The 144179-nt window shown below is 44.0% G+C and overlaps 3 protein-coding genes across 3 annotated transcripts in view; 2 read left to right on the plus strand and 1 right to left on the minus strand.

Annotated features, from left to right (window-relative positions):
• The window catches only part of ntn1a (netrin 1a), a 97969-nt gene extending 96748 nt beyond the window's left edge, over positions 1-1221 (minus strand). The window contains exon 1 of the mRNA XM_056280861.1: positions 207-1221. Within this exon, the coding sequence (XP_056136836.1) occupies positions 207-1221 (1015 nt within the window). The remainder of the gene's footprint in view (positions 1-206) is intronic.
• A 27097-nt stretch (positions 1222-28318) lies between these two features.
• pik3r5 (phosphoinositide-3-kinase, regulatory subunit 5) lies at positions 28319-68770 on the plus strand. The gene is made up of 18 exons (XM_056280353.1): positions 28319-28448; positions 45349-45464; positions 52308-52423; positions 52659-52727; positions 56894-57032; positions 57474-57543; positions 58840-59014; positions 59321-59489; positions 59996-60064; positions 60311-61167; positions 61980-62105; positions 62375-62506; positions 62806-62899; positions 64003-64079; positions 64707-64800; positions 65748-65830; positions 66943-67058; positions 67482-68770. Exons 2-18 carry the CDS (start codon positions 45365-45367, stop codon positions 67627-67629), a joined length of 2634 nt encoding a protein of 877 aa, XP_056136328.1. The 5' UTR covers positions 28319-28448; positions 45349-45364; the 3' UTR covers positions 67630-68770.
• Positions 68771-95646: 26876 nt separating this feature from the next.
• Positions 95647-131243, plus strand: LOC130112844 (phosphoinositide 3-kinase regulatory subunit 6). Its single transcript, XM_056280354.1, has 22 exons — positions 95647-95708; positions 96597-96659; positions 101821-101912; positions 102630-102737; positions 103524-103615; positions 106024-106092; positions 108487-108619; positions 109277-109346; positions 109709-109901; positions 111640-111778; positions 112499-112585; positions 122623-122866; positions 123126-123413; positions 124023-124122; positions 126172-126294; positions 126991-127092; positions 127663-127765; positions 127999-128060; positions 128358-128448; positions 128872-128930; positions 129062-129168; positions 129859-131243. Exons 3-22 carry the CDS (start codon positions 101855-101857, stop codon positions 130013-130015), a joined length of 2385 nt encoding a protein of 794 aa, XP_056136329.1. The 5' UTR covers positions 95647-95708; positions 96597-96659; positions 101821-101854; the 3' UTR covers positions 130016-131243.
• Positions 131244-144179: the final 12936 nt, after the last annotated feature.

Below are 144179 nucleotides of genomic sequence, written 5' to 3' on the forward strand. Positions count from 1 at the left end.
AAATATTCTTCAAACACTCATTTGCATGCAAAATCTCACCAGTCCTCCTATGCACGACACAAACATACCCAAAACCTCAAAAGCGCTCTCTTACGTAGAAGGCAGTGCTACTGGAAGTGAAGACCAGACTAAAACGGATGGATGGAGTGCGTAAAACAGTGCTATATCAATATTTACACGTATTTATATTCACAATATGAACTCACCGACGCATTCGTTGGCCTCCCTGGCCGTCGCTCGCTGCCACGGCCGGTCATAGTGGAAAGGTTTGCACCTGTCGCACTCCGGCCCCGCCGTGTTGTGTTTGCACTCACAGACCAGACTCCCGTCCCGGTCCTTGACGCACCGCGACGCGTGCCCGTTGCATTTGCACCTGCCTCCGACTTGCAGGTCCGACACGGCGTAGAAGTACGAGTCCCTCGCCAGCTCCGAGTCGTCCTCGTTCTCGTCGCCGAAAGTGTGCAGCCGGCTGAACGTGACCTTGACGTCGGTGGCCGTGACCCAGTCCTGCAACACCGGCGAGTTGTCGAAGTCGTGCGCTGAGGGTCTGCCGTCCAGGGTGCTGAAGGCGATGAGACCCCCGGAGAGAGGGTGCATGTCCGTGTGGGAGTCCGTGCAAATGGCCTCTTGCTCGTTCTGCTTGGTGATGGTGGCCCTGTTGGGCTTGTTGTACATCTTCCGGCACTGCGTCGAGTAAAACTGGAACGGCACCCACGTCTTGCCGTAGTCCATCGACTTGAAAATGGCCATGGATTCGGGTCGGGGTGAGCAGAACTGCAGGCTCACGTAGGTCACCTCGAATTTCTTGCCCAGAGAGAGCGTCATGGTAACATTTTGCGGAAACTGAACGAAGTTCTCCGACTGCCAGCAGGTGAGGTTGTGCGGGTTGTTGAGGTCCGTCAAATAAGCCGGCGGGTGATACTTTCTCGGGTCCGAGGCGTCGCACGTGTGGCAGTTCCTGTTTCTCTCGTCGCCCTTCTCCGTCACCACGCAGTACCGGCTGGCCGCTTTGCCGCAGGTGCTGGAAACACGCACCTCCTTCCCGAAAGCGGAGTTGACAAAGTCGGGGATGCACCGTCTCGGGTTACCGTTCTCGTCGTAACACGGGTCCGGGGGAGACGTCTGCGCGGCGAACATGCTCATCCCGTATCCGGCCAGCACACTTTGGCATGTCAGGGACACCGTCGCCACAACGACCGCAAAGTCCGAAATCCTCGTCATGGTATATGGGTTAGGCTTCAGCCCCGCTCGCCCGCTCCTCGGTGCCGCTGTGCGCTAATGGGGCAGAGAGAATCGGGATGAAGTTTTGTGGATAACACGCTGCGCTAAACTGGAGATAATACAAGCCTAGCTAACATCACCGGAGCATCTGGTTTGATTTCGACATTGAGACATTTCGACAACATTTCAAGGATGGCCGGCCACCCAACCAAACCCCCCCCCCAAAAAAAATGGGGCAACGCGTGCTAATTGAAACCTATAATTCCAAAAAATGTACTCAATAAATAAATAGTAGGCTAACCAAAAGGTTGATTTATAATATTTCCCCTATTCACCTGGTGAATTACATCGGGTTTAAAAAGAGCCCAAAAAGGGCACTCACTAGCCCAGAAGAGAGGTACATTTTTTTTGATTACAAATGTAAAAAAAAAAGAAAAAAAGTTGTTAAAATACCAGTGGTATACTTTCTCTACCGGACGCCGTACTCACAGGTCGTCTTGTTTTTTGTTTGTTTCTTGAATCCTCTGCGCAGTACTACACAGACTGAATACAAGGGTCGTCAGTATCCTGAAGGCAGTTTCCCTCCTCTTGTCTGTATTTCTCATTCACCCAGTCTCTCTCTCTCTCTCTCTCTCTCTCTCTCTCTCTCTCTCTCTCTCTCTCTCTCTCTCTCTCTCTCTCTCTCTCTCTCTCTCTCTCTCTCTCTCTCTCTCTCTCTCTCTAGTGTATAAAAGCGCACTGTCTTGCCCAAGAAAGTGGAGATTTCAGAATAGGCTGTCTGGGTCCTGCTCATCTTGAAGGGCTGACACCAAAGGGAGTGAACAACGACATCCACTGGTAGCTTATCAATAGGGAGATGAGATCTAAAAAAAAAAACTAAAAAAAAAACAAAACGACAGAGAAAATGGTTTAAACCCACATCCTATCGAAGCTCGAATAAGCGTGACACACCTTACTTTCCAACACAATGACTCTGAAAGGGGCAGATAATAGGAAACGCTATTCTTGGAAGGACCATCAATCGCAACAAGAGCTTGCCCAAAAAGTTTGGTTTTATGTCAAAGTATTTATTTTCATCATTTCCCTGTACTGAACTGTAGTATTGTTGTGGTACAGTGGTGTACTCATCCCATGTGCACAATTTCCTTACTTGGAAGGACGAAAAGAGCCCGCTGGATGAATTTGACTTGGCTCAACGATGTCCTGAAATTAAGTGGAACTCATGATAACTGTGTCCCCCCCCAGTAATTGTTATTTTGACGCTGAAACAACTGAGTCTAGGCCTACTTGTGTGTTCACTTTGTATAGTAACTCAGTTGATTCCCCTTCCCCAGAAGTAAAATAACTCCGTCGTTTTGTGTTGATGTCACAACACTGGACGTTGTGACATCGACACAATTTCCATTTCCCCACGTTCACGCTTGTGGACCCTCTGTATTGGAGTTTTACCAGGCTTCCTAAAATAAAAATGAAAAAGGAATCGAGGAATTTTTCAGATTCAGTGCAACGGACATGTAGTACAAATTAGAAAATTAAAGTTTAACGGAGACCTTAATAGAAATTGGATTCATTGTTGTACTTTTCTTTTTTTTTTCGTGTCTCGAGAAATCGAAGTCGGTCCTTTTTCCAACCTCTCCGCGGTAAAGGCAGTAGGTATAGTTAAAAGAGATAATAATTAGAACAGCGTCATCTTGTGGCGGTCAAATTAAAAACAACAGAAAAATACAGCGCAGTCCTAGTCAACGAGCTGGGTGTCGTTTTAAATCATCCAGGCGGTGGCAGCATTTCACCTCTCATCCATATTTAAGACGCGTCTCATCAGAGATGCGCAACAACCATGGGGGGGGGGGGGGTATCATATTCAGATTTTAAGAGATCATCCAAAACCGTTTTTTATCACGCCACCCTGTTACTCTAGACGTAGCCACGTCACATATGCAGAGACAGGAGCATAAACAGACCACCAACAATTGTATCATAATCAAATGAAATTACTTTATTGAAGGTGGACTTTCTACCTCTCACGTTCACTTTTTTTTAACCTAAGCACAGTAAAATAAATAAGAAAATACATATTGCAACATCTTTTTAAGAGCTTGCCAGTCGTGTATTTACAGCTTGTGATTTCTTTCAGGCTCGGCTTTGCACTATCATTACCTGTCACCACAGAGCAGGGCAGGGTGGTGTTGGCCAGGTCACACTGGTCCCATGTTTCTGAGGTATTATGAAGGACATGTGCTTAACAACAAAACCTCGACTTCAGTACTTGCATACTTTTAAAGGGGGGCACAGTATTACCAAATGAACTAATCTTGTGTTTTGGTGTACTAAAGTAAACACAGGGCACAAGAATGTCTTCTGGTCAGTGTTCAGTAGTCTGCAGTTTTGTCACACTGGGAATACTGGAAGGAAACAGTCACTTGTATGGAGTTGAATGGGAGGGGAGCTGATTTCACCGTGACATTTGCTCTCAAAGAAAACTGAATACGATCCTTACCTTTTTGCAAGAACATCCCTGATTTATCCCAATGGAGCCTTTACGTCAGTGTTTAATGTTTAATAGACAGCAGATCTCTGCTGTTTTCTGACTTGTACTTCAAACCCTGTCTCCTCCCATAGTCACATTTGGTCCTGTTCGAGCCGCTGCCACAGTGCCATTCTTTATTTTCCTGTTTTCTCTGTAACTCCAGTAACTCTTATATTATCCGTTCCTTCAGCTTCTCTCTTTTCTGTCTCTGGTTGGTCAGCCTTGTCTGCTGTATATCTTAAAGCTCTTTTCTGCTGAAAACAGAGACAGCACCTGAGAAGAGAGAACCAGTGTAGCTTATGACACAAATTGCAAGGACAGCTACGTATTGCCCTTCTGTTCTGCCTCTCTCTCTCTCACTCTATCTATTGATCTATCGCTTGCTCTCTAATTCAAATTCAAATTCAAATAGCTTTCTCTTTCTCTCCTCTCTTTCTCGCTCTCTCTCTATCTCTCTCTCTCTCCTTACACAATTTATCAGTTTCTTCATTTTTTCCTCCTGTTCTTTTCTTCTGCTATGTCAGCCTGTCTTTGTTTTCCCATCTCTTATATTTGTCTTTTTATAGCCTTTCCAAAAAGACATTTGAGAGTCAGTGTCTTTTCTATTTCTCTCTCTCTCTCTGTTGGGCCTGCTGTCTGTAAATTTGTCTTTTCGTTCAGCCTGTTTCTTCAGCATTCCTCTGCTCGTCTGGTCTGCTCCACTTTTTCCGATTCCTCATCGTATAATCATTCCATTAATTTCTGACTTCTATCTCTGTCAGCACACCGTTATTTCTTGAATAGTTTTTAATCCAGCACCTGTTTTTGTATTGTGGCATTATTTCATTGTTCATTTCATAACCATCACATTTGTCATTGGCAATGAGTATATTTACCTTCTCTATTGAATATTGTTTTTGACAAAAAAAAAGAAAAAAAAAGAAGCCCAATTCCTCCAATTCTTGATTTAGCCTGGTTAGGTCAGCTGTGGAGAAATGAATTCACAATGTGGGATTTTGTTATTTCTGTCAACCATCATTGCGTCGGCACACGTCTGAATAGTTTCTGTGTGTGGCTTCACATGACATTTGTGGGCATGGTCTGAGTCTCTCTAGTACAAAATGAAATCAGATGAGATGAGTCTTCTCTATCAGGTTCAGAGAATCTGTAGCTTCTCCATCTGTAGGTTAATTCCCTATCTTTGTCATCACCTCTTGTGAGTCATAACTTGTGTTTTCTGTAGGGGCGTAAGAAAACATAGATACAGAATCAAGATTCATTTAAGATTCAAGATGAGTTTTATTTGTCACATACGCACAAGTACAAGTCCCGAGTGCAGTGAAATGAAAAAAAAGGTACGAGCCCCGAAATGAAATTTGCAAACAACAAAGTACAACAGGTACACATGCATTCCAATTTGCAATATGCAATTTACAATCAACAGCTTAAGAACTCTCTGTAAAAAGAAAACAGACAGCACAATATATACAGTAATATATCCACATACATTGCTCCGGGAACCGCCACATCCGGGACGTGACTCCCAGGTTCACGTCCCGCTACAGATAAGTATCACGATATTATGTTTTGTGATACTGCATCAATTCTCAAAAGCACTGTATCAATTTTTAATTGTTGTGGTCTACCGAGTGGACCCAGACACTGACACAGACTGATGGTAAATGAATGAGGAGGATTTATTGAATGGGTAGCGGGTAACAGAGGTGGAATGAGAGGGGAGATGGCTGGCAGAGGGCAGGTGGGTGGTGCAGAATGGCAGGAAACCTATGCAGGGTGGCTGAACGAGGGAGGATGGCGTGAGCTGGGCGAAGGATGTTGACCAGCTAGAGAGCTGGCAAGCATGTGAGTAATAATGCTGGAGCACAGGAGGGGGAGGATAGCTCTGTGGCCTGCAACCGCAGGCCACAGAGCTACCTCACCTCTATGATGAGTCTGGACAAGGCCTCCAGCCTCAAGTACAAGAGCAGGTTGCCGCTACAGCCTCTGCCTATAAGCCCATGGCTGTGTCTTACAGCTATCCTTCTGCACTGCACTATCGTCTACCACAAGTGATGCCTCAGGCCTTATCAAGCTATGGCCCACCTCACTATGCTCCTGTGCCTCCATCAATGTTGCCACCTCAGCATCCATCATCTGCTGCAATAGTGGCTGACTCACCTCCAACTGTTCAACTGCAGCTGCCATTAAGCGAGACTATGGCCCCATTTAGCTTTGGCCTGGCACCTCGCTCAGCATATGGTGTATCAAAACCCCAAATCCCAGACCTCTCCACACATACTCTCTTTTCACACTGGCCAAAAAAACCCCGCTAACATCCGCCTTTTTACACTGACCAAAGGTGGACATTAGCGGGTTTTTTGCGGGGGGGTTTTTTGGCCAGTGTGATAGTGAAAAGGAGTTTGCTAACTTGAAGCTGACCTTAGACAATCTTCTTGAGCCTCACCAAGAGCTGACTGAGAAGAACAAATATAATGTGCTACTCAAGCTGCCTGAGGCTCAAATGTCAAGTGTCCTGCTGCCACCACCCATACCCATACTCAGCAGCCATACAAGCTTTGCAGCTCCAGTATGGGCAGCCACACCACCTGGTACAAAGCGAAATAGCAGCCATTCTAACTGCACCTGATGTGAAACCCAGTGATGCCTGTACCTTCCACAGCTTTGCCCTACGGGTCCACCTATTAGTCAGTATGCTGCTCTCTTTAGAGGGACTCCGGGGTATTGAGCTCAACTGCTGTTCCCATGTTGACCGCCTACTCAGTAAGCTACCCAAGTATCACAGAGATGGGTTTATCAAATATCTGCAGGCACAGGGCAAGCTCAACAGCACAAGTCTCAACCCCTACTGCCTACAGGACTTTAATGGATGGCTTCAAGTTAAAGCCCAGCAGCAGCGCCTGTCCAGCAGATTGGTGCAGCTCTACCAACTGCAGAAACCTCCAAGTAATGGGAGGGAGAAGACTCTGCCTAAGGGCAAAGGTCAAAGTGTAGCTGTATATCATGGTGCAGAGCCCACACAATCAAGCATCTCCAGTAATACCATACCCACCAAGAATAAGAAACCATTGAAAGTACATTGCCTCTTCTGCGACAGCAAAGAGCATTACATCAGCTGCTGCCACAATATTAAAAAGCAATCAGCAGCAGACTTGGAGAAGTGGATAGCAGAAGGAAGGTGCTGCTGGAAGTGTGCACGTGCCCATGCGCCTGAGTCATGCAACCCCAAGAAACCCTGCAGTAACTACAGTGGCATTCATCTCCAGGTCATCCATGATGTAGCCCAACATCGATCCACAGTCAAGGGCCTCAGAAAGTCGAGTCTATCTGACACCAAGCATTGCATCAAACAAAGTGCTCTTGAAGGTGTTCTCTTACCTGCTGCACAATGATTCTAAGTCAATGGAGACTTTTGCTGTCTTGGATGATGGAGCACAACACACTATGATTTTACCAATCGCTGCCCAGCAGGTCCAGTTGAATGGTGAGACTCTTGCCCTATGCACCGTGCGAACAGACATTACACACCTGCGGGGTTCGAAGGTCAGCTTCGAAATCTCTTCCAACAATAACCCACAGAAGCTTTACAAAATGCAGGGAGCATTCACCGCTTCCGGTCTACACCTGGTAGAGCAGACCTACCCAGTGCAGATGCTCCAAAGGCAGCAAACAATAAAAGAGTAAAGCATCACGTATAAACTGCTACTACTACTACTACTTTCGGCTGCTCCCATTAGGGGTCGCCACAGCGGCTCATCTGTTTACATTTCTTCCTGTCTTCTGCAACTTCCTCTGTCACACCAGCCACCTGCATGTCTTCCCATACCACATCCATGAACCTCCTCTTTGGCCTTCCTCTTTCCATCTTCCCTGGCAGCTCTATATTCAGCATCCTTCTCCCAATATACCCAGCATCTCTCCTCCATGCATGTCCAAGCCATCTCAATCTTGCCTCTCTTGCTTTGTCTCCGAACCATCCAACTTGAGCGTGCCCTCTAGTACAATCGTTCCTAATCCTGTCCTTCTTCATCACTCCCAGTGAAAATCTTAGCATCTTCAACTCTGCCACCTCCAGCTCTGCCTCTTGTCTTTTCGTCAGTGCCACTGTATCCAAACAAATCAAAATCAATTTTATTTGTATAGCCCAATATCACAAATTACAAATTTGCCTCAGTGGGCTTAACAGCAACGCAACATCCTGTCCTTAGACCCTCTCATCGGATAAGAAAAAACTCCCTAAAAAACCCCTTTAACAGGGAGAAAAAATAGGAAGAAACCTCAGGGAGAGCAACAGAGGAGGGATCTCTCTCCCAAGATGGACAGCGTGCAATGGATGTTGTGTTCATGCAATTTACATAATGCAACATTGAAAGAGGATAACAGAATTATAATGGACATAAAATTTATGAAGAACATGATGCACAGGATGCCAAGCAGTGTCCACGTGTCACCAGAGCAGTCCAGGACCCAAGCCACGCGACCAGCATCATCATGTACTAAGAAAAACTTAGGTGAGTAATGGAAGGGCAGGCAGCATCCAAATGGCGGCCACCATCACCATGGAGACCTAGGAGGAGAACCGACTGCACATGCATGCAAGAGAGACTCACATGACACCATTCAAACACAGAGAAAGAGAAAGGAGAAGACATCATTCAGAGAGAGAGAAAAGACATGTTAGAGAAGAGAACAGTTTGCAATAGTCATTAGCCATAATCAATTAAGTCATCAATTCGTCATAATCTATACTCGATAATCTCGTCGGCAGAAGATTGGTTGGTAAATTCATTGAGACAGCAAACCAACCCGCCATCCAGTACAGGTTGTGAAGCACTCAACTTAAAGGCAACTAGTTGTAAACTAAGGTAAAAAGATGAGCTTTAAGTTTGGATTTAAAGGACTCAACAGACTCCGATTGTCTGATGGCAGCAGGCAGTTTATTCCACAAAAATGGAGCCCGATAGGAAAAGGCCCTGCCACCAGCTGACTTCTTTTTAACATTGGGTAAACACAGGAGCCCTGTATTTTGAGAACAAAGTGCTCGAGATGGCATGTAAGGTTTAAGGAGATCAGACAGGTAGGATGGAGCAAGCCCATTTAGGATTTTATAAGTCAGCAGAAGCACCTTGTATTCTGATCTAACATGGATAGGAAGCCAATTATGGGAGGCAAGAATTGGTGTAATATGGTCAAATTTCCAAGTTTTAGTTAGGATTCTAGCAGCAGCATTCTGAACCATCTGAAGACTTTTAGTACTAGAATGTGACAGACCCGAGAACAGAACATTACAGTAATCAAGTCTGGATGAAACAAATGCATGTATTAGAATCTCTGCGTCAGCCATGGAGAGAAAAGATTGAATTTTAGATATGTTACGTAAATGAAAAAAGGCAGTCTTGGTGATTTCTTTAATGTGCTTATCAAAGGAAAGGCTGGGATCAAACATAACACCAAGACTTTTGGCTGCCACACTTTGTGAAACCACAGAGTTGTCGATTGTTATCGTTACTTGATCAAATTGGTGTCTGTGTCTAGCAGGGCCAATGACTAGCATCTCAGTTTTATCTGAATTTAAAAGCAGAAAGTTAAGTGACATCCAGTTTTTCACAGTAGCCAAGCAGGCCTCTAAGTTAGTGATTTGAGTATGATCATCAGCTCTTATAGGTACATACAGCTGAGTATCATCAGCATAGCAATGGAAATTTATTCCGTAACTGCGTATAATTTGGCCAAGAGGTGTAACGTAAAGAGAGAAAAGTAGAGGGCCAAGTACTGAGCCCTGTGGCAAACCATGTTTAATGTCAGAAAATTCTGGTATAATATTATTATAGCAGACACAATGTGTTCTTCCAGATAAGTAGGACTTAAGCCAAGAGAGAGCTAAGCCAGAGACACAAAAATTACAATTTAATCTATCCAAAAGTATACAGTTATCAATGGTGTCAAAGGCTGCACTGAGGTCCAGTAGTAGAAGCACAGAAGTGGAATCAGAGTCGATCGCCAGTAGAAGATCATTTACCACTCTGGTCAGAGCAGTTTCAGCGGAGTGACAGGGCGTGAAAGCCGACTGAAAAGGTTCATATAGATCGTTTTCTTTTATATGGGTCAAACGTTGTTGATACACAACTCTCTCTAGTACTTTAGAGAAGAATGGAAGATTAGAGACTGGCCGATAGTTATTAAGAGACCCTGGATCAAGGTGCGGTTTTTTAAGTAGAGGTTTAACCACAGCTGTCTTAAAACTGCTGGGAACAATGCCAGTAGTAAGAGATAAATTAACGATGTCTAGCATTGTAGGTCCAAGAAAAGGCCAGAGGTCTTTAAAACGTTTTGCTCGTAAGGGATCAAGTAGGCAAGCAGTTGGTTTAGAAGCTGACACAAACTTAGTCAAAGTATCAAGTGAGATAGTCTCAAAAGCTGTAATAACTGGAACTGACAGTGACTCATTGTGTAGATATGAATTTAGTATGACAGCATCTGCAGGAGTAGATGGAGTTGAAGAACTAATTTTGTTTAAGATCTCCTCAACCTTATTGCAGAAAAAATCTAGAAATTCATGGGCTGTGAATGGTGAGCAGCTAATAGACGACTGCTTTTTAGTAAGTTTAGATACAGTGTCAAAGAGAAATCTGGGGTTATGTTTATTAATATTTATTAAGTGAGAGAGATACGATGTTTTTGCAGTAGATAAAGCACGCTTGTATTTCAATAAACACTCGTGCCACGATAGGTAAAAAGTTTCCAATTTTGATTTTCGCCATTTACGTTCCAGTCTCCTGCAGGTCCGCTTAAGAGCACGTGTCTCATCATTAAACCAGGGTGTAGGCCTCTTTAGTCACCTAGCTCTGGTAGTGAGAGGTGCAACTGAATCGAGGAGACTAGAGAGGGCCACATTTAAGTCACTGGTGAAATTTTCAACAGAGTCATTTACCACAGTGAAAGGAGCCAAGACTTCAGGCAGCTGCTGGCCAAATGCAGCTACAGTGGAGGGACCGATATGGCGAGTGGCAATTTCATCTGTGCTGACATTAACTGGACAGGCCAATAATGATTCAAATTTGATGAGAAAATGATCAGACACAGCAGATGTGGTTGGTAAGACATTCAGATCAGAAACAGCTATTCCTTTAGATAAAACCAAATCAAGGGTGTTACCACTGCAATGAGTCGACTCTTGAACAAACTGAGTGAACCCAAAAGTATCAACTAGTGCCAGAAAGGCTTTACTTAGAGGATCAGCAGCCTTATTCAGATGAATATTGAAATCACCTAGAATTAGAATCTCATCAGAGTAACAAGGCCTGAGACAAATTCTCCAAATTCTTCAAGAAATAACGAGTAACAGCCAGGAGGCCGGTAGAATATCACAATTTGGACTGAGCCGAATCTATTCATGGCTGAGGGAGATGGACCAAGAATAAGAGACTCAAAAGACTGGAATTTAGATTCAAGTCTAGAAGTCAGATTGAAAATAGATTTATATATTAAGGCAACACCCCCGCCTTGTTTATTTGCCCGAGCTAAATGGGCATAAGAATAGTCAGATGGGGAAGCTTCATTTAAGGGAAGGAAAACATTTGGTTTCAGCCATGTTTCACATAACCCAATCATATCAAAACTATGTTCAAGAATCAGATCATTTATTAGTAAGGCTTTGGTAGACAGTGATCTGATATTTATGAAACAAAGTTTAAGCGTCTTGTGGAAGTGATCAGTAGTAGGCAGAGCTTTAGAGCCAGTAATAGGTGAAAGATTAATTGGAATTAGACACCTTGTTGAGAGTTTTGGCCACCAACGCTTTGGACGATATGTGGTCACATTCTTGATAACATTAGCTGTTTGGTTTTGTAGATTATTAGGTACTTTGTCGCACATCTCACCACTACCAGTGGTAGGAATAATTACTAGATTATTGTGATTCACATATTTAGGAGAGGAGAGCTTGGGAGCAATACAGCAGGGAAGGGAGACAGTCTCAATGTTATAGACCAAGCTATCAGGGGGATAATCTACACTATGAGAAATTCCCTGACTAACATTAATTAAACTACTTGACTCCACATCCGCACTAGATTTAAACCTAGCAGGCTCTCTAATCACCTGCAACCTGCTGAATGACAAGTCCCTAGTGTCAAAGTAAATGTAAACAGCTATCTATATTGCTAGACAAAAGAGCGGCGCCGTCCCCAGTAGGGTGAATGCCGTCCGCTTTCAGCAGGTAAGGGCGGCCCTAGAAGGAAGGCCAGTCATCAACGAAGCCGAATCCCTGCTCATTACAATAACGCGCCAGCCAGCGGTTCATTGAGGTGAGCCTACTGTACATCTCATCATTACCCCTCACAGGTAAGGGACCAGAGACAATTAATCATGCCGACACATCTTTCTGGCAAACTCAAGCATTCTGACTAGGCTGGCTTTTGTGATCTCTGATTGCTTCATCCTGGCATTATTGGTGCCGACATGAATAACAATGTTGCTTAAAGTAGTGGTGCTGTGTGCATGGGTTCCCTGACTCTCCCTCCGTGACGCCAGCACCCTAAGATTATCCTCTATATCGGAGACTCTGGCCCCGGGTAAACAGTGAACCAAGGCTGGCGAAGCTAATCTAACATTGCCGGTAATGGAGTCTCCTATCACTAGCGCGCGTTGCTTTACTCTGTCGACAGGAGGGGGGAGAAGCACGATGGCCGGTAGGACTACCAACAGAGCTGGTGAGTGGTGAAAACCGGTTTGCAGTCGGGAGAGGCGACTGCAAACCAGGCCACACGACCGATGGCATGCTCTTTCGAGCCTTCCCGCGCCGGTAAACAGAGACAAACCCCGCCGCATCTGCCGACGAAGCTGAGCTAGTGCTAACAATAGCAGGTCTGCTGTCAGGCCCAGGGCTAAGGCAATCTGGAGTGCCCGTCACATCTAACGTAATCCAAGCCGAAAGCAGCTGCTCTAATTCATGGACACGTCTCTCTAGTAGAGACAACCTGTCTGTAACTACGGAGCAGTCAACACAAACCATCGTTTTAACGAGGCTGTTTTGACTGCGACTGTAATAGAGCTAACTGCTGAGCTAGGCTAAGCTCAAAGCTAGTAACAAACTGGGAACAGGAAGCTACCTACTAAACACGAAATTCGTTTCAGAAAGAAACTAGATAATCTAACGATTAGTGAACTAAGCACAGAAAATAGCTAAATCAGAACAAAATGAGGAGGTTAGTGTAATGATCTGTGCCCTCTGGCTATGTTAACTTATAACATTAATAAAGCAAGGACGACTTCTCTCGTGCTGGGTGTTTATTCACCGACCGGATTCCGACTGACGTTGTTACGTACATCACGTGATTTTGTTGTGGCGCTACGGAAAGCCGTAAGGGACATTAGCAAATCAAATGTTACTAGCAAATATTACATCTCCCTTTTTCTGAAAAGTGCTGCTTTCTCTGCAGAGATACAGACCACGTTGAGCACGTTTATAAGCGAATACAATCTTAATAAGAAAGAATATGAAAGTGGAACTCTTATATAACTGGACTGCAACAAAGTAGTGTAAAACATTTCCTTCACTGTCTAAATGTGACACCGTAATAACATTTCATCTTTTTTTCCATTTCATTACTGGTAACTGCAAACAGCAGGTAGGTACACAAGGTAAGTGAACGCTGTAAATATTTCTTTTCAAAACATAGCAGGTATAGTACAGGTTGGTGTAAAATTCTCTCTTTTTTTTACATTCATAAGTCAAGGATTTGTCTTGGTTTGATCGTGCGACCTGACCTCGTGGTGTAACCAGGCTGTGTGTCTGGTTGTCGCTGATTGTTCGTGTGTGGAGGTTCAGCATGCTCTTGCTGATGGGCTTGTGTGTTGTTGTTAGCGCTGGTAACAGTCTGCTGTGAAGTGTGTGTGTGTGTAGTGTGAGTGTTCACTCTGCTTTGTCGCAGGTGTTGACAGTTGCGTTGGTAGATCTGACCTTCTTTGGTTTGGATGTGGTAGCTCCTGTCTGTGTTCGCTGGTCTTTCCACAGTTGCAGGTCTCCAGGATCCATCCTCCTGCCGGAAGCGGATTGGTGTGCCTGCGGGCAGGTGGGGCAGAGGTTTGGCTGTTCGGTTGTAGTATGCCTGCTGGCGCTGTTGACATACCTCTCTCCTTTTGTGAACATCCTCCTGACTGGCGATCTGTGGCTGCAGGTGTTTTGCTGTTGATGGGAGAATGGACCGCAGCCTCCGACTCATCAGTAGCTGTGCCGGTGATTTCAGGTTGTCCACCGGTGTGTTGCGATACTCCAGTAAGCTCATGTAGGGGTCTTTGTTCTCAGCTTTGGCTTTGTCCAGGATGCGTCTGGATAGTCTTCTCGGAGAGGCCGTTGCTCTGTGGGTAGTGGGGGCTTGTGGTGGTGTGTGAGAAACCCCATGTCTGTGAGAAGTTGCGGAACTCACCAGAGCTGTAGCACGGACCGTTGTCGCTGATGATAGTCTCGGGGATTCCGTGTCGAGCCATTGCTGCTTTCAGCTTCATGATGACGGCAGATGAGGTGCAGCTGTAAAGTCTTTCTAGCTCGAAGAATCTGGAGTAGTAGTCCACAGTGACTATGAAGTCCTGTGAGTTCCATGTGAATAGGTCTATGCCTATCACTTGCCACGGCCGCTCGGGTATGGCGTGTGACATCATTGGTTCCTTTGCATTTGCGCTGCGCCGTTCTTGGCATATGCTGCAGTCTGCTACCGCATCCTCAATCTGTTTCCCCATGCCAGGCCAGAACAGTAAGTCTCTTGCTCGGCATTTGCTTTTTTCCACGCCGAGCATGACAGCCCCAAGGCCACTTTTGGATGCATCCACTTGGAGTCGCAGCTCTTTCTGCGGGTCGAAATATGAGAGTACTGGACCTGGGTGCTGTGTAATGAGATTCTTCATCTCTTGGAACGCCTTGTCATGGACTGCATCCCACACAAACTCACTGTCCTGTTTCAGAAGCTGTCTGAGGGGTGAGTTTATCTGTGAGAGGTGTGGAGCGAATCTGGCGAGGTAGTTGATCATGCCGAGGACTGTCTCCAGCTCTGCTTTGTTCTGTGGGGGTTGCATGTCCTTGACCGCCTTCACCTTGTGTGGGTCTGGTTTGATGCCTTCGTGTGAGAGCGTGTGGCCGAAGTAGCTTACCTCGGACACGCATATGTGACACTTGTCGGGGTTGAGCCTCACCCCTCGCTCCCTTGTGCGCTTCAGCATCGCTCTGAGACGCTGGTCATGTTCCTCTTTAGTCTTGCTGAACACTAGTATGTCGTCCACTATGGCCGTCACAGCGTCCAATCCTTCATATGTTTCATCCACGCGTCTTTGGAACTCGTCTTGAGCGGACACGATTCCGAATGGCAGTCTGAGGAAACGATACCTGCCAAACACTGTGTTAAATGTCGTCAACATTGAGGATTCAGTGCTCAGTTTGATGGCCCAATAGCCTGACCGCGCGTCTAACACGCTAAAGTACTCAGCTCCAGCGAGCTTTGTGGTGGCGTCCTCCAGCGTGGGGAGGGGGTAGTGAGGTCGTTGTATCACTTTGTTAAGAGCTCTGGGGTCTAAACACACTCTAAGTTTGCCTGTCTTTGGCTTCTCAACAATGACGAGTGCGTTCACCCATTCTGTGGGTTCTGTTACCTTACAGATTATGCCGCCTTTCTCCATGCTGTCAAGCTCGTCCCTCAGTTTGCTGCGTAGGGCGATGGGGATTCTGCGTGGCGGGCAGACGACCGGCGTTGCATCTGGTGTGACGCGGAAGGTGCACTCGCCTGGGAACTCTCCTATTCCCTGGAAAACATCTGCATACTCATCCATTATGCTCTGTGATGTGACATTGTTTTCCTCGCTCACAGCCATCACTATTTTTACCAAGTTTAGGTCACGGCATGTTTTCATTGCCATGACTGGTGGGGCATTTGTGTCAATGACGTAAAAGTCCAGCATCATTGCATTGTCTCTGTACTTACATTTGAGTTTGCATGTGCCTTTCACGCTCAGCGCGCCTCCTCCATATTCAGTGAGTCTGTGTATTGCTGGTTTCAGTGTCACATTTTTGAACAGCGCCTGGAACAGGTTGGTGGGAATAGTATTGGCCTGTGCCCCAGTGTCTAGTTTAAACTTTACCTTCTGTGGAGGTGTGCCAATTCCAACCTCTACGTAAGCCTGCTCGTTGCTTTTTCCGTTGTTCTCTATTGAGATGCAGTCTATGTACAGCTCTGTCTGTTCTCCCACAGCGGTGCTCTCCACTGTAATGTTGTCGAAGTACAGTTCTTCCTGCTCTCTGTCATTGGTGTACTCTTCTGGGTTCTCTCCGACGGCATGTACTGTGCCGCGGTAGTACTTTGTCTGTCCCTGGGAGCTAGACTTGCATACTTTAGCAAAATGATTAAGCTTCTTGCATTTAATGCATTGTTTACCCTTAGCTGGGCAAGTGGCTTTAGCGCCGTGTAGCCCTCCACAATAGCTACACGCCCTGGCGGCGGTGCTAACGTTACCCTCCCTTTGTCTGAAGTTAGCGTTAGCTGCTTTGGGTGCGTTCGGTTTGTAAGTCTTTCTGCCTATTGCGTGCACCGTTTCATGTGTGCTGCCCTGGCCCATAAACTTTAGCTGTTGCTTTGCTAGCTCGTGTGAGCGGGCTACATCTATGGCTTTTTCTAGCGTTAGCTCAGCTCCCTGGCTAAGTAGCTTTTCTCTCACTCTGGGTGAGTTGGTGGCAAACACGATGCGGTCCCTGACCATCTCGTCGGCATTTGGGTAGCCACAGTCTTTGACTAGGAGCTTTAGCTCAGTTACAAATTGTTCGAAGGATTCACTCTCTCCCTGCATCTTGTCAAGAAATTTATATCTGGCATAAATCGGATTTGCTCTGGGGGTGATGTACTCAGTGTACTTATCGTAGTACGTTTCTAGCTTCTTGGCTTGTTCTCCGCTGAGTGTCCAAGTGTTGTGCACATCTCGCCCTTTTTCCCCTATCCAGAGCAGGAGGTAGCTGCATTTCTCCTCTTCGTTCTTCCCGCGCAGGGGGCCCTTGAACATTAGCTCCGTTGTTTGTCGAAATCGTCTCCATGCTTCAGGTAAGTTCGCCGATTCCCAGTCCATCCGTGGAGCTGGAACGCCGTACGAATCCATATTGGGTATTTAAACTCCGCTACTCTGACACCATGTAATGATCTGTGCCCTCTGGCTATGTTAACTTATAACATTAATAAAGCAAGGACGACTTCTCTCGTGCTGGGTGTTTATTCACCGACCGGATTCCGACTGACGTTGTTACGTACATCACGTGACTTTGTTGTGGCGCTACGGAAAGCCGTAAGGGACATTAGCAAATCAATTGTTACTAGCAAATATTACAGTTAGGACAGAATGTAAAGAAGAAAAAGAAAAGTTGTCGATCTCACGAAGCCGCCGCTCACGAAGCGGAAGCTGAAACAGCTGGCCATATAACACAGCTGGTCTCACAACCATATTGTAAACCTTCCCTTTAACTCTTGCTGGTACCCTTCTGTCACAAATCACTCCTGACACTCTTCTCCATCCACTCCACCCTGCCTGCACTCTCTTCTTCACCTCTCTCCTGCACTCCCCGTTACTTTGGACAGTTGACCGCCTTCTCTATAATTCTCAATCAACATTCTCAAAGCAAACCGCATCTGTGGTTCTCTTTCGTGGCATGAAACCATAATGCTGCTCGCTAATTGTCACCTCTCCTCTTAACCTAGCTCCTATTACTCTTTTCCATACCTTCATGATGTGGCTAATCAACTTTATACCTCTGTAGTTGCTACAGTTCTGCACATCACCCTTGTTCTTGAAAATCAGTACCAGTATGCTTCTTCTCCGCTCCTCGGGTATCCTTTCACTTTCCAAGATTGTGTTAAACAATCTAGTTAAAAACTCCACTGGCATCTCTCCTAAACATCTCCATGCCTCCACAGTTATGTCATCAGGACCAACTGCCTTTCCATTCTTCATCCTCTTCATAGCTGCCCTCACTTCCTCCTTGCTAACCCACTGCACTTACTGATTCACTATCCCTACATCATCCAACCTTCTCTCTCTCTCATTTTCTTCATTCATCAGTCCCTCAAAGTACTCCTTCCACCTTCTCAGCACACTCTCCTCGCTTGTCAGCACATTTCCATCTCTATCCTTGTTTGCTCTAACTTGCTGCACATCCTTCACAGCTCGGTCCCTCTGTCTAGCCAATCGGTACAAGTCCTTTTCCCCTTCCTTAGTGTCTAACCTGTCATTCAACTCACCATACGCCTTTTCCTTTGCCACCTCTCTCTTTGCTTTAGGCTGCATCTCCTTGTACTCCTGTCTACTTCTTCATCTCTCTTCTCTCTGACTATCCCACTTCTTCTTTGCCAACCTCTTCCTCTGTATAATTTGCTGTACTTCCTCATTCCACCACCAACTCTCCTTGTCTTCCTTCCTCTGTCCTGATGACACTCCAGGTACCTTCCTAGCTGTCTCCCTCACTATTTCTGCAGTGGTTGCCCAGCCATCTGGCAACTCTTCACTACCACCCAGTGCCTGTCTTAACTCCTGCCTGAACTCCACACAACAGTTTTCCTTCTTCAACTTCCACCATTTGATTTTCATCTCTGCCTTCACTCGCTTCCTCTTCTTGGTCTCCAAAGTAATCCTACAGACCACCATCCGATGCTGCCTAGCTACATTCTCCCCTGTCACCACCTTGCAGTCTCCAATCCCTTTTAGATCGTGCCTTCTACATAAGATATAGTCCACTGTGTGCATTTTCCTCCACTCTTGTATGTCACCCTGTGTTCCTCCTTCTTCTTGAAATATGTATTCACCACAGCCATTTCCATCCTTTTCGCAAAATCGACCACCATCTGTCCTTCCACATTTCTCTCCTTGACACCATACCTACCCATCACCTCCTCATCACCTCTGTTCCCTTCACCAACATGTCCATTGAAGTCCGCTCCAATCACCACTCTCCTCCTTGGGTACCCTCTCCACCACGTCATCCAACTCACTCCAGAATTCTTCTTTCTCTTACATCTCACACCCAACTTGCGGGGAATATGCGCTGATAACATTCAGCGATGGACCTTCGATTTCCAGCTTTATACTCATCACTCTGTCTGACACTCTCTTCACTTGCAGCACACTCTTGACATACTCTTCCGTTTACTACTATTAATGGTAGTATTTAAGTTATTTCATTAACCCTAACGCTAACCCTGGTTGTGGATGCCCATGCTTCTGGTGAACTGGGTGAATAGCCTCGCTGGTGACGTCAAGACCGTTAAAGGTGATGCGTGGTATTTGGATGCGTCAGCTCTCCACATAAGTTAATGGAAAGGATGGCGCGTCATCTGCACGCAAAATTGGATTTTAGCATATACATTGCACGCAAAGTGTAATATTGTATTATTTGTATGCAGATTGGTGAGACTGGGTTTGCCCTCCGAAATGCTTGGGAAGCCTGGGGGAATGAGCTGCAACACCTCAGCAGATTATCCATTCCCTGCTGCTATCTACCAGCAAACCCAGAGTATGGTCTCCATATCTTCCAGTGGCGCTGGCAGCCATGCCTCCAAACGGGCATATGGGGCAGTGGAATACTTCACAATACATGTACAATACACCATTTACACCTCCTTTGTGATTGCTCGGTCAGCAGTTGCCCCCAACAGTCTATGCCCCACCTGGAGCTCTGTGCCGCATTGTCTGGAGCTCAACTAGCCAAGCTTATAAGGACTGAGAAGCGCTGGGGTGCCATCTTCAAGTGCCTTACGATCCACATCATTCACATCTGTAATATTTTGCAGTTTTGCTAAGAAATTGACAGGAGATGATATCACGTCTGACTACTCTTTATTGCAGCGTCCATCTTGTATGTTTTAGTCATGCAGCAAGCATCCTCATATAACCCTGACGTATGTAAATAAGGCTTCATGTCAGCCAATTATATTCAAGGCTATGTCTAGCTACAGGATATTACACCCCCTTCTTTTGTAATGAAAGAACATAACATTAGAAAATAACTGTTTAGTAATTCTGTGACAACATTTTATCACTTAAGGTACATGACAATGACTAATACAAATCTAATCATAATAATACTGATAATATCATAATAATACTTTCACCTTTCAAAGTTTCACTTGAACAATATGCTAAACAGTGCATTGCCCCTTTCCTCCTTGCAGAACAGGTAAGTAACAGGTATGTTCAACAAACACATTTCAACTGCATTTCACTTTTTCACATATGCGATTCAATTAAGATTGTAACAGGATTTTTTTCTTTTTTCTTTTTTTTTTTTATAGGGCAGCAATCCGCCTACACCCTTTACAATTACAAGTCCAGCACTTTTCTCGGCTTGACTCTGCGCCCAGACCTGGTAGTGACACAAGGGGGTTTGCCTGTCAATGGCAGAGTCCTCAGTGCCAGTGGTGTCTGCAGGTAAGTTCTGGGTCGTTTGAATGTCCAGCCCATCACACACTTCAGCTGTGTGTTGTGGTTCGCATTCTTTGGTCTGCAGGAGGCAATGGTGGTTGTGGCGGTAAGTTTGGCCCTCAGCAGTGCGGATGTGGTAAGATCTGTCCGTATCTGTAGGTTGAAGGATGGTTGCAGGTTTCCACTGTCCATTTTCCAGTTGGTGTCTCCAGCCTGCAATGCTGACAGTGGCCTGGCATTTCGGTTGTAGTACCGGCGCTGCTGGAGTTGCCGCTGTTCTTGCCTCTCTTACACTGACTTTTGGCAGACAACCTGGGGTTACAGGTGTATCACTGTGGTGGGGAGAATGGATCTCAGCCTTCGGCTCATAAGCAGCTGTGCTGGTGACTTGAAGCCATCTACTGGAGTATTCCGGTACTCCAGCAGACTGAGGTAGGGATCCGTCTTTTCAGCCTGTGCCTTGTCCAGCATTGCTTTGGCAGTCTGGACTGTTTTTTCTGCAAGCCCATTGCTTTGTGGGTAGTGGGGGCTTGTTGTTGTGTGTTTAAAGTCCCATGCACTCGCAAAGTTCTTGAATTCCTGTGAGCTATATTGCGGGCCATTATCCGAGATTACCTTTTCAGGAACGCCATTCTGGGAGAACATGGCTTTCAGCTTTCAGATCACCGCTGATGAGGTGGTAGAATACAGCCTATCAAACTCGAAGTACCTGCTGTAGTAATCAACAGCTACTACATAGTCATCTCCCTTCCAGGAAAACAGATCAGTGGTAATGACTTGCCACAGCCTCTCTGGAATTTCGTGTGACATCATTGACTTTTTTGGGTTTGATTTTCGATGTTCAAGGCAGATGGCGCACTTCTCCACCATGGCCTCGATTTCTTTTCCCATTCCTGGCCAGAACGGATGTCTCTGGCTCTCTGCTTACTTTTCTCCATGCCCAGGTGTGGAGTGTGTATGCATGTAAGCATGTTTGCATGTTTGCTCTGAGAGAGTGTGGGACGATGATTTTCTCACCTTTGAATAGGATTCCATCCATTTCAGATACTTTGTCCCTGTGGTTCCAGTATTCAGCTATGGTGGGCGGGCATCTTTTTCTCACCTCAGGCCATCCTGACGGTATCGTCTGCTTCAACATGGTGAGATGAGCATCCTGTTCAGTTGCTGCTCTGATGTCAGCAAGCTTTCTGTCACTCACTGGCAGGTTGCTGATGACCGTGTGAACATGAGTATCCATGCCCTTGCTCAGAGTGTGGTCACTGTAGGCTATTGACTTCCTGGAGAGTGTGTCTGCGACAGGAATATCTTTACCTGGACGATGGATGATGGCGATGTCATATTTCTGCAGCTGTAGGATAATTTGTTGCAAGCGTGGAGGAGCTACTGCAAGGAGCTTTCTCAGTATCGACTCCAATGGCTTGTGATCTGATTCCATGATGACCTTGCACCCGTGGACGTATTGGTGAAAACGTTTACATCCAAAGAGAACAGCAAATAGTTCTTTCTCTATTTGAGCATAGTTTTCTTCTGTGGCTGTGAGTGATTTGGAAGCGTACACAATGGGCTTACTTTCCTGTAGGAGCACTGCCCCTAAGCCTGTCTTGGACGCGTCGACTTGGAGCCTCAGCTCCCTGTTGGGGTCATAGTAGGTGAGCACGGGTCCTGGCTCCTGTGTGATGAGGTCCTTCATCTGCTGGAAAGTAAAGTGGTGCATTTCATCCCATACAAACTCACTAAACCAGCAAATTGGCTCTAACAGGGTCTTAAACTCGAAACCACTTGGGTACGTGTATTTTGAAATCGCGGGTTTGGCTCCATTTCCTTCTCATTCTGCTAGTTCTCTGTTATGTTTCTGCTGTTGCTTTCGGTGCAGAAGTCTCTGACAATGTACGTTGTAATATTACCGTTATAGTGTTCATATAGCACAATTCTCTCTGTATTTTATGACATTGCGTTGTTTAGTCAATGTTAAGTGTATTCACTGTACCGCTGTAATGTCAGAAAAGACTCCTCACAGTAATTAGCCTGGTCTGAAAACTAGCCGTGCTAATTGGCTAGCCTAGATAGCTCGCCCTGTATTACCGTGAACACAGTTAACGTGATTTCAGTGTGTTATTATGACAACAGTGGTTGGATGTTTAATATTAATCCAGAGAGGATGCAGATTTTATTGTACGATCCTTAAATACTTTGTTAATGCTGGCTGCCAGTAACAACTCACAGACATTCGTGCATTTGTTTTCTTTGTGTTTATTTCAGAAACTATAGAGATATGCACCGTTATGCTGTACCGTTTGTACTGCTTGAACTATAACCACTCTGCAAGTAAAGGACTTAAATCAAACTGATGACTCTGTGCTCTCTGACCAGAGCCCAGTGGTCAATCATCCAACCAACCAGTTTCAGGAGTCCAATACCCAACAATCACAATATATTGAATCGTAACCCCCTGTATCGTGATACGTATCATATTGCCAGATTTGTGCCAATACACAGCCCCAGTTTTGTGAAAGACCTTAAGCGTCTGCCGCGGTATGTCTGTTTGTAGACTTGCAGGAAGAAATGCGCCTCTTCAGTGTCTTCAGTGATAGACTTTTGAGGCAGAGGCAGAAGTCTGTCATTTATTTCAAGTTTCATAAAAACAAATAATGTGAAATATTACACTAATTACAAAATTGAGTAATTTCCCTCTTTCAAACTGTTTCCTTTAATGTTCCCCAGATGTTTGCTCAGCCACGTTATGTCATCTCGTTTTGTCTTTGTTTCATTCTTGTTTGATTTTTTTCTTTTTCTTTCTTTTTTTTTTTTTTGTCAGATTTTGGCCAAATGTTTTACCAGACGGCCTTGGCGTACGGCATGGCGTGCCTGCTTTTGGACTCAGGGATATTAACTCTCTGGATGTCTTGATAAATGTGGCGTCAGCTTGTCAGATCAGACCTGTCTGGTTTCAGTACTTTAAAGTTAAGCCTTCCTGTTGGACAAGACTCGCTGTTCTGGGGGTTCGTCATATATTTGTTTGGGAACTTGGCTGCTGTGCATTGCCTTTCTTTTTGTCATCCGCTTCGATTTCAAGTCTATGGTGTTTAATATCAACTGCTTTTTCTTTTACCAGTAGTGAGCAGATTTTTTTTTTTTTTTTGCTTTGATTGACGGTTTAGGACAGGGTTTCTCCAGACATTGCTGAGATGAGAGCTCTCTGTTCCACACTTGAGGTTAACATTTACTTTTCTGTCCAGTTTTTTTATGCCCACACTAGCGTCATATGTACTCTACACCCCCAGTTTCCTCTGTCCTTTCAGTAAACCTAAGAGAACCTTTCTTTGATTTTCCCCCTTTGCCTGATGCAGTTTTTATTGCTGTTATTATGATTATCATCATCATCATCATCATCATCAATAGTTTTTAAGTCTTAGCCTGCTGTCTGACTTTGCACATTCATGCATTGTGTTTGAGTTGGTCAGTCGCTCTGAATGACTCTTCTTAATAGTGTTTGTACCCTCATCGTTTCTTATCTTTTAGATCTCTTCATCTTCTCTCTGTTTCTGTGCAGCCTGCGCGTTTCTTTTTTTCATGTGTGTCTCTATCTCACATTTCATATGAGGTCTTCACCTCAGCCCGCCTGCCTGACAGCATCTGTTGGACCATCTAAAATCTTCACCTTTACTCGATCTTCATGATGCATAAAGAGGACGAGAAAATGAACAAAACATTTCCAAGTTTAAGGAAAAAAAAGAGTATGTAACAAGAATGTATCGACTCACTGTATTTGACATTTTACATTTCGATATAGAAATGTCTAACCATCCAAGTTGGCAACAAGCAAGGAATTGGGACTAGGGAAATATATTTCTATGCAAAGGGTGAAAAGATGAAACTATCAAACATAAAGGGCATTTTTATTTTTTATTTTGTGAGCCTTTGCTACACAGTATTCATATAATGTAAAGATCATTGACACACCAGCGTAAGATAAACTAAAATTCATAGCGGTCTATTCCGTTGCCTAATAACACAGGGCTCACCGGTTCGAATTCCTGTGTTACCTTTGGCTTGGTTAGGTGTCCCTACAGACACAATTGGCCGTGCCTGCGGGTGGGAAGCCAGATGTGGGTATGTGTCCTGGTCGCTGCACTAGCACCTCCTCTGGTCGGTTGGGGTGCCTGTTCGGGGGGATAGCATTTCATCCCCTGGCGAAAAGAGAGAAAGAGTTTCGTGCAAGTATGAATGAGGTTGTCTCAAACAACAGGAGTTGTTCATGTGTAAAACCCAGTCAAGTGTTATTTCACCAAACAATGTCATTCATGTATGAAATGACTGCTTGTTAAATCGACTGCCATGTCCTTGTCAGGGTCGTCTTAGTACTCCTGAATGTGAAACATCTTGCCGGATGTGTTTTGGAAGTCACATACTGAATGTTATTGATTTGCCTGAGCAGACAATTCTCTCTGGCTCTCTAGACCTTTTCATTTCCTGTCATGCAATGGGATGCAGACCATTGAAGTAGGCTCACAATGGACTTCCCACATGTATATGAACCTTCCCTCTCACCGCCCAAGCTGTTGATTCTCTTTTCCATTAATGAAAGCAAGCAAAGATGAGTGGTCATAAGAGAATGATCAGAAGAAAGAGAACTTTTTGTAGAAACTATAAGTCCTGCACAGAAATAGAAATGAGAAAAATAAAGCCTGTTGAATGTATTCATGTCACAAGTTGGTCTAAAATTATTGAAAATGACAAAAAAAGTGACTGGGATCATGGTGGATTGTGATCAGGTAGTCATTGTGTAATGTAGTCTTTGAAATGTGATTGTTGGTATTTGATAGTTGTGTATACTTAGTATAGACTCAACATGTCATAGGGTTGTGTCTCTACTTTTAATCCAACATATCCAGAGGTCTATGGTAGTCACTGGGTCAATCTTTTCATCCAACACTCTCAGAAAGATTGTTTGAGCCACTTTTGTAGTATTTATTATGATATTATAATCAGTCATTCTGCTACATCAGCATACTTCAGTAACTGCAGTACACAGTACACTTCAGTACACAATTTTTTACCAGAAAAAAAACCAAATCAATCAACCAATCAATTAATGATGCAATATGTACAATGGGAAGAAGTTCTGTGATTGCTGCCATCACTGTAACTTTTGTGTGTGTGTGTGTGGGACGTGTGTGAATGTTGCTTTTAACAGCAGACTTTGATCTTTATTTTTGTAACCCTTGTAACTAAGTAAGAGTGAAACTTGGTTCGTCTACTCTCCCTCTTTTGACAGGTCTTTTACCCTCTATCATCTCATTCCCGTTGCAAGTGTTTGAGGGTTATGTTAACATTTTCAGTGTTCACACAATATTGAAGATAAGCCGTAATCTAGACCACCACTGCTTTTTGTCCTGTTTAAGAGAAGAGGAACTCCCATTGATGCTAAATATAAATTTCAGGTGAAGTAGCCCCCGGAGGCGGTAAAAGGGAATTAGACAGTCCCAGAGTTAGACGGACCCTGATTTGCTAGCGGATGTAGAGGAACATAGAATTGAAGTAGTGTTTCAATAATGGAAAATATATTCATCATATGATTGCATAATTTTGTTCAGGATCATTGAATCCAGTATTTCACAACAAAAGTTCATTCCACAATTACAAAACTTTGCCACCTACTTGAGTATATGGAATAGCTTGCCCCTTTAATTAGTTAATAGCCATCTATTAAATTAAATTAAATTAAATTAAATTGATCTTTTCTTTTCAAGATGAATATATATGTATATATACATTGCATCCGGAAAGTATTCACACCCCTTCACTTTCCCCACATTTTGTTATGTTACAGCCTTATTCCAAAATGGATTAAATTCCTTTTTTTTCTCATCAATCTACAAACAATACCCCATAATGACAAAGTGAAAAAGGTTTTTTAGAAATTTTTGCAAATTTATTAAAAATAAAAAACTGAAATATTGCATGTACATAAGTATTCACACCCTTTGCTATGACACTCAAAATTGAGCTCAGGTTAATCCTGTTTCCATTGACCATCCTTGAGATGTTTCTACATCTTGATTGGAGTCCACCTGTAGTAAATTCAATTGATTGGACATGATTTGGAAAGGCACACACCTGTCTATATAAGGTCCCACTGTTGACAGTGCATGTCAGAGCAGAAACTAAACCATGAAGTCAAAGGAATTGTCTGTGGACCCCCGAGACAGGATTGTATCGAGGCACAGATCTGGGGAAGGGTACAAAAACATTTCTACAGCTTGGAAGGTCCCGAAGAGCACAGTAGTCGCCATCATTCGTAAATGGAAGAAGTTTGGATCCACCAGGACTCTTCCTAGAGCTGGCCGCCCAGCCAAACTGAGCAATTGGGGGAGAAGGGGCTTGGTCAGGGAGGTGACCAAGAACCCAATGGTCATTCTGACAGAGCTCCAGCGTTCCTCTGTGGAGATGGGAGAACCTTCCAGAAGGACAACCATCTCTGCAGCACTCCACCAATCAGGCCTTTATGGTAGAGTGGCCAGACGGAAGCCTCTGCTCAGTAAAAGGCACGTGGCGGCCCGCTTGGAGTTTGCCAGAAAGCACCTAAAGGACTCTCAGACCATGAGAAACAAGATTCTCTGGTCTAATGAAACCAAGATTGAACTCTTGGGCCTGAATGCCAAACGTCACATCTGGAGGAAACCAGGCACCTCTCATCACCTTGCTAATACCATCCCTACAGTGAATCATGGTGGTGGCAGCATCATGCTGTGGGGATGTTCTTCAGCGGCAGGAACTGGGAGACTAGTCGGGATTGAGGGAAAGATGAATGGAGCAAAGTACAGAAAGATCCTTGATGAAAACCTGCTCCAGAGCGCTCAGGACCTCAGACTGGGGCGAAGGTTTACCTTTGAACACGACAACGACCCTAAGCACACAGCCAAGACAACGGAGTGGCTTCGGGACAAGTCTGTGAATGTCCTTGAGTGGCCCAGCCAGAGCCCAGACTTTAACCCCATTGAACATCTCTGGAAAGACCTGAAAATAGCTGTGCAGCGACGCTCCCCATCTAACCTTACAGAGCTCGAGAGGATCTGCAGAGAAGAATGGGAGAAATACCCCAAATATAGGTGTGCCAAGCTTGTAGCTTCATACCCAAGAAGACTTGAGGCTGTAATCGCTGCCAAGGGTGCCTCAAACAAGTACTGAGTAAAGGGTGTGAGTACATATGTACATGCAATATTTCAGTTTTTTATTTTTAATAAATTTGCAAAAATTTCTACAAAACCTTTTCACTTTATCATTATGGGGTATTGTATGTAGATTGATGAGGAATTTAATCCATTTTGGAATAAGGCTGTAACATAATAAAATGTGGGGAAAGTGAAGGGGTGTGAATACTTTCCGGATGCACTGTATAAGTATGTTTTCATGTATGCACTGCACTTTTGTAAGTGAACTAAAAAAAAAAAAGACCAACATATCTATTTACTTATCGTATATATGGGGCTATGTTACCATTAACCTTTAGCGCTTTGTATGTTTATTAACCAATTCACACTGATGATTGTAGTGCTTTTATCATGTTTTTATGTCGTTTTTAATGATGAAATTAAAAATGACTCAAAATTCTGTTTGTAAAACAAAACCATACTTGTATTTAATGGCTCGTGAGTCGTGACTAGAACAGATTCGAGTTTCGCTAACATGAGTAGCTATTCTACATAGCTTAAATAGCAAATGAACACAGCTAACACATCCACAACAATGAAAGACAACTCACAACCATGGAAATGGCCTGAAAACAAGCAAGTGAGACAAATGACTTCCTTTTGGAGGCCAACATCCCTTCAGCATCTGCGTGCATGCACACACACACACACACACACACACACACACACACACACACACAAACACACACACAGTAGCTACTTCCCACCTTATGTCTACATGGCTAGAATACATACACACAGCCAGCCTTCCTCCTTACGCTCACATGCACCTTTTTCATCAACTTCCTGTTTGCTGTGTGTATGTCTGTGAGACGCTGTGTGTGAGGTGCAGAAGAGTTTGTGTATAGTATACAGTGGAGGGCTGCCACCACTTGTCGCTGCCGGCTGCGATTCCACTGCACTGCGTCGCCTTGTGAAGGATGTGGTTTGGTCGATCTTACAATCATCTCTCTTGCGATTAAATGGCAGTGAGGAGGCTGGTGTGGAGATACTTTGGTTCGGATTAACAGACACACACTGAGAAGCCATGAGTGCCGGACGATAAACTGCAGGTGAGTGAACAGATGTATTGTTTGGATATGTAACGTAAAGAGGATATGCTGCCTCCTCTATGCGCTTTGATAAGGGGATATCGCTCTGTCACGCCAATGAAGAGGGAAACGGAGTTTATCTCTCAGTAGCAGAAGTAGTATTCAATGAATAAGTGATGTCAAGCTGCTATTGGAAACGTGACTACTCAACAGTAATCAGTTTGATCAGTACACTTTTCTAACATTAACAGTGTCATAGAGCATCAGCACCTCTGTCCGTAACTTGTTATAAAGGCTCCGCATTTTTCGCTTAAGCTTGTGCCGAATATCTGTGCTGGACATGTCTGTGATGGTGTGACCCTTAAAAGTCTCGTATGCATACCATTTAAAGAGCTTGTATTTGGACTTGGCTCCAAGAGGTCGAGTCACATCCAGATACTTTTAGTCCAACAAATAAACTAAATACAAGAAGCACAGTTCTAAATGAAAGGTGGAAGGGGATGATGAAGATGTCGCTATCTGTACAGAAAAAAAAAAGTGCAGTGAATTGATAAATGATGGACGGTGTCGGTGCCACAGAGATGGGAAATACCGGCAGGGGTCGTCCAAATGATGTCATTAACTGGAAAAGGAAGTGAGCTTGCAGACCCCAACCACCGGACCATTTTGGGAACTTCTGCTTTTTCAGAAAGTCTGTGTATGGATGATTAATCTTTTGGTCTTTTAATATGCATTGAGGAAGTAGAAATGCAGTGACACGTGTTCATTGGCTGCTGTTGCCCAAATATGACTTAGGTCAATATGGTGGATCTGAGAAATTTATCTGTAATGCATCTTAAGTTGTATTTTCATTGCATTTTGGGCACGTGATGAATTGATAAGGGCTCTTCCTGTGTCACCGAGGCTTATTTCAGGGCTGTGGTTGTTATCTGAAAACAGGTGTAGTCTATGAGATTTAAATATAGGACAAAATGGGCGTCATTTATGTCAATGTGTAGTTATAATTTGGGGTTGTTAAAGTAATGTTTCATTTTTGCATCCTTGAGCCTTCATTTGTATACAAACAAAACCTGTAGTTACCCAAAACCAGGTGTCTGTACGCCTTTTCTGTACTTATAAATATACACATGAAAAAAAATACACTTCCATACACATGTTATTAGAAATACTGCAAACCTGCCACATCAAAAAATATTTTTAAAAAAAAGTATCAAAAAACTTTTTACTTAGCATGTTCTGTAGTTTTAATGATTTAGTAGTGTGAAATGGCTGCTCTTGCTGTTTTGTTGTATATACTTACATTATTTTGTCTTCCTATGTTCTCTTTCTTGTTTACGTCTCTATTAATACTCTATTTTTCTCATGTCGTTACCCAGTTGTTGGTCTCTACAAGTCCCCTGCGGAGATCATGAAATTCTTGTCTCATCTAGTGTAAAGTAATATGATGTTATCTAATCTAATCTAATCTAATCTAATCTAATCTAAACTAGTTTCATCTAAAAAGTAAGAGAAACTTGTTGATTTTTTAGGTCTCCCTCCAATGACTACTTATCCTAAGAATCTTCGTTATTACATGGCCGGATACACAGATTAAGTTAGTGTACTAGTACATTAATACATCAAGGTGCCAACGGGAAGAGAAATCCTCATTGTTTTAGCATCATGTGGGGGCTCTGAGGACTTGAAGCATCAATTATTGGAAGAAACGGGTGCAGGTGTAAATCTGGCTCTAGTCTACTGTATTTCATTTATTTTCATTCCAGTATAGCCAGCTAAGATACATATTGCTCATCCATATCAACAATGTTTAAAAAAGAAGAAGAAGAAGTTAAAGTTTGAAATATGGCTTTATTTTTCTGTGCGATGACGCACCAACGATTTAAAGCCATTAAACTGTGTCTGGGGTTGGGTTGCACATTTTTCTTGGAAATTTTTTCTGTTACAAAATCAGCCCCAATACAGCACCCCATTTTCTGTTTGAGTCAAGGCTGTTATACTGTCGTAAACAAGGTGAACGTCCTCATGAGTAACAGCTGTGATCTTATGTGTGTTTTTAGGAACATGCTAGGGAATATTTCGTTGACGCTTTTCCTTTTGATGCTTTGGTAATGTGTAATTCTTTTAGGTGTGGCGGGGGCATTTTTCCTTTCACAAAATTTAATTTCAAATTTAAATACCGTTACTTTGGCAAGAAAGTGTTGACACAGAGGTAAGCTGAGGTGTATGGCAGCACCGCCCCCAGTAGCAGTTTGTTATTCGCAGAATTACTTCCTGCCTGTGTCTCTGTGTACCATGTTGTTAACAAGAAAATCTTCATCCACTTTTGACAACATTCACTTTGTGTTCAACACCTCCACATGTGTGCATGCCAGCGCCCACACATACACACACACACACACACACACACGTGAGATACACTCCTGTTACGCAACACGACTCACTGATGTCCTTAGCCTATACAAATATATCAGACAGAGCTGAATTGAAAACAAAACATGGATGCATGCTGTCTATACTTTGGTCTTTAGCTTTGTACAAGGGGTATTCCATTAAATTTGACTGAAGAGTGATTCACTTCTGGTTCCATAGCAATCTACTGACCGTCCATCACTGGAGGCGCTGTAATTGGCAATAACCTGACGTCCGATTAGCAGGTGGGAAATTTGCATTTATTGCAGTTTTATCACACATTGCGTGTTTGTTCAGTTTTTGTCATGGGAACAAAGATTATAAGTTTATGTACGAGGATGACAGCTGCTCTATATTCTTGTTTCTACTGAGTGAAATAAAACAACTATTTGTTTGAGAGGCAAAATACATCTGCGACAGATGCTTACGGTGACACTAGGTTGTTTGTTTGTTTTTTTGAGTCATGCTTCATCTCTGGGTGTTTTCTAAAAAGCACTCACTCTTATTTTGTACTCCACCCTGTGACTTCCAAGCTTTTTCTCTCAGTTTTACTTTATGGTTTGCTGACATCAGGATAGTCACTCAGGAATCTCAGTCATTTTATATTCCCTTTGCTGATGAGATTGAAGGAACTACCCAAACAATTTGGACCTCATCATTGTTTGTTAATGCTAAGCCAGATGGCCCGCCAGTAAATTGGTGTTAGCCTTCACTGTACAGCTTCTTAGCCCATCGCTGACAGGCCACAATCATTTCATCTGTCAGAGACAAATGACAAATATCAACTGTGTTACTCTAGCCTTTTATATATAATCGCACAAATAAATCATTGGGTTATTCATACAGCTCTTATATGTCCTTTAAAGTTTTTGCAGACCTTTCCAGGAACACCCCTTAGAAATTTAAAGTTTCTTTTCTTATCAACCCCACCAAGCTCAACGCTTCCATTTTCAGTGTGACTATCTCATTATTTGCGTGGTTCTTTCTTAAAAACAACAACAAAAATACCCCAAAGGAATCACCAGGCACTTTACCAAATCCACCAATGAACTGGTTCTTCTCAGGTTATCATTAAAAGCTTAGAAAAATAATTGGATGAGTCAAGTCGATCCATTTTAAAAAAAAATCTTTTAAAATTTCTTAAATATAAAAAACACCTGAGACCTTTTTAATGCACTGTTGTGAAAAAAAAGTATTTGATAAAAAGAAAGGTGACCCTATGATTTATTTTGTGCTCTCATCTGGTGTCATTCATTCCACATCTCTCGAGCTTGGTTTGCTTCAAACCTGAACGGTCCCAGTCAGTGGACCTGAGGGACCCTGCAGGTATCCACACATGTACCAAAAGAGAAATATGAAGCATGTCAGTACTGAACATCTGACATTGCTCAGATTTGTTGCCAGTGCAATTATAACAATACAACATTTGGAGCAAATTCAGCAGGGGTTAAACATAGTAGAGCCACTGTATCCAGCATATTGTGCTACCTGTTTGTCCTCGGGCCAGACAGCTCCCACACAGTTTGAATAAAAAGGAAGTACTTAGGTACTCTATGGGGCTTTAGTGTTAGTCTGCTGTTATTTCCTAAAGCCATATGAGACCACTTCCAGGAGGTCAGTGAAAAGGGGAAGGAGGCGGTGGGGGGTGGGGGGCATCACAGAGTTTTGGGACTGCACAAAAGGGAATATAAAAATGGGAATATAACACTGTATAAATCAAAGGTGGGGGGTAAGCACTATTACATACACACACACAAACACACACATGCGCACACACACACACATTGCATTGTAATTGTATTTACACACTACTTCTGAATTTGTGTGCACACTAAAATGGGCATTGCTACCCACACAAACAGAAAAATGTCCAAGCATGCGAACATCATGCATATAGAAGTGGATAGACATACACACACACACACACACACACACACACACACACACACACACACACACACACACACACACACACACACACACACACACACACACACACACGTTGTCAGTCCCTGATCTGTGGGAGTGTATCTAAAAGGCTGATCACACCGAAACAATGGGGAGGCACCTGCTTCCTCAGCTGTGTAGGGAAGCCATCTTCCTGCTAGGAAGCTGTTGGTAATGGGATCAGGAGGAGTGCAAGGGAGGGAGGCGGCGAAAAGACATAGGGAGGTAGAGAGAATACAAGATGGTGAGAGAGAGAGAGAGAGAGAGAGAGAGAGAGAGAGAGAGAGAGAGAGAGAGAGAGAGAGAGAGAGAGAGAGAGAGAGAGAGAGATGCAGAAGACAGCTGGAGAGAAATGTAGAAGGTAACTATTAGGAGTAAGAAAATGAACAATGAGCGAGAGGGAGAGAAATGAAATGAAATTTAAGGCGTGACCACTAATGCTGTTTTCTGTTCATTAAAAAGTTTGCTTGTGGACGTCCGGGTAGCGTAGCAGTCTATTCCGTTGCCTACCAACACAGGGCTCTTCGGTTCGAATCCCCGTGTTACCTCGGGCTGGTCGGTCAGGGCGCCTGTTCAGGGGGGAGGGGGAACTGGGGGGAATAGCGAGATCCTCTCATGCGCTACATCCCGCTGGTGAAACTCCTCACTCTCAGGTGAAAAGAAGTGGCTGGCGACTCTATATGTATCAGAGGAGACATGTCATAGTCAACAGCCCTCCCCGGATCAGCAGAGGGGGTGAGGCAGCGACTGGGATGGCTTGAAAGAGTGGGGTAATTGGCCAGGTACAATTGGGGAGAAAAAAAAGGGGGGGGGCAAAAGTTTGCTTGTTTCTCAGCCAGACAAGCACATAACATCTAGACAGGCCCAATAGTCTACTCCTGGGTTTGAGACTGGTTTGGGACCGTTGTTAGATGCCCCCCCCCCAAAAAAAACAATCTGGTCTTCTAACCACTGAACTTCTGGGCTGAGGTGGAAGTAAGAGACAAGAAAATGAGTGAGGGAAAGAGGGAGAAAGAAAAGCGAGTGCCCTTATTGTCCTTGGATCGAGGAGTGTTTGGTAATGTGATAAATGGAGGCTGCAGTAGAGAGCAGAAACAATAGAAAGGATGGAGAGGAGCCTAAAGCTGAGATCCTTTTTTTTTTCAGTCAATGAGGTAAAATAAAATTACTTTTAATGTGGGTCCGAAGTCCCTTTTTACCACATCTCCATTTGGTGGATTTTTAAGGCTGAGCCACAGAGTGGTTAAGTGTTGAAGACCAGCTCAACCTCTATAGAGTTAAGGTGAATGCTTTCTTGTGGCACATATGGCATTGCTTTGGCATATTAATACAATGACTTAGTCAATGGAAGGGGACCCCACACACACACACACTACCACCACGCTGTTGTTTGTCATTCACTGGCTGTCGCAACCAATAAAAAAGTGGAAGTGACCCTGTTGACTCCCATGGACATAGTGCGTACATCCTCTTGTGAAAGGCTGCAGAGTCACTTATTTACAACATTACTCAAAACTAGATGTAAATAACTCATGGGATAGATAGAGGCACTTTGCTTTCCATAGTCTGAGGCAGAAATTATAGCTTGTAAAGACTGATTTCTCGATACTGTTTAGGTATATCTTAAACTCGTTGGCATGAAAGTATTTTTTCTCTCGGAGAGACTGATGAGGCTGATGACAGGACTGCAGATGAAGGATACATGAGCTACGATTGTTTATTAAAGCACATATAAATGTGCACTCACGTTTACATTGTTTGTATAAAGGGCATTGGAGCAAAATGGCTCAGTATTTTGTGTTGTAGTTGGATCTGAAAGTAATTAGGAAACGTTATTTTTCACCAACAAATAATACTATTCAGTAATTGTTTCAAACTCATTTTAATGTGATAGGTCATGGATTTGTCTTATAAGAACACCTATAGGCTTTAACTGTCCACATTTTGCATATTAGATTAAAAGATTAAAATATCTCTCATTTACATAGATTTTTTTGTTGTCGTAGACAATGCCTAGTCCTTCTCTTCAGGCTTTCTGTATTTCAACACATATAATACTGTAGACCAATGGTACTCAACCGTGTGCCATGGAGTGCAATGTGTGTGCAGGTTTTCAGGAATCAGGAACACTTTGTCATTTTATTTCATGTACTTGTGTACATGAAATGAAACGAAATATAATTTTCCCCAGCCCACAGCAGTGTAACACAAAGACAAAAAAACATCCAAAAAACTACAAGAACACATCTATCCAAAATACAAAAAAATCACTGTCCAAGGGAACGAACGTCAACCAGGATGACTGTCGGTACTGCTGGTCTGCATGAGCTAGCAGTTAGCTTAGCCTGCCCCACTTCCGCATCCTGTCAGACTGCCCTCGGTTCCTCCTTGGGCACAGCTCCGGGCAGTGCCAAGGTCCTTAGGCCCACCGGACACAGCAGACAAGGCTCCCTCAGCCGTTCCAATTCTAGCTCTCCCAGCCAGACACCTTCGACACACCTACCCGCACTTCACACGACAACACTAAAAACACAGTCAACGCTAGGCGAGGCCGCTGCCAGACCACCCTCAGTGTTTTCAGAACTGCCGGTCTGCATGGGCTAGCAGTTAGCTTAGCCTGCCTTGCTTCTGCGTCCTGGCAGACCGCCCTCGGTGTTTCCTCCTCGGGGGCAGCTCTGGACAGGGCATGGTCCCTGGGCCCACAGGACGCAGCAGACCAAGCTCTCTCAGCTGATCCAGCGCCAGCTCGCTCAGCCATCAAACAAAGACACAAACGTAGACACAGATGTGGACAAAGACACTGCATGGACGGTACTGGGTGAGGCCGCTGCAAATGTAAGTTCACGCCGGTATCTTGCCACACCGATACTGGGTGAGGCTGCTGCAAACGTGAGATCGCATCGCCATCTTCTCACACCTGAAGCGCAAAAGCTTTCTTCTCATTTCAACTGTACATCAGCTGATTTCACTGATTAACACAACTACAAGCAGGGAAAACCAATCTGCGAAATCAACCGGTGTGATTTTGAGTGGGAAAGAAAACTTGCATACACATGGCCCTGCAGGGCACATGGTTGAATACCACCGCTGTAGATAACTCACAAGCATAATTTCTGAAAGCGCTGCTAAGCACTCAGTACCCCAGTCTTAATATTAACACACTCAGTATATAGTGCTCATTAGTGCCTAACTTTATTACCCTCTCACGTCTCCACCTACCCTCTGCCTGGATACAGCAGTCATAATGGTCTTGGCTTATTAGTTCCTTCCACTCTCACGTGGCCTCTGTCCAGCAATGCACAAATGGGACAGTGAGCACAGTCATTAGTGTGGGTATAAAACACATATGGCTCCACACTTGCAGACCCCAAGGGACACCGTCTGGACACAGTACAACTCCCGGAAGACAGTGAGGCTGGTAAATGACCTACATGTATGGGTTGTTTACATCTAAAGCTGTTGGTATTGTTTTTGCTGAATGGCGGCTGGAGCAACAGTAGAGAACCGGTGGAGGATAATTAAGCTTCATTCCTGTAGCCTCCTGACCTTTGAATTGCAGGAGCTTCCTGTCCCAGTTCCCTGTGGATGGAAGTAGATGGGTTAGTGTGTGTGTGTGTGTGTGTGTGTGTGTGTGTGTGTGTGTGTGTGTGTGTGTGTGCGTGCGTGCGTGCGTGCGTGCGTGCGTGTGCACGTGTGTGTGTTTGTGTATGTGTCAGTACAATGTGCATGCATCATCTTGCATGCATCTTCTTTATCTTTGTGGACATGCATGTAGGTGCATGTGTTTGTGAATGTGTATGCATGCATGCATGTGCATAGTAGATACATTTGTCATGTGTGCATTTGCTGGTTTGTCCGGCTGTGAGTGCGTACTGTACTGTCTGGGCCCTGTTGAGGAAGACATTCTGTTAACCCTGTCTACACCTTGTACAATATACGTCTATGATAGTCCAACGTGCTTGACTTTGTTGTGACTGTTTGTCAGCTGCTTCCATAACTGAACTGGTCTAAACTGTGAGAGCAGAGATGTGCCGTCATTTGTCTCTAAGCCCGCATGTTTTTCTCTCATTTTTTCAAAACTTTGTACAAAGTGGAACATTTTTATTTCAGGGCAGTTAAAGTGAATTGAAGGTTTTGTGTCTGATTCATGATGGTGGGTGGTCGTTTGGTTATTTGCATGACCAAATTTTTCCATGCAGCTGAATGAAACAGTGAAGTTGAAGAGATAACACTGTGGGGAAATGACATAGAAAATTACATCAGTAGAAGTCAATAAAACTTAAATCTTAACAATATTGTTTGATAATATATTGGGAGTATTAACCAAACATGATTATTTTTACTTAACACTATTGTAATGCATGGTATCGCTTTATTCAATATTACAATGCTGTAAAATGAAATCAGTAAACTATGTATTTTCTTTTGGTAAACAATTGAAAAAGAGATTTTTGCATTCTTTGCATTCAACTTATTGTTACTTGATCAATAAGATTATGATATTGTTTTCAGGCCAATTTAATGTTTCAAATATTGCTTTTTTTACTGGTGCTTTATGGTGGCATTGGAAGCTTTGAAGCTACTAATGTCCTGTATATCTTCAGCGCACGCGTATGTGTGTGTGTGTGTGTGTGTGTGTGTGTGTGTGTGTGTGTGTGTGTGTGTGTGTGTGTGTGTGTGTGTGTGTGTGTGTGTGTGTGTGTGTGTGTGTGTGTGTGTGTGTGTTCAGCCAGTGCAGGCGGGGAAAGGAAAATGGTGACTCATTTATTAGCGCCATCACACCTGATAGCCTCTGATCATCTATCACATGTGTGTCAGATAGGGGATTTTCCTCACGTTGTGGGGAATTTTGCTGAGAGGATGAAATCAAATAGAGCTATCTTGGTCTCTGATGTCATTACTTATTTTTGTCTTTGAGCTTTATGCCCTGATCTAGCATCTGATTGGACACTGCTGTGTCGACTGATCACAAACCATAGCATTATGTGTGCAGCAAAACTGTTGTTAAAATGATGGCTTTAGGTTATTTTTAGTTTAATGGCTTTTGGATGAAGGTGAGCGCAGAGCATCCAGTGGTACCGGGTGATGTATCTATTCACAACAAAAGGCTATTCGCTCAGCTGCTCAAGGTCAGAAAACCCCCTTCTTCAAAACTTTTCGCTTCTGCTTAACGGAGAACTATCACTTTGTCCCACTACCTAAATTTGGACATGCTTCTTCTCCACGTTTGCACACATTTCCATACCAAAACTCCTCAGTGAGGCAAGCGAGAATAGCACATAATTTGATAAACAGCGGCAAACAGTAACGATTGGTCATCCCCATAGAATCATCTTCTCCGTCCATTCACGGTCTATTGGTTCATGTTTCAGCCTTGCAAATTTTGCTTTGGTACATTCTGACTTTCCCCTTACTTTCTGTCTGACAAGCTGAACTCCCATCAACATGACAGTTTACTTTTGAGTAATATCAACAGGGTCCACTTCACAAATGGGGATACAGACAGCAGCCCCAAAAAACACCACGGTGGGACTGAGAAGATAAGAAAAATAAGTATAGAAATAACACGACTGCAGGTGATCAGTTCTGCAGCCATCGATGTGCAGCAAGACAACAAAGCCGTTATACTGTTGATGCTCATAAGTTTTACCCTGTGTTAATAATGATACAGAAATATTCATCTTGATGTTTGAATTTTGACATAGAAAGGAAAACAAATCGCATAAATGGAGGATGCGGGTCAGATGTGATCACAGGCTAGTCTGAGTCAAAAGGCTAAAGCCAACTTTTTTAAAAGCTCGTTCAACCTTTAACTGATGCTTTTCGTCATCCTTTCTTCGGGTCCACCCTTATGAGACATCTGTTTTTCTACATTATGACACTACTGCAGCTCTCCAGATTGCTCACTCTTTCTTAGTAGCTCCACTGGTTAAATGTCTTATTTAGATAACAGAATCATAAATCTACAATTCCATTCATCTTATGAAAAACAAGTAAATTTGGGAAATTTTATCGTGGGTTGTTCCCAGCCTTTATTTTGTGTGCTTTGTTACTGCAATACCTTGAGTAAAACCAGGATTCCTAAATCTGAAACTTTTCAGTTGGTAATGGGTTTTGTCATCCGGCCATGCATTGTGACTGATGCGCCATGTTCATAAAATAACTGAAACAACAAAGTTATACCGAGAAGAGAGTGCTCTGTTGACCTGGAAAACAGTCATATAGTATATATTAAATGAAAGATGAAGCATAAAAAAGTTAACTTTGGAGCAGGCTGAACATGCCAAATTACATGTGTTTAGTTTGGGATCACTTTAAATCCTGGTATCATGGCCCTCTTATCTTTTCTGTCATTGTCCACTGTACAGCATCTACACTAAAGAAACACTGAAATGACATGAAATGACAAAATTACATGTTCTTGTTACCTGTGACCCTGAATTGGAGTAGTAGGTATAGCTAATGGATGAGTGGATGGATGGATGGATGGATGGACGGACGGACATGTCCTTGTCAGGTCGTGTATGTCAGCTTTGCACACCTTGTAATGTGACCAGACCTGATAAGTGGCTTGACACAAGCATAGCATAAAAGAGGTACATACACCACTGGAGGTAACAATGCACCAACTAATATAGTATGTATCACTAATATAACAAATAAATAAAGAAAAATACAACATGTTAAACTGTAAGTGTATGCCGGAGTGCATCGACAGCTTTTTCCAGATGATGGGAAAGCAGATAAACAGAGATGTACAAGTATGCTTGTAGATTTTCACAAATGTAGACAGTGTATGTGGATAACTGCAAATATGAGTATAAGTAAACCTTTGGAGTTCAAACATATATATATATATATATATATATATATATATATATATATATATATGTATATATATATATATATATGTATGTATATATATATATAATCCAGTGAGTCAATAATAATACTAATAATAATAATAATAATAAATCAAACTTATATAGCGTTTTTCTAACACTCAAAGTCGTTTTACAATAAACGGGGTGAAACAAGACAACAGATAAACATAACACAGACATACAGAGGTGGGTGGGAAGGGGGGCTACGGGAGGGAGAAGTGGCAGCCCCACACGATGCCAGCAGTACTCTCCCACTTAAACAGATACAAAAGGGCAAGAAAAAAAAAGAAAAAAACAACAGCACTGAAGACGTTGATTTTCTGTAGGGGTTTACTCCCGTAGCCTATTCCTCTCCCGAGGTATCCACCAGGCACCAGGCAGTGACACTATTTAACCCATAGCTGGGGGTTGGTTCGTGGGCATTAGGGAATATCCACACACCGGTGGGCCTGTGCACCGCAAGTCTAGGGGCAGACCTCCTCCGAGTCCCTTGTAGTTCAGCCAGGGTCCAAGGTGTACCCAGTTACCATGTGTCACCACGAGGAGGCGCTACATAGGGCTTGCTGTTGGAGAGACTTACGTGCTCGGCTCTCCTGTTCACATTTCTGCTAGCCAGCGGTGAAGGTTGAGAGTGAGACATGACAGGCACAGAACACTACACCAACACACTAGATGCTTCACAACAACCCCACTTCTTACACAAGAATGTCAGACACAGAAGAATAACACATAAGCAATCATCATGCTTATGGCATGAAACAGGCTTGTACTGTCTCATAGAGAATTTACTTGACTCTGGATTATTTTGCTCCTTATTTGTTGAGCACTTCCCCTACCGTTGAGTGTTTCTTTTAACAAAGTTATATATATATATATATATATATATATATATATATATATATATATATATATACACACACACACACACACACAAATATATAGATATTGATTTGATATTCCGCTCCTCATTTGTTGAGCACTTTTATCAACGCCATTGACAGTTTCCGAAAAAACCCCCGCTATAAATAAATAAATAAATAAATATATATATATATATATATATATATATATAAGATTTTTGTATTAAAATCTTTTTTCCTGTATCCGTGTTGATATTCCACTCCTCATTAGTTGAGCACTCACAACACCATTGACAGTTTCGGAAAAAAATAAATAAATATATTTAAGTAAGGAAATGTGTGTTTGGTAGATTATTTCTTTGTTGTAACAATGCTTCTTGGCAATTAATCTTATATCAGGCACCTGATTGTCAGCACCTGGGGTACCAGAAGCTCAAAACAAGAGTCAATAGCAACAGCAAAATGAGCTGTTTGGCATTTGCAGAGAAGATTTGGCAAATGTTTCATGGGCGCAACCCACATACTCAGCACTGCTGCTCATCCCACAAATGCATGTTCCTTACAAATGTGGCACCATTTAAAAGGGAAATAAACAGGCTTTCCAACGGTATACGATTTATTGCCAAGAAGCATTGTTACAACAAAGAAATAATCTACCAAACACAAATGTCCTTACTTTGTGTGCTAAGTATAGCTATAGATATATAGTTATAGATATATATAGATATATATATAGATGTATAGATATTGATATTCCGCTCCTCATTTGTTAAGCACTTTTATCAACACCATTGACAGTTTCGAAAAAAAAAACCGCTATATATATATATATACATATATATATATATATATACACTACCGTTCAAAAGTTTGGGATCACCCAAACAATTTCGTGTTTTCCATAAAAAGTCACACTTATTCACCACCATATGTTGTGAAATGAATAGAAAATAGAGTCAAGACATTGACAAGGTTAGAAATAATGATTTGTATTTGAAATAAGATTTTTTTTACATCAAACTTTGCTTTCGTCAAAGAATCCTCCATTTGCAGCAATTACAGCATTGCAGACCTTTGGCATTCTAGCTGTTAATTTGTTGAGGTAATCTGGAGAAATTGCACCCCACGCTTCCAGAAGCAGCTCCCACAAGTTGGATTGGTTGGATGGGCACTTCTTTGAGCAGATTGAGTTTCTGGAGCATCACATTTGTGGGGTCAATTAAACGCTCAAAATGGCCAGAAAAAGAGAACTTTCATCTGAAACTCGACAGTCTATTCTTGTTCTTAGAAATGAAGGCTATTCCATGCGAGAAATTGCTAAGAAATTGAAGATTTCCTACACCGGTGTGTACTACTCCCTTCAGAGGACAGCACAAACAGGCTCTAACAGGTACTATTTAATGAAGATGCCAGTTGGGGACCTGTGAGGCGTCTGTTTCTCAAACTAGAGACTCTAATGTACTTATCTTCTTGCTCAGTTGTGCAACGCGGCCTCCCACTTCTTTTTCTACTCTGGTTAGAGCCTGTTTGTGCTGTCCTCTGAAGGGAGTAGTACACACCGGTGTAGGAAATCTTCAATTTCTTAGCAATTTCTCGCATGGAATAGCCTTCATTTCTAAGAACAAGAATAGACTGTCGAGTTTCAGATGAAAGTTCTCTTTTTCTGGCCATTTTGAGCGTTTAATTGACCCCACAAATGTGATGCTCCAGAAACTCAATCTGCTCAAAGAAGTGCCCATCCAACCAATCCAACTTGTGGGAGCTGCTTCTGGAAGCGTGGGGTGCAATTTCTCCAGATTACCTCAACAAATTAACAGCTAGAATGCCAAAGGTCTGCAATGCTGTAATTGCTGCAAATGGAGGATTCTTTGACGAAAGCAAAGTTTGATGTAAAAAAAATCTTATTTCAAATACAAATCATTATTTCTAACCTTGTCAATGTCTTGACTCTATTTTCTATTCATTTCACAACATATGGTGGTGAATAAGTGTGACTTTTCATGGAAAACACAAAATTGTTTGGGTGATCCCAAACTTTTGAACGGTAGTGTATATAGATAGATAGATAGATAGATAGATAGATAGATAGATAGATAGATAGATAGATAGATAGATATTCACACATAAAGATGCAGTGTGAGTGCCAACCTGAACTTTGTGTGATCCCTGTAGATGTTGGAAGGATGAGTGCATGCTCACATGGAGGTAACAATAAGTGAACACATGCACCGCCGCTGTCTCACAAGCTTTTCTCTCACAGCCCCACAGCTGAGCCACACCATATCCATCCGTACCACATCCATACATACCATGGGGTGAGTGAAAAAAGGTTTAGTTGATGTTTTGCTCTGGAGAGGTACAGCAACAACAACAATCTCATAAAAGGTTGAACACCCGATTCAAAACATCTACGTTGATCACACCTTCACACAACAGGAGAGGCTCTCGGGGCGGGCATGTCCGTGAGAATTTTCTGGAAGCAGGTTTGTTGTTATTGCTAGGAGACGGGCACTCTCACTTCCTTCTTCGTGTTCAGATGTGACCTGTGTTTTGTTTTGATGGTGTTGTGATGGCCACAGCAGAAACACCTATTTTACATACTGTAGGTAAATGTGATGTGGCCCTTCTCCGCTCCACATCAAAAACCTGGTTAGACCGGCCTCTCAGACATGACACCCTGCTACTACCAAGAAGTAGCCAAACGGCGATGGATAAATTATCAATAGATATTAGGCGCCAGATCTGGGTATGTTTTAAAAAAAAATCTCTTTCACAACCATTTTTCTATCATCCTACATATCTTCTCATACCCAAAGTGCTCTAAAAAAAAATAAAACAAGAGATAGGAAAAGGGAAAGTTCCATTAATTTCAGTTTTATATGATTGGTTCAGGGTCCACTAGATGTTTTTCACGTCAGTGTATTGTTAACTATTGTTGCTTCAACCCAATGTAGTAAACAGCAGAAGGTGTCACTGCTAAAAAGCAAATGGACCTCTATTGATTATAAATATTGATTATAAAATTTGCGGCATGGTGGCGCAGTGGTTAGCACTGTTGCCTCACAGCAAGAAGGTCCTGGGTTCGAACCCCGGGGTTGTCCAACCTTGGGTGTTATCCCAGGTCGTCCTCTGTGTGGCGTTTGCATGTTCTCCCCGTGTCTGCGGTGGGTTTTCTCTGGGTGCTCCGGTTTCCCCCACCATCAAAAAGACATGCATGTTAGGGTGAATACTCCTTGTCTGTGCCCCTGACCGAGGCATGGCAAGGTGAACTGGAGTTGGTCCCCGGGTGCTGCACACCGGCTACCCACTGCTCCTAGCTACACAGCTAGGATGGGTTAAATGCAGAGTGTAATTTCCCCACAGGGATCAATGAAGTATCTCAAAATGAAAAAATAAAGCCATCCATTATCCAAACCTCTTATCCTGCCCTTAGGGTCACGGAAAAATAAATAAATAAATAAAGGGAGTTCCCTGCCAGTAGATTTGAATCAAAAAGCTTATTCCTGTGCCAGAGATATAATGACCATTGTTAATAAACTAACCATACAACAGACACTCATGGTTGCTGTCTTGTCAGTGTGGAAAAATAGAGAAATGTTCATCTTCAGTCTTCTCAGTTATGTTTGAGAAAATAAATAACGCATCGGGATTTTCTGCAGCTGAAGCGGGTAAATAACTTCAACATGCTTAGTTTAGTGTTTGGTTATAGAAGTGAATGGACTAAGGTTATGTTTTAATGCTACTCGGCCTCAAGCCATCTTCTAAAAAGAGCGTGAGACAAGTCCTCCCCTCATCTGTAACGACTTTTCATGAATCCGAAAGAATCGTACCATTCATCTTTTCTTTTCTTTTTTTTGTAACATTCTCTCACTTGTGGTTGCCTCGGGATTTCTCCTACACCCCTGTCAGGGTCTCTCGTCTGTGTCTACAGCCTGCTGTTAACTGTGCTAACCTGGGACTCACTATAGCCGGTCAGTTTTTGTTAGATGAGCAGCACCTTGAGTGGGTAAATGGTGTGTATTTTGTTGTGGGGTTTTTTTTTTGTTATTTTTTTTTCTTTCAGATTTTGGAGGTGAGTGTTTCCTACTTTTCTTTCAGAACTGACCGTTGGCATGTTCAATCTCCAGCTGATCTGCTATATGTGTAGCTAGTGGCAAACGTGGATCTACACTGGGCTAACTGTGGCTTTGCAACTTCTAGAAAAACCTACACACAACCACATGTTTAAATAAATACTATGCCAACAATAAAAACGAGTCAAATAGCTGCAGAGAACAAAAAAAAAGGAAAAATTACAAAAGTACAACATGAATAGGTATAAATAGATACAATGTTTCAGAACAGCAACAGGTGCAAATGGAGATGAGATACTATGTGGAACGATAGCTGCATGGCGTCTGTCGTTCTCCCCCTGTTAAATTCCCTTTGACTGTTCTTTGGAGTCATTTCCATACCTACCTACTAATCTGACTATGCAAAACAACTGGTTCCCAGATAACTGGTGTTAACACGACTTGTTTACAGGAAGAAATGTACGGGCAGAGAAAGATTGTGATGTGTGTGTGATTGTGTGTGTGTGTGTGTGTGTGTGCGCGCGTGCGTGTGCGCGCATGTGTGTGTGTATGTGTGTGTGTGTGAGCAATTATGCACATGTGGGTGGTTATGCAGGTATCGGAATGCAATTGTGAATTATGGACATGCAGCGAACTGTTGGTTGACTTGCACAGACAGGCGTGCTGTCATATCCTCCTGTATGGATCCCACCGGTCCGTGGTATAAATGTGATCCTAAACATCATCTCCTTCTGCTCTTCCCTTCCAGGACCTGAGAGGTAGAGATGCAGTACACTTCGTGCACAGAGGACAGGATCCAGCATGCTCTGGACAGGTGTCTAGATGGTCTCAGGCAAAGTCCTACAGCGGCACACTACGGGAAAGGTAAGAGCCACCTGCCCTTTATCAGAGTATGTCCGACCTGTGGTTTATTAGGAGTGTAAAAGTACATGCAACTTCTTTAATGGCTTACATATACCGGCAGATTATCTCCTTTATGCAGAATTGTTATTGGCTGTCTGCATTTAGTATACTTTGCATATGCATACTAGTATACTAGTATCATATTAGTATACTAGTATGCATTTTGATGTACTTTTTCTGCTGGTCCTCTTAACAAAGCTGAATTTTTCTCTTCTTTCAAGAGGTCAGCTCTGACAAAGAAAAGTCTTAGTACAACGCTTTTTACGTAGTGGCCACTTTTTGGTCACTTCATGGTGCTGCTTATTTTAATTAAAAAAAAAAGCGATGACAGTTTGAACAACATGCAAATTGTACGAATCGAAGTTAAAGTTTAACTTTGCACAGGAGCATGCATGATATCAACTGTTTTTTTTGTTGTTGTTGTTGTTTTTTTCTGATGCAATATGCTCCCTACCAGCGTACTGTTTATGATGACAACCACAACCACCTACCTGCAGAGATGTTAGCATTTGATATCACCATATTCCCAGAATCACAGTACACGAAGTGTGAATGTGGGAGCGGATTGCTTATGATGTGGGTGTTTCTTGCACATGTTTGAGAGAAGCCTCCAAGTGTTTTCGACTGGTGGTTAGTTAGGGGTTTTTTTTGTTTTGTTTATAGAGGCAGTTTGGACAGCTAAGTCATTACAAAAGCATGTCACGTTACTTTTTTTTTGTGGCTATCATCAACATAAAATGCAGGCGAGGCACTGCAGGTTCCCTAAAAGCAGTGTTTTTTTTCCATCACCTTGCCATAATAAAGACCGCATGTGACATACACAGCACCAGCTCCGCACATTCATTTATGAGTAAGCGAACAAGTGAATCTTGTTATTGGCATCGCTCAGTAATCATCTAAGAGACCTGCTTTTGTGTGCCAAGGGAAGTTGTCACACTCAGTTGAAACGCCGGCTGACAGGAAGTCGTGGCCCACACCCTGGTGTGTGAATGGGGGCATCACAGGGCGGCAGGACATGGAGGAAAAGAGGGCAGGCATCGTTCTCTCACACAGCTAACATAGATAGATGTATTGACTCACAGCTCCAACGATGTCTTCTAGAAATCATGAATCAATATATAGATAAACTATTTTCCTATTTAGAATATGTGTCATGCAGTGGGGGTGAAAAAAAATCAACAACAGATGCATAAAGGATAAACGATGACATCACTCTCTGTATAAGACACGTATCTAAAATACATCACCCGCACAATATAACATGAACCTGCAATTCAAAACATGTGAAGCATATGAGTCACAATGTCAGATTGTGTACAGTGCATCGTGTTAAGGACCATGTGCAAAATTTAAAAGTGGCATTAACATCAGCAGTGCAAATTTAGACTTAGACTTAGACAGGTGGCGCAGTGGTTAACGCGCTCGCCTCACAGCAAGAAGATCCTGGGTTCTCCCCGTGTTGCCTCCGGCTTGGTCGGGCGTCCCTACAGACTCAACTGGCCGTGTCTGCAGTTGGGAAGCCGGATGTGGGTATGTGTCCTGGTCGCTGCACTAGCAACTCTTTTGGTCGGTAAGGGTGCCTGTTCAGGGAGGAGGGGGAGCCGGGGGGAATAGCGTGATCCTCCCATGCGCTATGTCCCCCTGGCGAAACTCCTCACTGTCAGGTGAAAAGAAGCGGCTGGTGACTCCACATCGGCAGAAGGGGTGGAGCAGTGACTGGGATGGCTTGGAAGATTGGGTAATTGGCCAAGTACAATTGGGGAGAAAAAGGGGGGGAAATCCAAAAAAAGAAAAGAAGAAGGTCCTGGGTTTGAGCCCCGGGTAGTCCAACCTTGGGGGTTGTCCTCTGTATGGAGTGTGCATGTTCTCCCCGTGTCTGTGTGGGTTTCCTCTGGGTGCTCCGGTTTCCCTCCCACAGTCCAAAGACATGTAGGTCAGCCGTACTTAATGGTCCCTAGGTGTGAATGTATGTGTGTGTGTGTGTGTGTGTGTGTGTGTGTGTGTGTGTGTGTGTGTGTGTGTGTGTGTGTGTGTGTGTGTGTGTGTGTGTGTGTGTGTGTGTGTGTGTGTGAACCTTGTGATGGACCGGCAACCTGTCCAGGGTGTCTCCCCGCCTGTTGCCCAATGACTGCTGGGATAGGCTTCGGTATCCCCGCGACCCTGAGAGCAGGTTAAGTGGCTTGGATAATGGATGGATGGATGGATGGATAATGGATGGACTTAGACTGCTTTAATTTGTTATTGCCTCATATGCATGTCTCATACATACAGGGAAATGGGATTACGTTTCACACGGACCACAGTGCCACATAAAAGCAAATAAGATGCAATAAATGTTAAAAACAAAAAGTGTATTAAAAACAAAAATTACTTCACAGACCTAAACATCATAAAACACACCTGACATGGACAGGGAGTAGAGTAAGAAGGTCAAAAAGTCATTTTGTGGAAGGTCTGAGTGTTCAGGCTGTTGAGAAACCTCACAGTCTGGGGAATGAAACTGTTGCATAGTCTGGTGGAGGCAGCATGGATGCTCGGTACCTCCCGCCAGAGGGTAGGAGGGTGAAGCGGATGTGGGAAGGGTGGGTGAGGTCCTTCACGATGCTGAGAGCCTTCCGGGTGCACCGTGCATCATAGATGGCCTGGATGGATGGGAGAGCAGTTGCTATGATCTTTCCAGCTGTCTTCACAGCATCTTCAAATGTAGTACATCGTTGGTATATTTTTCAGCTGATGGACTCTAAAACAGCAAGCTGAGGGTAGGAGCTCAAAATCAACCTGAAGTGGATGGCTAGCGCAAATCGACATACCTGCAGGATTTCTCTACTGCTGTTTTTTTTTAAATAGCTCTTAGCTTAGTTACACCTGTTGCATGCCCTATGAACTTCATAGTACTCTCCAATTGTGATTTGTTCATCACATTCAAGTTCCCTAACCAAGATGCCATAGAAAACATCAGGAAAGACTTGACAACACTCCATTAAATAGTGTCATTCATCCAACATGGGGATCGCTGGTTCAAATCCCCATGTTACCTCCGGCTTAGTCAGGCGTCCCCGCAGACACAATTGGCCGTGTCTGCGGGTGGGAAGCCGGATGTGGATATGTGTCCTGGTTGCTGCACTAGTGCCTCCTCTAGTCAGTCGAGGCGTCTGTTTGGGGGAGAGGGGGAACAGGGGGGAATAGCGTGATCCTCCCACGCGCTACGTCCTCCTGGAGAAACTCCTCACTGTCAGGTGAGGGGAAGCGACTCCACATGTATCAAAGGAGGAATGTGGTAGGTAGTCTGCAGCCCTCCCCGGATCGGCAGAGGGGGTGGAGCAGCGACCGGGACTGCTCAGAAGAGTGCGGTAATTGGCTAAGTACAATTGGGGAGAAAAAGGGGGGGAAACCCCCCCCCAACAAAAATAGTTTTCATAATGGAAGCATGGAGCTAATGATTTTTTTTCTTTTCATGTTACATGAAAATAAAACACATGTAGCACATGTAGGAATCTGTGCATTAGAGCTCACACATATATATATAACACAGTGGGAGATATAAGTAGTGTTATAGAAAAACTTCTATTGTTTTTTTTATTATGTATTATTATGAATGACATTGTAAGTCATAATAAAATAATAATTGTAATGATTAGAAATAATGAAATATTTTTTGCACAATCCCAACATGTAGGTATTTAGTACCCTACCCTCTAGTGATGGGTGTCATAGTGAGCTGAGCTCTTCTGGGCCTAATGGCTCCTGAGACTTTAACTTCACAGATACAGATGGGTGACAGATTAAAGGAAAAACCAACATAAAGAGTCTTAGTAAGGTGTTGAGGTCACCACGAGCCTCCAGAACATCACCAGTGCTCCTTGTCATAGATTCTACAAGTCTCTGAACTCTACTGGAGGGATGGACACCATTCTTCCAAAAGATATTCCCTCATTTGGTGTTCTGATGATGGTGGTGGAGAGTGCTGTCTAACACGCCGGTCCAAAATCTCCCGTAAGTGTTCAATTGGATTGAGATCTGGTGACTGTGAAAGTCATAGCATATGATTTAATCAATTTTCATACTCAGCAAACCATTCAGTGAGCCCTTGTGCCCTATGGATGGGGGCAGTCATCCTGGAAGAGACCACTCTCATCAGGATAGAGATGTTTCACTATAGGATAAAGGTGATCACTCAGATCAAGTGCAACTGGACTTGGTATATATCCATGAAGACGTTTCGCCTCTCATCCAAGAGGCTTCATCAGTTCGTGCCTTTCTGACTAGACCAAGCTAGTCTGACTAGCTAGTCTGACTAGCTTGGTCGAAACGTCTTCACGGATATATACCAAGTCCAGTTGCACTTGAGTCAATTCCTTTGGATAACCATGACCTGGATGAATGAGAACATTCACAGACGTGATCACTCAGAATAACTTTATATTGATTTGCAGTGACCCTTCGCTCTAAGGGGACAAGTGGACCCAAACCATGGCAGGAAAATGCCCCCCACAGCATAACAGAGCCCCCGGACCCCCTCACTGTAGGGGTCAAGCATTCAGGTTTTTCCTTTCATTTGTCTCCCACCTGATGGCTTGGAGCACTTCAAGTACAAATTAATCTGGTTTACGAAAAAGGAAGATTAAGTCACACAAGGGCCCAAAGTAGGCTACTTTATAAAATATCAGCCATGATTGCCTACTATATCCCCTGTTCATTTGATTGGCATTGCTTCAGACTGATCAGTGCCTGGGTGTAAGAAGTCCCTTAACACTCCATCTTTGTTATATATGTTGTAGCTCTTAGGGATTGGCGGTAATCGATGGTCTTCCCCATGAAGAGTACCAGTTGAATCTGTTAAGAAATATTAAAAACTGAACATTAAGAATATTTTCACTTATTCGCCTTTCTCTGTTTGACATCTTGCTTTTTTGCTGTATTGCTCTAATTTTTTTGCTTGTATTTCCTTTATTTTTCAAAGTTGCTGTGTATGTATGTTTTTTGTTTTTTTTACTACCTTCTTCCCTATTTCTAACACTTCTGTTTTGTGCCAGCCTGGTTTGGTGTTTCAAAGCACTACAAATTTACTTAACTAGTTGTGTATGCATGATGGCACACTGTATTAGACAATGAGGATAAACTCAGTCACAGTTTTGTGAAGCTAACAGTGAGCATTTAAGTTGTATTATGAAGAAGAGTCTCTGTTGGGCTTCCTATAGGACCCTGCTAGATTTCAGGTGTGGAGGGGATTCCTTGTTCAATGATCTGAGTCCATCGCGACAATTTCTGAGATGTTTGATATCAAGTTGTTGTTACTGCATCAGTGCTGCAGTGAGGAACTGCATGGACCGCACAGACCTAAAATTGTTTTGTCGACCGGTGCCAAGCCTTTGTTATTGCAGGAAATCAGTCTTGACACAGTTTTGTCATCCTAAAGACTGAACCTCTGCACAGAAATGAAGAGGCAAACTGTGAGATAAGACTGACAAAACACAGCCTTGGGTGACACCAGGTGATCTTGTTATTTTTCCCGTTTTAAGTTCTGAGCATCTGTGTCAGGTTCGTGAAAATGTACAGGACTTAATAACACAAGAAGGTCACGTCTCAGTCATGCAGGAGAGAGGGTTTTACATCATGCATTTATTACATTTAATTTCTGTAGGCAACTTCACGATGTATATAAGCTACACAAATAATCTACAGTGGCAAGCTACAATGTGTGTGTGTGTGTGTGTGTGTGTGTGTGTGTGTGTGTGTGTGTGTGTGTGTGTGTGTGTGTGTGTGTGTGTGTGTGTGTGTTTCTATCATTCTGCCTATCAGTACACCCCAAATGTGTAAGTGATCTCACAGATGTGATCAAGTTCATATGGGCGAATACTTGCTGTGCGGGGATGGGTGTATGTTTACATCAGAGGATATCCTCCTTTTATAAATCATGGCCACGGGTTTGTTGTCATACACAGACACTGTTTGTTCCATCCACTGTGTCTACACTTCATTTAAACCTATTGACTTTATATGATCAGTTGTTTGTGCTGAGTGTGCAACAAGGCGGCAGCAGTGTCCAGATCATGACTTGTGCAGTGGCCATATCTTCATGTCTTCACAAGTGCATAGGAATGCACGAGTATGAATGAACACAGTTGTGTTCCAAAGCAAACATGATTGCTGTGGTTTAATAAGTTGGTCTAATTTTTTTTTTGGCGGGGTGGGGGTTCTTCCCTTTTTCTCTCCAATTGTACTTGGCCAATTACTCCACTCTTCCGAGCCTAGCAGTCGCTGCTCCACCCCCTCTGCCGATCCGGGGAGGGCTGCAGACTACCACATGCATCCTCCGATACATGTGGAATCACCAGCTGCTTCTTTTTCACCTGACAGTGAGGAGTTTCTCCAGGGGGACATAGCACATAGGGGGCTCACACTATTGCCCCCAGTCCCCCCCCCCCGAACAGGCACCCTGACCGACCAGAGGAGGCGCTAGTGCAGCGACCAGGACACAGACCCACATCCGTCTTCCCACACGCAGACACGGCCAATTGTGTCTGTAGGGACGCCTAACCAAGCCGGAGGTAACACGGGGATTTGAACCGCCGATCCCCGTGTTGGTAAGCAACAGAATAGACCGCTACGCTACCCGGAGTTGGTCTAATGTTTTAGTTTGTAGCAAACATGCTTCCTCAAAGACCTCAAAAACTGTTTTGCCATGTGCTTTGCCAGCACCTAAAAGAAGTTGTAGTTGTGCAGATGACATCAAACTTCTATGTGCACGTGTACATTATGATATATTTATGGTACTTACGTGGATTTTATTGTGCTTCAATCCAGTGCTGAAGTGCTCGGCAGGCCAGTCGATGAACCGCTGGAGTCTGGAGGAGCTGGTGAAGAGGGACCCAGAAAATGCCCTCATCCTCCTGCAGCAGATCATCAGAAAGAGCAGAGAGGTGAGGGAGGGCAAAGGTCATGGTCATGACCCATGTAATATGTAGGAGTTTAGAAGGAGGTGGAAAAACAAATTTATCACTTAATGTATTTGATGTACCATAGTTTGCCACTCTTGAGTTTTGAAAAAACCCTACAATCATCAGTTAAGTCAACCCTATTTACTTCTCCCACACTCACGCTCCGGCTTAATATGTCTGTATGCGGTTGTGTATTTGTGTTAATGTGTGGGTTCAGGTCATCAAGAATTGCCAGTATGAGCTGGTGACCCCCCTTGCAATCATGTTCTCCTCGACTCTGCTTCAGGTAAGCACACTTATTTTTAAATTGTTCAAATGGTTTGCTGTCATTCTCACACTCACTTGTAGCCCTCCACCAAGACTTTGCGAAACTCAAAGCTATCGTCACAAAAAAAAAGGCACATGGAGTTTTTAGATGTACGAAGTTGCTTTCTCATTTTAAGGGTTCAGAATTGGTAACTATATTGTACGTGGTTGAAGCATGTTTCAGTTATTGGTCACAAGGTCGGTAAAAGAATATCAATAATCTTGTAATAGTTGGTCGTCTGAATACTCCCCGTATGTTTTTATATTGATTATTTTGTTGGGATCTCATTCTCCATCATATCATTGCTCAATATTTTGATTACGTAAGTATTTTTCTGCACATTTTAGAGTATCTTTATCTTCAGTCTTGGTACTGATAATGTATGCAACCTTTTCACGGCTCCAGGTTTTCCCCTGCCACTCATTTTAATAGTTTGTCATAGTCAGGTTTCACAAGCAAATTAAAGTCAAAATGTCTTTACCAGCAAAAACACAACTTGATTGGAACACTTTCTGCCATTAGCTTGAACGGCTTTCTGACAAACTAACTGGCCCAGAGCTTACTTGGCAGAGGCCCAGGCCAGGGGCCGGTTGTTTGGTTCACACCAGAGTTCAACTGGGTTACTTGCCCCCCTCCCCCCGAATGAACTGAGCTATTGTGGTCAGTGCTCTATTGTTTAATTCAATTGTATCAAACTATTGACACTGTAGGTGGAAAACAGGGCACCATTCACTCTCTTGAAGCCAAAATACCATGATTATAGTATGTATCGCTGCCATGGTGCTCGCATTCTCACAGTAGATGAAAACTTGGAACCAGAGTCTGCGCAGCACAGACAGGAAGTGACGCAGTACGCCTGCCCATATTGATTGATTATGCATATACACTCACCGGCCACTTTATTAGGCACACCTGTCCAACTGCTTGTTAACGCAAATTTCTAATCAGTCAATCACATGGCAGCAACTCAATGCATTTAGGCATGTAGACATGGTCAAGACGATCTGCTGCAGTTCAAACCGAGCATCAGAATGGGGGAGAAAGGTGATTTAAGTGACTTTGAACGTGGCATGGTTGTTGGTGCCAGACGGGCTGGTCTGAGTATGTCAGAAACTGCTGATCTACTGGGATTTTCACGCACAACCATCTCTAGGGTTTACAGAGAATGGTCCGAAAAAGAGAAAATATCCAGTGAGCGGCAGTTCTGTGGGCGAAAATGCCTTGTTGATGCCAGAGGTCAGAGGAGAATGGCCAGACTGGTTCGAGCTGATAGAAAGGCAACAGTAACTCAAATAACCACTCATTACAACCGAGGTATGCAGAAGAGCATCTCTGAACGCACAACACGTCGAACCTTGAGGCAGATGGGCTACAGCAGCAGAAGACCACACCGGGTGCCACTCCTGTCAGCTAAGAACAGGAAACTGAGGCTACAATTCGCACAGGCTCACCAAAATTGGACAATAGAAGATTGGAAAAACGTTGCCTGGTCTGATGAGTCTCGATTTCTGCTGCGACATTCGGATGGTAGGGTCAGAATTTGGCGTCAACAACATGAAAGCATGGATCCATCCTGCCTTGTATCAACGGTTCAGGCTGGTGGTGGTGGTGTAATGGTGTGGGGGATATTTTCTTGGCACACTTTGGGCCCCTTAGTACCAATTGAGCATCGTGTCAACGCCACAGCCTACCTGAGTATTGTTGCTGACCATGTCCATCCCTTTATGACCACAGTGTTCCCATCTTCTGATGGCTACTTCCAGCAGGATAACGCGCCATGTCATAAAGCTCGAATCATCTCAGACTGGTTTCTTGAACATGACAATGAGTTCACTGTACTCAAATGGCCTCCACAGTCACCAGATCTCAATCCAATAGAGCACCTTTGGGATGTGGTGGACCGGGAGATTCGCATCATGGATGTGCAGCCGACAAATCTGCAGCAACTGCGTGATGCTATCATGTCAATATGGACCAAACTCTCTGAGGAATGTTTACAGTACCTTGTTGAATCTATGCCACGAAGGATTAAGGCAGTTCTAAAGTGGCCAGTGAGTGTATATGCCCCTCCCTTTGCAGGGTGTCTGCTTGGTGGCTAAACCATGGATGTATTGCTGCACTGCTGCTGCAAGCATAGCAGCCAATCAACTCATCCCCAGGTCCAACCATGCTTTAATGTCCAAAAGATAGCTATTGTGAGAGATATTATGGTAAAGGGAAGTAGTTGAAGTGACAGAGCACACTTGAGTAAAAAAAAATATTGTACGTATATTTTGAAACGCTCGTTTGGCCTGTGCTCTGTTCAATTATATAAGTATGTGTGTGATTAATAGCTGTATTCAAAACAGCCACAAGGGAGCATCAGAGATATTTTGGCTTCACTTTCTGACCCCACTCTTACCCCCTTGCATGTGTCCATGGCTAATCTTGCAAACTACTGGACCTATCAGCCTAAAAATTGTTTTTGAACACTTATGATGTATGATGAAGGACATCTCGTGGTTGCGGTGATTAAACCTTCAAAAAAAAAGTTTGTTCTCGCTATCGCCACTCCCTCTCTACATTCACTTCCTAGCTCGCTTGACCAGCGCTGCTTTCTGTCGCTGCCCGATCCAAGTCAATGGGCACCATTGACTATCTACCGTTGACTCGGATCGAGCAGCGACATGATCAAAGTTCTTAAAAGAATTTTGATTTTCCAAAAAATGTGAAAGTTATAAAGGAACAACTTCCTCTAGGTTGCAGTCAAAACAGGAAGTGTTGCATACTCTTGTTGCTGCCCAATCTGAGTCAACCGTAGATGTGAGTCGCGCAGGTGCAATCGTTAACAGTTTACCCAACTTTATTATATTGTGAAAATAAAGACAGGGTTAGGGTTAGACTAAAATGGTCGCATAGCAAACCTTTTCTTTTTGGATAGTGGAAGTTCATGTCGGTGTGAGGGTCTAGAGGAGGCTGCGCATCCACAGACTGACAGGCAAAAAATTTTTATTATGTTGATTTTTTTAGCTTGAGCACTGCATATTAAAAATGTTTTGTCCATATTTCCCATTCAGTTGACTTGAGCGCTGCACAAAAGTCTTATAATGGCAGGAAAAACACTGTTTTTTTTTCTGTCTGTGTGTGCATGTATCTGTCTGCTGTTAATCTCCCATACTACTGGGCCTGTCAGCCTAATGATTTTTGTGCACAGTTATGATTGTATGATCAAGGACCTCTTGTGGTTGCGATGATTCAGAATCTTTGAAAAACCAGTTTTATACCGCAATTAAGCATTAACGCCTTAGCTGGTTTTTCGCCAGTCAGAGAAGGGGAAATACGCCTGGCAGGGATCTGCACTGGGTGCACTCTTCTAGTTGAGATTATAATCTCTTTTTAAAGAGTGACCAGGCCAAGAGAGCAACATAAACAATGTTACAATAATAAACACAAACAATTCAAACAGACAAATACAACTGTCACACACTATAAAAAGGTCAAGGACAAAAATCCAGTTATGATGCACAGACAAGTACAAATTTCTAGAATGATTTCTTTGAAAATTTAGGAGTAATCACATTTACCATTAGTACTGGTCCCTCAGTTCTTTAAAATTAACTTAAATGTCCCCGTAGTAATCAGCGGTGACAACTTCAGGTCCTTCTGTACATTATTCCAGGAAGAAGGGACAGTGTATTGAAAAACTTTTCTGCCTAATTCTGTTCTAACTCTGGGGACCAACATCTGTTCAAAAAATGTCCATGCACAGCATTCCCCAGGCTCCTCTCCCTGGCTGCACACGCACAAACACATATGGTTAGATTAGTTAATTGCAATCAGATGCTTCTCATTGCCCAGATGAGCCATTCTATATTCTCCTTGCCTCCAAACCAACACCCAAACTACAGCTCCATCCGCTACACATATTTCCACTAAATTAGGGATTCCCCCTTTCCATCATCAACCCCCATCTGAGTACAGTCAAAGATATGCAAGCATGTCAGAATATAGGTCTAAGCACAGCACTCAATTGACAAAACTTTGCAAAGACCTTTTTCTGAGCTCAGTATGACGGGTAGGTCAAGGAATTTAAAGCAGTATCCCAACTCTGCTCCTCCCTTCATCCTCGGTAAAATACCTTACCTGAAATGTGCTGTGGTTTGCAGACACCTTACTGTCCTCCAGACACCAAGTTGCTGGAGGAAAGTGTGGAAGTGTTTCGCTGTTTCCTGACCTGGCCTGAGCCTTACTGTGGTGTGTGTAGGAACCTCCTCTCCATGCTACAGCAGGAGATCAAGGCCCCAGGTAAATTCTATCTATCTATCTATCTATCTATCTATCTATCTATCTATCTATCTATCTATCTATCTATCTATCTATCTATCTATCTATCTATCTATCTATCTATCTATCTATCTATCTATCTATCTATCTATCTATCTATCTATCTATCTATCTATCTATCACCCTCCCTCACGACTACTGGAATAACTTAGTGTAGGATTAAGTTGTACCAGATTTCCCAATCATATCTAATGCCTCCATTCTAAGTATATAAGTATGTTCTTGAACTCAAGAATCGGTCCTCCCTGCCATAACAAGTAGCTTCAAAAAACCCGCAAGCAAAGAATCCACCAGCTGTCTAATGCAAATGCTTTGAAGCCAAGAAGTTTATGGCCAGAATTTGTTCACGCTTGAAACCCTCCATAAGTTGACTGTTTGTATCTCTCTTTTTTTCTTCTTCAGGGCTAGCCTTTCATCGACTGGTGAGAGAGGAACAGGGTCTAAATACATCCAGCCAGCACTCCAAGGCCATGTGGGTCCACGCATTAACACGGTGGCACTGTTTTAGCCTTTGGTTTAGTACTGCAGGTGTTATGTGGTAGGGTACCGATCCAGGCCGAGCCTAACAGCAGATCTTTACTCCACTTAGAATAATGATGTTCAAATACGTTGCTTCCGTGGTGGTATCAAAAATATGTTGAATCATTACAAAAAGGTAAAATATTGAACACTATCACATCAAGTCAAGTCAATTTTACTTGTATAGCCCAGTATCACAAATCAAGGCCCATTGAAATGTAATAAAGGCTATATAGTCAGAAATTGAATGCATTCTAATAGCAAAATAAGTTTTGCAGAGCCCACATAGGTGTTGCAGAGTGTGTCAAAGACATACACATTTCTGTCTTCTTTAGATTTTTAAAAATTGTGTACGAGACTGAAGCAAATCACATTTACTATTAGCCTTGTACTGCAGAATTGAAGTTATGTGTTGTTGTTTTTTTTCCATAATGAAAGTTGAGTTCTGCTTGTTGATGAATTTGAGCAGAGTCTTATTTTGGTGATTCTTTTTCAACCTTCCATACATATTTGTATTTGCTACACAATCCACCAGAACAGAGCAAAAACAAAAATAAAAACAAAAAAACAACAACTTCCTACTAACTTCTTACTTATTTCTTATCTCTATAAACCACAGAAATCACAAAAAGTCATTTGAGTTCAGATTAGTATGAGCCATGGCTACGTTGAGCTCAGCGTGTTGTTTTTCTATCCAGTTATCTGAGGAAACTTCCGCTGTCTCTGTAAAAATGATGCTTACCTTTGCATTAGTGACCATAGTGTTATGTTGCCCTACATTTAATCCAAGTTTATCAGTCCTGAGGTTATGCCTTTTTAGGGTAACATTAAATCAGTAAACACTCGACAACAGTTACTGTTATTTAATTAATAGTCCTTCATTTGTGTTACCTGTTTATGAGGAGCACCATGACATTTTCAGCCCTTCTCTCAGTCCCTCCTGTATACGTTGTACCACAACATGCTGTTCTCAGCTGGTCACATGGGCATTCCCACTCTGTCTATACACGGTGTGTGCGTGTGTTAGTGTGTACATCAACTATACCCCTGCAGAACAACTCGAACAATCACACAAATTAACATGCACGCGGGCACACTCACACTTGTATATGCAAAAGCACACAATCAAAAAGCACAACCATGGGCCAACACAAGTATGAAAACCATCACAATGATATCAAGGAATAACAGCCCCAGCAGTATGAGTCACACATTACTTTTGATACTAGCTGTGTTTCTCTGCCTTCAGGATGGTGCTGCTGATGAACCCAGGAGAGGTTCCCAGTGAGCTTCTGTCTGTGGCCAAGCAGCTAAGTTGCATCCAGCACTCGCAGAGAGAGACCTTCATCACCCTGATCAAACATGCCTACCAGTCCACCCTGGGTACCAAGTACCCTCTGCACAGCATCCACAAGGCCCTGCAGGTATGTCTTCTTAGAGCCCTGGTTCTCACACAGGTCTTCAAGGACCCCCAATTTAGCTGATTTTCTATTTTGCCAGGTCTTTCATCACATTCACCTGTTGTGTTAGTTATTACAGCAATCTCGTCAGGGATTCATTTTAAACCTGGTACAACAGGCCAACATAATTAACAATCTGGCACAATGGTGCGGGGGGAGGGGGCACAGAGGACATGATTGAAAGTTTAAGAGTTTATGGGGTGGGACCTAAAAAGTAGATTCCTAATAAATTGTGCCATGAAGTATATAAACATGAATCCTTTTTACCAGGTTAAAGGTGTGAATGAGGTGGAGGAGATCTTCTCCATGGTGAATGATGTCTTAGAGATGGCTGCCACGATGGACGATCCCCAAAAGGGGCGTGATCATGTGATCCAGAGTCTGGAGAGTCTGAGGGAGAGAATGGACATCCCCCCATCCAATGGGAGGAAGTCTGATGGTAAGAGAGTAAATGTGATATGGATACTTAGAGTCAGAGGAGAATATTGTTATAGCTTCAGCCAATTTCCAATAGACTTTCCCCCATTTTGTTATTTAAGGGGCTATGTGTAATATTTCGGCTCTCCCAAAGCCCAAACTAAACAATTCACTAAACTCCACTTACCAGATATCTGCATTCAAAAACACTGGGGCCGGGGTGGCTGAGTGTTTTCATTGTTTGATGCATACATTACTGCCCAAGATTTGGTTCACACTCGCAGCCTTCAAGCACACTATCCAGCAATCACACCAAACTGATATCTGCTGAAGGTGGTCAAAAATGGCAGATGTAAGCAAAATGTCTGTGCATCTGCAGCCTTTTCTTGTTGGATTTTTTTGGTCTTGCATGTTTTGATTTGTTGTTGTTACTCAACTTGTTGATCGAGGTCAGGATTCAAGCAGAACTACATTTGAAAACTTTTGTTTTTCTGTTTTTTTTTTGGTTTTTTTTTGTGCCCTACTCAGGAATGTTGCAGACCCTACCAGTACCCACAGCCAAGTGTTATATGTTTCACTGGGACAAGGATAACTTTGGTAAAGTATTCAGCAAGTCATATAATTGCATAAATCTTTCTTTGGTGACTTGTGTTGGTGGTTATGTCACTGTTTTGCCTTGGTCCCTTTTTTCCCAACAAAGCTCCTCTTGTTTAAAAAGAGGGTCCCTTCCCCTTGATAACATGAATATACAATAAGGGTTTCATCCTCTCAGTTGCTTGTGGCTTCCCCCTTAATAGTTTAATGAGCTGAACAGTCGTCTGTTTTGTTTCTTTGTTGGTGTAGATGTTTTGAATACCCTTTTGGAGAATGAGCATAATCTGACGGACCTCCGGCACATCCATGGGCAGGCCGATGAGGAAGAAGAGGATGACACTGACGCAGATGAGGAGGATGGGACAGGGATTGACCTGGAAGAAGTGGAGGAAGAGGATGGAGTAGGGTTGCCCTCGATGTGTATCTTCTCCAACGGTTACAGCAATAACCACCGTGCCTCTACCTTTTCCACCCTCTCCTCGCTCTCCACTGCCTCCAAGGACTCCATGTTCTCCACACTGTCCATCGCCTCAGAGTCCTACGCTCCCTCGCTCTTCTCGGTCACCTCTGGTACCGACAGTGACTTCTATGAAGAACCCGAAGATTCCTACATCAACTCCACCTCCTGTTCCCCTCCTGTTTCAGAAAAATCCTCCCCAAAGTCAAACAAGGCCTCGGCTCGGCTAAGTCAACACTTCTACCGGCTCTTCATCAAGCCCAAACTTTACCGGGCCAAGAGCCTGGGCAACCCAGAGTCTAAGGACCTGCTAATGGTACGGTCCAAGCGCTCCAACTCTCTGCCACAGCAGGTCCATTTACGTAGCCCAGAATCTCAACCCCAACTAAACACCCAGACCCTGAGACATGTCTGCTATCGTAGACGGCCCATTCTGAGCAGTGATGAGGACTGTAAGAACACCACGCTAAGGGTGGTGGTCTTTGGAGCGGACCATGTGGCCGGAAAAGTTGCGAGGGCCTACAGTAGCCTTCAGATGAAAGAGAGTGCATGTCCACATCTCAGCAAGACCTTTAAGCTTCAGTTCTATTTCGTACCTGTGAAGAGGGACTCCACAGCAGGGCCCATGTGCCGGCGGTCAACTAGTCCCGTAAGTGGAGGACTCACTAAGTGTAGGCACATGTATCTTACTTAAAAAGGGAAACTATCACAATTTACAACACATTCTGTCTATCTATCTATCTATCTATCTATCTATCTATCTATCTATCTATCTATCTATCTATCTATCTATCTATCTATCTAGACATTGTAGGGATACCACTCCATCATCAGCCATAATACTGAGCAGTCTTCTGCAACGCTGCCAAAATTTTGTGGAAAAGTGTTCATTAATGACTTCAATGGCAGGCAATCCATGAACATGAACCTTACATCCTGGTTTGCCGATAGTCTGCAGTATATAAGAAAATGCAAGCAACAATACAGTTGTATGTAGTGTTGTTTTTCATATTTTCTTATACAGCTGTGTGTAACGGTAAAATTCACATTTGTACAAAGCTTCCCTTCAATAAACTAGGAAGTACGTTTTCACATTCATGAATTATCTGCCAGTGACGTCATCGGCGGACACAATGTTGAAAATTGTGATAATGCTGAAAGAAATGTGATGATCATAAGGTCTACACAAATTCAAACCCATGCTAAACCCACTTTAAAAAAATTTCTTAGATTGTTTTTTATCATGGACATGAGAATTAGCTTTCTCTTTTACTTTTTTCTCCCAGTTAAAGTTTTTTTTTTTTTTTTTTTTTTTTAGGGAGTTGTTCCTTATCAAATGTGAGGGTCTAAGGACAGGATGTTAAAGCCCCTTGAGGCAAATTTGTAATCTGTGGTATTGGGCTATACAAATTAAATTGACTTTTTCTTTTTTTTCTTCCTTTTTTTTTTTTGGTGCTGTAGGATCTTAACCTCCTGGGCACAGAGGACAGTTCAAACAACATTGCCCATCTCCTCGGTATGTTGGACCCCTGGTATGAAAGAAACATAGTCAGCCTACTCAGCCTGCCTGCCAACATCGTCTGCCAGGTACAATTACCGTCCAACTTTACCAAGGCCGATCCAAACTCTCCAACCACTTTACCCAAAACTGCCGTGTACACACTCAAGGCAGCGGTGAAAATGAATAGCATCCAAATTCATTGAAACGTCATCACCCTAGATCGCCCACAAATAACGCCCAAAGCATAAATATTTTCCTAACAATGTGATGTTCAACAGTACAAGATGTTCAGTGAAATACAGAAGATTTAGTATATCTTCAAAGAAGACGTTGACTATGCCGTGTTGTCCCACAGCAAACCTCTAAGACAGAGTCAGAGTCATATGATAGTTCATATGAGCAACGTCTACCCATCCTGGCTGACCTGGTGCTGTATTACTCTCGTCATGCTTCCCGGCCGGCGCTGATCCAGCTCTACCAGGCTGAGGTCTCACACACACACACACACACATGCACACACACACACACACACACACACACACACACACACACACACACACACACACACACACACACACACACACACACACACACACTACTATTATTATCCTTCAACCACTCGTTTCCTCTTTTTTATTTTACTGCCACAGGCTTTAAAATCACATCACACTCATCATTTGGGGGCTCAACAACAAGAGTCCCGATTCATTTTAGGACTTGAACCATTGTGTGTGAAACAACGCTCTATGTGCTGTAAGTGACTGAGTTTCTTTCCCTGCATCTTAGTTGACATTAGCTGGAGGAGAGAGGATAACAGAGGTGTTCATCCACTCACTAGAGCTCGGCCACACCGCAGGAACACGTGCCGTTAAGGCCATGGGTGAGTCCGAGTCACACACCCTTGTTCATGTGCTAGCTCCTCGCAACCGCCCCATCGTAAACACCATCGTCAACATTTTCCACACCTTGTAAATGCATCAGCAGTTATTATGAGGTTGAGACTGGGCTAGATGACTGTTGAAAAGGCATCTTCTATGTTCACATTATGATTACCGGACTAATCCAGTAGTTCAGTCAATGTTTGCTATTTAAATCTGATTCTCAATTTTCATTAAATTCTATATCTGTGTTTTCCTATAAATTTCCTCTTTAAATTCATTTCCTGTTTAAATTCAATTCAATTCAATTCAATTCAATTCAATTTTATTGTCATTAAAAACAATGTGCAGGCACATGTTAAAAATGAAATGAGGGCTGTGGCTTCACCAAACAGTGCAAGACAGACACAGACAAACACAGCAAACACAGTATAAGATATACACACATGAAGAACAAAAGCTAAAAATAAGTTAAAAGAGAGCTGGAGTACAAAATATTTAAAAATATCTACAGACATTCAGTGGGTAGCCAGGTTCAGGTGGGCAACAGCTTGTGGAAAGAAGCTGTTTTTGAGCCTGGTAGTGTGGGCTCTGAGGCTCCTGTAGCGCCTCCCAGGCGGTGTTTACCCAGCTATGGGTTAAATAGTGCCACTGCCTAGTGGATACCTCGGGAGAGGAATAGGCTACGGGAGTAAACCCCTACAGAAAATCAACGTCCACAGTGCTGTTGTTTTTTGTTTTCCTTGCCCTTTTGTAGCTGTTTAAGTGGGAGAGTACTGCTGGTGTCGTGTGTGGCTGCCGCTTCTCCCTCTCGTAGCCCCCCTTTCCCATTCACCCCTATATGTTTGTGTTATGTTCATCTGTTGTCTTGTTTCACCCGTTTATTGTAAAGTGACTTTGAGTGTTAGAAAAGCGCTATATAAGACTGTCCCTCAGAAATATTCACACAAAAAAAGCCTCTAGTTCTTTATGGATCATATTTATATTGTCTATAAAATGGAGGGTTAAGTAAACTAAAACACTACAATGTAGTGTTATTTCCAATGGTGCTGCAGTTCCACTTCCCCATAACACTATCGCAATGTCCATCTCTGTCCCTGTGTAGGTGCCGCCAGCAAGAGATTTGGCATCGACGGCGACCGAGAAGCATTGCCTCTAATGCTGGAGGTGGTTTACAACAGGGTAGGATAGTGTTTGATATTAGACCCACTATTTAATCTTACATCTATCTATCCATCCATCTGTACATCCATCCATCCATGCATCCATCCATCCATCCATTCCTCCATTCATCCATCCATCCATCCATCCAACCAACCATCCATGCAGCCATCCATCCATCCATCTCTCCATCCATCATCCATCCCTCCATCCATTCCTCCATTCATCCATCCAACCAACCAACCATCCATGCAGCCATCCATCCATCTCTCCATCCATCATCCATCCCTCCATCCATCCATCCATGCATCCATCTCTACCTGATAAATCCAATTCAGGGTCACATGGACTATTTATACAATTTAACTTTAATATTGTCTCCTATGTATCTCCCTGACCCCTGTCAACATGCCAAAGAATATCTATCTGGAAATCAATACACTTTCTAATTTTGCTCCTCAGCTGTCAGTATTGGTGTCCAATTCAAAATGTCTCTATCGTTCTGGTGCCATTATGCATTTGAATAGCTGTAATATGAACTAAGAAATGCTGCTATTTTTTTCTATTTAACCACAAATTTCTTTTTTTGTTTCCAAATTCCAAAGGAAGAGAACTGAACCTTAAATCGCGTCTCCCTCTCTCTGTCAGGTGGTGATTAGTGGGAGAAGTCAACAGAGAAGAGAAACCAAACTCTGCACTTCAGTCAACTTGGCCAAAGCATGCAAGAGTCATGAGGAGATAGGTACACTATTACCAATAGCCAAACTAATGCAGTCATGGTTTTCCTAAAATTATTTCTCAAGACAATTCTGTGGAGATTTTAGAGGTGCCAAAATCACCTTGTTACTGACTATCTTGTTTCTTTTGATCATAGCTAAAATTAATTATTATCAGGCGTCCGGGTAGTGTAGTGGTCTATTCCGTTGCCTACCAACATGAGGATCGCTGGTTCGAATCCCCGTGTCACCGTCAGCTTGGTCGGGCGTTCCTACAGACACAATTGGTCTGTGTCTGTGGGTGGGAAGCCGGATGTGGGTATGTGTCCTGGCCGCTGCACTAGCGCCTCCTCTGGTCAGTCGGGGCGCCTGTTCAGGGGAGAAGGGGAACTGGGGCGAATAGCATGATCCTCACACGCGCTACATCCCTCTGGTGAAACTCCTCATTGTCAGGTGAAAAGAAGCGGCTGGTAACTCCACATGTATTGGAGGAGGCATGTGGTAGTCTGCAGCCCTCTCTGGATTGGCGGAGGGGGCGGTGCAGTGACCGGGACGGTTCGGAAGAGTGGGGCAATTGGCCAAGTACAATTGGGGAGAAAAGGGGGGGAGGTTAATCATTATCATTAATCAAAACTAGATTTCTTTGTTGAATCTACATTTAATGCTATGGAGGGTAACAAAGATTGCAAAGGACTATTTCTGATTAGCCAGTGCCACTCTTCAAGAATCTTACCATAATTAACGTATACTTGGAGAAAAACACATGGTGGAGATTTGATGTGTCATGTAACATAACATGTAACATAACATAACATAACATAACATGTAGGACACACAGTAAGATTTTATAGGTCAATCCAAATGTAATTAAAACCCCTTTTTTTCCTTTTCTTGTCCCCTCTAAGAGCTCATGATAAAGCTTTACCATGTAAGAGCTGAAGCATTAATGATCCAAACCAAACTCCTTTGTCAGATTCAAAGATGGAGTGCCTCCTGCTGACCATGACCGAGGTGCTAAAGAGACAGAACTGTAAAACAAAGAAGGGCTTCAACCAGGTAGGCTGGATCTGATGTTTCTCACGTTCTGTGTGTTCTGTGTGTACGAAGATGCCGGCTCACGGTGTTAGCGGCATGTTTTCACAAGCAACTCTGCCAACTGAAACTCAAAATCAGTCTCTGTCACAAGTTTCATCTCTCATCCACTCAGGGGAAAAGCCACAGTGTAGGCAGTGTTTCAATGTATTTTGCATTTTGTTGGGTTTTGACAGTTTGTACCTATTGTGCAAGAATTTAACCTCTTTTAGCTAATTCGAATACAATTTGTACAACTGGAGTTAAAATACAATTTGTTTTACTTATTCTGTATTCAAACAATGTTGGGGTGTTTTTAAAAAAAAATTTCAAGGGTGTCTGGGTAGCATAGCAGTCTATTCTGTTGCCTACCAAAACAGGGATCAGCGGTTCGAATCCCCATGTTACCTCTGGCTTGGTCGGGCCTCCCTACAGACACAATTGGCTGTGTCTGCAGGTGGGAAGCCGGATGTGGGTATGTGTCCTGGTCACTGCGCTAGCGCCTCCTCTGGTCAGCCGGGGCACCTGTTTGGGGGGGGGGAACTGGGGGGGAATAGCGTGATCCTCCCACATGCTACATCCCCCTGGCGAAACTCCTCACTGTCAAGTGAAAAGAAACGGTTGGCGACACCACATGTATCGGATGAGGCATGTAGTAGTCTGCAGCCCTCCCTGGATCAGCAGAGGGGGTGGAACAGCGACCAGGATGGCTTGGAAGAGTGGGGTAATTGGCCGGATACAATTGGGGGGAAAGGGGGGGATCCACAAAAACAATTGGGGAGGAAAGGGGGGGGGTCCACAAAAAAAAGATTTTTTTTTTCTTATTGGTTTCTCATGGTCATAAATATTGATTCAAGCGAGTCTGGTCGCATCTGAAATTACAAAAATGTTCAGTGCCATCACACAAAAACTTCAGTTCAGTGCCATCACACAAAAGCTTTACCACAAATTTGAAGGGAAATGCCAGCCATAAGATTTTTTACACAGTTCGAAAATTTCACTTTGTGACGTTTGAAAGTTTCCAGGGGGCCCCAAATGGTTTTTGAATGATTCATCTTTGGATTTAAAGTTTTGTAATGTTTTCTTCTCACCCGCAGCAGCTGAGTGTGACCGAAGTGAAGGTGGACAAGGTGCAGGTCAGTGGTACTGGCAACACAACCTTCGCTGTGTGTCTCGACCAAGACGAAAAGAAGATCCTGCAGAGTGTCACCAGGTGTGGATGGATGACAAAGACACTGACTTTACATACACCGCGTAGAGGAAGACAGGAGCCACCACACATATTAAAGTCTCCACCTAAACTAATAAATGACACTGTTTTAGGTGGAGCTCGTCCCTCTAAGTGGGGTGGCCATTGTTCCCCCGATTAGAGGGAAGTGGGTGGGGTAGGGTGCTGGTATATGCACACAAACATATGAGGAGACAGTTATAGAAAAAAAAACCTTTCACCAGCTATAGAAGTGAGATTACAAGATAATTAGGCAAAGACACACACACACACACTCACACACACACATACAAACATGGGAACAATTAGACACTGGCACACACCAATGCACATACATAAGCTAGCCACAAACTCCCTCAGATGTGTTGTTATTTCACTGACCTACTTATCCCTCTGTGTCCCATACAGGTGTGAGATATCAGTGTGCTACAAACCTGATAACTGTACTGGCTGGAGCCAAGGCAAAATCCTCTCCTCGCAATCTCAGTCTCTCCACTCCACCTTCTGCTCCCTCCTCTGTCTGCCCATTGTCACATTCAGCGGGGCACTGCCCTAAAACACTTGCCTCGCCCCTGGATGGTTTGATATCAGTCTTTGCTATGCACATAAAAAATGCGTTTACATCTGAGGGGATGTTCCCATCTTCCTGTACTTCCTGGTTTCTTATATCATGGGTCCCGGCCCAAAGATGGACTTTGGGTTTATTTGGTTGCCATATGATACTGTAAAAGCAATATGTTTTCAAAGTTCTTCGGTCCTAAAATGAAACTGAGTGTAGTTGATTACAGGATCCAGGATATGTGCAAAGGTTTAAGAACTGTGGCACTACAGTACTCTGCTCTGGACTGGTTATATACAAATCATACTCTCCGATTTCCAACATGGAAACTTGACATTTGTTGTCATACCACTAATACACTGGGGTTTATATTGGATTAAGGGATTTGGGTCAATGAGACGACGTCTGAAAATTAATGAGTAAATTATGTAATTATATTGTTTATAATATATTGTAACCTGTGACCTTTTGTAAAGAAACAGATTTGCATTGTAATATTTTTTACTAGGTGCTGCCCTTTACTGCTAAATCAGTGGGACGCCTCAGAATCCAACCGATGTTTATTGAGTAATACTGTTGACCACTAGGGGGCACTGTAGACATTCCCTTCGTTTGCTAACCGTCACTGTGCAGTCTTTAATTACCTGCTGATTTTACCCATAATACATGTAGATAATCTTGTAACCAATATTTCATCGGAGTAATATATGGAAAACATATTTTTTCATTATAATGCAAAAGCATCAGATGCCTATAGTCAGATTATTGTCAACAAGACCTTGGTAAATGGAAAACTTAATCCGAATATTTAAACGATTTATATTTTACTGAATAAATGCAAGTTAAAACGGACTGGTTGTCAGACTAGGAGGAAACCACTAGTTTTGAAGGTTTTGTTCGATTCAAGCAGTTGATGGGACATTTGGAAACCGTATTAATGTCAAAATGTCACGGTACTTTTTTTAAATCTTTTTTTATAACCAACAGGCACCATTTGCCCTCTCCGTGTCGTGTCACTTGTGTAGCAAATGCTCTGTAAATACGTTACGTCCAATTTGTGCAATGCATACTTTGTAAAAAAAAAAAAAAAAAAGAAAAGAAAAGAAAAAAGAAAGAAAGAAAGAAAGAAAGAAAGAAAGAAAGAAAGAAAGAAAGAAAAGAAAAATAAATCTACATTAAAGATATTTCGCATCGGCTGGAACTTCGACCTTATTTCGAGACGTACACTGTGATGTTGCACGACGTTGCGCGGTGTTATTGAACCCGTCGGTGTAAGGGGGAAGATGCGGGCTTTTTCCTAACGCTCAATCGGAAATAAGTGTTGAAAGTGCCAAATGTAAAACCGCTGGCTCGTATCGACCGCTTCTCGACCAGTCACAGTCGCTAGTGTGCCATTGGTTTGACGGCAACCTCCGCACTCAACGCCGTACGTGCTTGCAAGTGGGCGTGGTCACGTTTCGGGTTCCACTCAAGCACCGGACAGACTCGTCCGCTGGCGTGCGGTACTTCTCCTTCCGTCTGGCACGAGGATGATAATGGACGCGGGAGCTATTTGCAGGTAAATATTCCAAGTGTGTGACAGTATTTACGACTATATTCAATAACCTCTTCAGCTTTATCCAAAAGGGATAATCAGTTTACAGTTGACTGTTGTGAGCAGATATTCCAAAATGATGTACTGTCAGAGCTGTGGGTTATATGTTCTCTGGTTTTGTATTTTTTTTTAAATGTTTTTTCCAACACTGGTTGATTTGTGGTCATGGAGTGCGTCAGGTGGCGGGGTCCCTCTCTCCAGTGAGTTGGTTCACTGAAACGGACACGATATCCCCCACTGTGGTGCATTTACCACGTTGACCGGTGGTTTAGTGGAGGAGAAGCGCGCCTAAACGCAGTTTACCTACTCATTTTTTATCTGCAGACTACAGGCCTATGTAGTCTGCAAATTTTACTTGCAATTTTTATGTTATTCATTTGCAGACTACTTACAGTCTTGAAATAAATAGATTACCCACCTTACCCACCTTTTTTTTAGGTTAGGCATTAATCTACATTACATATATTCATAACATACATCAACAACAATTGTATCAAACTAAGAATACTGTTATATAGAATAGTGTGTTTCAGTGGGAAAATACATAAATTATTGCTTTTCTGAAAATATTGCCCATGTTACGGTAAACTGGTTTCCCCACCTTTTCGCTGATTTTGACCCATAGATATATGCAATACTTTGCAGTAGTTTCTTACCTAACGCTACAATTTGTTTAAATGATTATTTTTTTGTAACACATGCTGTAAACCAAAGACCTTGGCTCAGCCACCATGCGTGTTCAGACACAACAAGAAGGAAGTTTAAGAAATAGAGATAGGTGGACGGCTGTGTATCCTTTCCTTCTGGGATACCAGCCAGACTTTGATAACAGTGCCTGGTCTGATTGAAGCGTTGACTGTGTGTTGTGTCTGGGTGGAGTCTAAAAGCAGTGGTCTAAAGTTGTATTTCCTCCAACTTCCTTGTTTTAATTTGGGGCTTCCTAATGCCTATTTGGACGCTGGGGGAACCAAGGGGGTGCTCTGTGTGTGTTCCTCTGTGTATGTTTGCCTGTTTATGAATTCCCCCCATGAAATCCAGCTAAATAAAGTTAAATTTAGAAACTTTAGTAGGGTGAATTTTGTCTTACCTTGGATCCAGGCTCGGAGAAACATGCTGCTATTTTTGTCATGAGGGGCTCCACATAAATAGATGGGTGACCTGTAGCCTACATAACATGTGAATCGCTACCCTGAAGCAAAAGGCACTGACTTTATGTCGATCCCAAATGCTGAACATCAGACTGTGTGACTGCTACATACAAAGACCCCACAGTCCGCAGAAGGAGTCAGACACTTGTGGCACATTGGGCCTCATTCATCAATCATCCGCACACACAAATTTGTTCTTGCACATGCATGGATTTTTTTTTTAGCTCCCAAGATTGTCGGACAGTCAGAAGCAAAGCCTGATGTTTATTTGTAAATGCCTTTCCCCTGACATCTATTGTCTACTTCTTGCAAAGAGAAATTCCCCAGCTTGCAAAGACATCAGTGTTAACCAATTGGTGTCTAAATTCAGGGGTTAGCCAGGTTCTACACTGGTCTCTGAGACAAACTTCAGGGCTAAACAATTCCATGAGTGTGTAAGAACAGATTTGTATGTGCATACAAACGATTGATGAATGTCTGTGAATGTTCTCATTCCTCCAGGTCATGTTTATCCAAAGGAATTGAATCGAGTGCAACTGGATTGATGAATGAGCCCCAATATTTGCATTCATCTGGGCTGGGTAACACTCTTGAGTGCTAAGATTTGACTAAATATCCATTGTAAATTCGTAGCTCGAGGAAAAAGGATTTGAAGAAGTCACTTTGAACAAGGAGAGCCGGGTCAGAGGAGTAAGTAGTGGATGACACTTGTGTGAAGTGGCACCAAGTACATACGACAGTTTTACATGCACGCAAATACTTTCTCAACAAGTACTAAATAGCCGTTTGCTGCCATGGAGAGGGGTACTTTCTTCAGAAAAAGATGATGGCGGTAGATTGACAGAGGAGAGCAAAGGAACGCACATATCACTTTGGGTTGTGCTATTGCTAGTTGATGTTTAATACGTGAAATTGTTGTCCTTGTCAAATGTGCAGAATGAGTTTTCTTGCAATAAGGAATTTTAGATCCTCCTTATTATTAGATTTGTCTGCAAATGATTAGGTTATGTACATAGAACTATAATGAGGAGAGATTGATGGCCCAGGAAAGAGTACAGTAAGCCTGAGATCCCCTTGTCAGAGTAAACACACTGACCAATCCAACACTCGAGCCTTTGTTGATGCGCAAGACTCATCTGGCTCAGTGAAGTGTTTGAGCGTTTCAGCTCGACATGGTCGCCTCATTCATTTGAGCCAAGTCCCCTTGACATGATCCCTTTTAAACAAATGTGTAAAATGGAAACGGTGATTACATTCAGGGTTTTTGCTTTATAGTGGGGAATAGTGGAGAATGCGAACACTACATATACATGATAATGCTAACAGTCAAAGGAGGAACTTGATAAAAGTCCTCCTGTCATTCAAATAAAACTACTTTTCAATTTGATTTAATCAGTTTCATCAGTTTAACTACTAAATAAATTGGTCTAGTTTATGATGTTATCAGAAGTTCATTCTTCCTAAGATGACTTGGAATGCAACTCTTTCCCAAAACTGTCTAAAAAGAAAAAAATTAATTTCTGCAGCTGCAAAGTGATGCAGAGCTGGTCCCATATATGCTTGCTGGGCAACGAATCTGCAGAAAAGCTGACCTCAGTTTTTACATGGAAAATCTCCAATGAAGCCATCCTGTAATAGCTGTTATTTCATGTACTGACTGCAGCATTTAGGATGCACTCAGCCACAGGCTCTGTTGCTGTTCTCAGAGACTGTTCTTAAGTCAGACGACATGCTTTTTTTCTGCCTTGTGAGTGATTTAAAAAAAAAAAACACACACACACACGCACACGGCCACACTTCATGCCAGAGATATGTGGCAGTGTTTCGGGAGACGCTGCCCTCATCATGGCTGAGACATTATTTTGTGTGTGTGTGTGTGTGTGTGTGTGTGTGTGTGTGTGTGTGTGTGTGTGTGTGTTTGTTTTGCTGGTGCCACTATGACGCACCAGGCCTATCCTGTGCTCGCAGCAGTCAAATTGCTTTACACCCAAGGACCTTTTTTGAATGTCTACTACATTACCGTTGGGTAATTTTGCCCACAGTAACTAAATATGGCCTGGAGTGTGGTCACACTGGCATTTCAGACCAATGCCCAATGTTCCTCCCGCACTTTTAGCCTTTTCATCACCGTGCCTAGAGACAGTGTTTGTTTTTCCACAAACATTAGTTCTCTCATATCCCTGTGCAGCCCAGTCAAAGAATGTCTCAGATAAAGCACGTGTAATACACACGTGGTTACGTTGGTGACACATTGAGACACAATCATGTTGATTGTTCTTAGTAACATGTTAGTTTATGGCAGACTTGATCAAATATATTTCCATCTTATAATGTGCTACGGGGCAAGGCTGACCTCTAAGTGTCCGTCCCCGCCCAGAGGTCTTACATAATAATTCATATATTTCTCCCTTTCATGTTCTTTTACATCATTTGTCTCAGTAATCACCACTGCCTGGTGTTCAATGTATAGTGCTTATGCATGTATCTAAAATAATGTGCCTTTATCCAGTCAGTTTTTTTTTTCTGTGTTGTTTTTGTGGGACTTTTGAGATCCTCCCCTAGACCTTCAGAAGTTGGATTGCTGTGTAACCTGATAGGGATGTTATTGGCATTGCTATTTTGTTTAATCAGTCAGATTTTGATTTGGCCCCGTGAGACAGGTTCTTTCAGATGCCAATGCCTTCTAGCTGGCCAAACAGTGAAAGAGAAGCAATTCTGCTAATGACAGTGAGCTAAACCTTAACTTACACAGTAACCCCATTAGCTTGCTCATAAGCTAGTTACAGTAAACAATAAATAATTGTATTGTATATGATTATCCAAAATGATTTTCCCCAAAAGTGACATAGTACGTGGGAGGATCACACTATTCCCCCGGTTCCCCCTCCCCCCTGAACAGGCGCCCCGACCTTCCAAAGGAGGCGCTACTAGTGCAGCGACCAGGACACATACCCACATCCGGCTACCCACCCACAGACATGGCCAATTGTGTCTGTTGGGACGCTCGACCAAGCCGGAGGCAATAGGGGGATTTGAACCGGGATCCCCATGTTGGGAGGCAACAGAATAGACCGCTATGCTACCCGGACGCCAAAAGTGTGATTGTTTTTACTTGCTGCTGTTAAAATATGGAGGGATTACCTGGAATGATACTGTAGCCTATAGACCTCTATGGTGACATGGTCTGTATAGGATTTGAAAGTGTTTTCTGTACCAGAGGATATTGTTGAGGGCCTAGCACCAGAGGCGTTGTTAGGATCTTGAAACACTGAGGGCTTAACCCAGCCCAGAAATCTTTAGATTATCACCCGATAATTGCACCATTTTCAAGTTATTTCAGAGTAAAATGAATACAAGATGTGAGACACTGTGCTCTACCAAACGGTTGTGGTCAGGTGCGTAGGCTGGCCTTCACAACATGAAATCGAAATGAACAAAATGAGTGTAATCTGAGTTCTCATTCAACTAAGTTATTATTTTTATTTTCAGAAGCAGGAGTCAAACCCGAAGAAAAAATACGAGCCTTGAAGCAGTTATATGCTAGATTTTATGTTGCCGATGCTTTGTTCAATTTTGAAAACCTTGTTCTCATAGCTTCTACTTCTATGGTGTGAAAAGGGCTCCCTCTGAACTGTGACAAACTGTGATAACTCTGTGTCTTATCAGTGTATCTACTCTCTTCTTCTTCACCTCTTTTGGTGTCTCATCTGTCTGTTGGCCTCCTCGTCTCCTCTGTTCTATCCTCTTGTTCTCCTCTCCTCTCTCCTGTCCTGGTCATTACAAGGATGCAATCAGCCTATATGCCAACCAAATCTCTCATTTTGTGATGTGATGATTAGATCATAAACACATGTTTTTTATCAATTTTTTATACATAGACTTAACCAGTTGTATTTGCACACACCAACCAATATCAGATTATACAAAAGCAAACCATTAATGCACTATTCCATCCCATAGGGGCTAAATAGGCATCAGAGCTCATTATTCCATATGGGCTGACAGTCACACAACACAGCAACACTACTGGATGCCAGCTACAGGCCAGTATTCAATGCAGCAACAGACGTACATTAATCAGGATTCTGTTGTTATTTATTAGTACTTACTGCAGTGTAATCAGTGGATTCTGTGCTCTCCATCTGATAACATCCATCTATCTTCACAGCCTCATCCCTTCCTGTTGTGCTCTTCTTGCTCTTTCAAGTTCTCTCTCTCTCCGTCTGTCTGACTGTCTGTCTGTCTGTCTGTCTGTCTCTCTCTCTCTCTCTCTCTCTCTCTCTCTCTCTCTCTCTCTCTCTCTCTCTCTCTCTCTCTCTCTCTCTCTCTCTCTCTCTCTCGCTCTCTCTCTCAAGATAGTATTTGGATCCATGAGAGAAACACACAAAAACTGTGATTGGTCCGCTTGGTAGCATCGCGTTTCCTCCTACGCTTTACCGGCTGCTTCTTCTTCTTCATCTGCTCCAACATGATCCACCCAGTTTCAGTCGCCATTGTTTGAAGCGTACAAAGAAAACTTCTACTGTCTATGAGAAACTCAACACAGTGGCACAGAAACCCCCAATTAGTCGTTTAGTGTAATTGCAGAGTGACACAGACACATCAGCCCACAAGTATGAATGCTCACAACAGCGTAGGCCACTTGCATAGGCTACAGCATAGGCTCTGCACAGAAATCAAATTTAAACGTATGACATAACTGTTGCGAAGCGGGTACTGTGTATGTGTGCGCGCGTACATGTATTTGTCTTACAGTAGAAATTACACTGTCCCAACCGGCACATTAATGGGAAAATCTGAATTTCAGAACACCCTCACTGAACAGTCGAGCAACCACGTAGCACCAGCAAAAAATTTCTGGCACCGCCACTGATGAAGAACAACGCAGAGTTGGCCTGTACACTGGGATGTGTTCTGGCAACTATGGTCAGGGGGTGTACACTTCTGGTGTCGTTGAGCCGGGGCAGGAGGGGCCAGCTTTGAATGTTGTCTTTGCAAACCGACAAGTCCTACCCATTCTACCTTTAAATAGAACAGAAGTATGTTTGACAACAGAATGGGCACTGTATGCATAGGGCTCATCTCATCTCATCTCATCATCAGCTGCTTCTCCAGGGTCCGGTCGCGGTGGCAGCAAGCTAAGCAGAGCACTCCAGACACCCCTCTCCCCAGCAACGCTCTCCAGCTCCTCCTGCGAAATCCCAAGGTGTTCCCAGGCTAGATTGGACATGTAGTCCCTCCAGCGAGTTCTGGGTCTATCCCAGGATCTCCTCCCAGTTGAACATGCCAAGAAAATCTCCAAAGGAAGGCGCCCAGGAGGCATCCTAATCAGATGCCCGAACCACCTCAACTGGCTCCTTTCAACGCGAAGGAGCAGCAGCTCTACTCCGAGCTCCCTCCGGTTGTCCGAGCTCCTTACCCTATCTCTAAGGCTGAGCCCGGACACCGTACGGAGGAAACTCATTTCAGCCGCTTGTATCCGTGAGCTCACCCTTTCAGTCACTACCCAAAGCTCATGACCATAGGTGAGGGTTGGAATGAAGATTGACTGGTAAATTGACAGCTTTGCCTTGCGGCTCAGCTCCCTCTTCACCACAACGGTCTGGTACAACGTCTGCATTACTGCTGATGCTGCACCAATCCGCCTGTCAATCTCCCGCTCCATCCTACTCTCACTCATGAACAAGACTCCGAGATACTTAAACTCCTTCACTTGAGGCAACAACTCATCCCCAACCCGTAGGGAGCAATCCACCATTTCCAGTAGAGAACCATGGCCTCAGACTTGGAGGTGCTGACTCTCATCCCGGCCATTTCACACTCAGCTGCAAACCGCCCCAGTGCACGCTGGAGGTCGTGTTCTGATGAAGCCAACAAAGCCACATCATCTGCAAAGAGCAGAGATGCAATTCTGAGGTTCCCAAAATGGACACACGCCTCACCTTGGCTGCGCCTTGAGATCCTGTCCATGAATATCACAAACAGAATCGAAGACAAGGGACAACCTTGGTGGAGTCGACACCCACCGAAAACGTGTTTGACTTTGTGCTGAGAATACGGACACAGCTCTCACTTTGGTTATAGAAGGACCAGATGGCTTGTAGCAACTGCCCTGGTACCCCATACTCCCACAGTACCCCCACAGAGTTCCCCGAGGTACGGTCATAAGCCCTCTCCAAGTCCACAAAACACAGACTTGCTGGTCAAATTCCCATGCCTCCCTCAGCGCTTCCACAAGGGTAAAGAGTTGGTCCGTTTTTCCACGGCCAGGACGGAATACGCATTGTTCCTCCTGGATCTGAGGTTCGACAATTGGTAGGAACCTCCTTTCCAGCACCCTAGAGTAGACTTTCCCAGGTAGGCTGAGTAGTGTGATGCTCCAATAATTGGAGCACACCCTCCAGTGCGTACCTCACACTGCAAGCATTGTTTGGGCAGAAATATTAACTTTTGATTTCATTTTTTCATTTTTTATCCGTATTAGCCACTATACAGTTGACCCATTTCCCCAAACCAGACTGTGTGTTCTTCCATGTTTTTGTGTTTCCGTGTGTGTGTGTGCGTGCGCGCGCACATGCGGGTGTGAGTGATTATTTCTGTGTGCACCTAGTACATTTGTGTATTTGTGTCTGCATGAGTGTTTGCCTTTTGGCCTGTGTCGTCTTTTCAGTTCAGTATCCCACAGTACAACACCACTGCAAAGTTCCCCAAGTCGGACATCCTCGGTTTTCTTGGTTCCTTCCCGCTGAACTGTTTCCTAATGCGACCCGGAGGAGACATCGTTTACTTCCCCGTTCAAGACCAACTGACCCAATTCACGCCATCAGCCATGCCCCAGGAGAATTCTGTTTTCCTGTCTACCGCTCCACAAACCTCGAATTTGCAAGCCATTTTACACACACACACACACACACACACACACACACACACACACACACACACACACACACACACACACACACACACACACACACACACACACACACACAAAGACGGAACACATGCAAGAATTCACAGTGTGGTTTGGGGAAATGGGTCAACTCTGTGGTGGCTAATACAGATAAAAAATGAAACCACACCACAGGTATTAACCCACATGTCCACACACATTTGTTCCGGTGAGAATTTACAGCAACTTTTGGAGGTGACCACAATAGAAATGGAAAAATTAAAACGGTGGTTTGACAAAAACAATTTATCCTTAAATCTGGACAAAACAAAGCTTATCTTGTTTTGAAATTATAAAATAAGCACCAACGTAAAAGTAGTGATTGGCAATGTCCAACCAGAAAGAAGATATGGAAATAAATTCCTAGGTGTGATACTAGACCACAAAATCTGCTGGAAACCTCAAATAACATATGTGCGAGCAAAGCTGGCAAGGATTGAGGTCATGAGAAAAGCAAGTCACATTCTGGATCATAAATTATTGTACACTCTGTATTGTTCATGTATTTTACCATATCTGATCTACTGTGTGGAAGTATAGGGTAACACCTGCAAAACCAACCTACAACCATTATGTATACTACAAAAAAGAGCCATAAGGATAGTTAATAATGTAGGATATCGTGAACACGCCAACAAGCAATTTTTGGGAGGGTTTTTTTGGGTTGGATCCCCCCCCTTTTTCTCCGCAATTGTATTTGACCACCCCCTCTGCCAATCCGGGGGGGGGGGGCTGCAGACTACCACATGCCTCCTCTGATACATGTGGAGTCGCCAGCGGCTTCTTTTCACCTGACAGTGAGGAGTTTCACGCAGGATCACGCTATTCCCCCCAGTCCCCCCCCCCAAACAGGCACCTCGACCGACCAGAGGAGGTGCTAGTGCAGCGACCAGCACACATACCCACATCCGGCTTCCCACCCGCAGACACAGCCAATTGTGTCTGTAGAGACGTCCGACCAAGCCGGTAACATGGGTATTCGATCAGGTGATCCCCGTGTTGGTAGGCATTGGAATAGACCGCCACGCCACCCGGAGGCCCCAACAAGCTATTTTTAAAGTCAAGTGCCTTGAAGTTCAGGGATTTAGTAGATTAACACAGCACAATTAATGTTCAAAGCAAGAAACAATATACTCCCCCCTGGCCATGTCTGTGGGTGGGAAGCCGGATGTGGGTATGTGTCACTAGCACCTCCTCTGGTCGGTCGGGGCGCCTGTTCAGGGGGAGGGGGAACTGAAGGGAATAGTGTGATCCTCCCATGCACTACATCCCCCTGGTGAAACTCTTCACTGTCAGGTGAAAAGAAGCGGCTGGCGACTCCACATGGATCAGAGGAGGCATGTGGTAGTCTGCAGCCCTCCCCGGATTGGCAGAGGGGGTGGAGCAACGACCGGGACGGCTCAAAAGAGTGGGGTGATTGGCCGGATACAATTGGGCAGGAAAAAAAGGGGTGGGGGGAGGGGGGTTAAAAAAAAGAAACAATCTACTACCAAGTAATATTGAACAAATATTATCAGATAGAGAAGGGGAATATAATTTGAGAGGGAAATTAAACTTCACGAAATTATGTGTTTGAACAACTTTGAGGAACATAGGCGTTTCATTCTGTGGGGTAAAAATGTGGAGCAGTCTGAGCATGGAACTCAAAGTACAAACACACAGTTCAAGAAGTACAGAGGACTGATTATCAAGCGATATAGGGACGGTGAAGAGTTGTGTTAACTGGCTTAAGTTTAATTTATCTCTAAACATTTCTTATTACTTTTTTTTCTTTCTTTCTATGACACCGAGTGGATGTTTGGGTTGTATGTAGCATTGAGATCTGTTTATTCTTGGTACATGATATTAGGATGTCTTTTTTCTTTCTCTCATGTGCTTTTGATGCACTTTTTTTCTCTTATTGTTCACAGTAGTTGAGTTTGTATTGTGCAGCACAACTTGCATTGAATTTGAGCCATATGGTACAGTGGGAATTGAGTTTGTAATGTATAGTAGCGGAATTAACTTAAGAATAGGTGAAAGGGGGTAGGAAAAAATAAGTGTATACTTCCTCCTACTCCTTTCCCAACATGTGACAAATAATCTGATGCATACGGAGATTTGTTCACTGAGTTCGATGTGTGGGTTTGTTGATCACTTCAGATTATTGGCAATGGCTTATCCTGCTTATTTACATGTTTGAAATAAATCATCATTCATTTATTCATTCATTCACAGCCACACATAATGAGTCATGCAAGTGCACAGCTCACTTGACATGTATTGTTTGTACATATTGTTTACCCACCTAATACAAAGGCATACACATACACATACATGCTCAAAACATGTAGACTAGGTGTACATACACTCACCGGCCACTTTATTAGGCACACCTGTCCAACTGCTCGTTAACGCAAATTTCTAATCAGCCAATCACATGGCAGCAACTCAATGCATTTAGGCATGTAGACATGGTCAAGACGATCTGCTGCAGTTCAAACCGAGCATCAGAATGGGGGAGAAAGGTGATTTAAGCGACTTTGAACGTGGCATGGTTGTTGGTGCCAGACGGGCTGGTCTGAGTATTTCAGAAACTGCTGATCTACTGGGATTTTCACGCACAACCATCTCTAGGGTTTACAGAGAATGGTCCGAAAAAGAGAAAATATCCAGTGAGCGGCAGTTCTGTGGGCGAAAATGCCTTGTTGATGCCAGAGGTCAGAGGAGAATGGCCAGACTGGTTCGAGCTGATAGAAAGGCAACAGTAACTCAAATAACCACTCATTACAACCGAGGTATGCAGAAGAGCATCTCTGAACGCACAACACGTCGAACCTTGAGGCAGATGGGCTACAGCAGCAGAAGACCACATCGGGTGCCACTCCTGTCAGCTAAGAACAGGGAACTGAGGCTACAATTTGCACAGGCTCACCAAAATTGGACAATAGAAGATTGGAAAAACGTTGCCTGGTCTGATGAGTCTCGATTTCTGCTGCGACATTCGGGTGGTAGGGTCAGAATTTGGCGTCAACAACATGAAAGCATGGATCCATCCTGCCTTGTATCAACGGTTCAGGCTGGTGGTGGTGGTGTAATGGTGGGGGGATATTTTCTTGGCACACTTTGGGCCCCTTATTACCAATTGAGCATTGTGTCAATGCCACAGCCTACCTGAGTATTGTTGCTGACCATGTCCATCCCTTTATGACCACAGTGTTCCCATCTTCTGATGGCTGCTTCCAGCAGGATAACGCGCCATGTCATAAAGCTCGAATCATCTCAGACTGGTTTCTTGAACATGACAATGAGTTCACTGTACTCAAATGACCTCCACAGTCACCAGATCTCAATCCAATAGAGCACCTTTGGGATGTGGTGGACCGGGAGATTCGCATCATGGATGTGCAGCCGACAAATCTGCAGCAACTGCGTGAAGCTATCATGTCAATATGGACCAAACTCTCTGAGGAATGTTTCCAGTACCTTGTTCAATCTATGCCATGAAGGATTAAGGCAGTTCTGAAGGCAAAAGGGGGTCCAACCCGGTACTAGCAAGGTGTACCTAATAAAGTGGCCAGTGAGTGTATGTGCGGACACAAACACATAGATCCACACAATTTCAGAATCCCCCACACCCTCCCTGGAAAGCCCCTATTTCCCTATTTGAGTTTCTTCCAGCCTCTCTTCCTCTGGCCTGATTGATTTAGCACATTATCATTTGCGATAGAAACGTTCACCTTGTCACTTCTATTGTGTCCGCTTAGGCCATTAATTGAATGTTGTATTTACACTGCCTTCCCAAATAAAAATGTAAAAAAATCAGTTTTTCTTTATTGGGCAAACAAACATGGTATTTCAATCTGTTTTATCTGAACAAGGTTTGAAGAGTCAGTTTAAAGGGACCGATAAGAAAGTAATCTCAGTAAATCTGTGCCAGCTAGAGCTCTCGCTCTCTCTCTGTCACACACACACACACACACACACACACACACACACACCAGCCCTAGAGGACTTCCTCTTATTGTTCAGTATGTTGATGGAGGAAATCACCTTGATTGATATCCCCCTTCACTCACATTGAATTAGAGTTGGTTGTGTCTCTTCTGGGAGTTTCTTTGTGTCTTTTTGTGTGTGTTTGTGACATGAACATGTCATGTTCAAACAGAAATGCTCAGTACCTCGAGAGAAGGTCCAAGGGCAAATAAAACATGAGCACAGACAACACTTACCCCCGGTCTGTATTTGTTTTGTTTGAGAATTATCAGTAAACACTCGAAACCCTTGTTTTTCACATGTAGTCTCTCAAACCCCTCATTTTCCTGTCTCAAACCGAGACACAGAAGCTCCACTGAGCGAGGAATTGCTGTGTTCTTGAGTTGAGTGCATCGTGGCTTTGTGCCAGCTTTGTATGTTTACTACCACGTATGGTCCAGGTAGTTTTACATCAGAGACACATAGCCATCTTCAGAGATAACAGGTTATCAACATATCTTAGCTATATCCTATCTTTGCATTGTTTAGCTAACCGTTTGAGCGTAGCCTAGTTTGTTATAGTCTGTGTAATACACACATTTTGTTCGTGCTTTCTTACTGTAAAACACTTTGCTGGATCTTGTTTGCGAGTAATGATCATGCTTCACACATTTCCCTGATTTTACAATACTCAACTGGAATGCAACAGCTCAAGCTCTCCGTTGTCGCATTAAGCCGAATCTTCAAATTTGGGCGTCCGGGTAGCATAGCAGTCTATTCCGTTGCATACCAACACAGGGATCGCCAGTTCGAATCCCCGTGTTACCTCCAGCTTGGTTGGGAGTCCCTACAGACACAATTAGCCGTGTTTGCGGGTGGGAAGCCGGATGATGTGGGTATGTGTCCTGGTCGCTGCACTAGAGCCTCCTCTGGTTGGTCGGGGCGCCTGTATAACGTGATCCTCCCACGTGTTACGTCCCCCTGGTGAAACTCCTCACTGTCAGGTGAAAAGACGCGGTTGACATCACCTGGTGTCCCATAAGCAGTATGCCTGCACCGGGGACTTTTTCAACATTGTACCTCGAGCGTTCACACAACATGCCAATGCATTCCTGAGCAACAGCATCATTTTCACTGCTCTCGTTGGTAAGATGTGTCTAGAAAAATAAGGCATAAATGGGCAGAGAGAATGACTTCAAGTTGCTGGCTAGTCACCAGCCCAAACAGGCTGGGAAGACAAATTATGTATTAGTCTAGCTGTCCTGGGTGCGAGACCCAGTACCTTTACAAGCTGCCATTGCTGGTCATATCATATTTTATGAGGATAGATAATATTCGCTTGTTTTACTATAGAGAAGCTGTATAAACGACAAGGTGAGGGACGCAAAGTGCTTTATTTTGTCCCTAAATCGGCTGATCGTATCGTCCCTTTGTTTGAAGTGTTTTATCTCTGCATTGGCAAGGCATTGATTAAAAGGGGGACGGGGAGCTTAGCCAAACAGGAAGAGCTTTTCAACATACGCTATCAGGAAAGGGGCATGTCTTTTGTAAAGCGGGTCAAGTTTACAACATCAGGTGGTCAGTATGGTGACTTAAAACAAGCTTAAACATTTAAAGACTTTTGCCAGCCATTCAGGCCCTTGTTTCTACAACTGACGATGGTGATTTGAAAGAAATGTCCTCCAATTTCCTCCTTGCGTTCTGGGTTTCGGGAAGGGAAAGAAAATGACACCCCCTCCAAACTTTTCAGATATCTAGTATCCAATTTGCAGATCCCATAGGCACACCGTTTCAGCATTTTGTTGTGTGTTTGAAAACTTGACGGACCGTTGCTAAGGTAGGATTGGACAAGCACCGTTCTGGGGCGGTACTTTGCGAAAGGTCAATTACCCCACTCTTCCGAACCATCTGGTCGTTGCTCCACCCCCTCTGCCGATCCGGGGAGGGCTGCACCAGCCGCTTCTTTTCACCTGACAGTGAGGAGTTTCACCAAGGGGACGTAGCGTGTGGGAGATCACGCTATTCCCCCCAGCCCCCCCCCCCCCCCGAACAGGCGCCCCGACCGACCAGAGTAGGTGCTAGTGCAGCGACCAGGATACATACCCACATCTGGCTGCCCACCCGCAGACACGGCCAACTGTGTCTGTAGGGACGCCCGACCAAGCTGGAGACAACACAGGGATTTGAACCGGCGATCCCCGTGTTGATAGGCAACGGGGATCGCCGGAACGCCCAACTCTTAAACAATTTCTCTTAACTAGTCGTGAGGCCAAGTACAGGACAGAAATACATTCGCTGCATATTATGAGACAGACAGTGACAAAGCTGATGTTTTAAGAACTTTAATTTATAAATTTGAAACCAGTCAATCAATGCATGCAATATTTTTCTGGTTTTTGATCCCTCATCTTGGCTGGAGGCAGGCATCTTGGTAGGTTTCTTCATCATTTCTGTAGAAGGTGCTTTCTAGGCATTTACGAGCTGGACCACTAACACACTTCTTCAGATAATACAGTTTATCGGCAGCAGAAATGCCCTTTTGGTCTATCAGTAACATAAAGGAGGCTTTCCATTCAATAAAATGGATTGGCTCACCACTGAACACTGTTGGCTCTGGCATAGGAAATCTGTTCATTGTTATACTGTCCTTTGTTATACTGTCCTGAATGGCTTGTGCTAGTTTAGTGACACCAGGGGGCACAGACAATATGGCTGTGTTAGATGGGTGTGGTGCAGAGGGCTGAGATACCGAATTTGGACTCACCTGCTCGCTCTTAACTGACTGGACATCACCCATCTGTATTATTTCTCTGTTGTAGGCTTCCAATCTGGCTCAAGCTGCCTCCACGTCCTTTTCAGCCTGCAGACACTCCAGTTCTGTGTTTGTGCTGCTCTTCTGGAGCCTTTATCTTTTCCCTTTGCTTTCTCTTGCACAATCTTGTATTCAGCCTCTTTTGCTGCCAGCTCTGTTGCTGCATCAGCCCGTTTTGATGCGATGTATGAAGATGGGGAACAATGGGAGATTGTTCCTCATCTTCAGACTGTGCAGCAGGTAGAACCATAAATGGAGAGTCCCGATCCAGCAGCTCACGTAGACGACATCTTTCATGTTCTGCATCAAAATCTCCATCAATACCCATTAATATTTCATATATGATTTTGATAATGTCAGCAATTACCGCTTCACATGCATAAATTTTTCACCTTAAATCAGCTGTTGGTGCTGCATGATCTCTTATTTCAGTGTAGAGTTTCATAATGTTATCTTTTCCTTTCTCTAAAATGTCTGCAAGTGATGACAGGTGTGCTTTATTTATGTCTGACTTTAGTTTGTCTCTTGCCTCACATACTTGGATTTTCCACTCTCAGCCTTTTTTCTTTTTTACTTATTTCTTCCTATTGATGAGCAAGCATTTTTTTCTGTTGGCATTCTGGTACGTTCAAAGCGGTGAGGTTCATCTGTAGTACTCTGGACTTTACACTGTAGCTCGGCCAACATGGTTTCCTTACTTTTGATTATATCCTTCATATCCTGCCTTGTATTTTCATTTGTGTTTTGGAAGCAAGCCTTTATGATCCTGAATTTCTTTCATCAGATTGATAATCTGCTCATTAATGTCCTTACGGCTCGCGTATGAGGCCTGTGTCCTCCATTTTCAGTGCAGCCTTCTTTATTCCTTTGTCGCTTTAGTTTTCAGACCAATTTCTGCCAACTGCTGTCCATTATGGGTATGTACTTTTTTTCCTTCTTTTTCTCCCCAACTGACCTTTCGCAAAGCCCCCCCCCCCTTAGTTATTGTTGCTCTGCCCAACAAGCTTTTCAGAACCATCCAGGAAGTAGCTGGAAAACCCCAAAACATGAAGGAAGAAATCAGCGCATTCCCAGAGAAAATAAGTGATGTATTTTGGAGTAATTCATCCTTAATATCATCCCGTGAAAGGCAGAAGGGGTTACAGTATGCAGGAGGGACACATTCAGAATATTAAAAGTAAAACTGACTTGCGTGGACTCCAGGCTGCCGGGCGCAACTGTAATTGAGGGTAAAGCTTACTGGTCGCAATCAAAGAATGAAAAACCCCATCAACTAATTCTGAAACACACTGTGGACCAATTGTGCTCTTGCACTGTAGTGTAAGTTAAATATTTTAGCTATTATTGGTATATTTTTAATAATCCATTGTCAACATCACCATATTATAGTGTCGATTTTGGCCAAGGTTCCTCATGGCGTTTTTTTATCCTGGCTTTTTCGGGGGTTATGTATGGGCTCCTGTGGGTTGCAGGGCAGCCAGGGACATGCCCTGGGGTTGGGGGAACCACCCCATGATTTTTTTTTTACCTTCAGACCAGAACCGATATTTTCAACAAAATAAGGCAAACGAGATGCCTCCGCAGGCGGGATTACTTTTCCTAATGGCCGGTCCCCACCTGGAGCTCACAGAGGGAGAGAAACTTTTAAAATAGGCCGGATATAAGGAGGTCGGACTGGCCAGAGACCATCCCAGCCGACCCTCCCCGCGGGTCTTTATGCTCTGAAATGAAAGGTGGAACCTGGCTAACCTGTGACTAGCATAACAAAGTTATGTTAGTGGGCTAGCTATCATTAGCTATCATTAAATTAGGTACACAGACTAAGCTGGTTACGTTCATCAAACGCCTTGTCCCTCTCTGCAGACCAGTCCACAGTGTGTTTAGCGGCCTTGCCTTTCGGGGCCTCATACAGGGGTCGCACAAGTTGAGCAGCTTGGCGGATAAAGGCGGTGGTAAAAGCTCACCATGCCGAGGAACTCCTGTAGGGACTTGACTGTGAGTGGTCGCGGTAAGTTCACGATGGCGTCCACCTTTGACGGGAGGAGTACCATGGCTACCGCCCCGTCTTTGGTGACTCGGTGTCCGAGGAAGTCGATGGTTGTCAGACCAAACTGGCACTTGGCCAGACTGACGATCAGCCCATGCTGGCTGAGCCGCTCGAAAAAAGTCCGGAGGTGGGACAGGTGTTCCACTTTGGAGGCGCTGGCGACAAGGACATCATCATCTAGATAGACGAAAACAAAAGGCAGATCCTGTAGCACCGAATCTATGAGGCACTGGAATGTCTAGTGCGGCATTCTTGAGGCCGAATGGCATGTGCAGGAACTCCAACAGTCCAAATGGGGTGATCACTGCCATTTTGGGGACATCCGGCGGATGGACGGGCACCTGATGGTATCCACAGACGAGGTCCACTTCGGAAAAGATGACTTTTCCAGCCAGGTGGGCTGAAAAATCCTGGATGTGTGGGACTGGGTAGCGGTCCGGTGTCGTCGTATTGTTGAGTCGGCGGTAATCACTGCACAGGTGCCATCCGCCACCAGGCTTTGGGACGATGTGGAGGGGTGAAACCCATGGGCTGTTGGAGTGGCAAATGATGCCGAGATGCTCCATATTCTCGAACTCCTCCCTGGCGGTGGTGAGCTAGGCCGGGTCGAGGCGCCAAGCCCGAGCATAGACTGGTGGACCAGTGGTGGAAACGTTGTGAGAAGGTGGGCTGTGTGAGGACCGGGAACCCAGCAATATCATCAGCAAACTTTATAATGAGGTTGGAGGTGGATGATGCTGTGTAGTCCACCTCTGTCATCCACCGCACAGCATCATCCACCTCCAACCTCATTATAAAGTTTGCTGATGATACCACAGTGGTAGGTCTCATCAGCAACAATGATGAATCATCATACAGAGCAGAGGTGGGTCAACTGGTGACGAGGTGCAAATATAACAACCTCCTCTTCCTACACATAGGAAAAACTAAGGAGGTCATTATTTACTTTAGAAAGACCAGCGCCCACCATACCCCTCTGACCATCAATGGTATGGACGTGAAGAGAGTCGGCAGTGTTAAGTTCCTGGGAGTTCACTGCGCTTCCCAAGAAGGCCCAGCAGCATCATCGCTTCCTGCGGTGTCTGAAGAAGGCGAGTCCCCCCCACCCATCCTCATCACATTCTACACAGGCACCATAGAGAGTATTCTGACCAGCTGTATCACTGTCTGGCATGGGAACTGCAAGGCCTCCGATTGCAAATCACTACAGCGGATTGTGAAGACAGCTGGAAAGATCATAGGAACTGCTCTCCCATCCATCAAGGCCATCTATGATGCACGGTGTACCTGGAAGGCTCTCAGCATCGTGAAGGACCCCACCCACCCTTCCCACATCCATGTCACCCTCCTACGCTCTGGCAGGAGGTACCGGAGCATCCGTGCTGCCTCCATCGGACTATGCAATAGTTTCATTCCTCAGGCTGTGAGGTTCCTCAACAGCCTGAACACTTAGAGCTTCCACAAAATGACTTTTTGCCCATCTTTCTCACTGTCCGTGTCAGGTGTGCTTGTGATGCTTAGGTCTTGTTGCTTTTAATGCACTTTTTGTTTTTAATATTTATTGTGTGTTATTTGTTTTTATGCGACACTGTGGTCCTTGTGAAACATAACTTCGTTCCCTTGTATGTATGAGACATGCATATGAGGCAATGACAATAAAGTAGTCTAAGTCCAAGTCTAAGCTGGAGAAAATCGTCTGCGCCGGAGAGCATGCTAGACAGTCTGATGGAGTCCGCTCCGCTGAGAGTACACGCATACGAGCAGAAAGTGACAGCGTCGATCAAGCGGCGGTTTTTGACACCCATCAGCTGCCCATAGGCGAATAAGAAATCCGCGCCACTTTTGCCGTGACAAAGTCCCGACCGAACAGTTGTCCTCCGAAACAAAGCTCCACGTACCTAGTGCCATAAGTGCCGATGGGGCTGCCATTAGCGGCTTCCATGGGGAGGCCATATCCACTCTCGATGCGGGCAGGACGCTCCTCTGCGCGCCCGTGTCACACAGGAACCGCCGTCCAGAAACGGTATCTTGGATGAAGAGCCGCCTGCCAGTTCGGCCGACGCACATGGCCACTACTGAGCGCCGGCCCCTGCGTTTCCCGCCGCGCTGAAACTGCATGGAGAGCGGCACCGCTTGGCCTTGGGTCCAAACTTTGCGTGGTAAAAACACAAGCTGTAGTCCTGCCGCCGTTGAAGAGCTGCTGCTGCGGCGGCGACTTTTGTGTCTCCAGACAGTGGTGAAAATGTTTGGGCAGGAAAAAACGCGGCCGCGCAGTGCTGTTGACCAGCCAGGAAAAATGTATCAGTCTCCTCGGCCAGAGCACGACAGTCAGTGATGGCAGTGTTGGCTAAAGCAGCCCGTACCTGAGAAGGCAGCTGTCGCAGAAACAGTTGGATGAAGAGGAAGCCGGGCTCGTGCTCTCCCAGGAGATCCAGCATCCTGTCCATAAGTTCACACGGTTTACCGTCACCGAGACCTTGTATAGAGAAGAGCCGGCTGACCCGCTCAGTGTGAGAAAGTTCAAAAGTTTTCAACAGGTGAGCCTTGAGTGTCCCGTATTTATCCTGCTGTGGAGGATTTTTGAGGAGGCTCACCACTCTGGCTGCTGTTGAACCGCCGAGAGCCGACACTACATACATAATAGTATTTTGTGGCGTCCGCGGTGATTTCCCGCAATGCGAACTGCGCTTCTGTCTGGGCGAACCAAGCCGAGGCTGACGACTCCCAGAACTCCGGCAGCTTGAGAGAAACCGCATAGTCGTCATGTTCATAAGGAGTTGTCGCTGGAAACGTCCAGCAGACAAACGTCGGGGTCACCAATGTGTAAACTGCAGGAAAGTAGAGGCGGACAATTTCTCTCACTGACTACACGAACGTGTGTCATTTATTCTTCCGTACAAAATCACAATCCGAGCAATATGGCGCTGCTCCAACAATCCTAGTCCTCGCTCCACCCTGTCAACCCGGAAACCCTTTCTTAAAGGGCCCGTGTCTACCAATTATGGTGAATTGTGCCCTTAAAATCCGCTACATCGTAAGGTTTACCAGTTGCAGATTTTCTTAAGAAAAGGTTTAAATTCGAAGTGGATCCTTGTACAGTTTGTAATGCAACAGACGAACCTTTAGAGCACATGTTCTTCTATTGCCCTGTGTATAAAATATTTTGGGTCGATTTAAAAAATTGGATATCATTTAAGGGAAATAACATTCCTTTCTTTGACATTTCTCATATATGTATACATGGATAACCTAAACTTATCGATTTCTGATATGATTAATATCATTATTCTTATGGATAAATACCATATTCATTGTAATAAATATAAATGATTTCAAATTATTTTTCTCATCTCTTAAACGAATGTATTCTAACAAAATAGCAAGAAAAACTTATGGGGATATATCTCGTTTATTGTTGTTTTGATTTATGTCCCCATGGTTAAGCCTTTTGCTTCTCTGCCCATTGATTTAGAAATGATTTTTATTTATATACTTATATGTGTACCTTTTGTAGAGTCCCTATTTTATTTTATTTATGTATTCTGTCTACATTTGTTTTGATAATGGGATTTTATTTTTTATGTTATATGGCTTGTGTTTCCTTTACGAGTCATTGCATGTTTTTTGAATGTGTGCCAATAAAAAAAAAGTTCCACCGATGGCCTTCCTGACGCAACCCTCCCCATTTATCCGGGCTTGGGACCGGCACCAAGAATGCACTGGCAGATGCCGGTCTCAAGTCCCAAGAGATGGAAACGGATGATCCGCTGTGGCGACCCCTAACGGGAACAGCCGAAGGTAGTGTAACCGGTTATTTTCTTGCCCGGTGCGGGATTCGATACGAGTGTACTGCACCACAAGGCGACATCACTAACCGCTCGACTAAAGGGTCAGACCCGTTAGCTAGGGGCTAACGTGTCTTATTAGTAGTTTACAGTCGGCACTCTCTCCCGGAAGCGCGCCCTCGCGCTTTGTTATTCCCGCGCTCCGAAGAGACTTCTGAGGATCTGCACACTTCCGGATCCCACCGCTGCCACCAATGTAACCGGTTATTTTCTTGCTCGGTGCGGGATTCGATACGGAGTGTACTGCACCACAAGGCGACATCACTAACCGCTCTGCTAAAGGATCAGACCCATTAGCTAGGGGCTAACGTGTATTATTAGTAGTTTACAGTAGTAGTTCACCAGGGGAACGTAGCACGTGGGAGGATCACGCTATTCCCCCCAGTTCCCCCTCCGCCCCGAACAGGCGCCCCGACTGATCAGAGGAGGCGCTAGAGCAGCGACTAGGACACCTACCCACATTCGGCTTCCCACCCGCAGACACGGCTAATTGTGTCGGTAGGGACGCCCGACCAAGCCGGAGGTAACACGGGGATTCGAACCGGCGATCTTCGTGTTGGTAGGACGCTACCCGGACTGCTATGCTTGAGCCCTTGAGACTACGTCGTGCAGCATGGCGGCGGATGGTCAAGCTCTTTCACTGTAGCGTCCCAGTCGAAAAAATACAAGTCTGGGCTGATGGTCTATTTATTTATGTTTCCTTTCCTTCATAGACCAACGTAAAAGCTAAACACAAATTACACAACCAGAAGGCAAAATAATACGTTAAGCTCTGTTAGTTTAACACCAGAAAGTTAGCTTAACACCAGAGTTATCAAAACACAAACAAAATCAAAATTATTGAACAATTGGCCGCAGTAAATACCTTGTTGCCCTTTCGACTGGCGCTAAACTCCCGTTATGCTCTCCCCGTCCGTCCATTTTACACTTTGCTTATCCGTGTTTTTCTCCGTGTTGACGTTAACTTTCTACACCGTTTTTCTGTCGATTTACTTCCATTGTCTACTGTCTTTTCAAAAATAAAAGCACTTTTGTGTTCACAGGAAACTACAAAATAAAAGCAATATAACAAATAAATTACAAATGCAAACTTTATACGCATGAACCACATTGTGCATTGGAGTCATTTACAGACAGTGAGGAGTATCTCCAGTGATAGAGGAGGGTGAGGTAGAGGAGAATGAGGTGGGCACTTGTTTGTTGGCATGCCAAATGATCACTGAAACATGATTACCAAGCATTTTTAGCTGGTTTTAATTTGAGGATTAAGGCACAATATGTATATATGTATATATATATGTATATATATATATATATGTGGGAACCGCTGGTGATGACGCTCCACTATGCCAGTTGCCAGCTCTCCTCAAGAGAATAAACAGCGTTCAAAAACTTTATACAATTTACAAGAGCAGCAAAATGGCTTTGTGTTCAATCATGACCAAACCCTTACAGGATGTAACTACTTCCTTTAACTCAGTGACTTTGCTCCTCTTGATTTTAAGCGGGAATCGCCATGCAAACAGACACACCATGATCTCAAAAGCGAAGTACAGAGAAACAATTGGACATCCCTTTAGACTGAGCAGCCCATTGTGAACTTGTAAGACCTACAGTGGCCCAGTGGTTGGCGCTGTCGCCTCACAGAAATTAGGTCCTGGGTTCGAACCCAGGGGTTGTCCAACCTTGGGGGTCATCCCAGGTTGTCCTCTTTGTGGAGTTCGCATGTTCTCCCCGTGTCTGTGGTGGGTTTTCTCCGGGTGCTCCGGTTTCCCCCACCATCAAAAGAAACATCCATATTAGGGTTTATACTCCTGTCTGTGCCCCTGACCAAAGCAATGGGAAAAGAACGAGTTGGTCCCCGGATGCACCTTGAAGGCGACAGCCCACTTCTCCAAGCTACACAGATCATAGCTAGGATGGGTTAATTTGCTGTAACTGAATTTCCCCAAGGGGATTAATAAAGGAAACTTAAATCTTAAATCTTAAATTACTACCCTATCACTTGGCAAATGAGCGATGATCAACCACTTCTGCCGACGTCACCTGAACGTCCCTCTCTCAGTAGCACTAGTACAGATACCACTTTGTGGGCAGCCATTGATGACCACACCTAGTGCTAAGCTTTAATTGAGAACTCAGTGAAACTTTGTTTCAAAATGCTTTCACCCATTTTATTCTATTTTTAATCAGTTCTTTCAACACCCATTTGATTTGGCTTTCTTGGTGCTTTTGTGTTTATCAGTGTGAGGGTGTGCAACATGCTCTCCCTAAGCTGGGTATTTCCTGCACGTGTACCATATGCATGCAAGCACCCACATTGCCCTCCCTAGTCCTCTCCAGAGCCTAAACACCACCTCCACGCGTCAGTGCTGGGTCCTTCCTGTTTTCACTGGCGTCTGCGGCATGCCTGAGCGGAAGTGAGTCTTCTTGTTTTCTCTCAGGCGCATTGTGTGACATTTCTCTTTGACCATTGACAGTGTGTGGTGTGCAGTGCCTCTGCTGGGAAGGTGTGGATGGATGTCTGGTGTTGGTGAATCGCAGATCAAGAAACAGATTCACTGTAATTGTCAACAATTACCAGTTAAGAGAAGAGGTTTCCCATCTGTTTCATTGGTATGCATTCTTGGCACCTCCAATTGCATTCTAACCACTTCTGGCATTACCAACACTGCCCTGGCTGGTTATGGCAGACTTACTGGCAAAATAAATAATAAGAGGTATTGTCCGTGCAGCCTTTGAAAAATACAACAAAAATCTGCAGCTGTATAATTGAGAGCTGATTGTGATTGTTACCTCAATTTATCAGTTTAATGCAAATGTTTTATTTTAAGAAAAGGGTTGTTCGTCATTTATGAAAAAAAAATCTTTGGGATCTTTATTATGCAGAGAGAGTGACATGTTATCTCCTATAAATCAGTGGGTAGTGCTGGTCTGAAATATTATCAAATGTTCTTTGCATCAAAGTGTGATAGTAAAATAATCAAAAAGATAAGAGATTATCTAAAAAAAAGTTGTTGATGAGAGAGTGTTTATGGAGATAAGAGAGCGGTCTTTGCTTGGTAAGCAATGGAAGTAATATACCCCCTAGCTAAGAGTGACAAATGGTTTGCAACGTGACAACTAAAGATGGCCATGTCACATATGCTGTTTTTGGTTGTTAGTCCCCAAACAAACTTTTGTTTGTTTCTTTGCTGCCCAGCCCTACTCTTCATCTTTTTTTTGAATTTCAATGGGCAAAGCCCGACATCTAGGCTTCTCTAAACTGCCCTTCTTTCACTCACTCATTCACTCAATCAATCAAACACTCTCCAACTCGCTGTCTGTACTAACTATAGAACACTGTCTACCCACTTGCTCATAGACAGGGAGTGTGTGTCCCTTGTAATTAGCAAAAAAGATTGATGGGGTGACAATGAGCCAAGTGGATCAGTGGATGTGCATATGACTGCATGTGCATGTTTTTATGGGGGGGGGGGGTTTCCCTATTGTTACTCGAGCACGGTCTTTCCATTTGATTGCATGACTTATTGATTTCACTTTCACATTTTGTAATGCTTTCCCTCAAAACCCTGTCTTCATGCTCAAATAGCCCCTGCCTCCACTTAGATTTGCTCTGCTTCTGCTCAAACTGCATGCTTGCACTCAGATATATTGTTGCTTGCACAGATTTCTTGTGCACACTCGTGAAATGTCTCCTCTCAGATTTCTACTCTGCCTTCAGATTTTTTGTGCAATAACCCTGTCAAAATTCCCCAAGCAATAGACCAATGGACTGCCAAAGTCAAAGACCTCAATTAATTTTTTTTATTTTAATGGTGCTGTTACTGGAACCAACTTTTTTGCAGTGGTCCATGTTGGCCACCAATCCGCTAGACATAAGTCATGAAGGTGACGTTGTTTTCCTCTCTAGCACACTGTCAGGAGGCCGGTGTGCTATACAGCAGGGGCGGACTGGGAATAAAAAATGGCCCTGGACTGTTTGACTCAGACTGGCCCACCAACCCCCCAGCGATACACCAGCATCCACACAAACCACCAGGAAAACCCCCGGTGCTCCAGATGGCCAGTCCGCCATTGCTATATGGCTACTATTCTATGTAGCTATTATAGTAGAACATACAGCCACTGTTATATATATTATCTGTCCTTTTATTCCAAAAGTTGTAAAGAAAGCAAGAGGTGGATGAATCCGGTTAGAGAGTAATCACCCGCAAGGGATGCTCTAGGAAGTAAAGCAAATGTGCCTGCAATGAAACGGGGATCATTTCATTGGTCAACACTACACCTGGCATTCTGTTGGCTGGGGAATTTTGACAGGGTTGTTGCACAAAACAATCTGAGGGCAGAGCAGAATTCTGTGAGCAGATGTTTCATGAGCACACGCAGAAAATCTGTTCAAGCAAAAAATTTTATCTGAGTGCAAGCATTCATTTTGAGCAGAAGCAGAGCAAATCTGAGCGCATGCAGGGGCTATTTGTGTGCGACGGCAGGGTTTTGGGGGAAAGCATTAAAAAATCTGAATGTGAAATCAGTAAGTCATGCTCTCAAATGGAAAGGCCGCGCTCCTGAATAAAGATAGGCATGCATGGGAAAACTATGGGGCTTTTTCCCTATGTTTGTGCATGAATGGGGGTACAGTGTGTCTCTTTGTGCATGTTTCTGTATTTGTGTGGGGGAGCAAGAGAGGGAGACATATTCACCAGACAAGAGCAAAAGAAAGCGAGCATCAAAGGCAAGAGAGAGAGAGAGAGAGAGAGAGAGAGAGAGAGAGAGAGAGAGAGAGAGAGAGAGAGAGAGAGAGAGAGAGAGAGAGAGAGAGAGAGAGAGAGAGAGAGAGAGAGATCATTGAATGGAACAGGAAGCTTGTGGTCAAACAGACTGAATTTAGTTGCTGAAGCGACACTGTTAACCTTCTGTTTTTAACAATGCACTTTTTTTTTTTTACCAGACTCAAGGCTAAATCTGTAAAACTAAATCCTTATATAGTGTAACTACAGTACTACCTCTTGCAAAGACCCAAGTACTGCTCCATGGATGTGTAGTACAGACAAAGCGAGGTGGGAGTGAAGGGGAGCATGAAATTAGAAACTGACATTAAACATAGTGTGTAAACCGAAACTGAAAGAAAAGAGTTGAATGTGAGAGAAATCTCAGAACCTGTATTATTTGTGAGTTTCAGAAGGTGAACAAGGAGAAAAGCATTCGGCCTTGACTAACGAAGAGACCATGGCAGTTTGATCAACATAATCTAAACAGGATTCAACTGTCTTACACCCTCAAAAATCAATGAAACTACTCTTACACCCCATCTTCCTCTCCCACCACCCCCCCCCACACACACACACACACGCACCCACCCACACACTCACGCAGAGCGTATCCCCAGTCGGAACTTGTTGCCTCTTCCCTCAATGCCTCGTCACACTCAGTTAGAGGAAGTACGGTCAACAGTGAAACTCTCCTCGGCTTTCTGCTACTCTCTCAATTCTCTCTTTTGTAGCTGGGTCTGAATTTTCTCCCTCTCTCTCTCTCTCTCGCTCGCTCGCTCTCTCTCTCTCTCTCTCTCTCTCTCTCTCTCTCTCTCTCTCTCTCTCTCTCTCTCTCTCTCTCTCGCTCGCTGTCTCGTTTGCTCAGTCGCTTTCAGTCTAGAGCTGCATTAAGTTAAGTATCGTGTGTGGACGCAGAGCAGAAGAATGTTTTTTGGAACTCACTGGGCAGATTAAGGTAAGACACGTTGTGTTTTCGGTTTACATTGTAAAGTGTGAATTGAAGCCTGGCATTAATGAGCATTTGCTGCTCGCTATGCTACAGGTGGGGTTTGGAAAAGCTGACTGAAAAGCTCTTTTTTTTGTGTGTGTGTGTGTGTGACCATCTCAGGGTTCAGAAAGGTAGCTATGAAGTTGCATTTCTACTTACTGATCACTTGCAAAACATCTAAAATTTGGTTTTAATGCTGATTGGAGGTAGCCTGTTATTATTCTCTGAAGCCTCGAGCCCACAGAAGGTATACTGGATGGGGTTTGTGAGTGATGCAGGCTGTCTACACTCTTTCTGCAGTTCCCATCACGGTAATATGAAAGGATAAAGATGCACTTTGCTGTATTTTTAAATGCCCCAAACTCTCTATGACTGTAATTTTTTGCATTAGAAATGCGATGGATATCGTATCCTGTCATGAATAGGTATGATGTACTGATGAAGTATGGTCATATACTATCTTTCAATCAAATACTGGAATTGAAAAGTGATCCACAGCTAGCACAGATGTCCCACATTACCCTTTAAAATGCTGATGCAGAATGCTCCATACACCCAAAAATCCCATTAAGAAGTTAAACTGAAACTGCTCTTGTGACCACTTGCATTGTATGATTTGACAGTTTCTTTTGGGCAGGATTGGCCCAAATCGGTTAACCAAAGAATTCACACATATGGCCTCGATTAAGCTGTCTTGTATGCAACCATATTCAATGTGTAATAATAACGTGTGCCAAAGTGTTGGCTAACCAGACAGGGATTAAATACTTTTTCCCTGCCCTGTAGTATGACACAGTGTAAATCATTCAGTTGGGTTTTATTTGACTGTTCATCTTCTTCTTCTCCACAACCCAGGTGCCCTGTCAAGATGAGAATCATTGTATGACATGCGTCCATCTGTCATCATCCAAGACAGAGGTTGTGTTTCAGTATTTGTAATCTGTATGTTGTTGGTAAAAATAAGGAAGTTGAAAAGCAAAAGCTGCAGTTATCAGTTAGTGTAGACTGTCATATACTTATTTTTGGACTACGTTGAGAGAGACCATGACCTGAAATACTGTCTTGTCATTTATTTTTTTAAACAGAAAAGTACAAAATATGTAATGGATTGTATCTCATGCACTAAGAAAAAGGTAACCTTGTGGTATTGATGGACTCACATTATCACAATGTGTGTTAGATGCATTCATGTCCTAAAAAGGGATCTAAAAGGAAGTGGCTGAAACTGCATGCCATGGGGCTTCTTCTACTTTTACTGGCTGCAGTTTGATCAGAGTTCAGTTTTTTTTGGGGGGGGTCCCCCCCCTTTTTCTCCCCAATTGTATCTGGCCAATTACCGCACTCTTCCGAGCCATCCCGATCTCTGCTCCACCCCCTCTGCCGATCTGGGGAGGGCTGCAGACTACCACACATCTCCTCCGATACATGTGGAGTCGCCAGCCGCTTCTTTTCACCTAACAGTGAGGAGTTTTGCCAGGGGGACGTAGCACATGGGAGGATCATGTTATTCCCCCCAGTTTCTCCTCCCCCCCGAACAGGTGCCCCGACCAACCAGAGGAGATGCTAGTGCAGTGACCAGGACACATACCCACATCCGACTTCCCACCTGCAGACATAGCCGATTGTGTCTGTAGGGATGCCTGACCAAGCCGGGTCTACGGGTGGGAAGCCAGATGTGGGTATGTGTCCTGGTTGTTGCACTTGCACCTGCTCTGGTCGGTTAGGGCGCCTGTTCAGGGGGGATAGGGAACTGGGGGGAATAGCATGATCCTCCCACGCGCTACGTCCCCCTGGCAAAACGCCTCACTGTCAGGTGAAAAGCAGCGGCTGGCGACTCCACATGTATCAGAGGAGGCATGTGGTTGTTTGCAGCTCTCCCCAGATCAGCAGAGGGGGTGGAGCAATGACCGGGATGGCTCGGAAGAGTGGGTTAGTTGGCTGGATACAATTGGGGAGAAAAGGGGGGGGAAAAACAACAAACAAAAAAAACTCAAAAGTTGTGTAGTATCTTAAAGGTATCATCCAGGTAACCTCTGAAATGCGGCACCCACTATACACCTTTCTAATGTGGCTCAGGCTTGCCATGCATTAGGCTTTGAAATATTATAACAGTGAAAATGTAACTACTAATTAAAGAGTACAGGTAAAGTAGCATGCATCTGTTCTAACAGTCAGTCCACATAATATCTGCATGTTCTCAGCATATATTTACTGTAGTAGTCTGGACCACGTTGTCCAGTCCTCCTATCTGGGGCATTGATTGCAATGACAACTGACAAACTAAACTTTATCTAACCCCCTTATAGGTAAAGTACATTTAATGTGATTTTACTTTGGCTGACTGCTATCATTCCGAAATAAGTGTAGTATATCTGTCAAGGCGATGAAGATCTCAAGCCGTTTCCCCATGCTGTCTCTGCGGTATAAAAATATACCGCAGCGGTATTAAGTACTTCACAGCACAAAGTGTACCTCTTTATGTGTCCGCACATGAATAATCACATGACCATTCTTCGTGGGACCTAATAACAACAGAATGATCTACAAATCAAAATGCATGCACACAAAAAAGATCGCACACAAACATTTTTGTTAAAAATTAATCCGAAGCACTTTGTTCATGTCACACTCGGAGAGACTTCTCAGCAGGAGAGGTGCAAGTTAAAAGTTATTGTGAAAGCTACAATCCTAAAGGTGATCAGTTTTATTTCGCTTATCAACACCTGTGGTGATAAGCTAATGTTGGAGCCTCCCAAATCCCAGATATCTGTTTAAAATTAAACTGAGTTAGCACCTTCCCTACTGCCAAGCAAATGAAACATGTTTGAACTTGAGTTTTGGCTAATGTTGTAAAACTAATCATTTAATGAACCCCCATGTAGTATCCATTGGTAAAGGTTACAGGGTCATTCTGTCATATGTGCCTGTTTAGCACAACGGCTTTGCTTTGTCTTTAATCTTGCCACTACTTTCTTGGCTACCATGCTGTACATGTAAAACACTTTGCACCAAGTCTGACTTGGCAGTGACCACTGAAATGAGTAACTACAAAAATGTTTATGACCGGCTTGGTCGGGCATCCCTACAGACACAATTAGCCGTGTCTGTGGGTGGGAAGCCAGATGTGGGTATGTGTCCTGGTTGCTAAACTAGCACCTCCTCTGGTCGGTCAGGGCACCTGATCAAGGGGGTGGGGGATGTTGGAATAGCATGATCCTCCCACGCACTACGTCCCCCTGGTGAAACTCCTCACTGTCAGGTGAATAGAAGCGGGCTGGCGACTTCACATGTATCGGAGGAGGCATGTGGTAGTCTGCAGCCCTCCCCGTATCAGCAGAGGGGGTGGAGCAGCGACCGGGACGGCTCAAAAGGGCGGGGTAGTTGGCTGGATACAATAGGGGGGAAAAAGGGGGGAAATTCCACACAAAAATAAAAAGTGTTCATGACAACGCTTGTAGTTTATTTCACTGTATAGGCCTGTAATAGAAAGTATCACAAAGGACTTTTGCTTTAATGTCCCTCCGCAAGGTAAGTTTAAGGCAATACTAAGTTGTTTTTTTTGTTTGGCAATGAGCCCCAAAAAGTCACACTTAATAATGATGATGATAATAATAATAATAATAATAATAATGATATTACTACTAGTATTACAAATAACAATATTTTTGTATTTATATAGCACCTTTCCAGAGCTCAGGGTCACTTAACAGTAGGAAGCATCAATATAACATAACATTTTGTAGACTAAATTTTAAGCCATGCCAAGAGAGGAACCAGGCCTCCTTAAACTTATTATATCTTTGATTGTGTGGAGTCCCACTAAAAAGTAAGGAGATGGAACGACATGCAAGTGTATACAGTCGAGGGAGGAATTATTTAAAAACCTTTTAGGTTTTTTTTGGGGGGGGGGGTTTGTTGTAGAGGTGTGACCCGCAGAGCAGCGGGTGGGGGAAGGTAGATGTGTGTGGGTTATGTTCTGAAGTCAACTGTGAGAAAGCTTAGGAAGTTTACTTATAGATCGCTTTATCATCTGCCACATGCCAACACCTGCTGTCATCGTTTCTCTGTCTTATATGGGTTACAGGTTGTTGTGTGTCTGTGTTCGTGCACCCACATTTACAGTGCATCCGGAAAGTATTCACACCCCTTCACTTTCCCCACATTTTGTTATGTTACAGCCTTATTCCAAAATGGATTAAATTCCTTTTTTTTCATCAATTTACACACAATACCCCATAATGACAAAGTGAAAAAGGTTTTGTAGAAATGTTTGCAAATGTATTAAAAATAAAAAACTGAAATATTGCATGTACATAAGTATTCACACCCTTTACTCAGTACTTGGTTGAGGCACCATTGGCAGCGATTACAGCCTCAAGTCTTCTTGGGTATGAAGCTACAAGCTTGGCACACCTATATTTGGGGTATTTCTCCCATTCTTCTCTGCGGATCCTCTCGAGCTCTGTAAGGTTAGATGGGGAGCGTTGCTGCACAGTTATTTTCAGGTCTTTCCAGAGATGTTCAATGGGGTTCAAGTCTGGGCTCTGGCTGGACCACTCAAGGACATTCACAGACTTGTCCCGAAGCCACTCCTTCGTTGTCTTGGCTGTGTGCTTAGGGTCGTTGTCATGTTGAAAGGTAAACCTTCGCCCCAGTCTGAGGTCCTGAGCGCTCTGGGGCAGGTTTTCATCAAGGATCTCTCTGTACTTTGCTCCATTCAACTTTCCCTCGATCCTGACTAGTCTCCCAGTTCCTGCCGCTGAAAAACATCCCCACAGCATGATGCTGCCACCACCATGCTTCACTGTAGAGATGGTATTAGCAAGGTGATGAGAGGTGCCTGGTTTCCTCCAGACGTGACATTTGGCATTCAGGCCAAAGAGTTCAATCTTGGTTTCATCAGACCAAAGAATCTTGTTTCTGATGGTCTGAGAGTCCTTTAGGTGCTTTCTGGCAAACTCCAAGCGGGCTGTCATGTGCCTTTTACTGAGCAGAGACTTCCGTCTGGCCACTCTACCATAAAGGCCTGATTGGGGGAGTGCTGCAGAGATGGTTGTCCTTCTGGAAGGTTCTCCCATCTCCACAGAGAAACGCTGGAGCTCTGTCAGAGTGACCATTGGGTTCTTGGTCACCTCCCTGACCAAGGCCCTTCTCCCCCAATTGCTCAGTTTGGCTGGGCGGCCAGCTCTAGGAAGAGTCCTGGTGGATCTAAACTTCTTCCATTTATGAATGATGGAGACCACTGTGCTCTTCGGGACCTTCAAAGCTGTAGAAATTTTTTAGTACCCTCCCCCAGATCTGTGCCTCGATACAATCCTGTCTCGGAGGTCCACAGACAATTCCTTTGACTTCGTGGCTTGGTTTCTGCTCTGACATGCACTGTCAACAGTGGGACCTTATATAGACAGGTGTGTGCCTTTCCAAATCATGTCCAGTCAATTGAATTTACTACAGGTGGACTCCAATCAAGATGTAGAAACATCTCAAGGATGATCGGTGGAAACAGGATGAACCTGAGCTCAATTTTGAGTGTCAAAGCAAAGGGTGTGAATACTTATGTACATGCAATATTTCAGTTTTTTATTTTTAATAAATTTGCAAACATTTCTACAAAACCTTTTTCACTTCGTCATTATGGGGTATTGTGTGTAGATTGATGAGAAAAAAAAGGAATTTAATCCATTTTGGAATAAGGCTGAAACATAACAAAATGTGGGGAAAGTGAAGGGGTGTGAATACTTTCCGGATGCACTGTAGCTGTGGGTTGACCCTCATTGTCAGATGTTGCTTTTACTCCCTCAACTGGAATAGCAAGAACTCAAATTATGTTATTGAAGTTCCTGCACATGATGCATATCTGTGCCCATCTACCTTTTGTAATTAGTCATTAGTAGACAGGAGGACAGAGGCAGGCTCCAGTAGTGGTGTGTCTGTCCATTTATCTGCATCGTCACCCATCACAAGACCGGTACACAGAAAGGCAGTCTGCCTACAGTACCTATTCGATGAGTTTGACTTCTGTTTTGACAAGGTGCATAGGTCACAGAGTAATTCACACTTGTCCCTTTCCTGTCTTTAGGTGTGAGACCATGTCTTTACCATGCATGTAAAACATGACCAACAAGGCCCCCTGGGATAGCTCAAGCAGTCTGGGCAGTATGGAGCCAACAGGTGCACACACACACACACACACACACACACACACACACACACACACACACAATATCTAGGGTCAGTTTTTGCTTGACACTGTCTTTAGAATACATTCAAAATTAACCTGTGCAGTGCTGATTATGTCCATAGTCAGACTAAAGTCTTGGATAAGGTCAGTGGTTTAAAATGCATCAAGTCAGGCGTCCGGGTAGGGTAGCGGTCTATTCTGTTGTCTACCAACATGGGGATCGCTGGTTCAAATCCTCGTGTTACCTCGGCTTGGTCGGGCGTCCCTACAGGCACAATTGGCCGTGTCTGCAGGTGGGAAGCCGGATGTGGGTATATGTCCTGTTCGCTGCGCTAGCGCCACCTCTGGTTGGTCGGGGCGCCTGTTCAGGGAGGATGGGGAACTGGGGGGAATCGCTCCCATGCGCTATGTCCCCTGATGAAACTCCTCACTGTCAAGTGAGAAGAAGCGGCTGGCGACTCCACATGTATCAGAGAAGGCATGTGGCAGTCTGCAGCCCTCCCCAGATCGGCAGAGGGGGTGGAGCAGAGATCAGAACGGCTCGGAAGAGTGGGATAATTGGCCGGATACAATTGGGGAGAAAAAGGGGGGGGGATCCCCCCAAAAAAGTTTAAAATAGAAGGCACTAGACTTGATACAATGCAACATTGTTTTCATAAACTTGTCTCATTGATAATAGCCTTTTACACGTGACCTTTGAACCCTAGGCTCCAGCTCTGCTCCCACAGTGTCGGAGTCAGACCTGTACCGCAGCCTCCAGACTGTTCTGCCCAAAGGCATGGACAGCCAGCAGCCCTTGACCTGCCTCAACCAAGGTATGATCTGCTCTGCTGTACAGCATAGTAATATTACACCAACAATAATAAAACACTGATATGAAATAAGGAAAAATATCCAGTCAGAAGTATTGGGAAGAGAGACACTAAGTTGTAATCCATTTTTACATGTGCGTGCTTTGATATAAACGCAAAAAAAAATATGTCTCATCCGTCTTTGCTGTTGATTCTTATAAAGTGCAGCACAGAAATTACATTTGATGTTTTCAAATTAAAAACAAAAAAGAGGCTGTCATGACGTGATTATGCTGATGTTAACCAAAACATGTTAAATGGTGACAAATCAACAATACAAATGACCATCCTTGGCTATAAAGGTTAATGATAATAACAATGGTTTGAAATTTCTTTTCAACTGCAAGTGCGTTTCCCCATTTAAACTTGACATGCTTCGTTCTTCTGGTAATTAATTTCTTTGCGGTTTTCCTAGAACCCAAATGAATCACCCTTTAAATATTTCCGCCCAGGAGAGATTGCTCTCAGCTGACTCTAAATCACATACTGCTGATGACATGACACAGCGGAATAGATTCCCTTGTCAACACTTTGATGATTGTCTCTCTATTACTCATCATGAATCCTCTGGTTTAGTGCCACAGAGGAGAAATTGTGACGCCTCTAGTCTGTTTAGTGCTGTGGAAACGTTAGCAGTGTTTTAACTGTGTGTGTGTGTGTGTGTGTGTGTGTGTGTGTGTGTGTGTGTGTGTGTGTGTGTGTGTGTGTGTGTGTGTGTGTGTGTGTGTGTGTGTGTGTGTTTGTGTATAGGCATGTTAAGATGGACACTTCATAAGAAAGTTCAGAATAACCCAGCCAACAGCTTGGCTCTGGTGAAGGTGGTCATCAAGGAGCTGGAGAAGGTATATTGACAATCCAGTGCTACTCTCCTGTGTGCTGTTTGATTGTTTTGTTTAGTTGTTTTTTTTTTTGTTGTTTTTTTTTTTTTTTTTCATTGCCCACCAATTTAAAGCTACAGTCCTGAAAATTCACTTTCAAAACTTGTCCTTTTTTGGGGGGTGTCCGGGTAGCATAGCGATCTATTCCATTGCCTACCAACACGGGGATCGCCGTTTCGAATCCCCGTGTTACCTCCGGCTTGGTTGGGCGTCCCTACAGACACAATTGGCCATGTCTGCGAGTGGGAAGCTGGATGTGGGTATGTGTGCTGGTCATTGCACTAGCGCCTCCTCTGTTCGGTCGGGGCGCCCGTTCAGGGGGAGGGGGAACTGGGGGGAATAGCGTGATCCTCCCACGCACTATATTGCCCTGGCAAAACTCCTCACTGTCAGGTGAAAAGAAGCGGCTGGCGACTCCACATGTATCGGAGGACGCTTGTGGTAGTCTGCAGCCCTCCCTGGATCAGCAGAGGGGGTGGAGCAACAACCGGGACAGCTCAGAGAGCGGGGTGATTGGCCAGGTACAAATGGGGAGAAAAGGGAGGCAAAAAAAAATTGTCCTTTTTGATTACCTCTATCACTGGCATATTTAGCACACTAGTTAATTATATAATGAGTAGGATTTTCCTAAAAATCAATATGTAGACTCATACAAAAATAATCCCTCTCAATCATCACTTATGACCCACTAGACGTGTGTGGCTGTGTCTGTATCTGTAGAGACCCTGTCCTCTACCTGTATTTTCTTAATTTGCTTTGTATGGGACGTTTCTGGCTGTTAACCTTGGCCAGTGGGACTCTCTCAAAACGTAGCGACCAGGTGCTAGATCAAGACCATTAAGCATGCATCCAAGAGGAAGTTACGACGGTGGCGGACAAGGTGCCGAAAAGACGTAAATAAAGTGCGGCGAAATGCCAAACGGACAAAGCTCATTCCAAAATGAGAGTGCATCTGGGGTTGGCTTTCACCCGTTGGTGAGGACTGAAGGAGAGGAGAATTGAATTTAAATGACCCAAAACAATATAATACTGTTATCAAAACAATCCCACACTCTATAATAGTGATGTCGTATAACTTGGATCAAAGTAATGTAGATCCACACCTTCCTAAAATTTTAATGAATGGACATGATCTCATTGGTCTAAAATTGCCCAACACCACACTCCAGAGGGTCTTTGGCGCGGAATTATATCCATTTTCATCGAACAGAAACTCAGCTTTTACAATATTTCTCCAAAGATGAAGCTGAAAAATTGAGAACAAAATTCTTTTAAGTTTCCAATTACACCAAAAGTAAAGGAAGTGCACTTTAAAATTCTCAATGAAATATGTCCTTCTGGAGAATGTTTAAAACATCGGTTTGGTTTAGACTGTAACAACTGCTCATTTTGGAATGAACACATTGAATCAACAGAGAATGTGTTTTATGAATGTCAGTTTGCTGGTGCCTTTTGGGAAGATCTGCATTACTGGTTGTTTCCTAAATTAGACAATTCCTCCGAACTAAAAAAGAGGATGTAATTTTTGGTATGCTTGTGAAAGACTGAACACATGATTAGGCAATTAACACAATTGTTATTCTTGGAAAGGTGGCATGGTGGCGCAGTGGTTAGCACGGTCGCTTCACAAGAAGGTGCTGGGTTTGAACCCCGGGGTTGTCCAACCCTGGAGGTCGTCCCGGGTCGTCCTCTGTGTGGAGTTTGTATGTTCTCCCCGTGTCTGTGTGGGTTTCCTCCGGGTGCTCCGGTTTCCTCCCACAGTCCAAAGACATGTAGGTCAGGTGAATCGGCCATACTAAATTGTCCTTAGGTGTAAATGTGTGTGTGTATGTGTGTGTGTGTGTGTGTGTGTGTATGTGTGTGTGTGTGTGTGTGTGTGTGTGTGTGTGTGTGTGTGTGTGTGTGTGAGTGAGTGAGTGAGTGAGTGAGTGAGTGAGTGAGTGAGTGAGTGAGTGAGTGAGTGAGTGAGTGAGTGAGTGAGTGAGTGAGTGAGTGAGTGAGTGATGGATGGATGGACTGGCGGCCTGTCCAGGGTGTCTCCCCGCCTGCCGCCCAATGACTGCTGGGATAGGCTTCAGCATTCCCGTGACCCTAAGAGGAGGATAAGCGGTTTTGATAATGGATGAATGAATGGATGGACTATTCTTGGAAAGTTCTTTTTACATAAGAACACAGTGCATACGGACTTGACTACAGTCAGTCCGTATGCTAAGTAGGTTTCATCATTGCAGAGCCCATGCACCCAGCTTATTTAGTGTGTACCGGCTCAATCGTTGATAAAAACAATGATATCGTGGCCATCCCTCACATTGGCTGACCAGATGAGTGTGGTCACTATTAGCCCTGACACAGATTCCCTTCTCTCTCTGCAGGCTGAAAGACTGGATTGTCGCAACTACATCATCCCTCTGCTGCATACACTTATGTATGTTGTCATACAGGTATGTGTCCTCATTTCCTAGCCTTTGGTGGACCTCCAAATGACAAAAGAGGCTATGGGTCTGGGACCCTTTATCGGCAGGGCTAAAGATTACTGAACTGCTGTAGATCCTTTTCAAATTAATTTTAAACTTCGTACAGCCTTAACATGAGGAATCCATTAACTGATATCTCACTGGCTAAGCAAACTTTCTGACTCTGTCGTGACCAGAGTGCTGCAGAAATATTTTTGTACATGTCTTGTGTGCACTTTTTAACTTATGTATACATGTGTAATGATCAGCACGAAAATCTAGTTACTTAATCCCATACTGAAATGGCCAGGAATGTCCACAATTATAACAAAGTACACCTTGTTTTGAACAGTCATCAGTATCAAGTTTATTGGCCATGTAGGTTTGCACATACATGGAATTTGACTCCAGTTTCATGGCTCTCTCAGTGTACTTAACATAGAATAACAACACTACAACACAACAATCTTCAGATATATACACAAGGATTGACTTGTACAGATGAAATAAGAGATGATAAAGTGCAATGGCGCAGAGAATATGTCAGAGATGCTGAAATAGATGTTAGCAGGTTACTTACATACATGCCTGAGGTAGATGGACATGGCAAAGCGTACCAGTGTCAATTGATCAATTGATACTAATAATCAATTGATCAATCAATTGATTATTCTAGTTCCACCGCTCAGTCTACTACTCCCGGTGACCATTTTAGGACTATTGTCTTGACGGCTACATACAATGTTTTTATGAGTAATGGCATACAAATTAATTTAATTTCTTGTTACAACGTCATTGTTTTTTTATAGTATACTTTTTTTATATACATCTACATCTGCACATAGTATTACAATGCTTATGTTTACCGTTTTGTCTTTGTTTTAGCTGTATGTCTATTCTGTCTAAGTACTACATGGAGAGCAATGGAGGAGCCGGAGTCAAATTCCCTGTATGTGTAGGGCTACACATACTTGGCCAAAGGAAACTGATTCTGATTCTGATAAAAACAAATCAGACATGCTTTTCCTGTAAGCACTTACAGTTTGATCACAGAAAGTTGAATCAGTTCATCTGAACACAAGGTTTATTGACAGATACGTTTCATCACTCATCTAAGTGACCTCTTCAGTCTAAACTGACTGCAGGTATCCCCATACTTATAAACAATACAGTGGCATAACGACTGAGACCAGCGATCAGTTTCGTATGCAAATTACCGTGACCACCAACTAGATTTACAATGGTCAGGTGTACTATTGACAGAGGACTGGGAAATAGTTGCAATCACAGCATCGAAAGACGGCGACAGATGTACTCTTAGCCACCCCCCTCAGTTCAGGGATGATCGTTCCCTCTTAACATTCATCGATGGCCTCTTTGACTCCCTGTTCAAACCTCCCTATCAAGGATGTGCACATCCTCATCCTTGAAAGAGTGGCCACTGGCCTGTAGATGGGTGTAGACTGCGGAGTCCTGGCCTGACACATTAGCTCTTCTGTTTTGTGCCATCCTCTTGGCCAAAGTCTTTGGTTTCCTCAATATACAAGTCACAGCAATCCTCCTGGCACTTAACAGTGTACACTATAATGCTCTGTTTGGGCCGGGGGACCTGATACTTGGGGTGACCGATTTCTGGTGCGGCGTGTTTTGGGGTTTGAAAGCAACTGAGATGCGAATATGCTGAGTGATGAAACGTTTCTCTCAATAAACGTTGTGTCCAGAAGATTCAACTTTCTGTGATTTCCTGACCTGCATTATTGAGCATGCATAAAGATACTTATAGTTTGAGTCTCTTGAGTTTTTATTGCCAGGTAAAATAACTAGATTATTTCATTTATCTTATCATTTCCTCATATTTGAGAATGGTATCAACCGTCAACATTGTCACACACTTTGACAAAAGATAAGGGGTGATTTACTTTGCGCTCCATATTCATTGTTTATGTTGTGAGTACACGGATTCTTGTTATGTATGTGACTGACAGTGACTTCTTTTTGTGCATGGTGTGTGTGTGTGTGTTTTTGTGTGTCTATGTGCCTGTATATAATCCAGTGATTCAAGTAAATTCTGCTTATGGCATGAAACAGGCTTGTACTGTCACATAAAGAATTTACTTGAATCACTGGATTTTATATATATATATATCTGACAGTTATCCCTTGGACAGTGATTTTTTTTTTGATATATGTGTTAGTTTGGATATGTGTGTTATTGTAGTTTTTGGATATGTGTTTTTGTTTTTGTGTTGCAATACTGTGGGCTGGGGCAAACGATATTTCATTTCATTTCAATGACAGAAGTACATGAAATGACAAATAAAGTGTTCCTGATTCCTGATGTGTGCATGGTGTGTGTGTGTTAACTGCTGTGTGACTTTCCAGGCGACGTACATTCCAGATGAACTGTACAAACGTGTCTATGACCTCTGTAAGAGGCTGCTGACTTTTCCCGAACCCTACTGCAGTGTCGGCCTCACCTACACCAGACAGATGAAGAGCGAGCGCTGCATTCCAGGTGTTACTCAAATCATAGCTCAAGTCTCAACATTTAAGCTTTATCTTTGTTTTTAAAGAGCATAGTAGGTTGGCATCCAGGTGGCGTGGCAGTCTATTCCGTTGCCTACCAACACGGGGATCGCCGGTTCGAATCCCCGTGTTACCTCCGGCTTGGTCAGGCGCCCCTACAGACACAATTTGCCATGTCTGCATGTGGGAAGCCAAATGTGGGTGTTTGTCTTGGTCGCTGCCCTAGTGCCTCCTTTGGTCGGTCAGGGCGCCTGTTCAGGGGGGAGGGGGAACTGGGGGGAATAGCGTGATCCTTTCATGTGCTATGTCCCCCTGGTGAAACTCCTCACTGTCAGGGGAAAAGAAGTGGCTGGCGACTCCACATGTATCGGGAGAGGCATGTGGTAGTCTGCAGCCCTCCCCGGATCGGCACAGTGGGTGGAACAGCAACGGGGATGGCTTGGAAGAGTAGGGTAATTGGCCAAGTACGATTGAGGAGAAAAAGGAAAAAGAAACTAGCTAGGGTATTGCTGTTCCCTTTTATTTCAAAGTTCATCTTTTCACCAGTTCTCTCAGTTATACACCTTAGACTTGTTTCTACTGTCTCACATACCTAAAAGTGAACAGTGAATCACATGCTGTCATTTAATACAAGTGTGGTCCACAGGGCTTATGTATCAGAGAATGGTTGTAGCTGAACAGAGCCTGAAGAACTACCACTACCCTTTCCAGGAGAGGTAAGTCAGCTGAGTAATGCACTTTGTAAAATAGCTCAAGGCTTTGGGTAAATGAGCATTAACAAAGGGATATTTCCTCATGCCTCATGATTCAGTCACACTGCAATGCTTTGTTCATCTCTAATCTTTTCCACTGTAACCCTGATCTGCTATGTTAGATATTCACCAGCAAAGGCCAATGAACGGTAGTTTAACTTGTCATTCGTGACAAGTGCATTAGAGTCGCACGTACTCTAAAAACAAACAAATTAACCACATCAAGTCAATTCGTCTTAGATCTTACCTTTCTTTTGTACCATCCAGGCATACAGTAGAAGAGAGTTGATTACATGAAATAAGACCTCTTTGTCTCTTTATCCCAGAGTTTTTGTGCTGGCTGACCCAGAGGTTTTCTCTGGGTCCTTGGGAGAGGTCCTGCGTGATGCTATTGAAGTATCAGCGTCGGATGTGTTTGTCAGCCAATTAGATCACATGTGCAGTGTGGTTCAACACTCCATTCAGGCTGCTCTAGGACAAGATGGTTGCCATGGACCAACACTGGCTCAGGCCCTTAAGGTTGGTGAAATTTTGTTTTTATTTTTGTTTTGTTTTTTTCTCCCCATTTCTATCTGGTCTGTCATCAAGGAGTGGCATGGTGACTTACAGGTTAATACTGTTGCCTCCCAGTAGGAGGGTCCTCGATTCGATCTTGTTCCTTTATTTTGGAGTTTTCACATTCTCCCCGTGTTTGTGGCCATCTATAATATCTGTCTTAGCTTATTCATATCGGCACACACCTTCTTTTTTTTCCTTTTTGTGTCCTTACACAACGATACCATGGTGCCACGGCCTTCAGTTGGACAGGGATAGCCGGCTTTGGTCGGTGAGCAGGGCCATTCGTGATGGGGCTGGGGTGCGGCCGGAGGGCAGTCGCCCCTCTCTCGACTCACAACGCATGTTTGTGGAGAACCGGGTAGTACATCAACTGTAAATGACCTGAGTTCCTTGCTGCAGTCGTTCCAGGAGGTTCCAGGAACTAACTGCACCTACTCGCCTGCAAACCCATATTAACATGTGCACTCCTGCTCACCCTCTTTGGTGTACTTTTGCGAGGCTACTGTCTGTTCCTGCTCCATAAACAACAAGCTCTACGTCCAGACCTTTTTCTTAACCGGTCCCTAACGGATGGAATGAACTCTTGGTTTCTCATCAGAACATGTTTACATCCTTAAGCAAGATTTTTAAACTGTCTAGTGGTACTCACTCTCCAGTTAATATGAATCATCAAATACTGCTGTTGGCTATCACTGTGTTGTTTCCTTACTTACTTGGACCCCATTGTTATCATTGTCTACTATCGTTCCCTTTTCTACTGGCACTTGGCATTCTCTTACGTTGATGATGGACTGCAAATTGTAAATGGACATAGTGCTTTTCTAGTCTATCGACCAGTCAAAGCACTGTAAAATGTATGCCTCCCATTCACACATACACTGATGGTGGAGGCTGCCATGCAAGGCACCAACCTGCTCATCAGGAGCAGTTAGGGGTTCAGTGCCTTGTTCAAGGACATTTTGACACACTCTTGAGGAGCCGGGGATCAAACTAGCGACCTTCCGATTACAAGACCGACCCACTCTACCTCCGGAGCCATGCCGCCCCAAGTGAATACTTCCTTTCAAACTAAGAGACTTGGTGTAGGAAAGGCAATGCCAATTTGTAAAGAGAATGTTAAAATCCATGTGGTGTTAACAAATATCCATGTTGTAGATAAGAATGATGAAGGAAAATATAATTTAATTAACAATAATAGTCTATTCCACTCTATTCTTATTCCTGTGATTGATGATGATTTGACATTCCTATGATATGTCTGTTATCCTGATATGTGATGATGTAAATCTAGTTTATATTGATTTTCCTATTCACTGCCTCTTATTGATCTAAGATGCACTTACACTAATATGACATGCACTTGATATGACATGCACTCTTGGCTATGACATGATTTCTGTCTGATGCCAGCTGGTAACACGCAAATTTATTTGCTAATTGCTTGGCTCTCTTTTAAGTTAATTTGTATAAGACTCCGCCGAATGACTAAATGAGTAAATGTATGTACCTGTTTGCCACCCAACTTCCTCAATAACGACTGTGTTCCATGAGCTGCTTAGCAGGAGAGTCTTCTGGCACTGCTCCTAATATAACACCTCCGCAGGATGTACAGACGGCCAGACACACATCGACACGTCAACAACCCTTCTCCTATTTACTATTAATACTTGGTCTGTGTGTGTGTGTGTGTGTGTGACAGGACATAGGTCAAGACATCGAACCGTACTTTCGGGAAGTGATGGCGACTCTGGAGCAGAGTGCGGAGGAGGATAGGACAGGGGATCACAGGACCCGGCTTCAGCGACTGTATGGAGAGATCCTCACTGCCACAGGCTCAGGTAGCAGATAGAGGCGACTGATAGGATGCATAAAAGAACTTTTTTTCCGCACTTTTTCTTTTCTTCCTTATTTTGATAGGACAGTGGCAAATAGTCAGTAAAGGGGGTAGGAAAAGAAATAACAGGATGTAACACAGGTCCTGGGTCAGGTTTAAACCCCTGACTTGGCACTATGTTCTGAGGCCGCACAGTATGCATGCTGTCTTGTTGATCCACCATAATACCCAACCAACCTGCAGCAAAGCCATTCCAATGGGCCTTGGAGTTTAGTAGAATTATATTTTCATTTTATACATACAGCTGACACTTTCTCTGAGAAATGTACAAAGAACAAGCAGGTTGGAGCTCTATATTTTGCTCTAAGTCACTATTTGTTGATGGAAATGTTGGCTGTTTCTGTAATAGACAGATTGTCGGTTGCGGGAATTTTAAACTCTGATTTTGGTCTTGGTGTCCATCTTGGCTGAATCATTTGAGTCAGTTGTCTTTTATTTTCCCGGATATCTATTTCCATGACATCCATATTTATCCTGGCTATTGTCATAACAACTATCTATCTGATGGACACTGTCCCTTCATTGCAGCTGGGAAGCTCAATAGATAGAGCACTTGAGAGGATGTGGTGGATGGGTTGTTTTTAATGTCATTGTTATCTCTTCCTCTCTGTCTTTTCCTATGTGTGTGTGTGTGTGTGTGTGTGTGTGTGTGTGTGTTTTGCAGACCCATTGTCTTGTGGATCGCTGTGTGACAGCCCTCTTCCCAAACCAGAGATGAGCTTCCACCTGTGGATGGAGGATGAGGACATCTGTGAGTGACTGGGCAATGTGTGGGGTCCCGACACCAGCAAGTGTTGAATACGTTGAATTGTACCAAGCAGAACTGGACTTATCTGACCTTAACTTAATGTAAATTCAACCGGTTTCAATCAAACTGGCGCAATTACTTAAGAGTAACCAGCATCATGTGAAAGTGAGTCACATGCACATTGAGCCCTCTCCTTTAGGTCAAGGAGGGCAAATCGCGAGTGTTTGCTCTTGTCTCATCAGTGAGACCTCTGATGAGCTGTTCAATCAAGACAGCCAGCATCTTCAATAAGACTGTATAGTTCTATACATGTGGGAAAAGCATATCATGTACCCCGCACAAGCACTTTTGCATGAAAACACGTTCTAAAGAAAGCATTGGAAAATTCTGAGGAGTCATAGATCAAATGTGGGTTTTTTTTCCCCCAGTTCTGTGATTTAGAGCTTATCCTATAGACATTTTATAGATCTTCTTTGCAAGTGAAGGCATTAGAAAAGCCCCACTTTGTATGACAACTCTTGTCTTTCTACTCAACTATAAATCTTTCACATGGAAGCGCGAAACAAATGTGTGCCCTGCAGCTCTAACAAAAGTTAGCATATGTGCGCAGGGTTCACATGAAGTGATATAATGTGAACTGCTTGAACTGAATTCTTAGCACCGTGAGCATTATCAAGACAGTTGCACAGAACAATCAATTTTGTTTAATGTACAATGTCGTCGACCTATCACCTTGTCAGACTGAGAGCTGGTTAGGGTCTGTTTCTTCTTTCATATGATTGATAAGTACATGAAAGAGCTTCTTCTTCTTCTTCTCCTTCTTCTTCTTCTTCATCTTCTTCTTCTTTTGGCTTCTCCCGTTAGGGGTTGCCACAGCAGGTCATCCGTTTCCATTTCTTCCCGTCCTCTCCATCTTCCTCTGACACGCCAACCAGAAATCAGGAACAATTTATTGTCATCTCAGTCATGTACTTTCATGCACAAAAGAGACGAAATTTCGTTTGTCCCAGCTCACACCAGTGCAATACAAAAGACAAAAAACACAAATCCGAAAGAAAACGACACCACCAAAAACATACAAAGATGGAGAGAAAAAAGCAAAAAACAAAAACAAAACCACAAACAGTCAACAACACAGGCCATTCAGTACATTTGCAACACAGTCTAAAAATGAACGCCAGCCAGGATGACTGTCGGAACCACCGGTCTGCATGGGCTAGCAGTTAGCCTAGCCTGCCCTGCATCCGTGTCCTGTCAGACCACCCTCGGTGTTTCGTCTTCGGGCACAGCTCCAGGCAGGGCTGTGGTCCCTCGGCCCACAGGACGCAGCAGACCAAGCTCTCCCAGCCAATCCAATGCCAGCTCTCCCAGCCATCAAACGAAATCGACGATCAAAGACATAATTCTTCACACAAACTCAGACACAGATGTAGACATGGATAAAGACACTGCATAGTCAGAACTGGGGAAGGCCGCCGCAAATGTGAATTTGCGCCACCATTTTCCCTGTTCTCCCTCAACACATCCATCAACTTCCTCTTTGGCGTCCTCTTTTCCTCTTGCCTGGCTGCTCCATCTTCAGCATCCTTCTCCCAATATACCCAGGCATTTTTCCCCAACAAAATTAAAACAGCCAAGGTCATTCCTATTTATAAAAATGGGCCTTAACTTTTATTTTCCAACTATTGATCGGTTTCTCTGCTTCCTCAGTTCTCTAAAATATTAGATAAAAAATTGTTAAAAAACTTGACAGTTTGATAAATAGTTTACTAAGTGATCACCAGTATGGATTTTGATCCGACAGGCCCACTTCACTGGCAGTGATGGAAGTAGTGGAGGAAATATCAACAGCAATAGACAAAAAAAGAGTATACAGTTGGGGTTTTTATTGACTTAAAAAAGGCTTCTGATACCATTGATCATGGTCTGATGAAGAAGCAAGAAAAATATGGGTTTAGAGGGGTAGCATATTCCTGGTTGAGAAGTTATCTTGAGAATATGTACAAATAAATAGCACTGAGTCTGAACTCAGAAAGGTTACCTGTGGGGTGCCTCAATGCTCTGTACTGGGACCCAAACTGTTTATACTCTACATCAATGACATCTGTGAGGTGTCCGAATTATTAAAGTTTGTATTATTTGCAGATGATACCAATATATTTTGCTCTCAGCAAAACATGAAACAATTTTTTGAAGTAATTAAAAGAGAAATTAAAACGTTTAAGAAAATGTTTGACATTAATAAATTATCATTAAATTTAAATAAAACTAAATTTGTTGTGTTTGGTAATCATAAAATCAATTCCACTATTAAAATCACAATCAATGATTAAGATATAGATTTAGTACTATATCTTATATATAAGATATAGTTCACCTGTGTGCACTTTCCTCCACTCTTATATGTCACCTTGTGTTCCTCCTTCTTCTTGAAATATGTATTTACCACAGCCATTTCCATCCTTTTCGCAAACTCCACCACCATTTGTCCTTCCACATTCAGCTCCTTGACACAATAACTACCCATCATTTCATGTCCTCCGTTCCCTTCAACATGCTCATAGAAGTCTTCTCCAATCAGCACGCTCTCCTCCTTAGGTACACTCTCTACTACTTCATCCAATTCACTCCAGAATTCTTCTTCTGCTCCATTTCACACCCAACATGCGGGGCATATGTGCTGACAATATTCATCATCACACCTTCCATTTCCAGCTTTATAATCATCACTCTGTCTGACATTTGCTTCACCTCCAACACACTCTTGACATACTCGTCCTTCAGGATTACCCCTACCCAATTTCTCTTCCCATCCACACCATGGTAGAATAGTTTGAATCCACCTCTGATGGTCCTGGCCTTATACCCCTTACACCTGGTCTCTTGCCCTCACATTATATATACCTTTCCATCTCGCCATCATATCAGCCAGCTCTCTCCCTTTACCGTCATAGCCAACATTCAAGGTTCCGACTCTCACCTCCACACTCCTACCCTTCCTCCTCTCCCACTGCCTTTGGACACACCTTCCCCCTCTCCTTCTCCTTCACCCAACAGTAGCATAGTTTCCACTGTCACCCTGCTGGCCAACGTACTGGTGGTGGTCGTTGGTAACCTGGGCCTCAACCAATCTCTGGTGTGGAAATCTGATTTATGATCCACATATTTGATTTGGCAAAGTTTTTACACTGGATGCCCGTCCTGATGCAACCTTCCCCATTTTTCTGGGCTTGAGACCGGCATTAGGAATGTGCTGGTTTGTGCATGTCCAGTGGCTGGGTTATGCCCACACACTTTAAGCAAGACAACATTGGCTTCTTCTTAAAGCCAAAATTTGATTCAGAGGTTTTCAGCAATTATAAGCTCATGTTTTTTGCATTCAACCCATGAGGCAAAACATTTAAAAACCATTCCATTTTCCGAACGGCTTATCCTACTCTCAGGGTCGCAGGGATGCTGGAGCCTATCCCAGCAGTCATTGGGCGGCAAACGGGGAGACACCCTGGACAGGCCGCCAGACTATCACACAGGGCCGACATACACACACACGCACACACACGCACTCATACCTAGGGACAATTTAGTACAGCCGATTCACCTGACCTGCATGTGTTTGGACTGTGGGAGGAAACTGGAGCCCCCAGAGGAAACTCACGCAAACACGGGGAGAACATGCAAACTCCACACAGGACGACCCGGGACGACCCCCAAGGTTGGACTACCCCAGGGCTCAAACCCAGGACCTTCTTGCTGTGAGGCGACTGCACTAACCATTGCACCACCGTGCCGCCTAAAACCATTTTTCAATAACCACTCTCCTTTTGTGTAGCTGGGTTCTGGGCTCACCATAGCCAGACAACAGCTCTACTTAAAATCACCAATGATACTCATTTAGATACCATTTTAGTGGTTTTCAGCTGACTTTAAAACTGTAAACTGACACTCTGCAGGCACTTCTTTATCGTGATTTAAATCCTTCGTTTTCAACAAGCATTTTGTAGTTTCCATGGGTAAGTTTTCCTCTATTCCTGACCCTATGAGTACCTTCAAGCATCTTATCTGGGCCCTGCACTTTGCACAATACCTTTGACCAATTACTTATTTTGCACAATGCATATTTTTACACTGACACATAGCTACACTTACTTTGTACATCCAAGCTGTCTTTCTTGAATTAACTGTTATGGACTGTGTGTCTGCCATTCAGGTCTGGACTTCACATAACTTCTTAAAGATTAATAAGTATAAAAAGTTATTCTTTGTCTCTGGTGCTAAACCTCACAGGGATAACATTGGAGCATTAGATTTAAACCTCATTGCATGCTTTGATTCTTTGAACACTCTCTGCAATGGTTTCTCACAAAAGATAAGATTAATGAATGACTACTGTCACGTGCATAAACGACAGGCAAGGGAGTCGCGATTAATAATGTGCTTTATTCAGCCATCTGCTTCCAATCCCCGACCCGGACAATCCCCAGAATGCCCCAGTACAGAACCGCGCTAAAACATATAGTTGCATGCCCCTCCTCTTACGTACACAGCATGCTGGGCACTGTAGTTCTCATCACATCTCCCTCCTTTTAAAGAACATGTATGTTCCAATGGAAACAATAACATTGCTAGATTATAAAACATAGCAACAGCAATACCATATTAGCAATTTGCTAATTAACAGCATAACCAGCTAACAATGAAGACATGCACTTCAAAATTCAAAAATTAACCTGAAGGGTGGGGTAGACTGCCCAGCCCTTCGACTGAGTGTGGGGATTATTCTGCCCCATTGCTCACTCAGTATCTAAACATCATACCACTTTGGGGGTTTTACAACTCTGCCAGTGGAGGTGATGGTGAACCCAGAGGGCCTTGCTGGCACGTCCGGCTCCGTGGGAGTGCCCGATGAGGTGGCGACCGGTGGGCTGAGTTGTTCCTGCTGCAAGTCATTGCTGTCTCTGGCTGTTTGGGTTGCAACAGTTGCAGGGGCAGGGGCAGGCATGGATTGCAGGTGCCTGCGGTTACATCTGAAGACAGCCCCGTCTTCCGTACGCACCGTGTAGGAGCGTGGTTCCCCTGAGGGATTCACCACGACTGCGGGCATGTTCCACCCCTTTTGCCCGTCTAGTTTGACTCGTACCCTCTCACCTGAGTGCAGTTCGGTTAGGGCACGTGCAGAGTGTCTCCTCTCGAAGAAAAACTTATAAGCCTCTTTTGCCCTTCTGTCATTCTTCTCCACCTCCTTGTGGTCGAAGAGCTGTGGCTGGAGTTTCCTCTCCAGCACAGGCATGTTGGTCCGGATCTGGCGGCTGGCCATGAGTTTCGCGGGGCTCGCACCTGTGGCAGCAATTGGTGTGGCGCAGTAGCACATCAGCGCTAGGTGAGGGTCAGGCTGCCGCAAAATTCTTTTGGCCATCCCGACGGCCCTTTCGGCAGCTCCATTTGCCTGGGGGAAGTGGGGGCTGCAGGTTGTGTGGCGGAAATCATAGTTCCTACAAAACTGCCTAAATTCGGCTGACGTAAACTGTGTGGCATTGTCACTAATGAGTTCCCCAGGGACGCCCAATCGTGCGAACATACCTTTCAGCTGCTCAATCACCTGTAGACTGGAGGTGGTCCGTAGCTGGGCGATCTCAATGTCCCTGGAATAATAATCAACCACCACCAGGTAGTTTTTTCCATCCTGCTCGCAAAGGTCTGCCCCAATCTTGTGCCATGGGCCGGGCGGCAGTGGTGTTGTACGTAGGGGCTCTTTGTACTCTGAGGGCTTATTGATTTGGCAGAATGTGCACTGTGTAACTTTCCGGTAAATGTCCGATCCGATGCTGGGCCACCAGACAGACATCCTGGCTCTTTCACGACACTTTGTAAGGCCTTGGTGCCCTTCGTGAATCCTGTGTAGGATGTCTTCCTGATACACGGGGGGAATTAAAATCCTGTCTTGGTACAGGAGCAGCCCGTCTGCCTCGGACAGCGATGCCCTCGCAGCATGGTAGCCATGCAGATAAAAGGGCACGTGCCTCGGCCATCCCTCTCTGGTGTACCCAATCACCCTCTGCATTGTGTCGTCCTGACACGTGGCCTGCTTTAACATGCCAGCTTCGTGCTCGACACCGGTTTGGTTTCGATCACAGCTTCGACATGCGCACGCATATCACCGTCTGTGTCTGCCCCGCGGCCGTCCTGGAGTGGGTTCCTGGAAAGGGCGTCGGCCACCACCAGCTGTGAACCCGGAACATACACTGCTCTGGGGTTAAAACGCATTAGATGAATTAGAAGCCGCTGGCATCTCGGCGGCACTTTGTCCAGATCACATGCATTAATGAAGGGGGCCAGGGGCTTGTGGTCTGTCTGTAAGCTAAACTCAGCTAAGCCTAACAGATAACGGGAAAACCGCTCACAGGCCCACACCCCTGCAAGGCATTCCCTCTCTAACTGAGAGTATCTCTTCTCTGCATCTGTGAGAGTTCTGGAGCAGAAGGCAACAGGCTGAACTTTGTCCCCCTGAACCTGCAACAGTGCTGCCCCCAGCCCGTAACTACTAGCGTCCGCGCTCACAATGGTGGGCCTTGCTACATCATAGTATGCCAGGGCAGGAGTGGAAGACAACATTGCTTTTACCTTGGTGAAGGCTTGCTGTTGGGGCTCCCCCCACCGCCACTCTGCGTCTTTCTTCAGCAGCTCACTCACCGGGTGTAGCACTGATGACAGTTCGAGTAGAAACCTCCCCAGGTAATTTACCATACCCAGCCACTGTCTCACCTGAGGGACATTCTCGGGGCTCTGCATGTCTGAGATGGCCTTCACCTTGCCTGGATCAGGTTTGATGCCGTCTTTGCTGATGATGTGCCCGAAATATTGCAACTCACTCCTGCTGAAGCGGCATTTCTCCCGGTTGAGCTTCAGACCCGATGTTTTGATTGTCTGCAGTACCGCCTCCAAGTTTCAATCGTGCTCGTCCTGGTCCTTGCCGTACATGAGTATGTCATCCATGACGACAACCGTGCCCTTGTGGTCTCTCAGCAGAATGCACATTTTCCTCTGGAAGATCTCTGGTGCCGATGTGATGCCGAACGGGAGCCGCTGGAAACAGAACCGGCCTCTGGGAGTAATGAAAGTGGTTAGTTTTACACATCTGGGATCCAGCGGAATTTGCCAGAAGCCAGACGATGCGTCTAGCGTTGTAAAAACCCCTGCCCCTGCTAACTTGGGCATGTCCCCCAGCATGGGAAGCATAAACCGCTCGCGCTTAACAGCCTGGTTTAACCGCTTAAGGTCCACACAGATCCGTATCTTGCCATTCTTTTTGACTATGGGCACCATGGGTGCGCACCACTCTGTGGGTTCGGTCACTTCTGTGATGATCCCCAAGGACTGCATGCGTTGCAGCTCGTCGTCCACCTTTGGCATGAGAGGGAAAGGGACCCTGCGTGGCGTGCTGAGGGCATAAGGCTGTATATTGGGCTTAAGCTCAATCATGATAGGTTCACAATTAAGCAATGCAATGTCCCCGAAAACATCTTCGCTAACCTGATCTGTTCTAAAAACTAGGCCCATTTCACATGCAGCTCTGCGACTCAATAGATTGTTGGCATTTGGCCCTTTTATCACAAAAATCCCAATTTTGTGCATCTTCCCCCGTCTCTCCGTGCACGCATTTTGCTGTTTAACCAGTTCGAACTGACGGGCCATTTGCACCGCTTTTCCTAGCGTGAGCTCATCTTCCATCTGCAACTTCAGTGACACGTCTCGGTCAGCAACTCCGATCACAACTCTATCACGAATTTGCTCTTCCTTTAATGCCCCGAACTCGCAGTGTTCTGCCAACTCATATAAACTCCTCACAAAGGCCTCGACAGTCTCCGCTGGGGAAAACATGCACATTCGTGGATTACATTTCTCCGTGGTACGAAATTCTCGTTGAACTTACTGACCACCCTGTCATAATCGTTAGCGTGAGAAGCCTCTTCGAACGTAAATGAATTAAAAATAGCTTCTGCATCTTTCCCCATTGCGTATATCAAGGATTTGACTTGGATCTCACCGTCCTCCGCATTTAGCTTGGTTGCTAGTCGAAACCGGGAAAACCTCTGAATCCAAATCGGCCATGCCGCCGGTTGCGTGAAATCAAATGCCTCGGGGGGATTAAATTTTGCCATTCTTCGTCTCACCGGACCAACTCCGTTCCCGATTATTGAGGTAAGTGGATTCGAAGATCTTCTGACACCATGTCATGTGCATAAACGACAGGCAAGGGAGTCGCGATTAATAACGTGCTTAATTCAGCCATCCGCTTCCAATCCCCGACCCGGACAATCCCCCAGAATGCCCTAGTACAGAACCGCGCTAAAACATATAGTTGCGTGCCCCTCCTCTTACGTACACAGCATGCTGGGCATTGTAGTTTTCATCACAACTACAACTCATTCAACATGGTGCAGTGCTCAGATAGAATGGCTACCTGTGAGTTGTTTTAAGAAAATTTCAGACAAAGACTTAATTGAATTCTTTTAAGGAACAGCAGATATAGCTGTCTTTTTACAACCCACCGAGCCATCAAAATAGCCTGAGGTCTGTAGTAACACCTTCTGCTTTCAGATCGATGTTGAATTCTGCAAATGACCTCTGCCATCAGCGCTTCTAAACTTTGGTTCAGACTTGAAGCTAGACTCTCACTCATCTTTAAAATCTCCCCTGAAAGCCCATGCTTGTTTGTTTTTTTACATTTGCTTATACATGATGTTTTGACATGAAAGAGTACTATAGATGCGATGTTTGCTTTGAGATTATTGATTGAGAAGTATAGAGAAGGCCAGAAGGGGTTACATTGTGTCTTTGTAGATTTAGAGAAAGCATATGACAGGGTGCTGAGAGAGGAGGTGTGGTATTGTATGAGGAAGTTGGGATCTGCAGAGAAGTATGTAGGAGTGGTGCAGGATATGTATGAGGACAGTGTGACAGTGGTGAGGTGTGCAGTTGGAATGACAGATGGGTTCAAGGTGGAGGCGGGATTACATCAAGGATCGGCTCTGAGCCCTTTCTTGTTTGCAATGGTGATGGGCGGGTTGACGGAGGAGATCAGGCAGGAGTCTGCATGGACTATGATGTTTGCAGATGACATTGTGATCTGTAGTGAGAGTAGGGTGCAGGTTGAGGAGAGCCTGGAGAGGTGGAGGTATGCACTGAGAGAAGAGGAATGAAAGTCAGTAGGAACAAGATGGAATACATATGCATGAATGAGAGGGAGGACAGTGGAATGGTGAGGATGCAAGGAGTAGAGGTGACAAAGGCGTATGAGTTTAAATACTTGGGGTCAACTGTCCAAAGTAACCAGGAGTGCAGAAGAGAGTGCAGGCAGGGTGGAGTGGGTGGAGAAGAGTGTCAGGAGTGATTTGCGACAGAAGGGTACCAGCAAGAGTTAAAGGGAAGGTTTACAAGATGGTTGTGAGACCACCTATGTTATATGGTTTGGAGACAGTGGCACTGACAAAAAGACAGGGGGCAGAGCTGGAGGTGGCAGAGTTGAAGATGCTAAGATTTGCATTGGGAGTGACGAAGAAGAACAGGATTAGAAACGATTATATTAGAGGGACCGCTCAGGTTGGACGGTTTGGAGACAAAGCAAGAGAGGCAAGATTGAGATGGCTTGGACATGTGTGGAGGAGAAATGCTGGGTATATTGGGAGAAGGATGTTGAATATGGAGCTGCCAGGGAAGAGGAAAAGAGGAAGGCCAAAGAGGAGGTTTATGGATGTGGTGAGGGAGGACATGCAGGTGGCTGGAGTGACAGAGGAAAATGCAGAGGACAGGAAGAAATGGAAACGGATAATCCGCTGTGGCGACCCCTAACGGGAGCAGCCGAAAGTAGTAGTAGTAGTAGCAGTTTATACGTGATGTTTTACTCTTTTATTGTTTGGGGGATATTTTACTAGTAAAGCTGCTTTGTAAACTATTTTAAAAAATATGTGAACAAATTTGATTTGATCACTGAATTACATCTAAATAATCAATGCAATATGTATGTGTTTATGTGCTCTGAATAGGGAAAGAGCTCACAAGGTGCGTGCGTTCCAACTCCATGTCGGAGCAACTCTGCTTTGGCCAGGACCAGGAAGACTTTGAGCTGTGTGACCTGCCCAGTGTCCTGACGTCCTCTGAGATGCCACGCCACTCCGTTATGTCCAATGACAGCGGCATTGAACGCGACCTGCCCTGCGGCACCGAGCCTTCATCAGCATCCCTTCTGGAATCACTCCACATTGGATCCTCAGGGGAGCACAGTGAAAGGTCATTCATGCAGCAGTGAAAAGATGTTGAATCAATGAGTCACATTAATAGTTAAAAATGAAATCTGAAATGATATACTGCAGTGTATATATCTCGCAATGTGAGGTGGAATGGACAAAGGGAATAATGTGTTTGCTCACGCATTTTCGCCTTACTTCTTATGCTTCGTAATCATCCTTCAATTTCTTTAAGCTGCTGAAATTAAACTGTGCAACATCCTTGATGCACCTTTTTAAATGAAACCTCCTATTTGTCACAGCAACCAAGACTCGTTGAGGCTAACTCGGCGGGGGGGCTTCAAGATGAAACCCAGTGTGAAGGAAAGTGTGGCTCTAATCCAGGAGACCCTAGAGGACCACAGCAGTCATGGAGGAGGAGGCGGTGCAGGAAGAGGAGTGGGATCTGGGGGGACTCTGCAGAGAAGGGCAGGGAGCAGCGGGATGCAGACCCCCTTCTCCAAGCAACAGAGACAATTCACAGCCAGGATAGTGGTCGTAGGAGACGACAGGGCACTGGGACGCCTTGCTAAGGCGTACTACCTCCTCAGGTAAGAAACCCATTTGGTGAATTGTGGGCAAAAGAGGTCAGGCAAATGACAAACCTCCATGACAGCGACTAGGAGGGTTGGTGACCATAGCACGCACACTGATGGAAACATAGTGCAATGAATTGTTTACTTCTGCAATCTGTGACTCATTCTCACAACTTATTTGCCTTTATTGTACTGCACTGGGAAATGGTTTTACAAGTGTCTTTTAACTTGAGTTGAAAGGAAATGTTCAATATGCGTTATGAACTCAAAACTATTCTTAAATTAGTCATCTGTTTTTCACAACAGTGGAAAATTATTTTCATTAGCAATTAACATTGAACATTAATAACACCAAGATGGAGCATATTAACATAAAATCCTAAATTCATCATGTGAAAACGTTTGTCAGAAATGTGAGATGGTGTTGTAACAGCTGGGCTTGATTTGGTCATTGTTTTAGGTATTTTCAATATCCAGTCTAGAGAACTGAACTTAAAACAGGCCTTCTGTTGTACATGTCATCTGTCGAAGATTATTCTGTAAAAGGGCATGCACACGTTACGTCCACTTGGACACGTGTTCATGCACACTTTTGAGTTCTCGTGATTTTTTGGTCTTTTGCAGAAAAAGGGAAGCCCGGCGACTTTTTCTGACAATGAAAGTCAACCTCCAGTTTTATTACATCCCTGTAAGCATGGATCTGACTCCGACCTCACCCATGAAAGTAAGAACACTTCCCTTTTGTGGCCTAGATCATTGTCAGTAAATGTTCACCCATCGAAAAGTCAGCTTTTACAGCCAAGTCTTTTCTGGATAAATGATAATCAGAATAAAATAAAGAGATATTCTTGGTGATAATAAAGCTGCGATACAACTCATATTTTTCACAAGACCTACCAAACATGAACTACCATAGATACCATAAATATCACTGTAAAGGTATACATTTCGGTTATAGATTAAAGTATGTCCATGATGTTTCACCACCTTTTTGCACCTGAACAAGGCGGGAGGGTGTTTCTTTTATTCCCGTTCATTCCAAGCCATATCAAACTCAGTAGCAATGAAACAGTGAAAGCTTATTTGTCGTTTTATTGCAGTTATATGTATCGCTAATATTTGACAACTTTGCTGTGCAAGTGTAAAAATGTAGTCAAGTTGTGTCATGATAGCAAGGTCCTTCTAGCCCATTGGGGCAGTTGTTGATTCAGCAGTGGTCCATGTCCTAAGAAATATTACAGGATGATGTGAGATGTCAAAGAACAAAGTAACCCAAAGATGTACACATACAGGAGAATGTACTGTACAGTAGCGATGTTAAAACCACAAGAAACAAGTGTAGCAGGAGAAAGTAGCAATTAGGGAAGTAATTTGTGTTTTAGCGTGGAAATATTAGCAGGAAATGCTCCATTTATGTTTATGGTTGGAGTGAATAAAAGTTGTCTGAGAGTAGCATGTTGGATTGCAGAAGTGTGGATTGGACTATTGGTATGTTGTCAGATGTTTTTCTATGCACGTACTCACATACTCAAATTCTGCAAAACTTGGCATGACGTTTTAATGTACAGAAACAGTTGTGAAAGTTATGACAATACTGTAGAAATGTAGAGTTAAAAGCAACACACTGGCAGGGTAATGACATGATATTAGGTAATAGTGTAGCGGTAGACATTTTCCCCATCCATGAATGGGGATTGACGCTACTGATGCCCTCTCCTGATGTTTTGCATGTCTTTTTTGGGGGGGGGGTTTGGATTTTTTCCCCCTTTTTCTCCCCAATTGTACTTGGCCAATTACCTACACCACTCTTCTGAGCCGTCCCGGTTGCTGCTCCATCCTCTCTGCCAATCCGGGGAGGGCTGCAGACTATCACATGCCTCCTCCGATACATGTGGAATCGCAGCCGCTTCTTTTCACATGACAGTGAGGAGTTTCACCAGGGGGACATAGCCCCCTGCTCCCCCTCCCCCCTGAACAGGTGTCCCGACCGACCAGAGGTGGCGCTAGTGCAGCGACTTACACTGTATTAATTATTAGTACAAATAAATAATTTTATATCTCATACACACACATTATATACAAAGGACAAGCCTCCTCAGAAATGTGGCAGGCATGTATTCTGTTTATTTCTGATGAAGTGGAGACTGATCAAGATTAAGCACCATGCTCTGAGATTTTAACTAACAAAATATGCTCTGAGTAAACCAAGACACAGTAGGCCTACTACCATCGGAGTAAAATAATCAATATCAACGAGCAGCACTGTTGCCCCCAGGAAAGTCTGGGCTTGATTCACAGATCTGGGCTTTCTGGATGGAGTTTGCAGATCAAATCATCTGCAATGTTTTTATTGTGTTCACCCTTCTTAAAGTAAACCTTTCTCCCACGGTAACTCAGTCTCTCCCGTGCAGTATAACCCGATCTCTCTCGCGCAACAAACGTTCCCGCGTAGTAACTCGGGTTCTCTTCGACACTAAATGGCAATTCAACTATTGCACCGTGAACAAGGCCCCTTTGGGACACAACCAGATGCCTTTGAAAAGGCAGACTTAGGGGAAGCATTTTATCCCTTCCCACTGAGATCATTTGGTGAGGAAACAAAAGTCACCAAATACAGAAGCAGAACCTGCTGGTAGACCTTCATTAAAGCAAGCTGAAAACCTAAATCCATCACAACACAAGACACAACTCTAACTTTAATGCGCTGTTTCAGCAATGCATTGTTTAAATGCCCCCTTTGATGCATTTTTGGCTCCATTTTTTTCTTTTTCAGGAGAACTGTCAATCATCCAAGGAGAATCTCTGTGCTCTGGGTTCCTACTTGGGTATGGTGGACCCATGGTACGAGTGTAACATCAAGAGCTTGGGCTCCATGATTCCCAAACTGGCTAAAATGGTAAGATAAAAAATTTTTCCAAAAAAAAAAATTGTTTCATAGCAGGCATTGTGTCTACATGCGCTTATTTTAACTGGAAAGTGTAATCTCTTCATACTTACAATGCAGATTATTGATGTTGGACCCCTTCAGTTTGAACGTCTGTGCTAATGTAACAGTGTACGACCACGGATGTGTAGATTTGCTAGCCCTTGGCTAACGGGTCGGACCCTTTAGTTGACTGGTTAGCGCAGTCGCCCATGGTGCAGGGAACCCAGGTTAGATTCCCGCCTGCCCCCTGAACTCTTGCTCTACACTAATAAACAGTGCTAACATAATAACATGTTATCACACCTAAATCTGTTGTAATTATTTACACCACGGCTCTAAACCTTTTACATCACTGAGAAAGTAGGCAGCTGCATATTTCATCCTGCTGTGGAGGAAATGGTTATCTGCCAGTGTAATAGAAACAACAACAATGAGCATACCAGCTCATTCTCGGCAATGTTTTATACAGACTTGCGAAGAAAGAGATGTTACAAAAGCTTCTGGGAAGTCAAATGGAAAATAATGATTTGGAAAATGGGAGTTTAATAGTGCTCTAATTCGAAGCATAATTTCTCTCCGAATGTAGTCAGTTCATTCAGTTTCTCTGGTTTCATGTTAATTTGACAGTGGCTGCATGACATGTTTTGTCTGCTTCCTCACCATTAGACAAACACATGTGGACAAAAGGATCCTTTCCTCACCGATGTCATTTCCTACTATGTACGCACTGGACAACAGCCTGTCTACTTCACCATCTACTCTGCAAAGGTTAGAACACACACTCTCTCAGACAAACGCTGAGATGCCAAGCTCAGTTTGAGAACCGGCCTTTTTTCTGAAAGGCATTTCAGATCACATTCACAAGACGACATACAATCCTAAAATTTGGATCCTAGTGAGCCTTATCAGAACATGAAGGTGACAAGAGTCATACCGAATACGATTTGAAACCTTCTTGAGAACGTCTCTTTATGCCGGAAACTGATATGAGACAAAGGGCGATATCAGTTTGGGTGTTTTAAGCACTTGTATAATGACCAGTGAGAGATATAACTGTTTTTAATTCTCTGGAAATATATTCAGGACGGATGAGGAAAGACTCTGTAAAGTGCCGTGATGTTAAACGGTTCTCATCTTTGCCTGGGAAGATATAGAATGATGAAGGGATAAAGGATACTTTGCTTTGTTTTTGGAGGTTGTACATTTGCTTAGCATCTGGTGAGCTACACAGTGTTGTGCCAACAAGTTGTTTTTTTTTGGGGGGGGGGGATAAATTTGGCTTGAGCAGGCAACTTCTGGAATTTTCTTTGGTTTTATAAAGTGTTTTGTCCCCGTTAGATTTCCTTCTCCAGCCTATCAAAGGAGCCAGTGGAGGAAGTGTTTCTTTCTTATCTAAACATCGAGTTTCCCGACCTCAAGCAGATCTTACCTTCCGTCAGAGGTATGTTTGTTGTGTGGATGTCTCTGTGGCCTTTCACGCCTCGTGGCCACTAATTACACTCTTATGCCTTTCCATATCAGTATGCGGTGCGTGTATCTAGTTACACAGAAGTGGATATAGCTATTTGCATCTTAAAGTATTTTTTTTCAAATATTATTTTCAACTAAGCAATGTGCGTTCTTGCATGCTTACATACCTTAATTTATGCGTAACCTGGTCTTCGTTGCATGCAGACAAGCAGAAAAAGAACTCGGGTGAGCTGTGTGGAGCTGTGGTTTCTATGAACTACAGAAAGGTAAGGGTTTTTTTCTGCTTGCTTTATTTCCTCATTAGATGATTGTCTAGGGGGGTTTATACACACTTTCGATAAGCTTACCCAAAAGCCAAACCAGCTGCCTGTGAACTTCCCCATCCAGATCATTCTGCATGTGTTCACGATTCGCTCTTCGGTTTGACACTATGTGTGCCTATTTATAGACACATGTGGTCCTTGTCTCTCTGTACATACTTGCCTGTGTGTGTGTGTGTGTGTGTGTGTGTGTGTGTGTGTGTGTGTGTGTGTGTGTGTGTGTGTGCGCGCACGCCCCTCAAGGTGACATTAAGTGGTCGAGATGTTGACAAGGGACTCTCGGTTTGGACATCAGGTGTTCAGATCAACGCTTTTTCCAGCAGTAAAACAGAAGGTGAGATGCTGTCTTTAACACACCATGCTCAATACTCTTTACTTAAAGACAAAAACAAAAGCACAAGGGTTATAACAATAAGTAAAGTAGAGTCTTTTATCTTTGTCCCATTTTATCATCCTCAGTATAATTTCTATTTAATATAATCATTAGACACATGGCAGAAACAGATTGTCAGATTTTAATTGTCATTCCTCCACGTTAAAACCAACTTAAGTTGATCAAATATTATCAGCTTAAGTTAAATGTTCCACTTCTCACAATTATGCATCCTTTTCCAATTTATTGGTTTGCTTTTGTGTGTCTGGTGCTGGTTACCGGTCCTAATTTGTGTGTTTATGTTTTATCTTATGAATGCATTGGCATTTTATTCCTCTCATGTTCTATTTTCTCTCCCTTCCTCTTGTGAATATTTTCCTCTAGATCTGAACTGTTTGACCGTGATTTTGAATGAATCTCAAACAAAAGCGAAAAATAACATGGTGGGTCTGGACAGTCAAACTTCTCTCATTAACAAACCTTACAAATTTCATCTATGTGAACAAGGCTGATATTGTTTGAATGTTTTGTCATTTAATCTGATCAGGAATAAGTCATTTATTTAAATTCTCAGGAGCCAAAGATTCGAACATGCACCATAAAGATTCGCACGTTGGAGAGCAAATCTTTCACTGTCACACTGGACAGAGACTCTCGCAGGTGCTTCCACAATGTCCAGAGGTAAGAGATACCCATTAATTTCAAATCTGGGGCATCCAGGTGGCATAGCGGTCTATTCCGTTGCCTACCAACATGAGGATCGCTGGTTCAAATCCCTGTGTTACCTCCGGCTTGGTCGGGCAACCCTACAGACACAATTGGCCGTGTCTGCGGGTGGGAAATCAGATGTGGCTATGTGTCCCGGTCGCTGCACTAGCGCCTCCTCTAGTCGATCGGGGCGCCTGTTTAGAGGGGAGGGGGAACTGGGGGAAATAGCGTGATCCTCCCACGCGCTACGTCCCCTTGGCGAAACTCCTCGCTGTCATATGCAAAAAAGTGGCTGGCGATTCCACATGTATTGGAGGAGGCATGTGGTAGTCTGCAGCCCTCCCCAGATCGGAAGGGGGGGGAGCAGCGACCGGGACGGCTCGGAGGGGTGGGGTAATTGGCCTGATACAATTGGGGAGAAAAAGGGGGGGGGGTCCAAAAAATAATAATTTAAAAATTTTTTCAAATCTATCAAAGAATAATGATGGCTTTATGTCTCGATGGCTAGAAACTGGGCTGCTTAGGAAGAAGCTATCATAGTTTAGACTTCTGGTGAAGTAAAAACCTGTTTATCCAACCAGTTTTCTATTTACAGTGTGTGTAAGATTGTGTTTCTTTGCAGCTAAACTTACATCTCCACTTTAAATGTTTCTCTGTTTGTAGCATCGAGGTCACACCCTGCCTAGATCCCAGGTACCATGTCCAGAAAACCATCGGATCCAAATTCAAATCAGGAGAAGACAAGGATGCTGGACTGAGCAAATACTTGAACAAAGGACTTCCTTTACCGATTAACACATTCGCTGGTATAATTAACTGAACGCGACTCATACTGGTAGAAGGACTGTGTTAAGAGGCCTGAGGATAAGGACCCTTGTCTGGCCATATCACGAGAGAAACAATGGTTTGGACTCCTCGACAGCTGTCCAGCCTCAAATGTGAAAAGCCAAAACCTCACCCTGAGGTCATAAGGAGCTACTTTTGTTGTAACCTGCAATTTTTGGACCTAAGCCTGGAGTTTGACAGCTCCTGTTGGCATATGCACTCCTATGGCATGTCTCAGCCCTGTTTGTCAGTGTTGACGGGAATGTCTAACCACAGGTATAGAAAAAGAACCATGAATCAACATTATCTCAAGGACATTAAAGCTAAATGTAGGAAAAAAAACAGCTCATTTGTTTTGTGAAGTAGTCACTGATAAGCTGTGTGGGCTGCATTTACTGTAAGCACAATTTTTGGCTGTTGACATGTGTCCTCATCATGAGTTGCTCATATGGCATACTCAGAGATTTCTGGAGATTGAGTCAGCAGTAACAGTTACCAAAGATCAATATTGATGCTGACACCGGAGAGATTGACAGTAGCAGGCAAAATATTGCACCTGCCTGTGTAACCGCCCATATGCATTAAACCTTTAAGATCAGTCTGCTGGCATGGGATCACTGACATCATTGCATGACCATATGGTTTTAGAGGAAGTCTGACTGTAGATCCTCAGTGTTCAAAAATACTTTATGCAGACAGACCAAGATAGCAAGAGTCCTATTCTAATGAACTGCAATGATATTATGTAGATGGGCTGTGCAGAAAGAGGATTAGGGTAGATTTAGAGGTTTGACTAGTCAGAAGGACTGTCCATCTATCAGTCTGTCTGTCTCTTGCCTGCGCTCTCACTCACTCACACACTGACACACACAAACACACACAAAAATACACATTTTCACACATACATGTACATTTGACTAATAAGAAATCTGGACTGGTACGGTAAGAATAATGTGCCTTCTTTGTTCATCTGCTATCTTTTACTGAATGGGACTTCTTAAAAAAACTTGTTCCAGCATCCGGGTAGCGTAGCAGTCTATTCTGTTGCCTACCAACACGGGGCTCGCCAGTTCGAATCCCTGTGTTACCTCCGGCTTGGTCAGGCGTTCCTACAGACATAATTGACCATGTCTGCAGGAGGGAAGCCAGATGTGGGTATGTATCCTGGTCGCTGCACTAGCACCTCTGGTCGGTTGGGGTGCCTGTTCGGGGGGGGGACTGGGGGGGAATAGCATGACCCTCCCATGCGCTACGTCCCCCTGCCAAAACTCCTCACTGTCAGGTGAAAAGAAGCAGCTGGTGACTCCACATGTATCGGAGGAGGCATGTGGTAGTCTGCAGCCCTCCTCGGATCGGCAGAGGGGGCAGAGAAGTGACCAGGATGGCTTGGAAGAGTGGGGTAATTGGCCTGATACAATTGGGGAGAAAAGGGGGGGGATCCAAAAAAAAAAAAGAAGAAAAAAACTTGTTCCTTGACCAGTTCATATAATGTGAGCTCTAACATGGATGCCTGGCAGTGATGGTAAAGACTTGGTGTTTGAAATGTTGCAAGAATTTAAATATTCATGAAAGATAGAATTGCTATTACATTATCTACAGTGTAGACGATAAAGCAAAGTGCAATGGCAACCAATCATTACAGAATGTACAGTGTCTTCCAATACACACAGGCAGTCATTTAAAAAAATGGGATGGCACAAATGTGCAATGCTAGCTAATTATCTAACTACCAGGCCTCTGACTGCAGATGTGCGGTATCTTTGGTTGCGTGCTTCATATCATGCAAGAAGAAAGGCTAAACTTTGAGTCTCTTGAAACGTGGTCTGTAGTTTGTGAACACTTGTGGTTTGGATGTGTGAAATGTGACATATCACTTTTAACCCAGTACGTCGAGAGGGTCTGGTTACATCCCCATTGTCTGACTTCAAGTAAATCATGAGATGAAGTGGACGGATTATTGTAAATACTGTCTCAAGAGAAGTACTTTCACTAAACCTCCATTCATACTGTACATTTACCATTATAAAGTGGTGGCTATTGTAGAGGTTCCACCTCATATTTAACTAAAACTGCTGGGTTTTCTAAATAATCCCGCTTGGGAGAGGAGCATCAGTACAGCAGCTATGATGTGACTTGTATTTCATTACGCCTTTGATTTTTTTTTCACTAATGTACCTTTCATTGGTAAATGTGGAGTGATTTATGTACAACTTATGATGCGCAATTGGTATTCTACACAAAATATCCTACTGGTAAAAGGGCTAGTAACCAAGTCTGCTAACTTGGTGGAGATTATTTACTGTGTTGATTCAGCTGCCAGTCATAATGAGACAATCAACAGCAATTAACAAGCTTGGGAGGTATGAGTAATGCATTACTGGCTATAAAATGTAATGACTTTGTATGTATAGTTAGACCTGAATTATAACATCAAGACTTTAACTTCTTTGTTTTCTTTTTGCAGTGTTTTCATCAGTGTTATGCGTGAAGGTGATACTACTGTAATTTAGTTTTAACTGCATAAATAGATGACGTGCTATCTTTGCAGTAGGCTACTTGTATTTTACATACTCATATGCAACTGATATAACCAATCTTTAAATTACTCACACAAACTGAAAGAGATAGACCCCCCCCCCTCTCTCTCTTTGTTTGACATATTGATAGGTGACAAATGAAAACCCTGAATGCTTGACCCGTACAGTGAGGGGGTCCAGGAGCTCTGTTATGTTATGGGGGACATTTTCCTGCCATGGTTTCGGTCCACTTGTCCCCTTAGGGGAGGGTCACTGCAAATCAATACAAAGTTATTCTGAGTGATCGCCTTTATTCTATGACGAGACATCTCTAGCCTGGTGGGAGTGGTCTGTTCCAGGATGACAATGTCCCCATCCAGAGGGCATGAGGGGTCATGAAAATTATGTAAATCAAATCCTATGGCCTTTGCAATCAGCAGCTCTCAACCCAATTGGACATTTTGGGAGTTGTTGGACCGACGTGTTATGGTCCTTTCACACCTGAACTGTTTGGTCCGTTTTAATCGAACCCTGGAGGGTTTACCCCCTTGGCTAGCTTTCGTTTGGGCAGGTGTGAACACAGCAGTCACACTCTGGCGTGGACCAAAACAACCAGGCCGAGACCTTGTTGAAGAGGTGGTCTCGGTCCGGTTACAAACGAACTCTGGTACGGTTCGTTTGGGGTACGTGATCCAACATATAACCGACCCAACTGCAGGAAACATTGCGCTTTTTTTGGATTAAATCGGCTCCCGTCGACAAGCTGCGCTGTGCATTATGGGCTGAGGGCGAGTTTTGTCAACAGAATTGCAGACACGTCTTCTTCGCGTAACGGGAAGCAACACGTTCTCGAGATGTTGCCTTGAAGTGCGTTCAAATGTGGCATTCTCCTCGCATATTTTGGTTATGGCCCAAACGATGACCGCAAGTATGAACAAATGCCAGTTCTGCCGATGGTCTATTTTGGATCGCTACCCCGGGAGGAAAAACAAACTTCTTTCTCCGCCCCCCAACCCCCGTGAGATTTCTGACCAATGAGCGGAGTGACAGCTTCCACGTGGGTTTTGTTGATACATTTTGGTTCGCTCGAAGTTTCGCCGTGTGAAACCAAACCGAACCAAATGCAAAATGCAACAAAGTAGCAACTCATCAAAGAAAACGGACTATAGAGTCCAGTAGAGTTCAGTAGAGTTCAGACACTTGTAGAATCTATGAAAAGGAGCACTGAAGACGTTCTGGAGGCTCATGGTGGCCTCAACACCTTTTCCTTTAATCTGTCACCCTTATGCATGCAGTTTAGCGATACTGTAAGTGCCTCCAAAATCCACAAGATGGCGCCTTTTTGTTAAAACGTAATCGACTTTGTGATTGTTGCGTTTAGCCGGTTTTGCGCTTAGCGCTCACGGGGCACACCAACACCTGCAAGCGCAAGGACTGTTGGGGGTTTCGTTACGTACGAGGGTTCAATGAAATACAGCGAGAAACAGCTCTGGGATTCTCCCTTTTGGGTTTCCTTACATCTCCCGTCCATTTAGAAGATACCTACAAGATCAAGAACGCATCTGTGCCAGCTGTTGCCGCCGAACGAACGGAAAGATGGAGAAGAAGCGAGGATCATCAAATTATTTCGGTTCCCTTGAACGTAGTGAGCGGAGAGCAGATAACTCCAAAACAGGTAGGCCAATTTGCTCAAAAAAGGGGCTCGTTCAGTAACAATACACACGTCAAATAGAATCCTGTAATTGCTTCTTTTTTTTTAATTTATTTGTAACCAATCCAGGTGTGGCGGTTTCGTAACACGTTAGGTTGTAATACAGGTGGCACGCTGCACAAGCCTGAAGTCATGTGCACGCTTGTGTGAACAGCAAAGTGATTTCTTACTTTTTGATTTTTATGGGACTCGTTTATCTGTTGGCTTATAATTCTACTTTAAGATATTTGTCTCTACACAAACACTAGTTGCATACATCTAATTCGCTAATGCATCCGATTATTTACTATTAGCCCAAAAAAAATGTGAGGTCCCAAATCCTGAGGTTGAAGGTACATGGTGTGTTTGTAGGGCATGTGGTGCATTGGAAAGAATAAAGTGTGGGTCCATCTCTCACCAGCAGCCAGTAAAATTGTACCTAATGACGAATAATCACCCTCGTATGGGGGACTTAACGAGAAATTAGCTGTACCAGCGTGGGCAAACTATAAATTAATCTTCGCCATTCACAGAACCTTTGCATTTTCCTTATCGTGTCCATCACAGTATTTCCAGTCACTATCTTGCATTACTGTCATTATTGACATCGTTGTCATTATCTATATTATCAACGTTGTTTTTAGTAATATGGTTGTTTCTCCTCAACCGCTAAATGAAAATGAAAGTCACTTTATATTCTTACAAAGAATTTGCTCTCTGCGTTTAACCCATCCTGTTGTATAGGGGCAGTGGGCAGCTGCAACTCCTGGGGGTCAACTCCAGCTCTTTTTCGTATTGCCTTGGTCAGGGACACAGGCAGGAAGGAGTATTAACCCTAATAACTGGTAAAATGCAGTTACTGAAACTGTGTCTGCGTTCTCGAAACTGTTAAGTGCAATCACCACAACAGGTGACGTGTTAAGCACAACATTGAACTTTACTCGCAAGAGTCCCTAAAACATTCAGAATGTCTGATGATCACCAGATGACTGTCATTAGGCTACAGCTGGGCTGCAGCTGGCAATTTGGGTGCCCCCCCCACCCCCAACACACACACACACACACGCACACACACACACAGAGGGAGAGAGAGAGAGAGAGAGAGAGAGAACAAATCTTAATATCAAACAATTGTGTTTGTGCCCTGTGGTGACCTGGTGGTCTGTCCAAGGTGTCGCCCTGCCTGCCTGCTGCCCAATGACTGCTGGGATAGGCTCTAACCCCCCCCCCCCCCCCCCCGCGCCCCTGAGAGCAGGATAAGCGGTTTGGATAATGGGTGGATGGATGGACAGTGGTGTATGCTTATTAATTATTCAAACCTGATATGATTAGCCAAACTTTATATTTTACATTTACATACATACAGGAAATGAAAACACAGTTAATAGGCTACAACTTAAAAGACTTTAAATTCCTTGATCTAAATAAAGCATATTTCATGACAGCTCCGTTTAAAATTCTGTAGCGAATTCGGGGGGCAGCCCCGGGAACTGCCGCAGCGAGGACGCGGATGCAGACTCGGATCTCCCGCACCACTGGCGACAACGTTAACCAGTCGACTAAAGGAGTCGACCCGTTTGCCAAGGCCTAGCGAGTCTATTTATCTGTGCACGTTACAATACATGCAGATCTATACAAAAAATTATGACACGGCAACGATCCAATTGTCTTCTAAATACTACTGCTATAGAAAAAAAGAGAGAAACAGTAACCAAATGTACAATTGCATTCAGCAACCATGTATACAGATAAATAGCTCTAACAGAGCAGAAGCTTCTGTAGTAATGCACTCTTTTGCTACTCTACTACTACTACTGCTACTACTACTAATACTACTACCAATGCAACAACAAGAGGAACAAGAATAGTACATAGGGTTGCCAGCTTTTACACTACCAAATAAGGGACGGTGGCGTGCCGTGGCACTGTGGGTAGAATGGTGTTGTGTGAATATACAGTGTATTGTTTTAAGCCATTTATCATAATGATAGCTAATCTCTTACAGTCAAATTAAAGATCAATACACAACTCTCATGCCTTGGCAACATACGGTAGGTTTAATAATAATTTGTTAATTTACAGTAGGTAACTTTAACACAGTCCTTTATTTGAACCATTACCTATCACCTTTACTATTAGTCTAAGTCAAAACACTTGTGACTCTTGCACTGTAGGTTAGAAAAAGTTATCCCCTTCTTGTTAATCCTACAAGTGACAAACTAGAAGTAGCAATAGCTTCTGTCTGCTGTAGTTTTGCAGAGGAATCAAACAACAGAGACTCACAGAAGGTGCACACCAACAGTGGTGGGGAATGAATGCTTCATATTCTTATTCACTAAAACTATATATAAGTTGGAAATCACAACTTGGACCCTCACAACAACAACAACAACAACAAACAAAATTTAAATGGAAAAGAGGGGTATGCCTCTGCTCGCCAAGTCTAGTTTTTCCATGGATATTTTTTGCAGCTCTTGACTGGTTCAAGCAGTCTTTTGTCCTTTTGTGCAGTCAGAGAAAAGTCCTTACGTGACAAGTCACAGTTCACAGATATTTGAACTTTATTTTTGATCAGCTCTGTGGTGCACTTGTTTATTGAGTCTGACCATTTAATGGACATCAGAGAGAAAATCCTCTCTACAAAGGCATTTGAGCCTGGCACACTGAGGACAAATAAGACAATCCTGAACCTGTTCATCAAGTTGGCTTTCTCTATATTTTGAAAAACTGCCACCCACTACTCATTGGTGGATTTTGTGGTATCCTGTCTGGCTTTCTGTATTTCCTCCCTACTAGTACAAAACTCTTCATAGAGCTGGTCCATACTGACAGTCTCGGTCATTTTAGTTGGCTGATCGGTTTCAGTTTCATCATTACATTTTATGATGAGAGATCAAACCACTTGTCAATATACGTATGCAATGACATAGTTATAGAACTTCAGAAAGTCCTTTTGCTGCTTTGATCTTTGTGATGACCCTTGTTCGTCCATCAGCTGCTTGGTCTGGTATCCAAAAAAGCTGTCTTGTTTCCACTGAAGAATCTTCGCTTTGAATTTTCCCACCTGCTTGTAAACATCTGTGATGCAGAGCGTCGTTTCCTCCAGCTTTCTAACGAGTGTGTCAAAAACACACCCCACATTGTGGAAAAAGCACGGATAAATCTCAGCAGCTCCAGTTTTTTCATTGTCCTCAAAAATCCTCTTCAGTGCCACAGGACAGGTCTCCCCAAGGGACCTGAAGTATGAGGTGAGAGCTGGCCAGCTCTGCAGGAGACGATCAGCAACTGGATTTAGAGACAGCCATCGCATGCAAACATGACGCAGAATTTCATGTCACTCAATGTCAACAAAGGCGAAAAATGCATGCAGTTCCTCTCTTCTGGAAGCAGATACTGAGAAGTGGCTGTAGCTCTTTAAAACGAGTGACTCAGTATCCACAGACAGCTGATCACAGGCGTGCTTGCAGGTGTTATGAGCTATGTGAGCCGGGCAATTAGCTTTCAGAATGTGACTGTTGGCACTGCTCAATAACTGGTAAATGGAGTGGTGTTTTCCAAAGTTGACATTGGCATTATCTGCTGTATAGGCTGTGATGTGTTTAATATCCAGTTCATACTTTTCCAGACAGTTCACCAGAGCTTGAATTATACTATTTGCAGTTTCATCACTGTCTTCACGAAAGTCAAGTAACTTGCACTGCACTCCATCAGACACAGAAAAACATCTCACGCACACTGGAAACATTTTTCTATTTCCCTTGTTTGACGCATCAGTGGCAACCGAGTAAAACACAGGCTCACCTTCAATCGGGGACAGATCATCCAGAATATCCCGCACAGTTTTTGGTCCTAAAACATTCATTGTGATCATCTCAGCTTTCGTTCTTCCCAAGTGCATCTTCTTCACAACATTTGTGTGTGAATTAATTAATTGTAAAGCGCTTTGAGTGGCTGTTGCAGCTAGAAAAGCACTATATAAAATGCAACTTGATTGATTGATTGATTGATTGATTTGAGTCATGAAACAACACACCGTTGAACTTAACAAGACAATCGGTGCTGATGTAGCTGAGTCCATGTTTAACAGTGTGATGCACGTATGAGGCTTCACTTGCTGCAAATTTGTCATTTTCCAGAGTAGCTGCCACAAAGAATGCACCGATATTGCTTGCACCTTTAGCTAGTGTGGCCTTCCTATGCATTTCTAAGGAAGCGTGCTGAGTGAGGTCATTCTCACCTCCATGGCTAACTGAAAATTCCCTACGACATAAAGTACAGGAGGCTTTCGTTGAGTCACCGCTGACGGGCTTAACCCATGTCTTTTTTACTTCCCATTGCTTATTGTACTTGTAGTCTTTTCTTGCTTTTCTTTTTTTTTTTTTGCAGGTTTATCCATATTTTCAGGTTAATCCTATTTCCGCATGCCAAACCGACTGAGCGGCACCAGACATTGCCGGAACTTTTTCTGTTTTTGAAGGAATTGGCACATTTACTGTACATGTACAACTGACGCGTGTGAGGGGGGCTGTGATTGAACGATGACATGTGATCGTTCTCACCCCTCGTGATCAGCGCTGCTGCTACTGCTGTTGTATCAGATTACAACTGTGAGAGCGCCTTCTCGTGGTTGGAGTGGAGTAGCACAAAATAAACGGGACAAGGTCGGTCAATTTGGCCCAATATAAGGGACATCCGGGCTAATATGGGACAGTTGGCAGCCCTGATAGTACAGTACCAATACATTTGTGCCTACTAGACCGCAGGATTTAATTGTTGTGATGTGCTTCTTAGATGTGTCTCTAGAGGGAGTGCACACATTTTTAAAGCCTACAACGCAGTACCGTATAGTCGCCTAACCTACAAACGGATTATGATTCATAGATCCAGCTACGAAATGAAAGTTCAGTTTAGTATACACCTGCATGAATAGCGTTTCTCTTACAGCATCAGCTGGTTCATGACCATTCCCACTCTCTCGTGCGGGTTTGATTGCTTGCCTGAAAAATGAACAAGAGAATTTCATGCCACGTCACAGCAAGCAAATTTTACTACGCCAACGTTGCTAGCAAGTTTGCTAGACCCAATAGAAGACAGCTAAGCTTGATTCAATCTGTCCGGATGCCCCCAAATTTATCCTTGGAGATTTTAACCAAGGCCCTGTGATGGCCTGGCGGCCTGTCCAGGGTGTCTTCCTGCCTGGCGCCCAATAACTGCTGGGATAGGCTCCAGCATCCCCGCGACCCTGAGAGCAGGATAAACCGTTTGGATAATGGATGGTTGGATGGATGGATGGGAATACCGGGTCTTTTTAGTGAGCCAGATTTATTTGGCTCAGCTCAGCAATAACAGCCATATGCTGTATGATAAATAATGTCAAAACATTAAACATTATTGCACGTGTACTGAACGTTTCGTTTTTTTAAACGATATTTTCTATGTAGCTACCCTGCTGTTGGGAGTGCTGATTAGCAGAGTAAGTCTGTTGTCCCCTGCTCTCTGCCAATCACGGGAATGCATGTTATGTCGGCCAGTGTGTGTGCCTGCACTTGGTGGAGCAGAGGGGGAGGAGTATTGTTTTTCGTTGTTTTGCATGAGTGGGTTGTTGAGTTAATAGTATTGTGTGAGTTTTGATAGAGTTTTATATAAGTGTCCAGTTTCTTGGCAATAAGCCTATTTTCAGTGTACCTCTTTGGCCAATTGGGTGTTAAGTGGCCAGGGTGTGGCCTGCACTCACGGCAGACAATTAGCAATCAATGTTCTTTAAATCACTGTTGCTACTTTAGCTTCCAACCGTCAGGCAAACAAGCCTAGGTTGAACAAAGGCTAGAGTGAACAAAGGCAAGTGCGACTTTTTCAAGCCAAGACTTCGTCAAGCACGGACTGCTCTTTTTAGATCCAGTCAGTCGTCTGTATTTTGTGTACCTAGTATAGACTATGTGTTTCCTTCACATTCCTGTCCTTTACTCTTCCCGGGGCTGGCATAGACATTGGGTCACTCCTAGGCGCTGTGACCCTACCAATCTCATTTATCCCCCTCTCTCCACTCACGTTGAGCAAGTGGTGACGGGAGGGCTCTGGAATTACCAGTCTGCGGTGTCAAAAGCTGAGTTTATCTCAGGCTACGCATCCTTGATCTCCCTCAACTTTCTTGCTCTGAGACCTGGATCATGCCAGAAAACACTGCCACACCCGCAGCTCTGTCTGATGTGTACTCTTTTTCTCACACTCCCAGAGCTGGCAGGCGGGGTGTTGGTACTGGCCTGCTAATCACCCTGAAATGGAAATACTCTCTTGTTTCCATTCCACAATTTTCTCCGCCCTCTTTTGAATTTCATGCTGTTACTGTCTCTTATCCAGTCAAACTCACCATCGTGGTTGTGTACCGCCCACCAGACCCCCTTGGTGAGTTTCTGGAGGAGCTTGACACACTTGTCTCGCACTTCCCTGTTGATGACTCTGCACTTATCCTTCTCGGTGACTTCAACATCCACACTAACAAGCTAGATCCTCTTCTCTCTTTCCTCTCCTCCTTTGACCTTCACCTCTCACCCTCTCCTCCTACCCACAAGGCCGGCAACCAGCTGGACCTTATCGTTACAAAACACTGTCCTATTTCCAATCTTTCTGTTACTCCCCTCCAGCTCTCTGACCACTATTTCATGTCTTACTCTCTCTCCCTCTCTTCACCCCCCTCAGCCCCTTCCCCTATGCACATGGTTTCCACCCGTAGACACCTCCGCTCTCTCTCCGCCAGTGATCTTTCCTCCTCTGTTACCTCTATCCTCCCTACACCTGAATCTTTCTCTCTCCTACCCCTGACACTGCTACTGATCTTCTTCTCTCTACCCTCTCCTCTTCTCTGGACAATCTCTGTCCCCTCACCTCCAGGCCTGCACGCCCAACTCCACCTGCCCCTTGGCTTACCGACTCAGTACATACTGACAGACAGAGACTGAGAGTGGCAGAGCGCAAATGGAGAAAAGGCAAACTCCCAGAGAACCTTCTCAACTTCCAGTCTCTTCTTTCCACTTTCTCCTCCTCCCTGTCTCCTGCTAAAGCTGCCTTCCATTGCTCTAAAATCCTATCCTCTGACTCTAATCCCTAAGAAACTCTTTGAAACCTTCTCTACACTTCTTCAACCCCCACCTCTTCCTCCTACTTCCTCCCTTCTCCCTGATGACTTTGCTAACTTCTTTGACAAGAAGGTAAACGACATCAGATCCTCCTTTTCTCACCACCCGGTTAGTGCTGCTTGCACTATCCCACTCTCTGCACCCTCCCTCACCTCTCCATGTCCCACCTTATCCCACCTCGCTCCCCTCTCCCCCGACGAGGTTCTAAACCTCATCACGTCCAGTCACCCCACCACATGCTCCCTTGACCTGGTCCCCTCCCCTCTTCTTCAGTCTATAGCACCTGAACTCCTTCCCTATCTAACCCACCTCATCAACACCTCCCTCCAGGCAAGATGCTTTCCATCTGCCTTCAAGACTGCTAGAGTCACCCCCCTTCTCAAAAAACCGTCACTTAACCCCTCTGACGTCAAAAACTACAAACCAGTTTCCCTTCTACCCTTTCTATCCAAAACTTTCGAACGTGATGTCTTTAACCAACCTTCTTTGTACCTCCACCAGAACAACCTCCTGGACCCCAACCAGTCTGGGTTCAGGGTGGGTCACTCGACAGAGACGGCCCTCCTTGCAGTGACAGAATCGCTGCACTCTGCGGGACCAAACTCTCTTTCCTCTGTCCTGATACTCATGGACCTGTCAGTTGTGTTCGACACAGTGAACCACCAGAGCCTCCTCTCTAGCCTCGAGGGACTGGGTGTCACAGGCTCTGCACTCTCAATGTTTGCAACCTACCGGCGGGTCACTCCTACCAGGTGACATGGAGGGGATCTGTGTCGGAGCCTCGCAGACTGACTACAGGCATTCCACAGGGTTCGGTTCTGGGTCCTCTCCTTTTCTCCCTGTACACGACATCCCTGGGTTCAGTTATTCGCTCGCATGACTTCTCTCCACCATGTTATGCCGATGACACCCAGCTGATCTTGTCCTTTCCTCCCTATGACACACAAGCAGAGACACGCATTGCTGCGTGCTTGACTGACATCTCGGAGTGGATGGCGACACACCACCTGAAGCTCAATCTGGACAAGACAGAGCTGATGTTCCTCCCGGGGAAAGGTTGCCCGCACCGAGACCTGGCCATCACCATTGACAACACCATGGTGACCCCAACTCGGACTGCGAGGAATCTGGGTGTGATCCTGGACGACCAACTGTCATTTGCTGAAAACATTGCATCGGTTGCTCGCTCCTGCAGATATCTCCTCTATAACATCAAGAGGATTTGCCCATTCCTCACCGATGAGAAGGCACAGGTGCTCATCCAGGCTCTGGTCATCTCCCGGCTGGACTACAGCAACTCCCTCCTTGCTGGAGCTTGTTCAGAAAGCTGCAGCTCGTCTGGTGTTCAACCGCCCTAAGTTCTCCCACACAACTCCCCTTCTCATGTCCCTACACTGGCTCCCAGTAGCTGCTCGCATCCAGTTTAAGACTCTAGTTCTAGCCTACAGGGCAGTGAAAGGAGCAGCTCCTTCCTATCTCCAGGCCATGGTCAAGCCCTACACCCCCACCCAACCACTTCGCTCTGCTGCCTCGGGACGCCTGGTTGCCCCGTCGCTCAGAGGCCCTTGCTGCCGATCGTCCCGGTCACGGCTCTTTTCTGTCCTGGCCCCACAGTGGTGGAATGAACTCCCCACTGATGTCAGAACAGCGGAGTCGCTGCCCATCTTTCGGCGCAAGGTTGAAAACTCACTTCTTCAAGAACTACTGCCCTGTTACTTGTTCTTAGCACGTATTGTATTCAATAATTTTTTAAAAAAAAATCTCTTTCTTGTGCTTTTGCTTTCGCACTGGTTTTGCTCTTAGATGCTTGTTTAGAGAGAAGATGCACTTATGACCTGTGATGACTAGTAGTTCTCCTGATTTCCTATGTTAAATGCACTAATTGTAAGTCGCTTTGGATAAAAGCGTCGGCTAAATGACTGTAATGTAGTGTAATGTAATGTAATATAATGTAATGTAATGTAACATGTTCAAAAACTCGTGCAAGACTTGAGTGTGACACTTTATGTGAAAGAGCAATACAGTCACTGGGTTCATTTTTTGAGACCAGAGTCGTTGCTCCCATCCATTCCCATTGAATATGGACCTTCTTTCATTGATGCAATAGTAGGTGCAAGGAAATGTGGTACTAGTGCATCATTAATTATACAGGAAGTCTGTCGCAGCGGAGGCATAACCTTTGGCGATTTCACTGTCTGGAAAGGCAGCTCTGACTAAAGGCCCGATGTGGTTTGCTGTGGCGATTGATAAATTGTGTTCCACGAGAAAATTAGAAAATAAAACCTCGGCCTTGGTAATCTTCTCTTGCAATGATGAAGCGTTTGGTAAAAAGAAGGTTTGCAACGAACCCATATCCACCATGGCTTGTTTCTTCTCTGTCATCGCCATTGATGTGACGTTCAACATCTGCCTGTCCTTGGTGAGCACAGTTCAGAGATCTTTTGCAAATGTCACAGAAAATTTTGTAGACGCCCAGTTTGTCTCGATGAATGCATCCATATTCAGGAGATGACTTTATCCATTCACTGCTTGAATTTAGTTTTAGATGTGTTCGCACCGCTTAACTTTCGTTTCCACATTTTTTCTAGCTGTCGCAAACATCAAGTGGCAGAAGCCATAAGCCCGCCGTTAAAGAGCAAGATCGAGGAACGCGCCTGATTGGCTAAAGTAACGCTCAACCAATTAGATGTAGTAATGCTCAACCAAGTTGTTCATGTATTTCTGACACTAAGAAATCAAATCAAACCAAGTAATAATCTAAAGTATAGGTTATTTTGTTAACATGTTTACAGAGCTTTCCCCCCTTGCTGTGTGCAGCTA

The sequence above is a fragment of the Lampris incognitus genome, chromosome 5, assembly GCF_029633865.1.
Source record: "Lampris incognitus isolate fLamInc1 chromosome 5, fLamInc1.hap2, whole genome shotgun sequence".
Lineage (NCBI taxonomy): Eukaryota > Metazoa > Chordata > Actinopteri > Lampriformes > Lampridae > Lampris > Lampris incognitus.

Excerpts from the sequence above, each read along its gene's own strand:
- pik3r5 (XM_056280353.1), top strand. The coding sequence starts at position 45,365 with ATGCAGTACACTTCGTGCACAGAGGACAGGATCCAGCATGCTCTGGAC. Across the intron at positions 45,465-52,307 it reads AGCGGCACACTACGGGAAAG|TGCTGAAGTGCTCGGCAGGC; the intron begins GTAAGAGCCACC and ends GCTTCAATCCAG. Across the intron at positions 62,507-62,805 it reads TCCAGCTCTACCAGGCTGAG|TTGACATTAGCTGGAGGAGA; the intron begins GTCTCACACACA and ends CCTGCATCTTAG.
- LOC130112844 (XM_056280354.1), top strand. The coding sequence starts at position 101,855 with ATGACCAACAAGGCCCCCTGGGATAGCTCAAGCAGTCTGGGCAGTATG. Across the intron at positions 109,902-111,639 it reads CACTGGCTCAGGCCCTTAAG|GACATAGGTCAAGACATCGA; the intron begins GTTGGTGAAATT and ends TGTGTGTGACAG. Across the intron at positions 126,295-126,990 it reads TTCCCAAACTGGCTAAAATG|ACAAACACATGTGGACAAAA; the intron begins GTAAGATAAAAA and ends CCTCACCATTAG.